This window comes from Xiphias gladius, chromosome 23, assembly GCF_016859285.1.
Source record: "Xiphias gladius isolate SHS-SW01 ecotype Sanya breed wild chromosome 23, ASM1685928v1, whole genome shotgun sequence".
Taxonomy (NCBI): domain Eukaryota; kingdom Metazoa; phylum Chordata; class Actinopteri; order Istiophoriformes; family Xiphiidae; genus Xiphias; species Xiphias gladius.
The window spans coordinates 27,794,065-27,938,243 of NC_053422.1; positions in this window are offsets into that span (position 1 = coordinate 27,794,065).

A 144,179-nucleotide genomic window follows, 5' to 3' on the forward strand; every position below is an offset into this window, starting at 1 on the left:
AACTTGCTTTCTATTTTAGGTTAATGCATCAAGTCCCTGCACACGTGTCGTTACACACATACACACATAGACATGCACACATTCATTCTCCCAGACACATACACACTTTCCTACTGACACAAACACACATAGTCTCTTTGCACTTACCAAATGCTGATGCGGGACTTTAGTTGTTCATTGAGAGCGTTGCTAAGGAGTCAAAGGTCCAACCATCACTTTCATTACGAGAGATACACAGACACACACACACACACACACACACACACACACACACACACACACACACACACACACACACACACACACACACACAAACTCCATGGCACCAGTAGACACACACACACACACACACACAGCCAGCCACGCAGAATTAACAGTATGCACATAATTAACTGAAGTAAGACTCCACGCTAATCTGCCGCACACTCCCCATCATGCCAATGAGGCTGAGCTCCACACTTTCCTCTTCTACGTCTATCTCTCTGCTTGTGTTTTTATCTGTCTATTACACACACATATATGCCTTATCTCCAGCCCACTCTTCTCCTTCACTTCCCTCCCTCTATCTTCCCTCCTCCTCCCCTCCACTATTTGGCTTCTTTCTTTCTTTCACTCACACTATACCAGCCGCTTTGCATCCACCAGATAACGACATAAAATTCAATTTCTCGCCGAGTTGCCTCCCTAATGGCTGAGTTGAGGGAGTGTGACGCACCGAGGTTCCTGTGCTACGAACTACCTCTCTGCAGCTGTTCTCATTTCAGAAGTTCAAACCGCAGTCTAAAAATGAGATGCATCGGTCGGCGCAGCTGGATACCACTGAGCAACGAAGTAGAGGAAGTTTTAATAGACAAGAGTTTCAGTAGTAATAGGTAGAGTGATACAGCAAACACTCAGCTGTGAAAGATGCTTCATATGTCATTACTACGTATCAGTATACATACCAGCATATGTCTCCCACAGGCTGTGTTGTTAGTAGTGGTATTCCACTACATTTCCCATACACCTTGTGTCCTTATGTCAAATTGTGTTTCTCTTTCTAGAAAGCAATCCAGAAACTCTAGAAAAACCTGATGTAACTTCGATGATGTCACCCAAAGTGTCCTGAAGATATGTGTAAAATCCTGGATTTGATGCTGTTGGATTTGATACTGTTGCTCACAGTCATGTTTGCCAGGTACTGGCAAATTTTACATTCCTGTACTGCAATGCTTTGTTACTTCTCAGCCGAGCCACAGTATATGCTCATACTTACATGTCGGTAAGCAAATATAATAAGGTTTATTGGTGAGGCTTGTTTATAGGGCACTGGCTGCTATGCTGTCATCAGTTTTACTAAGGTTCTGTGATTTGTTGTTTGGGTGATGCTTGATGGTTGCTAGGCCTTTCCTAATGTCTGATGTGGTTTCTATAGGGCATTGGGTGGTGCTAAGGAAAACACAGATAGTACTATTAGTTCTACTAGTTATAAAGAAAAGCATATGTAGGGTGATATCTCTATTGCAAAGTATTGAAACATGACAATAAATTAAATTTAATTACACTTAGTAATAAGTAATAAAGAAACAATAAATAAATAACATTTACACGTGCTTACAATGGTGGAATGTGCTCAAATACTGTAGTTATGTACACTTTTGAAGTAATCGTACTTTACTTGAGGGCTGCTTCATTTTGCTACTTGACTACATCTTAGTGGGAAATTGAACTGCAATTATTTGACAGCTAGAGTTTGTTGTTGCTTTACTGATTAAGATTTTAGATCAAATTACATACCCAACAAAAGCAGTACAATTAACTCCATTTGAAGCAACCACAACAGTACACTTCCAGGGTCATTCTTCTGCATTGAGAACTTTTAATTTTGATATTTTAATTATATTTTGCAATATTACTTATAATTGAGTATTTTAACAGCATAGAATTATGATTTTTAGTTAAGTAAGGGAACTGCATATGTCCTTCACTAGTATATTTATTTATAACATTTATAGCACTCACTCCCTTCACTGCTTAAAGAAAGCCAAAATTTGTCACACAGTACTCAAATGTGTTTGTAACACTAATTGGGGTTATAATTCTTTCATTTATAAGTCTGACAGTTACTTTGGTAACAAATAAAAGCCAACTAAGGGGAAAAGGTAAAAGCTTTTGTCAGCGTTGCTTCCTGGAGGAAGTATGTACCAGCGTAAACTCGATTTCGTATCAAACTTGCAAAAATACCATTATAAAATATTCGTTTGTTCATTTTGGGCCAGCACTACTCTGCCTTTGTGTGTGATATACTGCTGTTTGTAATTTTGTATAATGTGTCTCATTTGTCAGGTTTGTTTAGTGGTGTTCTGTCTGTGTGTATATTTAATTGGGACCTGCCAAGAGACTGCAGATGAAAATTAGTTTTAAGCTCTGGTAACTCTGGTACAACATAAACCATACAAATGGTACCATATATGTTTAATATTGTACATGATCCCTTAAAAATAAAATAAAGAAATGAATCATCGAGCTGCACCATTGCACCGGGTGACATGTTCCTTCATTAACATGAAGACACATACTGTACTTTATGTCAACTCAATACTGAATACACATTCCCTCTGCTACAAATACTTACTAAAGCACAACATGTGGATTAAAGGAATAATATGTAACTTTTCCTGAGGTGTGCACTTATATTTTCCCAAATAATTCCTGCAACTTTCTAACCTAGAGAAATCTGAAATTTTAAACAACTTAATGGTCCCTTTTATTTGGTCGCCTGTCCATGGCATAATATCCCCTTTGTGTACGCTTGGGTGATGTGGTTATCTGCCAGAAGTGGTCAAAATTGACTTTTAATCCCGTTTTAAACTTAATTTTACGATACATTTTTAAACCTTGTTCGTTTTTAACTATATATTTTAACCAGATAAAGGATTTTGGTCGTTGGACGTCTGGATCTTAAGTTATTAGAGAAACAAGCTGAACAAGCATTAGTGGCAGCTCGGCTCACAGCCCCTTCAGTATGATTTTTAACATGAAACTGATTTATTCAGTGTTAAATCACCTGGTAGCTTTTGTTTTGGAGAGGAGGAGACCTCTGTGGATAATTCGGCTCCTAGTAAAGACCTCCTGAAAAATTAACAGTGAAGGAATCCTGACTGGGAGAAGCTGACTGCAATTACAGCAATGGTGGTGAACAAAAACTCCCATGATCTCACTCTACTTCACAACGAAAACAAACTCTGTCTTTTGTTATTATTTTAATTGAAAGACCCCTAGGGGAAGAAAATTACATATTGTGCATTTAATCTGCCAAAATAGTCAACAACAGATAAATAAACACACACACACATAAATATATATATATTTATATATATATATATATATATATATACATACACGGTATGTATAAAGTCCTGGTTAAAATTATTGGCACCCCCAAAGTTTTAAGTACAGAATTTTCAATATCTTTAGAAATAAATGCAAATTAACCACTCTTTTATAATCTGAATATTTAATAAAATCTCCAAAGTTACTGAACAACAACAACAAAAAAACAAAAAAAAGTTTTAATATACTGAAATAAAAAATACAAACATAAAAAGTACGCATGTCAAAATTATTGGCACCTTTTGATGAATTTAAATTAGCTTCTCAAACAAAATAAAAAAACAAATAAGATTTACCTTTGCTTAATATTCAGTAATTCACATGTTCACATGATCTGAATTAACCAATCAATGATGGTTTTACTGCATAAAAAGGGGCTGATTGTTTCCATTTTCCTTTTCACAGTGGCAAAGACAAGAGAGCTGCCTGAGAGCATCAGAAATGGTATTATTGAAAGACACAACAATTCCACAGGCTACAAGGCAATCGCCGAAGATCTTCAAATCCCTGTTTCAACAGTTGTTATCATATCAAAAAAGTTTAAGTCATAAAACTGTTAAGACGCTTTCAGGACATGGTGCTAAGAAGAAACTCAATGAGAGAAGTCTGTGAAGGTTCATGTGGATTGTGGAAAAAACACCATGCAAGACATGTAAAGAGCTTCAGATTGACCTGGAGCAATCTGGAGTGGTGGTTTCAGCCTGTACCATACGCCACACACTAAACCAAGTAGGGGTCCATGGGCAAAGGCCAAGGAGGACACCACTAATGAATGAAAGCCACAAAAAGGCAAGAATAATTTTGCAAAAACTTTCATAGATAAACCACAGTTTTTCTGGGATAAACACACATCCAGCAGCACAAAAGAATGGTTGAAAAGTAAAAGATGGTCTGTTTTATACTGACCAGCAATGAGTCCTGACCTAAATCCCATTGAAAACCTTTGGAGATAGTGAAAATCTGCCATTGCAAAATGGCTCCTGCAAACCTAAAAGAGCTTGAACACATAGCAATGGAAGAGTGGCAGAAACTACCAGCAGACAGGTTCAAGAAGCTTCTAGATGGCTACTAGAATTGTTTATTACTGACATTATTGCCAATGTTTCTGCAACCAAATATTAGTGAAGGGTGTTAATAACTGTGTCTGGGGTATATTTTGTGTTTGTATTATTTCACTACTATGCAAAGTTTTTTTGTTTTTTTAAATTTTGTTTTGTTCACTACCTGTAGACATTTTATTAAAATATTTTGAGTATACAAAATTGGTAAATTGGCATTTATTTATTTCTTAAGATATTCTAAATTCTGTACTTTCAATTCAGGGGTGCCAATAATCTCAACCAGGACTCTATATATACTGTATATGTGTGTAGAGAAAGAGAGTGAGAGCCTCCTGCCTTGATCCAGTGTTGTTACAGCTTAAAAAAAGACCAAAGCCTGTCATGGGTTTCAGTTACATAATTCTTTTTTTATGAAAATGTAAAAATATTGTGGGCATGTTGTCCTCATAGGCAAGATAAAGTCTGTCAGAAAAATATGAAGAGCCAATGACTTCCAATAGCAAAGGTCATATCTGTTTAATTTAGAGACCTATAGGAATATGGAAAATCTATGCTATGCATAATCACCTTCTCAGGTCCAACGCCATATGCCAAAATGCTGCCCATTGATCACAGCGCCCTCCTCAAAAAACGCAGACATCAACGCATCCAAAAATTAGCAGGTGGTTGGTAAGAGATGGCTGGGCAGATTAACACTTGCAGACTGATGAATATTCTCCTTCTATAGTTGATTTGTTTAATCAATTAATTTCATCTATTACCTGTGACAGCTACGTCAGCGGAGGCAGAGACAGAATCACAACACAGCGGGAGTATCATATTACCTCTAATTATCTAAAGGAAGAGTTTTGATTTATGGGTGTTGATTAATAAGAGATTTGACAGCCACTAATTGCTGAGTGACGAAATGTAAGGTGATCAGAGGACTACGATGATATATTTTTTTAATTTGGTATAAATTACAGTCCTTTCGCAAATGTCTGTATCACAGGGTTAGCATCATAGTTAAGCTAAATGGATAATGCTGATTTGAACCGAAAATCTAGTCGTGATCTGTCTGAGGTGTTAGAATGTGTCAAGCTTAAAATAATCTCCATATTTTTTGCATTTACTTTAATTCTCATGGTCTGAAGACGGAGAATGTTGTCACTATTATCAGATCCAGGTGTCAGATCTACATCTTTCTCCATACATGTTGCCGTATGTCTACCTGTCTGCCTGTGCAGTCCGGAGAGCAGGGAGGGCAGACGGCATCCATGACAGCGTAATGTTTATGATCCTGTCTGACATGGTCTATTCATCATTTAGATGAAACCCAGAGAGCTCCCCTCTGCATGCCAACACCCCATATTGCTCTGTTCTCTTTCTCTGTGCTAACTTACATTGATAGATTAAGACGATAGCCTAATGGCTTTTTATGAAAAATTGCATCTGGTGCAGTCAATGTTATTGACTTCCAACATGATAGATATGGTGGAATTTGCTTGATTATTCAGTATTTACTGTCAAATTAGACAACACTGGTAACCTCGAAATTGTAAACCAGAATTAAGTCTAATGAAAAATGGTGAAATGTCTCAACTAATACTTAAATCATGCTATTTAAAGTTGCACTAATCGATATTTCTATATCAACAATGGATTAAATGACTACATGTAATGTGAAATTGAGAATGTGAGAGATGGGTCATCTGAAAGATAATGTGAAAGTAGCGACAATCTCACACAGAATCAACCCCCTGACTCTGCAGTTCTCCTCAGCTTTAGCCTCTTGTAGCTCATTTTGTCGGTTTTATGGACTGCAGTTGAAACTCATGAACCTTATTTCCAGCAGCAGCAGCTGGACATCGAGTGCTCAGTGAGAAAGCTCTGATAAACCCACTATACGACTACCTACCCAGCACCAAGAGACAGACAAAGTTATTAATTTGCTGCTGAACACAGTGGAGCATTTAGCAGCTAAAGAAACTGATATTTTGGGGTGAGTGAGTGAAGCCAAAAGCAGAGCTAAAGGAGAGTGAATATTGGACTTACATCCATCAGGTGAACACAAACACAAGTCCAAATAAGTTTAAATAGGCTACTGTTTCTAACTTGTTAGCCAAAGGTGATGATATACTGTCATTTTCTTTCGAAGTTTAATTAAGAGTAACACTTTTTAAACTATTAATCGATTCAGTCTTTTGGACTCTTCAGGCTCCAATGATATTTACAGTTGTGTGTCGTCTGCATAGCTATGCTGTCTTTTGGCAGACAGTACACTGGAAGGATGTATAATAAAAAAAGACTAGGTCAAAACGTAGTCTATGGCTCGACCGCCCTTTAATCTGTTTGCTTCTCTCCTACTCTCTGTGCGCACACAGTATTTTAATGCAGCCGAATTCACAATAGAGCTCTTCTCATTTACATGTTTTTCTGTTTCTGTTGTCAGACAGTGGAACAAGTATGAAATAGTGACTGAAACATGGCCCATTAAGACTACATGTTAACCAGCAGTCACTTCCAAGCCATTTCCAAGCTGCTGCTCTGCACTGCTAAAATCCTGATTTTATAACTGTGACGTCATCTGAAAAAATCCCTACACACATATTTTAAAGACAGTGGCTGTGCTCTGATTACAGCTATATTTACTTGTAAAAATGATCACGTAGAGAGAGTGTTAGAAGCTCATTCACATCCTCTCAGCTGCCGTGCAGTCAACTGAATGAGACAAGGGAGAGGTCTGCCTACAGAGGGAAAGCCTGACCTCATGCTCACAGGTCAATACTGGTGACTCTTTCCTATGAGAAATTCCTATGGTTGTCCAAAAAGTCAAATTAGATTTGTCACTAGGTGCTTTTGTGACGAAAACTCACTAAAGGGGTATGAAAAGTCTTTAAATCTAGAGACAAAGGTGCTAAGTTGGCAACACTGACTGTAAACACCCCCTGATGACGCAATAGAAACTGTTTGTGCCAATTAATTTTGAAAGAGCAATGGGGAAACTCCAACACTCGGTCGGCTAACCAATGGTGTTACACCAGCACCCAGTCGCTTGGCATTCATCTTACCAATGGTGTTACTTTATCACTCACTCACTTACTCACTCACTCAATCACTCACTCCCAGAAATTTGTGTTTATCGGGCTGGCCCCGCTGTTGCAGTCCAGCCAAAAAAAGTGGACCAAGTAACTGTGGAACACCACAAAATGATAGCTTTGTCCATTGTAAAGGTAAGCACTGACAAATCACTTTACCATTGGTCAGTGCCGTAAATTTGCAAGTCAAAGTTCACCAAAATTTAACTCTAATATTAAAGCATTTACTTTGCTTTTGTGAGCCAATCACTGCTGATTGTGGTCAGATTAGATTTGTCCATTGAAATTAATTGATTTCAGTCAAATTTCACTGTTGTAAATACTAATGCACCCTGGTCCTTACAATAATCTTAATTGATACTTTGTTAATCTACTTAATCTTCTTTTTTCTAAATCTGGTTCAGCAAGGATGTGTCAATACACACTTATGTATAATTGTTGTGTAGTCAAGTTTCTTGAGCACATGGATGCAATACCTCTGTTATTCACATCATATACTATACAGTGATATATAGTAACAGTGTGTGTTTTTCTGCTCCTTTATGCTTTAGTTTTTGAATCTATACAGTTTTACATATTTCCCCCACTTGGTAAGAACCACTGGTATATTCTTATGTATGTAAATAAGCATGTGAAGTATTGCAGCCATTTGGGCATCAATTATACAAGCGGTGGAGAAGGAGTGTGTATCCAGGGTGCCAGATTCTGGCAATAGGAGAAACAACAATGGTGAGCCAGGGAGCACCCAGCCATTTAATGGCCATGACGGCTCACTGAGCTGCTGCCAAAATAAACCGCACAGAAAATGACCAGAATGCAACTCGGGGCAAAGAGGTGCAGTGAAGAGATAGAGTGAGGATAGGGTTTTAGCTGGCTGGGGCTATGGGGACTTGTAACAGTGGAAAAATGACACTCAGTACTGGCTAGAGGCCAGGAAACAAAGATGAGGACAGAGAGCGCTAAAGACAACATGATGGGGGCAACAGGAGGTTGAGTGTGGTATGTCAAGTTTACTGTTGCACACAAGCATGGTGGATAAACCAATGCATAAACATCTGTGGCCTCAAGCAGAGAGAGGAAAATGATATCTTTAAAACAGCTGATAAAGACATGGCAGTGTCCGCTGTAGACATTTGTGGGTCTAGTGCTTTGTGGCTAGCAGCCAGAGGGGCCACACTGCAGCTTGTTAGGAGACTGTTGAGGATGGCAGCCAAAAGACTGTATGTGTTTGCCCAACTAATATGGGAGAAGTTGGGAGCCAGGGAGGGTTCATTACTGCGGCCATCACTGTTCCTTATCTGAGCCAACAGAGCTGGAGGATGAGGTTGAGCCAATAGACATTCCTAATATTACACATAGGTGCCCAGTCAATGTTACTGCAGCTGCATGGAGAGGTATAGGACTACAGAGGCTAGCCTGACTCGCTGTTGTCAGATCCAAGCCTTCCTACAGGTCAAAAGGAACAATCAGGCTCAGTGGCTATGATGTATGAAACCTAACCAGAAATGTATTATAAAAAATCAATTTGAGATCCAAACCTTACTTTATTAGACTGCATATTGCTGTTATTATAGTGTGCTCATATTTGATTTCTGTGTTAACTTGATGTAAATTAATAACAGCTGGCAGAGCACAATGGGTAACAGTATGAAGGAAGTGAAATGGATTTATCGATGTTAAAGGGGTTCTCAAGTGATTTAGTATTGTTCCGCTAGAAAGCTAGTCCATAGTATGGGCTAAACTCCATAAACACCGGTTCCTACGTCTCCCATAATGCAACTCAGTAGTATCTTGTAGATGCTCCCTGTCTAGTAAATGCCCACATCTTTTAAACCCAAACATCCATTTTGAAAATGCAGGTTTTATGTGATAAATTTGTAGTCTCCAGGCCAAGGTGAAATCACTATGACATGATCAAGGTTATTCAGTCAGACTTGACAAAGCTCCTCTTGATCGCTTCTGATACCTGTGTTGCAGATCAGTTTAGGAGACTCTTATTTTAAATGATGCATTGTGATCAGGAGATACTTGTTAGTGTATTGCTATTTGAAAAACAAAGGAACCACATTTTCATGTTGGACTTTCACAATAAAAGCTCAAGTGATGTGTTATGTCTTAAGAGTATGTGATCTAACAACATTTCTTAACAGAAATCAACACAATCTTAAGAATCTAATTCCATTCTTGATCTTGGAAATAGTGATTTTAAATAACGATCCACTTCCTACCATGTCATATGGACTTAATCAGCAGATGGAGTTTACTCAGCTGTCACTGAGATAGATATGTTGACGTGCAAATTTTTAAGCCAAAACAGATGACGCATCTCCAAGACAAATAAGTAAACTCCATCTGCTGATTAAGACTGTGCGATATGATTGAAATCTTCAGAAAGCAGGCTAGCAAGTGGAGTGAGCTGGGTTTGCTTTTTATCTTAGTTTTTTTTTAATGTTAACTCAAGTAACCTAATATGGTGCCTAAAAATTGGGTATTTGTAAGTATTGAAGCCAGTGATACACCATTAGACAATCAGGAATTGTGTGAAATCTCGTTCTGGTCTTGTCTTTCTGGTGTTGTTCATGTCTTCTGGTGGTAAATGACACTTATTCTGACTTACTTTGAACAAACTTTAAAAGTAAAATAAAGTTAAAGTTAGGCATCCAAATTCTCTTGCTTTAAGAAAATGATAGCTCATATGTAAAACATTAGCACTAAAATTTGATAGTGATTGTGATTGTGATTGTGTAATACAGCAAGTTACACTTTGCTGCTATTCTCTCAGTGTAAACATCCTCTTCCAAAAAGAACTTTCAGTGTCTGTGGTAATCAAAAGTAGGACTACTATGACTACTATGACTTAGCTCTTCATTGTTTTGTATTTATGTCTGTGTCACTATATCATTATATTATTCCTGTATTCCGTACACTAAAATCTTTGGACTGAAGTTACAGCACTCAACACTGATGAAATACCTGCAAAAAGTCCGAAAATCAACAGCTATCATACCCACATCCTGACTGGAACAGTAAACAGAATGCCTCTTCACTCTGTGGTCCTTCACTTTAAAACTGAAAAAGATTGAAAAGTTTAGAAGAAGCTTATTAAAAGGATTTTAAACATCAATTATTATGAAGAAAAAGAAACATTGCCCTCTTATTTTCTTTTTCCTTTTATTGTGACCACTTTACAGAAATGCAACACATTTACTTTCATTCAATTTAAATTTGGATTTGAATTTCCACCATATACTTCCTTTCTTATCATTACATTCATTACATTCATAGCACCTTGTTTGGCTTGCTCCCATCCATCAATCCATCTTTAACCAATACTGTATCTCTCTGAGCTGCCTGCTGTCTGCAGGATCTGTGTGCTTCGCAGTACGATGTCAGTCTTTATACTTGTTAAGTGGACTAGACGCACTATCCACTTTTATACTAATGTGGGCCAACTCCAGAGTAAGGTTGTGTTCTTGGCTGTTGGATTAAAACTAGAATTTTAAGTGTATGTGATTACAGTTTGATGAATTTCATTTGCTTTTTTCAGTTCTGTTTATTTATGGATCCGTAACACACACCAATCCAAGGGACAGCGTGTTAAAGTTGGAACATTATTTCCAACAAGATCCCAAAATCTTAACCCTCAGGGGTTGACAAACTCTGTGATGTGTTCACTCGATATTTTCTTGACATATTTCTATTAATATCTCCGCAATAATACAGCGCAGAAATGTGGTTCAAGTGTTGTTGAAATTTGTAGACTCTCCACTTATAAGTCCTTATTCTCATGAGATTGTATGTGACTCACAACCGGATCTAGGAAGCAGAGTTCAACACACATGTCATCTGCCTCTTACAGATCCATTTGAAGATGGGTAAGTGTATTTATTTTGCACAAATCTTGATTTTATACTGAATGTGAAATTACTGGGAATCAAGTGTAGAGTGTTAAATTGTGAAATAGGAGACATAGTGTCCCCACCCCCCACATCCCTATTAGTTGTGAATTGTTGTGTGGGGGGCATCTGGAGGAAGAAAGACAAAAAGGAGTGAGAACTTTCTTTAAACGAACTTGGTAATACTAAATGTCCTAATTCTTTATGTGCTTTTACATAGAGGATGTACAGCTGAAAGAGTCGAGTGAACCACATCCAGCATCTCTCCAATAGCAACACATGTAAATATGCAAATATTGTTAATAGTGTGTTTTATACATATATACTGTATATATATAGTATATATAATAAATATTTGGTTTAAATAAACAGTCGTAATGCTCTTTTTTTTTATATTCGCACACATCCCATGAAACTTGATATGAATGACATAATTATTCAGTCTGACAGACAACACTTCTACTCAAAAAACAATATTAAAAAATTTCCTTTTAGACATTTATTATACATTTTCCTACTATTTTATTCATATATTCCACTACTTTTTTGAACCTAAGACTTTGGTATACCCATTTCAAGCACCAAAAATATTCATCCACATGAGTAAAGGTACGTTTTCAGAAGAGATTTGAAGAATTCAAAACTCTGACTTTAGTGCCTTAGGAAAAATGGGTGCCTCATTATAGAGAGAGCTGAGATTTTTCTGCAAATTTTGATTGAAAACACAACGGTATATTGTTATATGGAACTACCTTTAAATGGTTAATTTAAGAAGATTGAGCAAATGCCCTTAGACACGAGATGATTATGTTGCCTGAAGACAACCATAAAAGACATATCTATAATATATAATATAATATATATATATATATATAATATATATATAATTTTTTAGTTACAAATATCATATTGCAAGAAGGGGTACAATATTTATTATGAACATTTTTCATCCAAGTATTATTAAGATCGTGATCTCATTATGTTAATAAAAATTTCATTTTGGCAGAATTATTTTCTTTTCTTTTAACACATTTTTGGTGTTACAAATTAGTAGTATATATCGTTCAGCCACAGCATCAAAACCATTTACTGTTTTTCTTACAGTATATATATTTATATATACAGTGGGATCCAAAACACTGAGACCATTTTCCCATTCAAGTGATCTCAGACTTGAAAAGGAAAGTGGTCTCAGACTTTATGTATGTATAAATAAGGCATGTTGGCTGCTTTGAAATGCAAGCTTCCATTGTATGCTGCTGATTCTACATCAGTCATTTTTATTTCTCTTATTGAGGAATTAGCAGTGTAAATATAATGTTTTTAAGACATTTGGGTAAAACTGAAAGGACGATGCGAAGGACACACAGGTCTTGTAACAGAACCTAAATTATATCTCAGACATCTATTTAATATTTAGGAATAACGCTGCACCAGTTACTCCCTTGTGAACCTGTTATTGCTAAAATATTATTTAAGACTGCCCATAAATTTAAGATCCTGGGTCATAGATTAAGGCATTATGATGTTTCTGTTAAGTCTCTGGGCCATTTTGATTATGTCTGCTCACTTGGTATACTGGATGGACAGCCAACTTTCATTATATATTAATTTGTTTAGTTTGCACTGATGTAATTTCTTTTTGTGTTTTTTTGTTTTCATTGTTTAATTTAATGTTTAATTGTTTGAGGAACTACACATTAAATTATTATTTCTCATAGGTTCTTGTTAGCATACATTAGATTTTTACAACAAAATTCATATTGCGTATGCTCAAAATAAGCTTGTATATGTCTGCTTGGATTTGAAAATTCACTTTGTCCAAAATTCTTTGGGCCTCCTTACTGTGACAAAAATAGTAAAAAACACTGAGGTCCATTTCATATATTGACCCCCCAGCCACAAGCATAAAAAGCAGAACACCGGCTAACTGTAGACCCATTATGTGCCTTTTACACATCTGCTTGTAGAGTTAGCATTAGCAAGACTGATAGGCGCTGGCAGAAAACCGATATCATACATGAACAAGATTTATTCCTCCACAGTGGCAGTAAACACAATACATGGGCACGCCAGTAACTGTGCTGTATTCAGACCCTAAAAAGATATTTAGGGCCTAAGAACAGTAACATTAACTGTGACAAACAGCAGGGCTACGGCCACATACCGACACTCACCACACAGAAACACACACCAGAGACTTTCATAGTAGAGCTGCGAGTCCAGCAGTAACGCAGATACCCACGCACCGACTCTCTCAAAGGGCCATAAATGTCTTTCTAGTGACTGTCATAGCTCCTGCGGTCAAAGTTCTGAGCATTGTATGAAGACCATCCACTCCGACTACCTCCTAAGAATTTCCTTGCACAAGAAAAGACTAACAAAAATCACCAAAGCCTTTCCACTGAAGATAACCCTGGCAGCAATAATGTTTTCCTGAAAGTGTACCTGGGTACACAAATTAGTAGTATATAAACATGATCTCTAGGTGATCAACATTGCAGATAAGAGATAATACATTTCACAGCAGTATGTCCAAAGCTCTTCTACCATATCTTTGACCACAGTATGTGTTAGAAGCTTTCTGTAAATCAAGCAAAACCAGACCAACATAATTTCCTCAAAGTGTTTGCTCTGACAAAATCAGAAACATAAATAAGGCAACTATGAGTGAAGCCAAACTGAAACATTCTTTAACTAACTGTATCAAACGCCAGCCAGTCAAAGACCTTGTACACATTTGTTCAATTGCTGATGCAAGGGACTGATCAAATCTTTAGACATAGTTGTGTCAGCGTGGTCTTCAAGCAATTGAAAGTTTAGAGGCTAGATGGTGACTCACAGCTTGTGAATACAATTTTTCTGGCTGTGTAATTGTGATTACAGCACCCAGGACATCACAGGGACAGACTTGAAGACAGAAGGGGGCATGTTTCCACAGCTGTCGCTGCTGGTTTGACAGTCAAACATGGTGTGCGCAGCCCAGATTCAGAAGTTGCAACTCCACTGGTGATCTAAGCTAACATCAGCATTTTAGTTTTAAAACACACACTGTCTTGGGGGCCAGGTGGACCTTCATTCCTGTAATGTGGACTGGACATTGGACCACTGAGCTGTTTGAGGAGCCAAAACAGGAGTGTTAATGTGGCTTGGTGTGGTAGAACAGAGGCCAAAGGGCCATGTTACTGCCACCAGGAGTGTATGTCTGTGCCTGTCCTTGTTTGTACTCTAGCAGGCACAAGCCACCACAGTGACGGCTTGTTTGCAGTCTGTGTATCCATACGGCAGGGAGAAAGAAACAGAAAGTCACCCTCCACCGACCACCACATACCCCACATCCAAGCTGTCTTACCTACCCGGCCAAGAGAGGAGAGAGGAAAACAGAGATGAAGGGGCAGCTTTAGTTTGTGTGCACAAACTGTTAGAAAACAAACAATAGACAAAAAATGGTGTAAATGAACCTATTAACATTTTTTAAGGAAACTCAATATGACAACTCATGAGGAGGCTGTTCTAGTGTTGAGATCAAATCAAAAGAAGTATCAGTGGTGAGAAACACGCAAGTTTCCTTGCAAAATGTTTCACCATTGATTCTTCTTAAAGTTCTTAAAGGGAAAGGCCCACCTATTGAACTACTGTAGACTACACACTGGATGACAGATCAACAATAGGCCTTTCTCAATATTTGTTCTTGTGAACTTGTAAAACGTCATCAGTCACAGCCCAAGTACTGTTCCAATTCAAAATCTGCATCTACCCAAGGACAGATCAAAATCCAGAAGTGTTCTCGCTCTGCCTGTTCGAGTATATCGAGTATACTATTGGAGCTGACTTGTGTGGACGCGGGGCAGCTAAGTGTCCCAGAATGTGCTGCGCACAGGGTCAAAGCTGTAACAATTTTTCGTCCTGTTATCATATCACTGAGCTTTGATATTTTTTCAGGTGAGAAAGTTACCATTTAGTCTTTGAATATGTGCTCAATTTATTCAAATAATTACTGTTTGGAAAAATGCTCTGGCGTTTTTTGAGGATCCGCCTGCTGTTATATGCAGGTATTTCTGCCCCTGGTGCTGCAGAGTCTGGATCTTTGACTGCAAACCACCTACTGCCCCCATGATCCTGCGCAGCACCCACTGCTTCAAATATTATGATTATCAACTATTATCATATTTAGTTTTATTAGTGTTATTATTCACCCTATTATTATAATTATTCGTTTTATTATTAGTCTCATTATTGTTACACATCTTTATGTTATACGTCTACTGTGCTATGCCCCCCCCCCCAATCAAGCCGGTTGGGGCAGACGACCCCCCACCATGAGCCAGGTTCTGTTCAAGGTTTCTACCTGTTAAAAAGGGAATTTTTTCTTGCTGCTTTCACCAAGTGATTGCTCATGGGGTAATGTTGGGTCTCTGTAAATAGAACTATAAAGAGTAGGGTCTAGACCTGCTCTACATGAAATGTGCCCTGAAGAAACCTCCTATATGATTTGGCGCTGTATAAATAAAATTGAATTGAATTGAACTGAATTGAACCTGCCGGTATGACATCTCAGCAGCCGACTGCCCAGCTCCTGAGATGAACAGTTGGTCGCCGTCGTCCCTGGAGAACAATATCTCAGCAAGCCCTTTGATAATTTACCTCTGGCTCAGTTGTCTTTAGTGTTTTGATATATGATGAAATTCCTTTTGGAAGATGAAATTTGGTCTCAGAGTTGAAATGTAATATTTTTTGCTGCCAGTTTGTCTGAGAAAACGAAGCTGAATACATAATAAATACTTGATTTGTTGGACAGTTTAACAAAAGTGCTGCCTCTGTGGACTCTATGTTTCTTGTATGAACAGATATACCACCATATTTCAATAAAAATAAATATATAAGTGACAAGGAACAGAGGCAGCAAGTTCCATATTGAATTTCATTTGATTTTTAATATACGTTATAGAATAGATATCAAGTGTATCTTTTACTACACTCGCTGTCAATTCCATTTTTTCCCCTGAAAAAGTCTCTTTTTCTTGTCCTTTGAATTCAGATTATTTTGTCACAGTGCAGTCAGGTACAGTTGTGTTAAAGTGTAATCAACTGCTGCTGCTCCAATTGTAAATAGGCCTCCCATCCTCAGGAGTCTGGACTTTCGAATTGAACTTGCCAAGTTCAAAGTCCCAAGTACGGGATACTGAACTTGGTGTATTCTGTATTTAGTAAGGCCTTATGCTTAGAGTTGTGTTGTTCAGCAACCCCTGTAATCCTGAGAAAACATGATTGCATGTTCCTGACATCGATCCTAAACAGTTTGCCATGCTAATTTATGCTGTGCTTTGTGCAGATAAAACATGGAAACAGAGGAAAAATGCTATATTTAAACTAAATTTGTAAAAGATAGACAGTTAGTGGTTAGCGAATGTCATCAGAGTGAGGTTAACTTCAGCTGAGGTGTGGCTGTGTACTGAAACCTGGTAAACTGGATCATAAAGTTATCAGTTGCTCTGCAGTTTTGAGCATTTTTCTAGCCCGGTTATCTCCAGGTCTATGTTTTTACTACCATAGAGTAGAAATTAATCTCTGGTTCATGTTCGATAGCATCTCTTCGCCGGCGTCTGTGAAAGCCTAGCTAGGCTAAACTCGAAACTAAAGTCTCCATCACAGTTCAGAGCCTCACTTCTGACAAAGTAACTAATAAAGCCACTCAAAGCAAAAAATTATGAATGGAAAATGTCACAGCTTTAACCCACTATAACTTTTATTTTTGTTTAACATGAGACAAGTAATAAACAGAAGTGTACTGCTCAAAACAAAAGAGAAAAAAACATTTTTAGGCTTTGTGTACTCTGTAACTGTAACTTAACTAACTGTAGCTGAGTATTACCAGTACTGTCCTTCATGTCATGGAATGCTTTTTGAAAATTTTTTGAAGAAATTCAAGACTGATCTGTTTGGTGAGCAAATTGTACACAAGTATTCATAAATTTAGGCCTTTTTCTTTCCGTGGATTAAATACCTGTAGTCATCACATAACAACAATCAGTATGTGCATCTCCAACATTAGGAGAGGAGTTACTGTGCACCTTTCACACACATGACAGAAAAATTAATTTTATTAATTTCATTTCATTGTTAAAATCTCCCAAAACTGCAACAGGACCCGCTGGAGAGCTAATGTTGCTGTGTTTTTTAAAAAAGGAAAAAAAAATGTTTGTGGTGATTTCTATTCATATTTGGTAATGCACTATTGTGTTTTGAGACTCCATTTTGCATGATGCACCTACCACATAGGATCTTGTTGGCAATGAGCTGGATTGTTAAATGGAACCAAACAGGAAACGGCTGATGTTCCAGTGCAAACAGTGCCAGCTTTTCAATATCAGCACTGAGATCAGGTTCTCAATAGAAAATTATTTCCAATATTTTTTTTTCTTCATTTCACAATGTCACACCATGAGACATTCTCGTCCTAGTCTGTGATCATGGTGGTGTGAATGATTGCAATGTTTCATGAAAAAATACAAGAAGAAAGTATGTGTGTGTGTGTGGGCCGTGCTCCTGCAGCTTTTTGCTTCCTCTTTGCGTTGTCATAATATACTTGGATCCATTTATTAATTGTCTATCAAATTAATCTTTTATGCTTTTGGCATATGTCTACATTTGACTGGTACTGGAAAACTGTGTTAAAAGTTGTCTAAACTGTATTAGGTTTAGGATACCAGTTGGGGTGGGGTGTTAAAGGTTAAGATGGAGTGTATTTGAAACGGGAAACTATCTATGGATTGGTAAAGGTTGAAAAAAATAACTTTTTATTCATCAGACAACCTAAAACTATTTTACAGTTTTTTTTTTTTTTCTGTTTTGTTTTTTTTTCATTGTATTTGCTCTGAGATCTAGATTCTTTAATGATGTGATTCTACAGTTTGTCATTCCGTGGAGTGAGGCGGGGACAACAGGGTGAAAAAATAGAGAATGAGTGAGCAAAAAAATGGATAGAGGCAAAATGAGACAGAGAAACACACACACATACACATAGCAGACACCTTCGTCATTCACTGGCACTCAGCGCCAGGCTGTTCCCATGTAGTGACAAGATGTCAGCCTCCTGGATGCACAAATGATGCCATGTCGTGAGTGGAGATAATAACCTCCCTCTATCTCTCTCTCTTGCCGAAGCACCTATTGAGTTGTGTGTGTGTCTGGTCATCTCAGGCTCACCCAGCCTCCAGATGGAGCAGCAGAGTCCCTCTAGCAGAATCCCCAGGTCCAGATTGGTCTCTGTGGAGAAGAAGAGCTGTGGGGCCCAGCTGCACGTCCACACCCTCAGCCCCCTCCACCGCCACCCATCACTCAAAAGAGACCAGGCTTTTGTCAAACAAGCTTTGGAACTGCGTCACAAATCTCTCAGCAACCACAGCTGACTAAATTCTACAGATTTTCCAATATCCAATATTTAGTTTTTATTAACTTTGATTATCAAGTCTCTGCTTCACATTATTACACAGGTGGGGATTAAATCTCACCTGTAATTGCTCTTACAAGCATAAGCAAAAGACAGACCTCACAGCCCACACAGACAGAGGTTTCACTTCAAATTTAAACAATCTCATTTTTTTTCATATTTGTCCAAGATGAGAAGTACAGTGATGGAATAATCATTTTGACCTTTTTCTTAAAGCTGCACTATCGATTGATCCAATTTTACATTGTCAATGGATCAGAGGACTACATGTAATGTGAAAGCGGTTGCATATAATGACAAACCTACATAGAGTTATTACCAACTCTGTAGTTCCCTTCAGCGCTACAGACCACTGTAGCATCTTTAAGCTTATGGTTTTGGTTTTACGACCACACTTTCCTCAACCCTGTTTATAGGCAGTTGTTTTCGGTGAAAAAGCTCTGATAAACCAACTGGACGCTACTTATTCCAGAACCAAACAGCAGACAGACTCAATTGGAGAACGCCCGGTGATCATAGTGGAGCATTTAGCAGCTTAAGAGACGGATATGTTTCTCAGGATGGAGGATATTATAGATCAGTGTTTGGAATATAGCATGATGACACAAAATACTGATGTGGAATTAATTAGTTTAAACTTCACAAATAAGTGAACAGTTTGACTTACAGATGTAAAGTCAGCATTTTGTGCTCCTCAGCTAATCAGAACTTACTGACCACTGCTGTCTATAAACCTTACTAATGTCAACACCCCTTAAGCAGCATAAGAAAACCATAAATTGATATAGTTGTTATACAGTGCTAGTGTTAGTTATCAAAAAAATCTGTCAGTTATTGTATAGCAGGTTCCAATCTTATGATTATGTCAGAGTTTGTAGGTTACATATCTCTCCATCACCCAACTCTTGCGCTCTTTCTGAATCAGTTTCTGTCTCTCGCTCCTTCATCTTTTTCTGTAAATCTTGAAAGCTGCTCTGTGTTAACATGATACAATGGTGTTAACAACGAAATGCAATGTTCCAGCAGAACACAAAAACAACCAATGCTGGAGTTTGCAGAAGAAAGTGAGAGGGAGCCCAGCTCTAGCGCTCTAACAGATGTAAAGTCTAAGTAAATGCTAAGGGGGGCTGCATGAATACTATTTCAGAATTTGAGAGGTGGGTAAACACTATTTAAATGTTTAGCATCTACTACAGCCTTGTTGATGCCTAATAAAATGTTGAGTGTATTTCTTTTCACACATCAGATTTTTTTTGCATATTTTGAAACCTACATTAACATCCATGTGAAGCTAGCTAGCCATCTTCTTATTCCCTGCCTCTCTTGGAAGGTTCTTGGCACTTTATTTCACCAACTGCTGTTCAGTGGAATAGTATGAACCTGGCAGCAGCACTGTGTATGTGTACATGTTTGCATTTGTACATGTGTGTCCTTCTGCCTGTGCTCAAAATACAACCAGTTTGGAACCCACTCGCACACAAAAAAAAATGTTCCATAGTTCTACTTGTGGTCAACAACTCCACAAGGTGTTTTAAAAAGTACAAATGTCTAATGAGAAATATCTACTAGTGTACCTTATGTCAAAAGTAAAAGTAGTACTCATTATACATGATGACCCCTTCCAGGATGTTATATTATTATATACAGTTAATTATATTATAAAGATAAAAAAAAGCACGATATTTTCCTCTGAAATAGTGGAGAGGAAGTATAGGTTGTATGTGAAAGTACAAGTTGCATAAAATGGAAATACTCAAGTAAAGTACATGTACCTCAAACCTGTGCTTAGGTACAGTACTAGTAAATGTATGTAGTTACTTTCTATCCTTGAAGGACTCCCTCAGCAGTTGTCCATATTACTAATGTCAGTGCAAGTTCTAAATAACAAAAGTGATTGTGAATATTGTTGGTTTTACAGGAGACAATATCTGTACGATATTGAAATCTATTAGAAAACTCTAAAAACTTGCTTGAGTTGTATAATTAATTACAATGTAATGGATTAATGCAAGGCTGAACAGATTTTTGTCAGACTTTACTTTACATAACTATGTGTGGTTTAATAAAGCGGCATTTGAAAGTATCTAACCAATAAGATAAATGTTACGATGAATGATTTTATTTTTACCCCATGTAAGAAAAAACAGGAAAAAAAAATAAATTATTGCATTTTAAGAATACGCATATGGTTGGTCTTTTATGCAGATTGCCATTTCATATTATATAGGCAAGTTTTATTTATATAGCACCATTCAGACACAAGGCAATTTAAAGTGCTTTACAGAGGCAAATAAATACATTAAAAATAAGATATTAAGAAGACATTAACATTGCATTTACAACCTTGTTCAGTTGTACATCCAATCATTGATATGTTCATTGCACATATTCAGCAGCTGTTAGGGACTGTAGTCACATGGTGACAGTCTTATGTAGAGTTTTGTGTCATCTGCATAATAATGGTAAGAGATGTTATAATATCCCATAATCGGAGCAAGGGAGCATTTAGATGTTGAATAGAATCAGAGTGTCAAAGCAACAGATAGTACGTAGGCCTAAGTGTTGGACAATTTCTGTCAAGGCTGCATAATCTAGGGGTTGAAAATGTGCCAAATTAACTAGAGTAGTTTTATCTGGAGGCGACACAGCCATTTTGCCCGAGATGGAGTTACAGACTGTCTAATCCTCAGAATTTTATTTGTCAAAAAAAAAAGCAAAGTCATTTCATGACTTGCTGACTGATGCTGAGAGGCTTATCAGTCTGTCAACGACAGTGAATATATGGCATTCATTGTCTGTTTTATTAATAAAATCAGACTAAAAATGACTGCCTTGCTGTTTTTCCAGTTTCAAGTTTCCAGTTCCCCAGTTGCAACTTATAGCTGATAAGTCTCTCCTAAGAGATGTCATAATGAACCTGGAGTTTGTTTTTTTACCACCTGCGTTCTTCCTGTCTACACTCTCTTTTTTGAGCTTTGAAGTGTAGCAGGATTGGGTCACTGGGGTCGCTGGGTCCCTGACTGGGACAGAGACATACTCTGACTTCTTTGGGTGATGTGGAGCGGAGGGTCAGACGAGGGAGGAGAAATACAGCTTGTCTGCCTGTGTGTGCTGTCCTTTGCCCTTATCCATATATTCTTGTTTGGGTATGGCATCCTAAAGGCATGATGTAGGTTGGCATCGAGTAGTCTGGATTCAATGATGTTTGGATGAATCCCATCAGGTTTAAAGTGGTCTTTACAGTTCCAAATGATCTTGAAATTTCCAATGCCATCCCATTGGTGAGGTGCGTCAATGTCAGCCATTCAGGCCAAGGTGTCTGCTAAAAAATTTTGTTCTTTTCCCCAAAGTTGGAATTTGGCCTGAGATGAATACATGTGGCGATTGACAGTTGCTGCGTTTCTCCATTAACAGGGAAAAGTCTTTTTTCAAGATCTCAAAGCCATTTTTCCTCCGTGGAACGTCAAAGGCCCAGCGTGGATAATAATCCTCACATTACTTGGATGTGTAGAGAGGATAACTGGCAACAGCCCAGTTAGATGTGTCAGCTATTGTTAGATAAATTTTCAGTCTTTGCCATTTTTTCATGCTTGGCAATAGAGTCGCCAAGCAGAATAATGTCTGGCTTATCACATGTGGAGTTAGCAATGTTTCTTCTGGCCCTCGGCCTAGCTGTGGTTTTGGCGCTATTTCTTGGGATTTGGTTAGCCTTAATGCTAGTGGTGTGAATAGCTTCCCTGGGCTCAACATAGTACTGTCACGAATTTCCCCCAGAGTCAGAGGATCATACCTGTTTTGCAATGAGAGTTCAGGTGGTTGAGTGAGTGTTGGTGCTTCTTATTTGATTTTTTGCTAGATTAGAAAATAGCTCTTTAGGAAATTAGAAAACAAAACAAATATAAAAGTGCAGAGCATATAGCAAGCAGAGAGCTAGGGGAAAACACGGCTGTACTGTAGCACAGCTAGAAGCTGGATATGGTTCTCTGTCCTTTTGAGGTTATAGAAGTTGTTTCTTTTTCTTTCTCAGTTATTACTATTGATAACATTTATTTATTTACCTTTTTTCAAAATTACTTTTTTTATAACACATTTTTGGTTATCAGGCCACACAGCTGACTGCAGATGTAATTCTGCTATGGAATCTCCCAACTTTTTACTGTAACTTCATTTTCTGTAACTTCTGTCTTTTGGCTCTATTACGAGTACTTTTTGTACTTAAATAAGGGGTTTATGTAAATATGGTTGATTTCTAAATAATTTTTGAATGAATGCAAATCAAAGACAGCAAAGAAGCAAAATCATATCCAAAAATGTGGACCACAACATAGTGGTCTGCAAAATGGATAGCGGTGAAGTAAATTTGATACAAATGTAGTCAACATGCCACTGTTTCCCCTACTGTATATCATAAAAGACGGCATCTGAATACCCTGCACCCTGCTTCTCACTGTCAGCAGAAACTCCAAGCTGCAGTGCAGTTTCAAACACTTCGTTGATGAACCTGTGAATTAGACTGAATTACATTGATTAATTTACCAGATAAACGTGAAGTTCCAGCTTCACCTCTCTGTCTGTCCGTCTGCATGCTCCCTCTCTCTTGACGGCACACGTGCACTTTCTATTTCCCGGTCTCTCCCTCTCTCTCTATCTTTGGTGGTTGGTTAGTTAAATGACATTTAAACATATGTATCATTTAATTAATCTTCGCTGAGCAGCGTCTGACCTGTGTCCAACCCTGGTCAAGAGGAAGGTCGTGAAGGAGGCTGATGAGGCCTGACCCATACAGACAGACCGCAGATGCGGGTTTGACCCACATTTTGGTCAGAGTATGAGTTAATTCACAATGTGCAATAATTACTTCCAACTATGAAGAAAAATATATAAAATGTGTATAAATATTTAAAAAGTGAAAATGTATAAAAAAAAGTGGCAACATATGCCATTTATAGGATGTGTCACCCTTCCCCTCCTCTAATTGACCTTTAGTTTCTGCAATCTGTTCTTGTTCAGTAATGCTGTTTTCATGCGAAATATGAGTATGAATATTTACTCAACAGTAACTTGCCAGCTTCCCGCTTGAGTCCCTGCGGTGCTCACACGCTACTGTTGGTCGCCTTCCATCTCACTAGGGCTGATTATCTGGTTCACTGAGGGGAAGGCAAGGACGAGCAAAATACAAGAACATACAGCAACTTTCAATCTCAGAGTCTGGAGGAACCCGGCTCCCTGCCAATCTGCAGATTTTAATGTTGTTCCCCTCCCCAGCCACATCCTCATAAGATCTGCTTTTAATGCTTTCTCTGTCATCATCGCATCCTTTGATGTGCCACTGATGAGTAAATTCAAAGAAATGTTGGCTGCAAGCAACAAAACCTTGAGAAGACTCCAAAAAGCAATGATAAAACATTGTTCACCTTGCAAAATACTCACTTTGCCTTTCTTCAGAGTTTTTATTTGAACAAGCTTGTCATCAATACTTTGGTGCTTCTAAGAGTCAAAAGTCAAGCGTTTTAATGCACTCTGTCAGGGAAGGTGTTTATGGTTCTTATTGTTGGCTTGCATAGGGAGTGCACTGCATGTTTTAAAAATAAGTGAAGGGTTCTGAGAAACAAACCCATCGGTATCCAGCAACTGTATATTTAATACCAGTAATGGGAAGAGGTACTAAAAAAACTTTACTTTACGTGAAGCATTGTGCATCAAAATTCTTAGCCCCCAGAGTAAAAAACTCAGTCAAATCGGACAACACAGATGTCACAAAAGTAGCGCAGGAATCAGTGTCACTCACACTTTCCAGTGACAGGTCAGGTTGTCTTATTGACATTTAAGATAAAATAATGTCCAGAAATATCCTTTGTAATCATAAAAAGGCGTTCCTTGTAATGTTAGATATTGCTTCATAACCATCATGTTTATACTTTTCCTGTAGTATGAAAAAGGACGTCTCTGCTAATAATACCAGAAAGCAGTCTGTTGCATTTTATGAATGTGGAAATCACAGTCACACGACACTACACCAATTAGTGATGATGATAAGTAACGATAATTCACAAATCTTGACATAGGTTGACTGCTAGAATAAACTACTGAGTGTCTATTATACAACAAACAGTGAATGAGTCAATAGAGGATTGATTTTGGACAAAATCACTGATTCACATGTTAACACGTCATGGTATGCTAGCATCACCCAAACCATGATGGGAACTGTAGTGCCAAAATACTGAATGTAAAAAGAGAGTTGGGTGCGATGTGGCCAGACAGCTTTTTGCTGGCAATTTGTCCCAGTGGCCAACTATGCTACTGTAACAAATAAAATTCCCGACAGCACCAAAAGCATATTTCCCCATAGACCACTATTATGAAGGAGATGCCTATAAAACTGTTTACAAAACACCTCCAACTGCAAACATATGGTCATATTATCATCTTATAAAATTACTATAGCTATCCTCGACATCTCCACTGCTCATTTTGTTGTTTGCTGACTGATTCGGAACTGGCAAATTAACAACGTTCAATAATGTTAGCAGCCTCTCTGGGGTGGGTTTGCCTTGGCGCTTTGCCTATCCATACATCATTGCTTTAGCTTTCGCAGCAGTATCATTGGGCTGGTGCTCTTTAATGTTTGTCATATCTGAAGCTCTCATCTCCGACGCAGTTTCCAGTAAAGGCATGTCATATGCGGCAAAACAGTTGGCACATTTTTCAGTAGTATCTCCCAACTCTTCAGACACCACAACATCACAGCACTTTTCATGGATCCCCACACTATGCCACACTTTCCTTGAAACTGGTAGGCAATTTCCCTCCACACTCCCACACATCTCTCATGTATCTGAAAATCCCAGGCAGGATTTCCTTTATTACCTCTGCCAAGGAGGCTATGTTTTCACCCATGTCTATTGGTTTGTTTGTTTGTTTGTTTGTCAGTAGGATTACACAAAATGTACTGGGCTGCTTTGCACTAAACTTGGTAGAGGGATGGTGTGATTTTGTCTCTGCTTTCCTACCAGCTGCAGATTGATCTTTTTGCTTTAAATTTTTACTTTTAGCATCTTTTGGTAAATTACTCACAGATTGACTTTTACTCTCTGCTGTGGACTGATTATTACCTACATTTGCAACGTTCACATTCACATTAAAACATTGAACACACAAACATACTCATCAATAAACACTGTAACTTAAATTACATAAAGTATACTCTGTATATGACGGAACACCATTCTTCCAAAAGATATTCCTTCATTTGCTGTTCTGATGATGGTGGTGGAGAGAGCTGTCTAGCATGTCAGACCAAAATCTCCCATAGGTGTTCAATTGGTTGAGATCTGGTCACTGCAAAGGTCATAGCATATGATTCACATAATTTTCATACTCATCAAACCATTCAGTCACCCCTCGTGCCCTATGGATGGGGGCAGTGTCATCCTGTTTCTCCACTCATTTTCTTGGGTTTTTTCCTTTAATTTGTCACCCAATCTGTACGTCCCGAACAACGCTCCCAGAGGGATCAGCCAGGAGGTATGTTGCCCTTGCGGCACAGTTGACTCTCCCTGGAAACTGAACCTGGCCTTAGATGTTCACACCCAAATTGCAGAAAATATACACACTTTCTTTTTGATCCCATCAAACACAAACATGGCAAGATAAAAAAAACTTTGCTCTTACTAGGCATAGTTCTCTTGGGATACTGTTTGTGATGCCAATTTATGATAGAAATCTGTGAGCTCACCTGAACTTGAGATGGAAGAAGATTCAGGAGACCAAGATGTCTTGAGCAGAAGCATTTATTGAAGCTTGCCCAAGGAGAATAGCGATAGTGATACAAGTTGACTCTGTGTAAGGGCACCCAATGCTGAAGCTTGTCTTCTGGGCAGGGCGTATTTTAACCCATACAGAACTCATACAAAAACTTACTACATGTCCAAATATGGATATTCTTCATGGAAAAAATGAACTTACCTACTGTAACCATATATGTGTGAAGATTCTATTGGGTACCAAATCCTAAACAATAACCTACATTATCCTAAGTCAGGTTCTACATTCTACTGTATGTAATTCTTGTGTCCTCTCCAAGGGAAGACTGTGTGCCATGTGACCCTCAAAGGCACATGTGTTATGACTGTTTACTCTTTCAACCAGAGACTTGGTTTATCATATCTTTGTGTAGGGTGTAGGGGTCTGTCCTATGACCTCGGTTGCTATGGCAACTGCCACTGGGGACTGGACCAGTGTCGTAAAAACTATCCCACAGACAGACAGTGAGCTATTGGTTTTAGGGCCTATTTCTAAGTGACCTGTGAAAACATAGCCTAATACTACCCGAAGGAAAATTTCTTTCACATAACATATTAGCAAGCAGTTGCCTATTTACACATCAGCATAATCCATTTGTAGCAAAACCAGTGAAGTCCTGGTCACCTGATGGATATTCACTCTCTTGTAGCTCTATTTTTGGTCTCCACCAACTCCTGAGAAAAAAATATCTGGCTATATGCTCCACTATGTTCACCAGCTAGTCTCTAACTGTGTCTGTGTAGTGTTGAGCAGGTAGTGTACAGTGGATTTATCAGAGCTCTTAAATTACAAATAGCTTCCTGTTGCTTCTGGGAATGAGTTAAAGAGGGCCAATCAATAGAACAGCTGGCTGTAAAACCAAAACATTGAGCTAAAGCACTCTTTACAGTAAGATAATTGCCGAGTTTGGCCATAATTCTCTGTGGGGTTGCCTATAATGGCAATTCCTTTTACATTACATATTGTCATTTGACCCATCATTAAAATAAAAACATTTATCGGTGCAGCTTTAAGTTCATCTATTTACATTGAAACACTGTTTCAAAGTATCACTGGGTGTCGACTTTTTCAGTGGTGCAAGCAAAACAATGCTGCCTTGCAGTTTTACAAAGATTTGAACAATATTAGTAAAAATGAAAAGTCCATAAATTGATGCAGTTTCCTCGAGCTGTCTATGTATGTGTGTGTGTGTGTGTGTGTGTGTGTGTGTGTGTGTGTGTGTGTGTATGTCTGTGTCCCTTTCTTGTGGTTGTATCAAACTCAACTGAACTGCACTGAGCCCTGTACAACAAAAACAGACCTCTCTCTCTGTCTGCTCTATTTTACACGGCTACACTGTGATATTTGTCACTGTATATCATATTCATGGAGCTGACTGGGATGTCAGATCACCACAGCCACCACTGTGCCTGGCATGTAATTCAGATGTCATACAGAAAGCTCAAAGTTATGACCTGCAACATTTCCTGATAAACACAGTTGTGTTTTGTTTTTTTCTTCTCTCTCTGCACAGGAGTGCTTCGACCTGTATCCACCTCATGAAAGCTTTGACATTTGTTGCTCTAAACACTGGCTGGGCACTACTTAGTATGCACTGTAAACTGTACTTAAGTTGTCACTCAGTAAACAAGATTATTCGGTTTCAGGTGTACTCAGAGTAATTTTAAAGGCCCGAAGAGTCACTCAGGTTATTAGGTTAACTCAGCTCGTTCATATGATAACATATAATGTATGTAACATGTATATATGGTAACATGGTGGACAGGGTGCAGACGTTTTTAACCCTTGGAACTCTATGCTGTTATTGCTTGCTTCCACTCTCGTTTGTGCTGTTTGAAATTGTTTGGATTTTATACCTATACATTCACCTTTGTACAAATGAGCATCTGCTGACACAATCTAAGAATTGATGTTGTTTCTATTGCATATGTAAAAATCAACAGGAACTGGCACTGTTTCAATCCTAGCTGACACAACATAGAATATAGAAAATCAGAGCAGTGGAACAGTGGTATAGAGATGTCAAGGCCAATCTCACTCTATTTTATAGTCATCCCACCATTCAGCATTAGCATGCCTACATCTATCTCCCAATTTAACCTGTCTTTTGTGTTTTCTGCACTGAGAAAGAATTCTGCTTGAAGCGAATTGCATTTTTATGACAGCAAAGAAAGAGATGTGTATGTGTGGTGGAGGGTGATGGTAGAGGTGGGGGTTCTCCTTTATCCACGTTGTTTTTGTTAAACTCTCTTCACGCTCCATGTGGTGCCGGGCACTGAGGTAATTTCACACCTGACCGGCCTTTTGCCGGCTTCACCAACCGGTACCAGGCACCCTGGCGGGGTTGCCATGGAGACATGGTGGAAGCTACTTTCATTGTCGGTGCGTTAAGTGACTGTTTAACATGGAGTGGAGCGCGCTGGTTCTCATCTGTTGATGATTTGACTCCCTGGGCTGTTGGAAAATATGTCATTATCACAGGTGTCCATACACGCAGTGTGGAGCTCTAGTATTTTATTATCTGCAAGCTGAGTCACAGTTAGCTCACATGTAAAAGGATTTATGTATGCACTGAGGATATGAGTGTAGATGGGACATAGTGGAGCCATGCCCACACACTAATCCTTCTGCCTTATATATAATACAGAAAAACAGCTATGTATTTATACAAGTAACAAGTACCGTGTCATGTAAATATGAATACTTATACTTAGGAATGACTTTGATGTTGTCTATTGTTAGCCTGTAGTAAAACACTTCAAGGAAGACTGTATCACCTGAATTTATGATTTCATTTCATCAGATTATGCACTGATAAGAAAATAGGAAACAGAAAAAAAGACAGCAAAGCAAAATCTACAAATGATTACAGCTCCACATATAACAATTCTGGGACTAATGGAGACTTGGAAGCAGAGAAAAATTCAGGAGAAGATTTCAAAAAAAGGCAGTGTCTTCACTCCAAAAAGCTGGGGGTCATACACAGGTAGTTAATCCAAGATAGGCAAACAATAACAGGCAGGGAACAGGCAGAAATCCAAAAACCAACGTCACAAACCAGAAGAACTAACATGAGGAGAATGCTGGATAGTGATGTTCACATGAGGTATAACAAAGACAATATGGCAAGTGACAACGGAAAAAGGAGTATATAAATGGGGTGGGCAGGGGACAGTAGGGGCAGGTAAGCTGATTGGAAACAGGTATGGATAAGACACATGAGGGCAGGAACTGAAATGACAAGAAAGTTGATTATTTCAAAATAAAACAGGAAGCAGTCTCCAGTCGATCCATCAGTCCATCCAACACCTTGGTCCAGGGTCACATATCTCAACAACTAAGGGCCACTATTCTCAGAAAAAAAAATCTTAAAAATGTTTTCGTCTCTGTGACCTTTTCTGAAGCGCCACAATCAGGGCAAATTTTCCACTTGCAAAATTGCTGATTCCTATAAAATTGCTTGATCACATTCATGCTTCCCAGAGGATGAACTCTGACCTTTCTGAACACTTGGGCTTTTATGTTGAGCTACTCTTTGAAAAAAAATTGTCCAGTGAAACGGGTCAAACCTGCATTTGCGGTCTTTCTGTGTGGGTCAGTATACATAAGCTGACCCTCCATCACATCCCTACTACAACTCTACGCTTGACTAGGTTTGGATGCAGGTTGGACCAGGCATTTCCATCAGGGTTGAACATTAACTTAATAATAACATTGTTTAAACATCATTTAACCTGAAAAAAGAGACAAAAAAACAAAAGTATAAAATTATAAAAAAAAAATGCTGAGCATTCATGCTCCCCAAAGTATGAACCCCTTTGTTTTTAATGACCCCCCATAATGGCGTTTATGCATCACGTAAAAGCTATATATATCATTGTCTGTATCAGCAAAAATGCCAACATGGATCATTGTATGTTAGGCAAATAAATTCTGCCCTTTCTTAATGGCAGAAGCAACCATGGTTTTTTGTAAGGGCGCTGAAAATGTACCGGGTGCTCAGACCAAAATCAGGTTAAGGTGTGACGTTCATATGGGGAACATCATGTGTCCTACCAACAGACAAGCCCTTTCCTTATACACAATTAGTTTGTCTGAGGTACCAAAACTTAACTAAAGTTTAAGTTTAATTAGTGCTGGCAGATTAGAAAATGCTCATATGAATTATTTTAGTAAAGGTCATAACAGCTATTTCAGCTGGCAATTACGAATAACCTATTTTGTTGTTGCACAAAAAAAGAAAACAGAAATCTTAACTTAAGGTCCACTTGCTAACTACAAAGAGGACTAACTATTAAGTGCACCTGGTGTGAAGAATTATTATGTCAAAATGCTGTTTCTAAGGTTCAGATGGGAATTTGATGTTGTCTCAGCAACTTTTAAACATTTAACCAACAGCTTGACTCTTCATAAATGTATTAATGAGAATTATAGCACCTTTGGTAGGTAGACCAGAACAGACTGAGAAACCTTGAAGCAATGCAAAAACAACATGTTCAGAGTAGTTATGGAACATCCAGAATACTCTAACTCACAATAGTTTGTTAAGGATAACAGGAAACAACTTGCTGAGAATATTGATTATTCCAATGGAGATAAAGGAGAGCACACTGCAGTAGGTTCTATCTAACAATAGAGGAAATTAATGGCATTCCAATTGCTTAGCAAGCTGCTCTGTCTATGAACATCACTGTTCTCTGCATTTCATTATTTTCATGTCAGGAAACTGTGTTCTTCCTGCCACACAAGCTTGAAATGTCATTAGAGCAGTGAAGCTCCAGGACAGCTTCATTTCCTCATCAAAGTAGGAGCTTTGTGCAACTGGATTAGTGTCAGTGCTGATGTTATAGATACTGTTATTGCATCTCAAAGGACATGCTGAACTTTGTGACTTAGTGACAAAAATTTGAATTAAAAACTTAACTAGTGTTGTATTAGCAACACTTTTAGTCACAATATTTTCAAAAATAACCTGACTAAATATTCAAAAAGAGTTTGTCTTGTTGTCTATGACAACTGTAATGAGCTAAAATATTCATAAATTACACAATACAGTTCAAGTTATTGATCCTGGAGAAGGAAATCTGTTATGAACTCAAGAGGGACCCAAATGCAGGACACGGACAGAGTGGGATTGAAAAGAGAAAAAAGAGAAAATGGCTGGGCGTGAGCATGGGGTGAGGGGAAGTGTGGCTGGCAGGGGTTAGCTGGGAGGCTAGGAGGCATCTTGCTGGCAGGCAGGTAAGCAGACGGAGAAACAGGCAGGCAAGAGTCGATGCTGGGGCACAAGAGAGGCCTGAAACAAGCAAAACTAGCACAAAATGGATGGAAAGCCGGAGTTGATATACTGCAGGTAGATTAGCTGATGGGATGAAGGAGCACAGGTGATCAGGGAGCCGGGAGCCAGGAGACTGAGGAAGGAAAGCTATGCCCACGCCACCAGAAAGAGAGACAGACATGGCAACACCGGGAACACAGGGAAGGGTAAAACATGAGGAGAAACTAGGAATCTGCTGGTGGTATGGCCACAGCCAAAACATTTCAAGTATTACAGACAACAAAACAATAGATGTAGATAAGAACAGCATACTGATTAAGTGCAAAAGCCTGATGTCATTCTTTGAAGTTTTAGAAAATGGTTATTCTATTTGTCTGACATCTTTAATATCTAAAAGCAATTAACATGTGAAATAAATAACATGTCATACATTAATGATATATAAAAAAAAGGAATATATTATTTCGAAATTGGCTGAAATGGAAACAAAATGAAAACCAAACTGGTGGAAGGAGGACATTTTTGCTACTGATAGATGAGGTAAACTTCATCAGAGAAAACCAGCACAGGGAATTTAGTATCACAGTGTCAAGTGCCGGCAAAGAAGTGATTGCAAACGAAATCAGTATCAACTTTATTATTGTTGTATGAACCCTGAGGAATTAAAAAAAGATGTAAAAAAGGAATGAGTCCTTCAAATTAAACAACAAAATACATTGTTTGTCCATGCCCTCTTGAATGACACAAAAGCCTTTTCTGATCTGACGCTCCTAGGTGGATGGCGCCATTTGTCTGTGCCTTTTAAAACCTTTACAAATCGCTGTGCAAAAATCAGATTTATAATGTGACAACACTATGGTGGAGGTTAGATTGGGATCAGGCACAAATACACCTTAGTTAGGTTTTGGGAAACATCATGGTTTGGGTCAAAATGACTACTCATTAAGGTTAGGGAACTTTGTCGTCATGGTTACAATAATGATTACATGTTTAAGGTTAAGGAATGATCATGGTCATGGTACAAAAAACTATTATTGGTTGGACTATTGGTTGGAAATGGGAAACAAACAGCTGTCTCCCATGTTGCATTCTGATGTTTTGTCCATCCATCCACCCCACCCTCCTCCGAACACTGACTTTGACGCTCTGTAAAAACTGACTTCCATCTTTGCTTCGATCATAATTCCTACTTTGTTACTTGAACATAATTATGTCATTTTGGGACACTGCTAAAAGACTGATGATGATGTTTTTCTCAGCAGGACATTCTCAATTAAAGGGGTTCCTATCAAATGTGCATTTAGAGATAACAGCTTACAAGAAAGCAGTAACTGCAAATTGGTTAAAACTACCTTATTCTGAATTACACATATAATTTCCGATTCAAAGTGTGTCTCAGAGAATGTGCTCAGCCATCTCTTAACCAACTTCAGAGACCTGCAGCTGACTTATTTACTTGGAGCTACAGTTCTCCTATTTCAGCGGACCAGAGATAATTTGACTTTGCCTCAACTTTACTCACGATAACTATATTATTACTATATATTTTTGGGATCAAATCTTTTCGTTTTTTGACTGTCTGAAGTCCATGATCCATAGAGAGTAGAAAATATATATTTCCCCTGGTGGTGCTCTGCCAGGCTTCAACTGCTAACTTAATTTCCAGTGAGTGACACACCAGCTCAGCTAGCCTTAGGTCAGGTGACTAGCCTTGCCAGTCGAGAACATTCCATTGCTGGGCCATTATATTGAAACTTTCAGTTCTTTACATTACTTTCCCATATATATATACAGAGAGAGAGAGAGAGAGAGATAGAGAGAGACACCAAACATAAAGGCTTTAGTACAGTATGTAGACAGAACAGAAGGAAGCAAAAATGTTTAATATATGGTTAGTAAGGGAAGATCTGCTACCTCTCTTACTATAATGTCAATGCTATAGATAACATACAATATATTAATATATTAAATGTGATATATTAAAAGGCTTAAAATATTCATTTGTTACACCTGATGGGCATACACTAATATAATCAACAATAATGTCTAAAGCTCACACGTCTTGGGAACAAAGGGTAGATGCAGCTCTGTGGCATCACATACAGTAAAGGAATAATTTGCTCAGAGTTCTTCTAAATAATCAGCCCACACACTCAAGATCTATGTGTAGCATGGCAACTGAAAATTCTGATTCATTGGAAGGTGTGGATTAACAGTTTAACTGGATACCAATGGTGTTTATGTATTAATGTGCCAGCCAAACCCAACTACTCAGCAGCCTCTGCTAAAGAGCTTGGAGCAATGCTTGGAGGCTCAGGAAATATATTTTATGATGTTTAAAATAGGAAAGCTTGATCAAAATTAGTTGCATTTGTAAATATACAACTGATATTTTTAGTTCGATTATATATGGCATTTTGTTGGTAAATGGCCATGTCAGAAGTGAGAAAATACACTCTTTGTCTGTTCGCAAATGTAATGGTTTCCGCAGAGTCAAACCACCTGACGCAGAGCAGAGGGTGGCTCTTAGCCCCTGCATCATCCATTACAGTCATGGAATGTACAAGTTGTCGGATATTATCCCTTACATAAAACATAGTGTGCGACAGCTGTACAGTATTATAAAACATAGGAGACAAACAGAAACTGAGGAGTCACTGAATGAATTTTCTCCTGAAGGGGTTAACTGTGTTAGGCTTCTCCTTTTACTGTTACTTGACCTCATCATCACCATTCTTGTTTTTATTTATTTAACCCTCTGCCTACACATATGCAAACACACTGAGGTGAGTGGTAACACAGTATGTTTACCCAAAAACTCTATCATCAGTTCATAACTTTTCATAGTACTAATGCTATAATCAATTTTTTTGGTTTGTCCAATCCAAATTGTGGCCATAGCGGGATGCACATGGTCAGCAGCAATACTCAGATGGCTGTGGCATTCAAACCCATGATTGATTGGTGTTAAGGGTCTAAAGTGTGCCAAGAAAACATTCCCCACACCACCACACCACCACCAACAGCCTGGACTGTTGACAGGAGGCAGGTTGGGTCTGTGGATTCATGCTGTTGATGCCAAATTCTGACTCTACCATCTGCTGCCTCAGCAAAATCCAGATTCATCAGACCAGGCTACGGTTTTCCAGTCTTCAGCTGTCTAGTTTTGGTGAGCCTGTGCCCACTGCAGCCTCAGATTTCTGTTCTTGGCTGACAAGAGTGAAACCTGACGTGGTTTTCTGCTGTTCTTGTGTGTGGAAATCCCAGGAGATCAGCAGTTTCAAAGATACTCAAACCAGCCTGTCTGGCACCAACAATCATGCCACAGTCAAATTCACTGAGTACACATTTTTCCCCATGGTGATGTTTGATGTGAACATTAACTGAAGCTCCTGACCTGTATCGGCAAGAGTTTATGCATTGCTTCATGATTGCTTTAAATCATGAAAGCTACTCAGTTATGATGCTGCATTGCTGGTTTAAACTACTTAGCACTATACTCAAATAAGGTGAAAGTGTATTAGGGCCAATCTTTGGGGAGAAACAATAACAAATTTCAAGAATAGTAATAGTTTTATTACATTTAAGTCATAATTTTAAGGAAAATTTGGTAATTAAAAATTGAAATTGTAATTGTACAAAAAATCTTATGAGATTAAATAATAAGACTATATTAGAATTTTTTGGGGAAATAAATTAACATTTTGAGAAATTACTTTTTTTATCTCCTAAAATTGAACATTTCAATGTTCAATTGAAAATTTTCAATGTCCATTTAACAGCTGTTGTGGAGCTTTCACCCATATCAAATGATCCTCCTCAGCAGATAGAGTTGCTCCGTTGTCATAGATTTGTAAGATTGTTTTCAGAGCACTTTACAAACTCCTTCTTCATGATGGCTTTAAAGCTGAGGTTTAAAGTTCATTCTTGACCTTGGAAACAGCAATTGATAACTGATGTGGAACTTCAAATCATAAGACATGATCCTCATCAACTTTACAAAAAGTAATTCTTGTAGTATTATGATATTTGTCTGGAAATTGTGATTTTGGAAATTGAGATAGATGTTTTTCACTATATTAATAAATTAACTGTTGACAAAACAATGTCAACTCAAGATTCAACATTCATACTTCACTATTCTGTAGCTTTTCATGGTATCATATGGTCTTTATCAGTTTTGCCAACCTTGTGTTAAAATCGTTTGGTAGCTGCTTTTTGCAAAGTCAAGATTGAACTATCAAGTTCAATAATTACTATGAATGTTAACCGCAGTCCCTACAGAAACGGCCCGAAACAGATTCTGTAATACAGGAACATTCTCCTTTGGTTCCAGCTGCAGTGGGCTGTAATAAGCATGATGTGAACATTAACTGAAGCTCCTGACCTTGAGTGGTGAGGTAAATTTCAGGTGATCATAGTTGATTTCCATGTCCGAGTTGTGTGTGTTTTTATCTTGTAATCATGAGATGTAGGATTATGACATTATCAGAAAATAATGATGTCGTGATCCTGATTTGTGATCACAAGAAAAATAAATATTCCCTGAAACTTAAATCTTGCGCCTGGTAGGTGAAAAATGATATTGATAATTACAAAATGGATCCACATACTATTCATCCTATGTGAAAATGAATTTCGATCAAATTAAATTATTGAAGATCCTTTTGTCATGCCGCACCCACCTTCTCTTTCTCACCCTTTGAAATAAATACACTAAACATTTTGTGAATACGGCTTTGTCTTTACTGTCTTTCTGGGGCTGTGGGTGTATGTTGATGGTAAAGGGCGGCCCACCTCTTTCTCCCCTCCTATGTGTTCTCTTGTACAGATGCAGGCCTCCTGCACACTATCCATGATCAAAACCCCTTTTTATAAAAAATAAAATCAACCGGGATTATACACACAAACACATAAATCCATACAAAAGGAAGCATGTCACTCATTATCTAGCGGTTTCCAGGCCTGCTGGCTGCATGATCAGGGGGTATAGTAAGCAGCAGTCGGTGGTGGATGCCTCTCTAGATGTGGCTTCCTCAGGGCCTATGACCATGTGTCTGATTCCTCTAACAAATCAAATGCTTCCACCTCAAAGACCTGCTCCTATCCTCTTGAAATGTAAAAACCACAGCTGAGTCATCAGTGGTACTACTGTATGTTTAATAAGCTCAGCGCACACCAGGGTCAAAATAGTGGGTGAAGAGAGACTAGGTGGTTGGGAGGGCTTTTAACATTCAAATGATTTTCTTAATACCTGCAGCTGTCTTTACTAGTTATTCAAATAACCATGAAGGATGCAGATTGAACTGCAATTAAATTAAATGCATGTTTGCCTTTAGTTGACAGAAAAGAAGAGGCAGATAGGAAACATGCAGAGAGAGAGTGAGGGAATATAACATGCAACAAAGGTCTCCGGTCAGACTCGAACCGTGGCCGTTGGAATTATGTAGCATGCGCTGTAACTATCTGGGTACCAGAGTGCTCCAGATGTTTCCCTTAACTCTGCTGTCACACAGCCCCCACCTGTGACTGGGCTAAACACACAACCAGTTACTTGAAAGCAGCTACTGCAGACGATTCACGTGAGAGTTTGACAGTTACAGTAGGTCATATCATAATGTGCTGTAATTTAGTCCTTCTGATTTCTGTTTTTAAATCATAAGGAACAAACAAATACTGAGGATTTAACTAAGAAATGATCTACAGCTAATAATAATGTTATCCTTTTAATTATCCATTTAATGTATAGTTGACCATCCTTATGTGTTCATTTTCCGGCCAGACAGGTAGAAATGTTCCCCATTTTTTCTCTTTGTCAGTCAGTCATCTCAGTGTGCTCATTGCTTTTCCTCATGGCTCAATTTTGACCTCAGGTAGAGCTCTAGAAAGAACTGCATGACCTTGTTCGGTTTCTCGTCTCTCTCCTCTCTCCTCCTGTCGCTTTCTGCACGTATTTCTGCCCCTGGTGCTGCAGAGCCTGGATCGCTCAACATGCACTGCTTCAATTAATGTTGTGTAATTTTTATTATTAGTCTCATTAGTCTCATCATTATTATGATTACTTTACATCTCTACAGGGAAACTGAATTATGGTATGTTTTTATTTTTTTTTTAAATTCTCAAATTCAGTAAAACATAACGAATCTTGAAGACATAAAACAAACAAACAAAAAAAAAGGCTTTAAAGTTGATTTTTAAGGTGGTCCAGGGAGCGGCTTCTCTATATGTAATGATATGTTAGTAAAAATAATTATGACGATAAGGAAAATGAAGACCTGGTAGAATATAAGTGAAGTTGACAATATTGATTTGGAAAAAAAAAAAAGTAAAACATCATGGAGACTATGGGGCACATACAGATGGTAATATATAATATTAATAAAGGTAACAATTACAGCAAGGTTATGAAAAAATTATGCAAATGTTAAATTATAAAATGTAGTGTAACAGTAGCCCAATTAGAGAGTAATCATAAAGTCGGTGAACTAACTCAGACCAGAACATTTAGCAGAGCAAGTAAGGCAATAGCAGCAAAACTCCTGAGTGTACTGAAGTGGGCAAGGGTGTGTATGAATATATCATGTCATCTTTTAAAAACTACATAATCTTGCTTTCAAAAAAGTGAATTCTCTAAAAATTGGGGCAGATGCGTTGTAGCTGCTTGAATTGATTAGCACTGCCAGGAACTTTTTCTGAAATTGAAGAATCTTCCTAAGGTAGGGTGGGTTAGTATGACCAAAGACAATATTAATACATGGATAAATCAATCCATGGTATAAAGTTTTGGTAAGAAGATTTTACACCTACAAACCCTGTCACAGCATGAAAGTAATGGCTTTTCAATAGCATCACCAGCTTTCATTGATTTGATTCAACACACTGACTTGCCTCCCATCAAGTACTTTTAATAAAAATCAATGCTTCAATCGAGAAATGAGACTATCGCTGTCAATTAAGTGGATCCTATTCAGGTGATGTTGATGGATGGTGTCTCTGATGTGTGGAATATAAAAGCTGATTGAATTTAAAACCTGACTGAATCTAAAAAGAAAGAAAAAGATGCATATCTTGACATTATGCAGGTGAAAAAACAATTAAGAAAATTCTTATGTTTTTCTTCAACTTCAGCGTCCAATAAGTGGCCTTCTAATAATCTGCAAAATTCAGTTCATGTTAGCATGAAATATCACTCAGTAAACCATACTTGAAGTCTTCAGGGGCTGTATGTTTGTTTGTTTGTTTTGGTTGTTTTTTTCCCCCTCCCCTCAGTCTCTCCTCTCTGGCCGTGTTCTGGGTGGATAAGCAGCAGCAGCTAAGTGTAATAATCCCTGCTTGACCTTCACAGCCCCTTTTCCTCAAGTGAGCCAAGCTGAGACTCTATAATAGTCGCGCTTCATATGTTTAGAGCCACGTGACTGCATTTCCACTCCATCCTTGGCACTCGACACTGTGTGTGGATCATCAGAAAATCTTCAGCATGCTCAAATTGTGTCTCCTTCACCCGCCGCTGGCCTCGTCTCTGTCTCCCTCCCGCTAGGCACCACCAGATCTGGAACCTGCACAACGCTTTTAAACATGGCTGATGGAGCCATCGGCATAATTGTCTTGGCATTGGCATGGATGCCCCACCATCAGTGCATCAATTACTATGGTCAGGAAACAGAGGGAACAAATATAATAATAAAACGTAATCAATGTTTTAAGGAGGGTGGTGGAGGTCGGGAGGATTCAAAAGATACAAGTGGGAGAGAGAATGAGTGAAAAGTGTAAAAGAAACAAGGATCTCCAGTGGCATTAAATTGGATTGCGATCTACTGCCAATGCGGCATCCCTTTCAACCCAAGTGTGGGAGGGAGGCATTAAAAATGCAGTTATTTTCAAACATGACTATCACTTTGGAAAGATAATGAGTGTCCTGAACGCTGGCTGCCAAACCCACGCCCCAACCTGCTCCTTTCTTCCCTGCGCATACATGAAAGATAAAATTTCACTAGACTACAGAGACGGAATGAATGATGATGAGAATTCCCCCGCAATGTCTTTCCTCTAAAATACTCTTGTTAATTAGCTCAGTGCGTCACTGGGCTGAATAAACTCCCTACTGTTCCCTCCTAGTCCTCTCACCAAGGTGCTTTTTGATCAGTGCATTGAGATTAGTGGCAGTTTCACCACTATGTGCAACTGCTGAGCTTTCAAGGTGATGCAATTCTAGTTCTTACTTTCCTCCAAATATGGAAAATTAGGTGTTAACTCGTCAACGCGTTCCTTTAATTACCCACTTGAACACTGCACACAATGATGGCAATTAAAATTCAAACACTAAAACACCTGAAAGATGCACAGAGGGATCTTTATTTGTAGCTAGAGCCTCTGAATAATTATGTTTGTATGTGTCAGGCACATGGCACACAGGAGTGTACAGAGGGATGTGGTGCTTCTGTCACAGTAAGGTGAAGAAAAGGCAACTCCAGCCGATGTCAGGATGGCTATTAGTGAGACAAGTGAAGCGAAACCATTTTTGATTTCCTCCTGAATTACTTTCTTAGCCGCCAAAGGGTACTCTGGGATCTTGTGGGGAGAGAGAGAGCATCAAGTAGTGCTAACAGGATGGGGTAGCATTTGATGTGCTGCATTGTTCCTCCTCCCGTAGCATATGTCTTCTAATCTCTAATTTGCGTCTCTTACTCATACAGCGTACGCTCCTGGAATTTGCCGGGGTTCCTGATGAAAGCTCTGGTCTGATCTTCCAAATTCACAGCCGTAATTCTCAACCTCACAGCTCAATAACATTTTTAATCTATCTGTTGGGGTACATGTATCTTCACACACATCACATATGGACAAAGAGGCGCAAAAAGATAGACACCTAGACACAAACAGAGTATTAATGCATTACATTAAACATGTCACGACTCCTCGAATCATTTGAGTGTATAGTACAATGTACAAATAGCAGCCTACAGCCTGGTCTCAATGACATATGAATAACAAAAAGTCTAAAGTCACTATGCATTTTTTGCTTTATGAGTGTCTTGTCAAACCATGTCATCTACTGACTAACCTCTAATCCTAACCCTAACCAAAAGGGTGTTAAATGACACATGGGACCAAACGGCATCACATGAAAATATGTAGACATGACACACAAAATGTCCTTGAAAGTAGTGTGCTGTTTATCCCCATGATATCATGTAGCACCCTGACCACTAAAACACTGCAGTCTTCGTCATACCAAGTTGGTCAAATGTTAGCGTCAGTATGGCTGATCCCCACCCAACAGGGTTAGAATATTGCAGCGCTTTCAATACCTTTTCTCCCTTATTGCTGTGGTTGTGTCATGGCTTCCAACTGTGGCAAGTCGATTGCTGGTTTGCAAGCATTGTGTAAATTGTTTGCGACATTTCTCAAACCTTTATTAACAATTTACATGTTTCTGTGCAAGGAGCGTTTTGTGTCTGTATCTATAACCATGGAGGCAAGGGTCATAAAGAAGAGAAAACCCAGACACTGCATTTATAAACTTCTCCTACACATGTTTTCTCAGTCTTTTGTAAAATTTCCACAAACCTTCCTGGTGAATTTTGCCCACATTTGCATATATGTAACATTTTTCAACTTTATCTTTCTTATGTTGCTAGTCATTACCGCATTACCTGCTATCCCACAATGCCTTGAAAGACAATTTACATGTGTATTAGAAACCCAACTGGAGCAAACCGTTCCTTATGTCGCACCTCATTCAGAAGGCTTTTCACAGTTGCAACACTCCTTCAAAGCGCTCCTGTAACAGCTCTGGAATAAATTGAGACTCAGCAATGAACGGCGATGTCTTTACTCCAAAAGCAAGAGGTCATACACAGGCAGACAGTGTGTTACAGGCGAACAAGAGCAGTCAGGGAGCAGTCTAAACCCCAAAAAACAAGTAACAAAGCAAATTAACAAAACATGAGTGCAACATGAGGAGAATGCTGGAAAGCGATTCACATGCTAGGAGTAACAAAGACAATCTGGAACAGAACAAAGGGGAACAGGGGTAGTACATAAACACGCTGGACTGGCGGGAATAGCAGCGGCAGGTTAGTGGGTGGGGCTCGGGGCTACTTCGCCCTGTTCGTTCTCACCTTTTTGTTTAATGCAGGCTAAATGAACGTGAACGTGGACATTCCGGTAAAAAAATATGACTTCAATATTAGTTTGAATTTAAATAAAAAGGGAATATAGGCTACCAGTCAGAAAAGTGAAATGAAATGGTTGTCACGTCGATAGTGGTGGCTCACACACACCCTCCTGCCCCCTCATATTTATCAAAATGAATCCCAGTCAGCATGATTGTTTGAAAATAATTGTTAATTTTATGCAAAATAGGCATAAGACATTGGGCCAGAAAATCTACTACTGTGCATATCATCATTCTTAAGTTTCAAACATGTTGAATTAAAATCAAAATCTGGCTAAAAACGTCTCATACCCCTTTTTCTTGAAAGACAGACAGAGGGACCAAACCTGTATTTTTACTTTAATTCTTTAACTACATTTTGCTGCTAATACTTATGCACTTTTAATTATGATTAGAGTTATGAGTACCTTTACTTAGGATTTTTCATTCGGGAAATTGCAATGCAACAATTACATTGTCATTACATTTTTTTTTGTACTTTTACTTAAGTAAAGGATCTGACTAATTCTCCGACCACCGATTTTATATATATAGCTGAAGAGATGAGCCAATTTAACCCTTTCCTTTATTAGGACAAGGGTTTCGGGATCTGTGACTAAAGTACAATTAAAAAATGATATTCCTAAAGGCTAGCACAACAACAACTTTCATAATGAAGATAATAAACTAATTCAAACTGAGCATAGGTTACACTACAAGATTAACCTCACTATGAAAACTTTAGACAGCGAGAGGTTGCTAGTTCGCCTGCGGGTGGGAAACACACCAACAAAGGTACTGAAACGACAGATAAGGTGAGTACAAAAAATAAAACCGAAAGCCAAACAACAATATAATATGACAATATGTATTAGTACCAAAACTGTACCAAGTCAAACTGTCAGGTTCTCTTTGAAGCTTGGGTCCCCATGAAATTATACGCAATTATAAGCAATTGCTTATGAGAAATTATAAGCAATTCGTATATATATACCCCTTTACATTTTTTCTTACAAAAATGCTTTCTGTCAGAAGATAATAACAATAATTATTATAATAACTCTAATCATTTTAAAATGTAATCACAGTGAATACAGAGATAACAAACCTCGTTTGATATTTCTACAATAAAAGGAATCAATGACAATTTGAAAATTAAGTTTAACACAAACAAATCCACTGCAAAATACAAGTTGAACCACATGTATTCACAGTGACCACATACCCTGCAGTTGGGGCAAATTGTCACAGTGTGTCAGGGTGCCTTTGCCTAATAACGTTTTAATAAAGGTGTTACAATTTTGAAAGAGACTACCAGTTACTGGACGAGAAAGTTAAGACTTTAAGCCTTCTCTTGATCTTGATTTTAAAGAGTAACTTCACCCCCAGCTCTGAGCGTAATGCCTGAGCCACACTGCCTACAGCTACCTCACTTAACTTCTGCGGCTGTGTGTGTGTGTGTGTGTGAGTGTGAGTGTCCACACCAACAGCGTTGCTGCTATGGCGCTGCTACTGCCAGCGCTATCATTCAACATTGAATTTGCCTTCAGTAATGGCCTTTAATAATAATAATCATCATGTAAAGTTATAACCCGAAAGCAGTCACGTGATTTTTAATAAATCCTCGTTCAAAGCAAGAGAGAGAGAGAGAGAGAGAGAGAAAGAGAGAGCGCAACGGAAAAATTTTGTTAACTTATTGAGATAATATAATTCTAGCCTCGGTGGGTTTCTGCTATAACTATATAGTACACATGTACCTCCTTTAATAACATGCAAAAAAAATATATTTTTTCATGTCTGTGACATATTCAGATAAATCCTAGACATTGAAACTATAGTGAAAGGTATCAGTTTCATGTAATGTTGCAGGGATTATGTCAATGTCACTATCAACAGATGTTTTCCTTTGTCTATTTTTGCCGGGAAAAAGCACATCACACGTGAGAAACAGGCGAGATGCCGAGACTTTACATGACAAGCCGCTGCAACATTGGGTGAGCCGTGGCTTAGATGCAAAGCTCACACAGGCTGTGTGGCTTCTCTAACCTGTTAACGTGGGCGCCAAAATGAAAACCAAGACTGTCATGCTCTGAGAGCATGTAGTTGGAATAGCAGTGTGTTGCTATCGAGGGACCTGCTGCCATCTGTAACCACTGCCGAGCCATATGAGGGTCTGAATGGAATGAATGCAGTCCGGTCGTGCTTCTACAGCTCTCAAAAGCACAAGTCTGAACCACTGCGCCTAAGTAGACGGTGAGCAAAAAATAGCATAAACTCCAGTGAATGATGAGTCTCGATCAGTATATATTTGAAAATGACTCCCACTCAAATGCTGGGCGAGGGGGGCCGCCCACCTCTGATTAGAGGGTGTTAACATTTTTTTTTTTAAATATAAATTTCCTGATGAAAAGAAGTCCCACATGGTTGACTCTGTTTCAGCATTGGCCTGGCAAGTTTCAGGATGATTATAACAGTAGATGGTATGTTGAGCCATTTTCAAACCATAAAATGCAGATTTTTAAAACTTGGTTAAGAATTGTCAACATCAACACCAGCGTTCATGTTTCATCACAATACAATCACACCGTTTCGTTTACAGCTCAAAAACCATTTGTAGGTGTGCAGTACCTCTTTAATCTCAACAGATATATACATTTGGAGAACTCTACAAAAGTATAAAGTGTGCCAACAAGCTGCTCCACCTGCGGTCTCCTTGAGGGATGATTTGCTTTTTTCCCTGGTTATTAAAAATCAAGCAAAATATTCAAAGGCACAGCACTTCTACTACATGCCGTTCCAAATTTTGGAGTTCTCTAACTCTAACCAAGAAAATTAGGTTGCTGTACATCAGTGTTAATTTGGCTTAAGCATTACTGTGACACATCGCAGCTACAGCATGTTAGTCTTTGAATCAGTGACAATGGCTGTGCTTTCTGCTTTGATTAACCTGTTTAAAGACAGCGGGCTAGTTGCCTCTCCTTCCATCTCCAACATCGTGTTCCTCTAATGAGCTTCCAATGTAGTAGATCACACCAGAGTCCAGTGATACTACTAAAGATGAGATCCCTTCTCCACAAAGTCTTTCATTTTACCTCCGCCTGCCTACGCCAATATAGCAGGTATGACATCTTTTGTTCTTCAGTGAATGATCCAGACTCATGCTACTAAATGTATTCTCTACTGATACATGCAAGTGCAGCCGCATGGTGCATGTCTTCTTTTAGTTCCCTCTGCTCAAACAGTGGGGACACAAAGTGGTACACACATCATAACAGCTTGGAATCCAGCAGAAAAGGAACTCGGGCTCAGCAGTATGAGGGGAAGGGAAAGTGCAACAGAGAAAGGATCTCAGAAAAAAGGAACCAATCCTTTGTAGTGACACATGGAACAAGATGTTTCACCAAAGGAAAATGCAAATTGCTATCAACGGGAACAAAATGTAACAGTATCAAACGCTCTTGACAATGAGAAGTCACACAAGACATTTCCTAATGAGGAGGAACAAAAAAAAATGAACCTCAGACATTTTAATCTTTTAAAACCCCGGCAGGCGGTACGTTGTTAGACAAACCGCGTGTCAGTGTGTTGATTTTTTCCTCCACACTCCTTTCTCTTCTACTACTTGCTTTATTTATTCCTTTCGAGCCCCTGTGGTGCGATTTAACAAGGTTGTCGTTCTTTGAAGACTTGGCCCATCACATGGGATCATCTGTCCTCTCTGAACATAACGGGTGGGAAAAGTGGGGGTGGGCATAGTGTGTTTGGGAGCTGGGGGAGGGCACTGGCTGTAAAACCTAACCTACTGTTAGATAGGCATCTGACATGCAAATGCACAGCTAGCTATGTACACACCAGCAAATAATGATGGATGCCTGTAAGTACAAATATAGTCCCATATAAATACTGTACAGGATTGCACATTAAAAAAGCAACAGAATATAGCACAGTAAGGGTATAAAATAAAGATGTATAGAAATAATGAGACTAATAATAAAACTAATAATTATAATAATAGGGTGAATAGTAATATTAATAAAATTCAATAAAATAATAGTAATGATAATCATAATAATTGAAGTGGTGGGTGTTTAGCAGGATCATGGGGGCAGTAGGTGGTTTGCAGTCACAGATCCAGACTCTGCAGCACCAGGGGCAGAAAAACCTGCAGAAATCGTCAGAAGGAGAGAGGAGAGAGACGAGAAAGCACAAAACTACAGGAGAGAGAAGAAGTCGAGTTAGTAACAAGCATGGGATAGGAATGTGTATGAATGGAGAGGGAGAGGAGGAGAGAGGAGCTCGCTGCATTATGGGAAGTCCCCCGGCACACTAGGCTTATAGCAGCATAACTAGGGGGTGGTTCAAGACAAGCCTGAACCAGCCCTAACTATAAGCTTTATCAAAAAGGAAGGTTATAAGCCTACTCTTAAACGTGGAGAGGGTGTCTGCCTGCCGGACCTAAACTGGAAGATGGGTCCACATTAAAGGCATGCTTGAATTTTAGCTAACTGATTGGTTTCACCGGGTTTCGTTGACAAATACAACTGGGTATCATCAGCATAACAATGGAGGTTTACTGAGTTCTTCCTGATAGTATTGCCTAAAGGAAGCAAATATAAGGTAAATAGAACTGGTCCAAGCACAGAACCTTGTGGAACTCCGCGGCTAACTTTTGAGTATATGCAGGATTTATCGTTAACATGCACAAACTGAAATCGATCTGATAAATCGGACTAAAACCAGCATAGAGCGGTTCCTTTAATGCCAGTTAAATGTTCCAGTCTCTGTAATAGGATGTGATGGTCAATGGTATCAAATGCAGCACTAAGAAGACAAGTAGAGAGACAAGTCCTTTGTCTGATGCAATTAGAAGGTCATCGGTAACTTTCATGTCTGTGCTATGATGCACTCTAAATCCTGACTGAAAATCAGGGGAGGGGGAACGTTAGATATGGGTCTATAGTTGGCTAAAACATCTGGATCAAGAGTAGGCTTTTTAACTAGAGGTTTAATTACAGCTGTTTTAAAGGACTGTGGTACAAACCCAGTTCATAAAGACATATTGATTATATCTAGCAAAGAGGTGCTAAGTAAGGTTAAAGCTTCCTTAAGTAGCCTAGTTGGGATGGGGTCTAAGAGACAGGTTTATGGTTTAGTTGAAGACATTATTTAATTTAGTTTGTGAAGGTCGATGGAAGAAAAACCATCTAAGTGTATATCAGGTTTTACAGCTGTTTCTAAGGTGCCTGTATTTGAAGATAAATCAGTGCTGGTTAAAGGAATTTTTTCTCTAATAGTTAGAATTTTATCATTAAAGAAGCTCATGAAAATTTCACTACTGAGAGATATAATAATACATGGAACAATGGAGCTATGACTCTCTATCAGCCTGAGAGTCACAGCATGGAGTCAGTGCTGAAAAGTCAGTGCTGAAGAGAAACCTAGGGTTGTTTTTATTTTCCTCTATTAGAGATGAGTAATAGGCTGCATTGGCATTACAGAGGACCTTCCTATATGTTTTAAGACTATCATGCCAGGCTAAGTGGGATTCTTCCAGTTTGGTAGAATGACATATCCTTTCAAGTTTTTGTATAGTTTGCTTTAATATGTGGGTTTGGGAGGTAAACCATGGAGCTAACCTCCTTTGTTTTATTATCTTCATTTTTAGAGGGGCAATAGAGTTGAGTGTCATTCTCATTGATCCTGCAGCACAATCAACAAGATGTTAAATTTGGGAGAGACTAAAGTTAGCACAGGGTTCCTCTGTTATATTGTAACACGACCATCAGATAGACATCTTGTAAAGATATTTTTGTATAATGGTGTGTAGTCCAGTAACAGGAATTCAAAAGTTACCAAACAATGGTCTGATAAAAGTGGATTCAGTGGAAAAACTAATTAATATTCAATTTTGAAGCCATAAGTCGGAAGGAGGTTGAGGTTGTGGTTAAAACAGTGCGTGGGTTTTTTTACACCCTGAGCGAAGCCCATTGAGTCTAATAATGAGATAAGCACAGTTCTTAGGCTATCATTATCAACGTCGACATGAATAGTAAAATCACCGACTGTAATTACTTTATCTCTACTAAGGACTAAACTTGATAAAAACTCTGAGAATTCAGATAAAAATTCAGAGTATGGGCCAGGAGCACGGTACACTATAACAAGTAGAATAGGCTTTAAAGTTTTCCATGATGGATGTGTAAGACTAAGAGCAAGGCTTTCGAATGAGTTAAAAATGGCTGCAACTCCACCTCCCCGGCCGGTGCCTCAAGGAATGTGAGAATTAATATGACTGGGGGGAGTGGATTCATTAAGGCTAACATACTCATCATGACACAGCCAGGTTTCAGTGAGACTAAATATATCAATATAATGATCTGATATTAGATTTTTTACTAATACAGCTTTAAATGGGAGCAATCTAATGTTTAAGAGTCCACATTTAATTCTCCTATTCTGTTGTACTTCTGCAGTGGTGGTCTTAATTTTTATTACTTTTCTGTGTACAACCCTCTTTTGTTTATTTCTGAGTTAATTAATTTAGGCGGTAGGAGGGCAGACACAGTCTCTATGGGGTTTTGGGTGGGTGACTGCTGTAATGGAAGCACAGAGAAGCGTGTAAGACCATAACTCTGCCTCCTGGTCTCAACTCTAGGTTGTCATGGTTTGGTCTACTAATTAATTCAGTCAGATTTCTAGATATGAGAGCTGCTCCATCCAAAGTGGGATGTAATTCATCTCTCCTGATCAGACCAGGTCTTCCCTAGAAAGTCCGCCAGTTATCTACAAAGCCCACGACGTTTGCTGGACACCAGTTCAACAGCCAGCAGTTGAATGATGACATGTGGCTATACATGTCATCGTTGGTCAGATTAGCCAGGAGCTGAGAGAACACTACGGAGTCCGACATTGTCTTTGCATATGTACACACCGACTCAACATAAATTTTTGTCACTTCCGACTGGCATAATCGGGTGTCATTCCCACCAACCTGAATAACAATCTTATTGTATTTACGTTTATCCCTAGCCAGTAGTTTCAAATAGGATTCTACGTCACCAGCTCTGGCCCCAGGAATACATTTGACGTTTGATCGCTGGTGTCGCTAACTTTTTCAAAATAGAGCTGCCAATAACCACAGTTGGTTTCTCAGTGGGTCTCTCGCTGAGCGGGGAGTAACTGTTTGAAACATGAACTGGTCGATAGGGAACCATGGGCTTCTGCTTAGAGCTACACTTCTTGTTACGGACAGTCACCCGGCCAGTCAGCTCGCACCAGCTGCTGGCTAACTATAGGACCTAACGATTTGGTTTCCCATGGTGCAGAGCTTTGCTTCCAATTCACTGAGCCTCACCTCCATCACTACAAATAACAATCGTGAAGTAGCGTGAAAATCTGTAAAAGAAGGAGAGAATTAAGGGTGCTTAGGCACAACTAATTTAGGTTTAAATGTACAGCAGGTAATTAGCTGCTGTAATGAAGAAAATAGCAAAATTAACTGGGTAGAGGCGGAGAGGCAAAACTCGCTACCCGTCACATAGAGGAGGCAACAGGAAATGACACAATACGCTTACGTTAGCATGTCACATCAAAGGGAACAGTGGCATGAAAAAGTTTGGGCAACCATAGTCAAATTTTCTGTTACTGTGAATAGTTAAGCAGTGTGATGTTTGCTTCCAGATTTTGCTGGTATTTAATTGATTCCCTTTCTTCTATCAGTGAAATGTTCCCTGTGCCACTGGCTGCAACACAAGCCTAGAGCATGATCTACTCCCGTGCTTAACAGTAGGAGAGGTGTTGATTTCATGAAATTCTCCACCCTTTTTTTCCCCCAAATATACATTTGCTCATTGAGGCCAAAAAGATCTTTTTTAACTTCGTCCAAAATGCATTGGGCTTGTTTAAACGTTCCTTTACAAACATTTGACGCTGTGGAAGACGCAGGAAATGTCTTCTTCTGATGACTCTTCCATGAAGGTCATATTTGTGCAGGTGTCGCTGGACAGTAGAACAGTGCACCACCAGTCCAGAGTCTGCTAAATCTTCCTGAAGGTATTATGCAGGGATTTTGATTTGCCTCTCTAGCAATCCTACGAGCAGTTCTCTCTGAAAGATTTTTTGGTCTTCCAGACCTCAACTCGACCTCCACCATTCCTGTTAACTGCCATTTCTTAATTACATTACGAACTGAGGAAACAGCTACGTGAAAACACTTTGCTATTTTCTTGTAGCCTTCTGCTTTGTGGGCATCAATTATTTTAATTTTCAGAGTGCTAGGCAGCTGCTTAGAGGAACCAATGGCTGCTGATTGTTGGGATAAGGTTTGAGGAGTCTTTATAAAGTTTTGAAATTTGCATCACTTGGCCTTTCCTAACGATGACTGTGAACAAGCCACAGCCCTAAGAGACCTGAGACCTGGGTAAAAGTTATCTGAGAGCTCAAATCTCTTGGGGTGCCCAAATTTTGTATGGTTCTCCTTTCCTTTATTTCACTCTAAACTTATACAAAACAAAAATAATACACTAATCTTACTTAAAATGTTGAAAAGAATGTTTCATCTGTAACTTTAATGCTTTTTGGAGATCAGTCTATCTCTGATTTTGACTAACCATTCATGGTAATAGAAATTTTGACCAGGGGTGCCCAAACTTTTTCATGCCACTGTGTATAGGATATACCCAGCTCTGGGCAGGGTGATCTACTATGTATTTCCCTAAAAATAGCCAGAGATACATTTCAATAACCACATTGCAGAGCGAGGCTGTAGGAAATCATATGTCATTCTTAAAGTGATATGTGTTGTTTAATGCACAATGGAGACTTTTATTCCCTGACTTTAGTCTATAAGGCAGTGCCTCCTCCCAGGCACTGTAAGTACCCCAGTAGAATGGCACCAAACCTGGGGAGAGGTGCTGTCTTATGGACAACCCAGGGAACAATATAATTTTGAAGCAAACGGACCAAGGCACATTATTGAATTTTATCATCAAGAAAAAAGGTCTGATAGTGTTGATGACAGTTACCATCTTGAGGAAGGAGCATCAACAGAGGAGACGATGGCATAATGATTATGTTAGATCACAATGTTACATCAGCGACTGGGGCACTGCTTTGTTGATTAGAAAAAGTATTCAGATCCTGAAAATAGCAATAGAACAATATAAAAAAGGCTCAGTATACCCACCTAGATCCTACTATACACTGGTGGTTGGGCTAACCCTTTTGTTTACAACACAGATCATCATTGTAAAAGGGACATTTCTTGGACTCTGTCTAGATTAAGGACTGGGGTATGCTAATCTGAACTAGTTTGTACGACATGTTTTCTGACTATGTTGGACATCAGAAGTGTTTATACCTGGAAGATGGGGCTAACAGAATATATTTCTAGACAGTCTTTCCTGAAAGGTATTCATCGTGTTGCTATCAGTTGTACACATGAAAAGTGAATAAAAAGAGGGCTAAAGAAAGAAGTTCAAACCCTGGCTCCATATCACCTCCACAAAGCTGGGCCAATCACACTTGAATATTGGATCATCAGTTTTGGAAAGTTACAGATATGGTTGCGCACATGCTCTCCTAACCCAGCGTCAGAATGATGTGGGAGGAGATTGTTGCCAAAGCTATTTAACTATCTGAAAGACACTTCTGATGGAGTATATTGGCCCCTTAAAGGCCAGGCATTCTCTAGAACAGACATGTACAGACGGTGGTCCATTCTCTTTAGAGTGCAGTGACCATTCACCATGTTAAATTACCAAGGATTTTCATTGTTCTACCATTGCTTGGCCCCCCACATTTTCAAGATCTTAAAATCTCAACTCAGCAATAACACCTAAAGAAAATACTCAAACAAAGTGAGGAAACAAGGATAAACAGGCAGGCATAAATTATATAAGATTTTTAGATGGCTTGTCATTCTTGTGTGCAGGAAGTTCCAGAGTCACTACCTCTCCACCTCCCAGTGCTTTCTGTCCAGTCTTCACATTTAGTTTGATTTCAAGGGGCACTCGTATCCACAAGGTTTCTGTCTCTGTCTAATTACTGCACACTCAAAGCTACAAGGCTTAACCCTTCTCTCTGAAGAGTCCTGCGTCTTGCTTGGTCCAGCAGCTCCATGTGGGAGAGAGCTACTCCTTAGACTTACTCTATTAAGCCATATTTGACCCCATGGGTCATATGTTGTGATAGAGCCGACAGCTGAAACATGTACCGTCTGATCTCCGGACAAAATCTTAATTAGTTAGTCAAGAGTTTTGTGTGATAGAACACAGCACCTTTCTGGGTATTCTCTGTTGTTCTCTTGTTTCTTTTTGTCTTTCTAAATGATATCCATTGTTCATTAACAAAGGCATTTCATTCTAGCACTCTAAAATGATGGTTCCTGAAACCTTTTATTTATAGACCAGTATTATCTGATTGATAAAGTCACGAGAAGAAATACTAGTCCTCACTTTGTTTACCCTACTTTGGCTGAAAATTTTTTGGCCTTGTTTTATGTCATCGAAACCATTTTGTCCTTATAGAAAGTATGCCGTGACATCGCATTTTCATGTAATACCCCTCATCATTACCAAGTGGTTAAATAAAAACCAACAAATGGCATCTATGAATGATTACAGCTGTGATACTGAGAAGAAAACAAACATGTGTCAAAGAACAATGACCTTTACAACATAATGGACAGTCAATACTCTATGGGCAATGAATCAAATATGGCCAGAAATTGATTTTCTTAACACTTAACGTATGCGTATGTATACGTGTGTATATGAATATATATATATATATATATATATATATATATATATATATATATACACAAACAGCAAGTACTTCAAAGGGTATTCTGGCTGTTTAACCTGTCTACAGTAAAACTGGCAGGTTCAGTGACAAGGAAAAGATCCCTCTTTGGCTTCCCATGGCCACAAACACAGCCAAATGTCTTTGTTAGAACACACAACTAAGCCAGAAGTGGCCATTCCAGTAATCAGCTCTCACATCAAGACTTGAAATTTGCCTGTGCTGACAACAGAAACAAAGAACATACAGTGGCTTTAGAAATGGCAATTTTACCCATTGAAAATTAAATCTACAACACAATAAACTCAGCAAAAGTGAAGGGGTCTAAATACTTAGCACTGCATAATATTGCAGCTGAAAGGTAGACTCATTTTTGGGATGGCTCAACTCAGAATTTTGTCAATGCTGCTGTCCACAACAACAATTTCACCCAGATATCACTGTCACATGGATGTTCCGAAAAAGAGACAGCAGTTTTAGTACTGTTTGGAAGCCAGCTCTTTTTAAATTGCTGATATATTATTTTTCTAATGGATGATTAGAACAATGACTTAAATGCATCCATTTCCCAGCGTGAGAAAAATGATAAACCACATCCATATCCAGTTTAATCTAAAACAATATCAAAACAAACACAAGTTTCTAATAGTGAAGTATGTGAGCAAGTCTAGAACTGATATGTATAGAGTAATTGTAAATGAAGCTGCTGCCTTCACTGGTCCACAGTGACATATTGTAGTGAGATTTTTGTCTCTTCTCTCCCCTGATGAATTCTGCTCCTGTCACCTTATATTTTCTTATCTGTCTCCTTCTCCATCAGTCTCTTCTCCTCTCCTCTATCCCCTGTTATAGCTACAATATATGCACAGGCTAATAATCAGTTACTATGTTGTATTTGGTAGGAAAGTCAAGCATTTAAAAGTAAATAACTTGTGGGGAAGATTTCTGTGCAATCATCATCATGACATGACATGAGTAAAAAGCACCCTGGTAAATGTAGAGAGATAGATAAGCCTTTATTGTGCCCAGGGAGATTTGTTTTCCCAGCCTGTACACATTCCTTATTCCAGACAGAGTAAAAAAAAAAAAAGTATATGTTAAACATATTCAAATCTCACATCAGACACATTTTCTCATGTTTAAAGGAAATTATGTTTCAAATTGAAACTTTTACTGTATGAGGAAGATCCTAACAAACCTGTACTCAAAAGCCTTAAATGTCAGTTAGAGCCAACTTAAGTGGTCATCTGGTCACTACAGCTAATAAGTTCAGCAGCTCACAGTTGGAGGATTTTTACTGTCTTTCTACATTTGGATAATCAGGCTCTGTTGGCCTGGATTCTACTTTTCTTCTTTTGCAAAGTTCAGAGGATTTATATTAAACTTTCTCTCGTGTTGTGTTTCTGACTCCACCTTACCTCTGACCCAGTCTGACTGATTCAAATGCATAATGTATTCCTTTAGCTCAGGTCACATTATGGGACAGTGATCGACAGAGCCTTTTTCAAAACACACACATACCATGCGCAGACAAGCGAGCTGGATTGGTGGCCTGTCTTGCACCTTGACACCACAGTAGTCAGATTTTTGAAACGTGTTGACATAAAGTAACCGGTCTGCTCTGGTGATTCTCAGTAGGCAGTGTTCATAAAGGATTGTGGGTAGTGAGTGGACAAAAACCACGAACAAAGCAAAACCTAACTTTATATATTCCCTGATCAAATAAAAGATTTATAGATGATCTCAAAATGTAAAACTGCAGCCTATGAAGGTCAGGTCTTACGACAGCTATGGTGTCAGTGTTGGTGGATTCATTTCCTTTCTGCATTGTCGGAGCAAAAATATTAAGATACTGCAATCAGAATATAACTCTATACAACAAAGTAAAATAAAAATATAAAGCTCTGAATTAGATAATAAACAAGCAAGCAGTTGCCTTGAAGGTTACACTAGAACAAAGGCTATGGGTCCATGCCCATTCCTCACAAAAAGCATGTGAAAATAAACCATAGATGTGTAATAAGAACTAGATACCTAGTTTTTTTTGGCTACAAGTGAAAGAGAGCTGGATACAGTGACTAGCCACACTAAAAAATACTGTGTGCATTCTTAAGGACCGACATTTTGAATCAATTTTCTTCCTCATAAACCCACTTCAAAGCCAGTTCTTTAAATATTTTAAATCATGCTCTGTTTACATCCACAGTCACTCGCTTGCAGCCTTCTTACCTGCCTTTCTTGATGTATAGCTATGTTTGCTGGAGCGTACCACCTGTAGATCTGGGGAATAACGTGAAACCAAGGCATGATATTAATCGCATTGCCCATGTCCTTGTGCGTGAACAACACACACAGATGGGGATCCACTCGCAAAATCATTGCTCCAAGTTGTCAGGAGCTCTACAGGGGACTTTTGAAGGTCAGGCCAAGGGTAGTGCAAGATATTCTTCTATTTTGTTCACTGTACATTGTAAATACTTTTTCACCATGTGAAAAAAACGATAAACATTTACATTATGTTACATTTTTGTATGAGATTTTTAAACATATCAAAATGGAATGAATGAGATTAAAAACATTGAAATCATTATATTATGGTCAAAAGGCTGATAACTATGCAATTAAGACAGTAGCCTACGATTGCTATTAGCCATAGTAACACAAAATTTATTCACTTTATGTAATTCTTTTAGAAATACTGATACATCTGAGCCTGGAACAAAGTATGAGACAACCAAAGCTGAGTCAGCCAAAATTATTAAAATCAAACTGTATATTAAAAGATACTTAGCCTAAGCCTTTTGGATAGGGGACGTTAGCTGTCCCACTTCGGAATGCCTCAGCTGAGGGGAAAAACTCCCAAATTTACTCAAGCGAGAGTACTTCTACTTTAAAGAAATTTTACTCAAGTAAAACAAAAATGTGTAAAATGTATTCAGATAAAAAATAAAAATAAAAAAAGCAGGTCAGTCAGATTAAATGCACTCTGAGTAAATGTCACTCTGTTATATTTTTAAAAGGGGTGTGTGGGATTTATAATGTTATATGATAGAACTATTAAATTAAAGAATACACTTACATACATATACATACTAGTTGGACAACATCATACTGTTCCTGAGCACGAACCGTAACATTAAGGCTTTATGTGCTAACCGGCAATAAATTACATTTCTATAGGCAAACATTCGCAGCCTATGCATACATAATGACTCATAAATATACAAAAACCTTCCTCAGTGTAGCCTTACTATAATTAACCAGAAGAGAGGAAAAGAAAACTCATGCTATTACACAACAAAAATGACCAACAGTAAATATAAAGAGCTATGGACATAGTGGCAAGTGCAACAACCAATGTTAAGCTACAGAAATTAAACAACCTGACACTTTAACAGCACGATAGAGCATCACTAGGCAGACAACATTTATATTTACAGACAATATAAACTCCACAGTGGCTACAGCCCAAAACAGCAATACGTCTTTACAAATCTCACCGAAGGCAAAAGTTCCTAAGTAAATCTATAAGTCACTGGGCATATTAGCTAGACCCAGCATGCACCCTTTGGTCATGCAACATTGTGGGTGTCTTTGATTTGGGTCACTTAGCATGCTCGCTGAGTGGTGAATTAAATCACTGATTTTTAAGATAGATGCAACCATTAAAAAAAAAAAAAAAGGAAATCTGATCTTAGCCATAACCCGTAATGATGTCATCTTTACTTGATATTGCACTGGTGTGCATTCAGTTCACAAAGCCCTGGCCCAGCGGCCACCACACCCCCTGCCACGTCGCTAGTGAATGTACAAATTCAGCTGAGCGCTAAATTTCACCTCTCTGGACATGGAGCTCTTTCCTCCTGTGGCTGCAGACACACCAGCATGTGACGCAAGTTCCTGTTTTGTAATGGATGCATCTTAAAATAGAATTACTTGAGTTAAAGAAAAAAAAGATTTTGCCAAGTACAAGTCAAATCACAGATTTTAAAATGTACTCAAAAAAGTACAATTGCTTCTGTTACTGCGAGAGTAATGGGAATCTAGTAATCTTTCCTAAGTGTTACTTTAATGTGTTATAACCAACACTGGTTGCCAAAATCTTTATCAAACATTTTCTGTGGACATCAATATTGATACCAACAGAAGGTCAAGCTAGCAGTTCTAAAGATAATTTACTTGGTGTCCTGCTGGCTGAGTTGTTCAAAGTAGGTACCATGTAAACTTCACCGCTTAAGTTCAAATGTAGCTCAGGTTATTTATTTTATGTCCTTTTCCTGTCCCTCTCAATATTAATATAAACTACAAAATGATACTATAACTGTTTTTTAACTGCGACATTAGTCCTTGCCCTTGTGTTAAGGAGAGGGTTCTGCTCAGCAGAATCATTAATCAGTAGGATTTACCTTAAGCTCAGTACTACACGTGGGGGTATCTCACAATCCAGTCATCAATAGTAGATGCATAAAAACAACAGCTAATAATGCTTCACATGGGTGTTATTAAATTTGACAATGCCTTCCTCCTGCAGCAGCGCTACCCAACATGAACCTGTCAAAAAGTTCAATGAGCCATTCGTTGCCTGCGTTAAAACACTGCATCAGGACAGAGGAGTGTGAGTGCATTGAGCCATTGAGTGGCTCAAATTGCAGATGCTGTGAAAAACTACAGTAGAGCTTCTGCGTCAGCAGTTTCATCACTGCTATTTCCGACAACAAGAGTATTTTGTCTGATAAAGCTTTGGGTCTCTGCTTGGTTCCCTTTCCCCACTGCGATGAACGGCGCTCCTCAAGGTCAGCTCTGCCTACGACTGGATCCAGGGCTCTCTCTCATTCTCTCTCTCTCTCTCACACAAACACACATACGGTCATTTACATACATATGCCACTGCACACAATTGTTCTTTAACAAAAGGACACAACAACAGATCCTTTTGTGTTTTTACCATGTGTAGACTGCTGCGTAAGTAATAGAGAGAGCTGTACACTACTGATGATAGTGTTCAATGTCTGCTGTATCTACAGTATGACCAGGCACAGGCATTAGCCCATTTTATACAGCCTGTTCAAGGCCAGAATGTTGCACCTTTATTCCATGTCGCCGTTCTGTATAAAAGGTACAAACATGGAATGGGCAGACATTGTTGTTCATGCAATAAGACGGCAGAGAAGGTAGTCCCATAGCTGGTCTGATGTCTGTGTAAAAGGGTGAGCCGGCATGGCGGGAAAGTGCAGATGCTGTTGTGTTATATGTAACACCTCTGATGTCTGATGTGATGATGCTATCTAAAATCATACATGGGGGTGGCATTATGCCGGGTTGTTTTGGCTCAGTGTAAACGAGAAACAAGCAAATCTTCTTAACCACACTATAGCAGGATCTCTGTTTAAAAGGGGCTAGGTCACAGCTCCCTGGTAAAGTAGTTACGTAGTTGTGCTGCATATGAATAGAGGACAAGCTCATCCTTCTCCATATAGAAACTTTGGCAAATATATTAATAATATGTACCTAAAATCAGAAAAACAAAAGATCATAGAACAAATCCTATGCCTAATGTGCACTTTTCAAGTGTCTCATATTCAGACAAAATTCAGATGGGATTTAAAAAGCCCTTAATTGAAAACTACAGTTTATTATATTTAGGGTTTTGCTTTTGTATCTTCTGCCATTGCTCAATTCTGTTATGACTGTATTCCCCCATAAGTGCAGGTGCTGATAAAATATGTTAATATGTGCTGTTCTGGTCCTTGGGATCTGTAGGCCTCAGATCTATGTCCTTCTCCTCCGTCACACTATTGAGGGGTGAATCTGGTGACCTTCAGCCAGTCACATTCAATGTTGGGTTATGTAAGGGCTGAGAAGCTGCACTTTTAGTTCACATGGACATTACTTTTTTGCATGTTGTTGTCAGGTTTATGTCAGAATAGTAGTGATTTTGCTGTTAAATTCCAGTAAATCAATTAATCATTTTAAGGTACTGTATCCCATTTTGTGTTCAGCACTGTGCAAAAGATTTAGGCTCTTTAGATGTTTAGATTCTTAATCATCACGCAATGCCCTCAAGGTGTCCCAAATCATTATGCAGCATGACAACAACCCCAAAAATTCAGCCAGCATCATAAAGAACTGTCTTAAGCGACAAAAAGAACAAGGAATCCTGCAGCAGATGGTCTGGCCCCCACAGAGCACTGGTCTCAACATCATTGAATCAGTCTGGGATTACATGAGGCAGAAGACAATGAGACAGCCTAAATCCACAGAAGAATTTCTGTAAGATGCTTGGAACCTACCTGAATCCACACATGAGCAGTCTGCCATTGTTGCTATGTTGCCTTATCTCCTGTTTGTGTTGATAGGGAGTTAGAGTTCAGACTTCAACTTTTCTTATTGGATATTCATGAAAGATATAAATTAAAACCAGTAGAGATTTATCATCTCAGAGGTATGAAACAATAGTACTGAGTATTGTGAATTTCCAGCACAGTTTTTGGTAAAATTACATTTTTAAAGAAGAAAATTAAGAAAGATTAAGACTTTTTAGATTAAGATTTTGGATTACATATTAGAGTTTATCCAGATCATCTAAACCACTTTAAGTGGAGGTCAAACTCAAAACAAGCACATCTGGAATCCCCTCATTGCAGAAAGCTGTAAATATGTCTGGATGTCTGTTTTTTTTTTTTTTTTTCTTGCAGACCTAGTGTTTCATTGTTACACAGCCACTAAACATTGTAGGGAAAAGTTGAGAGCAGATGGATGGGTCAACAAAGCTTTTGACTTAGACCGAGACTGTTTAAAAGACTACTTTTCTTTTCTTATTTCCAACCAACATTAAACTTTGGTTTCTTTAAACCACGGCCACAATCACTTCCTAACCTTAACCAAATAATTCTTCTTTTAACATGGTGAAGATTGCCTCCTAAAATTAAACAAGTAGTTACTTTAACAGAAAACCATAAATGTTTCCTAATTCAAGCCAGAAGCAGATCAGAATCAGAAAAACTTTATTGATCACCACAGGGAAATTGCTTTGTTACAATTTCACAGCACTTATTCAGTCAGTAAAGGTAGAACAGTAGAATCACATTATGGACTAAAGTGCATAAATGGAAGCCAAGTAGATTAACAGTTAATTAACCGTAATGTACAAAGGTCGACTGGCTACCAGAAGGAAGGACCTCCTGTGGCATTCAGTGGAGCACTTGGTCATTCTGAGTGTCTGGCTGAATGTGATCCTCTGGCGAATCCGAGAAAATGCTTCGATTGTTTATTATTTTGTCTTTTGGTATGGAGGACTGGTTGCATTTGAGCTATCAGATTGGAATCATTAGGTGTAAATTAGGTGTTAATGACCTTATCCAGGATATAAAAGCATGATTGTGGTGGTCACATGACCCAGGGCAAGATGGGCGCTTGAGATTTTGCTCCATTTGAGGCTTTGGGTAAATTCTTAACTTTCTCCAAGCACACTTGAAACTGCCGGTTAAACTCTACTGTAGAGATGCCTAAATAACAGCGCAACAAAGACTTTTCTGTTGTTTCACTGATTGGTCCACATGCCAGTAAGAAAAAAGGGGCTCAACAGGTGGCCACATGTATTGCTAATGAGGACCAGCATGACAAAGCTTACACCTCAGACCTAACTTTCTTACCAACTATGGAGCAGATTTTAGCTAAGGTAAAGTCTGTGGCCTCCCATGTGACTAGTATGGATGAATCAGTCAATGCTCATCTGGATGTTATTCACGGAGCCCTGAGTGTAAAACACTGGTACCACAAAACAACACGACTCAAGAGCATGACTCAGGACACAGGTCAGGGTTTAACAAAAATCAGGCAGATAGAACAGGCAAATGATTCCAAGGACTGGGCAAAATACAGGGTCAAGACTAGGCAAATTAACAAAAACCAAGAACATAAACACAAGGAGATTACTGGAATGTTTGTCACTAGGAACAAAGATGAACTGGCACAGAAGGTCACGGAGAAGACAGTGGAGTTGCTGCGGCTGAAAATTGATGACCTGGAGATCCGTGGCCAGCGCAAAAAAATGGAATACTGTCAAACTTCCAAAGAAGGCAGAGGGTGGCACTCCTCTCGTGGACTTTCTCTACCACCGACTTTAGTTGGCATACACGTTGACTTCCACCTTGCAGGAGATTGAACGCGCCCACCGAGCCCTGGCTCCCATCCCAACTCTGAATAAGCCCCCAAGAAGCACCCTGGTGTAGTTTTTACGATATTCTCAAAGAGAGGCTATACTCAGAGCAGCTCAGAAACATGATATCCTCCATAATGGCTCTCAACTATGGTTTTACCCTGATCTGTCTGCAGAGGTTCTGCAAACAAAAGCAAAAGTTTGATACGGTGGGGAGAGTGATGGCCTGCCGTAACATGTACCATGGATTTGTTCATCCAGCCTGTCTCGAATATTTTCATGAAGGACAAATTCTAGTTTTTGACACTCCCAAGTCTGCTGCTGAATTTGTGGAAACTTTTAAATGAGGTAACCTTTTATTCTCTGCCAGTTATTATGGAGGAAGTTGGACTTAACCAACACTGAAACCCCACATCATCTGTTACTTTTGATTATTATAAGGACGTTGATGGAAGAATAAGCAACAAAGTTGAATCTACCTGTAGTGTTTTCCCTTGAAAACAAGTGTTTATAGTTCCTTATTACTACTTGCCTTATAAGACCTATTATAGTGCACAGGAATTTGATATATTGTAATGTATTCAAATTGATTATACATTTTACCCCAGTGCCTTTCCATTCTTATAACCCTCTGTTATGATTCTAACATTTTTAATTCTATTTCAATGACTTACCTACTTTTGTACCAACTCACTGTGTATTTCCTTTTTAAGAAGAGAGTGACGCAGAGTTTACGTTCAAGGTTCAGGTTCAAGTACAAGTCCGGCATTTTCATTTTCGAGTGAATCACAGTGTTGCCCATTACTTAGCCTGCAGTTTGGATATTGTCTCAGGTGTCCAAGCTGTTACTGTTTTGTATGCGGTAGGTTAGGATTCATCTGTGCTTAGTTTGCTTGGTGACTTAATTTGGGGTACTTTTGCGCTGTCATTTGGGGACAGGATAGGAGAGGGTAAGCGATGCAGGTTTGACTTCTTGTACTTTACATTTTTTACCATTCCGATTGACTGGAGCTCAGGCTCTCTTTTTTAAACCCTGTTTTGCATTTTAATCAGTTTTCTCTACTCAACCCTTATTACTTATTGCGTTGCAACTTTACAGTACCAATGTCAGGGTCACTTGAAGTCAGTACTTGGAATGTTCAAGGGATTGGCCATGTAATTAAAAGGAAAAAAGATTTTAACACATCTGAAAAAATAAAAATCTGACATAGCACTCCTTCAAGAAACTAGATTATGTGAAACAGGACATTTTAAGTTATGGAGACACGGCATGGCCACTTCTAAACATTTACATAATATACTCAAAATAGCCCCCCCGCAAGTGAATTTACATGCTGTGGCACGCTAGATGTGTTATCAAAGCCTCATGCTAGTCTCAAACCACCTGAGACTGTGCTGCTCCCTGAAAGCTCAAATAAAAGCAAGCAACCCCCCAATTGTCTGGCCAGTGGGCAACAGGACAAAATATTGCTTGGAAGGACAGATGGACAGAAGAAAATGCTGTCTTTCACCACTCTCTTGACCAACTTTCTTAAGTTACCACTAATCAACAAAGGGCCTGTTGGGGTTGCAGCCCAGAGGAAGCCTCAAGCTATTTTCCAATTAGTGTCACCAAAGAGACAAATAGGAATTCTACACAGTGCACTCAGGGAAGAGAGTGAAAACAAGAAGAGGGAAGGTGGAGGAGAAGGGGATGAGAGAGGATAAGACTGCTCTTTGATGAAGAGCACATTGCAAGGGCAATGAAAGATAGAGAGAGAGAGAGAGAGAGAGAGAGGCCAAAAGAGAATGCAATACAGAGAAGGCAGGGTAAGAGAAGAACAGTGAAATAAGGAGGGCAAGTATTTCTTTTCTCTGGGGTGAGCAGCTTAAACGATTGTGAAAGCAATTTGGGCAAAACAAAATTTATAGCCGAGACAGACAGACAGCGGGCCAAGGCCTGTCTTGGAAAATTGTCATTCATTACAGCGGCCATTGGAAGGGAATGTGGAGACAGACAGGGATCCAGGTTGGCAGTATCAATTAACTGCAGCTTGCTTTGTATTCTGGAGCTGTGTATGAAAATTCCACAGTCCTCCACCAAGTCCTCTGAGTTTTTTAAAGATGGAAGCCCCTTTCTATCAAGTATGCTCTGACATCTCAAAGACCTCACAGTGCTCCTCCAGCAGCAACAGCAGCAGCAGTCCTCCTGCATCATGCACACCTGCATCAAACAACATAGGCACAGTGACTCAGCTGGTTCATCTAGAGTCGTGTGAGCCGACTTTGTGTGGGTAAGGTCATGGTGTTATGCAGTGAGATGCGATTTCTTATCCCTGCACCTTTTGAAGTTATGCTGCATGTTTCTGTGTGAGTAATATGCTGTCTCACACTTTATACAGTGTATGAAAAAGTTAGTCAGAGCAAATCAGAAAGCAATTCCTGTAACTGACATGTCAGGGGTTCAGAACCATTACCCATATCAGAATATTGATCAAAGGGCAGACCTTGGAGATACTCGTGGCCTGACTGACTCAGTCAGCTTTTTTAGACGCATAGGGATTTATGGGAGGATTGTATAAATACATAAGAAGAGCTCACTACTCAATAATTGCAAAATATTTTCCTTTACATTTTATTTTTCCTTTTCTTCTGACCTTATGTTGGATGCTGATATGTAGAAGAGTACTAAAGTTGTTACCCATCCTTTTGCCACCAAATCGTGCTTGCACATTTGGTGTGAAAAAAGAAATGACCATAGCACTTTCGTATTACACCAAATAAGGACATTTATTTATACAGTTATACATGTTATATGGCCAAAAAAAGGACAGCCTGTTATCATAGAGTGATGTTACTGATGTTCAGAAAGCTCTAACTCCGTTAGACCTCTTATGAACAAATTATCAAAGTCCAGTATTGTAAATACATGCATTTTCAATTTGCACAAAAAAAAAACCTGAGAAAAAACACAGCAGCAGACGAAAACATCAGATCTGTGTTGAGCAATGAGGAGACTGTAATGTTCCTCAAATTAATACATGAAATAAATATGAACGCAATATTTCAGTCATGTTTCCTACATTGTTATGAGGTTCACTCTTCAAATTATATCATCTTGTTGCGCTCTCTTCTTCTGCCATGGTTTAATGGCACTCCACTGGAAAATTTGAAAATTATTAATGATAATAGATGGAAACTCAGTCAAAATACGCTCTGCATTTGAATGGAGAACCGCCTATTACTCTGGAGTCTTGACCCTGTCTATCATTCATCTCTGTGTTTTATTTTCCAAGTTGGAACAAGATTACTTTATACACATTAACTGAATGGACCATTCTTTATTAAACTTCCTTTTTACCATAGTGAAATGGTCTTTCCTTCTTCTAACAACTGCCAGACCAGATCAACTAGATGGATAATTTTGGTATACCTAGAGAGTTTCTCGATCTTTCTAAACTTTTTTTTTTTATGCACCTGGGGGGAAAAAAAGAAAAAAAGATAAGATATAAAAAAACTTTCTGGAAATGCTGCCTTTATATTTGCAACTTTGCAGGAAACTTTCTCCACCTCTGGAGTGCAGGTGTAAATTTCTACTGGTATATTAAAAAAAAGTCACGGTGGGCAAAATGATATGTACTCATCCTTTATTCTTAATTCTATATTTTATATATGCAGTATATTCTGTTTTTGTTTTGTTTTTGTTTTTTGCAACAGTGGGTCTCTCCAAAGTCCACAGGCAGCAGAAAATTAGGAATAATATCCACAGGCTAACAAGCTAACAAGCACTGGGTCTACTATCTGATTGTGGTACATGAACGAATCTAATGAACCCCAAAGCTCCCAAAGAGTCTCTTCGCCATTCTTCGGCATACGGGCTGCAGTTGAGCATGTGCGGGAAGTGCTGGGGGCAGCGAGCGTGCATGAGAGCTGGTATCAGCAGCAGCTTAGTCCAGTCAAGGTGAGTGTACAGGTTCTCAGTGCTGAGCAGTCTCAGCAGAAATCGCATACAGGTATGGTAAGCCCTGAGGGGAAAACGTGTCAGTTACCACCTGCACTACATAAAACAAAACTTTGTCACACAGTACTCAAGGGGGTTTGTAATACTATTTCATTTAGACAGGTAGCTTGGTAACATATAAAAGCTGAATAGTTGGGAAAGGTAATAGCTTTTGTCAGCGTCGGACTAGGAGTGTGAATATATGGCTATTTCTTGGAGGCAGAATGTACCAGTGTTAACTGGATTCATATTGAACTTATGAAATAAACGGTAAAAAAATATGAAGACGTTCATTATGGGCCAGCATTAGAACATTATTGCTCTCAATTTTCCCAAACAGTTTGTTTTAATAAAGATGAATTCAAAAAAATGACGAATTACTGCTTTATTGCCATTAAGCACATTCTCAGACTCTATAAATTTCAGAATAATAATCTATATTGACAGTTGTAAATGCATTATTTTACAGACTGCATGCTGTGCAGGGCAGTGTGGAACGTAGATGAGGATGAGTGGAGAAAATAGAGAAGGGAACAGGAGATTTGGTGAGGCTGCCGAGCATCCTTCCCCTGCCTCTTCTGATCCCATCATCACACCATGCATTAGTCAAGCCTCGTGGCCCCTCTGACGTCTTCAGAGAATATGTGAGCGAAAAAGGAATCCATCAAGAGTAATGGTATTGCTGTGTGCCCTCAGGGCAGCCATCTTTAATCCTTACCCATCATGCCTCACCCATAAACTATGCAATCACGGCCCAGTTTGCCGGCAACAGGCGGGTCCCACTCAGTGCGCGTGTGGTCTTCATGCTCTATTTAAGAAAGAGTCAGGGGTTTTAGTTTAGATCTGCTCCATCCCCTCACTCCTTTTTTTTTTCTTTTTACCTTAACCAGATGTGTCAGGTCCCCCGCTTTTCCTCCATTTTCTCTTTCTCTTCCTCCTCATCTCCTCTCATCCCCACAGCAGCTGTTCCCTTATATTGCCTGCCATCCTTTTCTTTGTTTCCCTGTAGGTATGTTTTTGTTCACTCTCTGTTGAGTTCTTGCAATCTCTTGCTTGCTGGGTTTTTTGGGTAAAATCATAATTAGGTGGAGCACCGCAGTATGTAGACGATACAACAGTGCACTGATATACCTTCTAAAGTACAAGCTGCTGCAGTGAACAACAAACCATTAGAGAGCTGGATAATATGTGGTGAAATATTTGTATGAAAAAACTGCGTGACAGTACATGTCTTTTGATTTTTGGATTAACAATGAAAAGAGCTCTATGGGGTGTTCTAGTGTTTTTTGTCTAATAGTTTTGGTTTTTCAGCACATTTACTGTTTTGGTTTAGTCTCAGTGCTCTCACAAACCTGTAAAAGCTCTGACAAACCCACTTCACACTACCTGCTCAGCACCAAAAAGAAGACAGACACAGTCAGAGACCAGCTGGTGAACATGCTCTGGTGGAGCACTGTGCAAGTATTTTTCTCAGGAGTTGGTGGAGACCAATAACAGCTAAAAGGAGAGTGAATAGTGGACTCAAATTCATCAGGTGGACACATACACAACTCCAAATAAATGATAATGTTGCTCCATTACTGCTGGATGTGTAAATAGGCAAAGGTTTGCGAACATGTTAACAATACCAACTTAATAAGATAATAATATATCAATGTTTTATTTTTGACGTGTTCTGTTGCTCCAAAATTGACGAATAAAAAAAGAAGAAAGTTAAGGAACCTTTAAGAACACAATCAAATAAATAAAAACCAAGCAAAAGTCAACACATTTACCAATTTGACAACACATATGGAACATGAGAAGACCACACATACTGCCATAAGAAATAACACAAAAAAGTTTCCTGGGGACATTAAAACTGAGCACCATGCTAGAAACAAGTAAAGTGCTAATATTAGGTGGACAGACAAAATTTTAATATCAGAATAATGCAATCAGAATTTTAATGCGAAATTACTAGCTCAAATTTGAGCTAATCAACGATCATCAGCAAGTTTTCACTACAAGCAAACTGCAGAGGCGAATGATTTTTTTGTTTACCTTGGAAACTTCCATTGGTCAGTGAAGCTTCCCTCCCTCTCTATTAGCATTTGTTTTCTGTTTTTCCAGTGTGCTTCTTGATGCTGCATACTGTATGTGTTGTTTCAGTGGTGAATATTTTCTTAACTTGCTTGTATTTAATTAATTTGCATTTTTTTTTTCCTAAATGCATTTAATTAATATATGAATGTTTTCTGAAACCAGCACTGGTGCGCACAGCTGATACACTCAGCAGACAGCCTATCTCTACAGTATGTCTAATTCATTGCCCCCATTCTGTCATATAAGCTTGGCTCTTTAAAATGGACATTTATAACATGCTGTTTTGTTCCAGTTAGTGTTAATCACATTCAATTAGAGTCAGGTCTTCTTTCATCCTCTCAGGACCACAGCTTTCCTACGTGTGGTGTGACAGGATGTGAAAGTGAAAGAGGGCTGTGTGCTGAGGGCAGGCCTAAAGCGACGCCATACCAGCCACATGACAGGAGCACTTAATTATAGTTCACAACAGGAAAACAACAAACAGGACAAACTCACAGTTGCAAGTCATTTTTAGTTACGTTTTTTTATTTTTTTTATTTTCTCTTTTTAATCTTACAGTTCAACTTCACTCTGTTTATTGTTCCTCTGTTGATGCCCATATCAACAATAAGAGACTGTTAAAACTAGACATGTGGGCATGGGACTGAGCTGTTTGGTGTAATCAGTTTTTCTTTCAGTGCATTTTAAAGGCTATACCATTGTCTCTTAATAATACCCAACTCATATTAAATTATTTTTTTTCTGCTAGAGTATAATATAAAAAATGCCGTCCCAAAAGAGGGAAATTCATAATATATTTTTGGTATCTATGTAAGTTAATTGCTAAAATCATTGATTTCACCATCTAACAGCCAAAAAGAAGCCTGATGGCTGAAACATGCCTTTCAGGGCTGGACATAGTCTGCATGGGTTCATTCAGAGATGTCTGCAATGTCTTCAAGTTACATTAAGATATGGAAGATATGCGTGTCCTTTGCAAGCTTCTGCAAACTACAGCAACCCAACAGCTGTAATGTGATAACAGCACTTAAGGTATCTTCCATAATTCCATCTTGGGGCACACACTAAAAGAAGCCTCAGACATTTAACCACAACCTATGCTAGCTTTCTAACTTAGGTTGCCTTCTGTCTTGCTGAAACGAGCTATCAAACAAACATCCATCAGGTAAAAGTGACTGCGAACATCAATTTACAGGTTAGATAGCTAATTAGCTGATCAACTGTTGCACTTCTTAAAGGATGACTATCTAAATTTTGCTGAGCAGTGGCAACAGCGGCCTCTACAGCCACAAGTAGTGAAATTAAAGGACGGTGATACGTTCATTTCCTTTGGGCTTTGAGTCCAAGCAGTGAAGGGTACTGGAACGGAAAGGAAAGTGTGATTAAGGAAATGTTTGATTTTGATTCAAAAAAAGTAAATTATGGTCAAATTATAGAACTAATACTAAACAATCACATGTTAGATAAACTGGTAATTTAGGACCGTCATTTGCAATACAATATGTAACGTTAACTAGTATCAATTTATGTGACATAAACTAAATAAACTTAGATCTGAACCCAGAGCAGTAGCAGCAAACAGGCTGTTAATGAGACATCCAACATGTGAAAATGTTCCACTAACGTTATGATCCACATCACCTTCACACACTGTGGAAACTACAGTCTGGTGGCTACTAGTATGTATCTTAGCTCTGTTGATAACATGCAAAGTTACTAATTCTCAGTGTTTTCTGGTAGTATTATATGTAGCTTAGCTTCGTTCATGACTGTTAGGTTACAAACACAGTCTGAGGCCAGGTAGTGTTGAAACGTGGCTCTGGTTACGAGTTACGTACTGACAAGGTAACGAGCTAATGAGGAACCATATCAATGAAACACATAATTCATCGAAGGGACTGATAAACGAAAGCAATAAATTGGGATGTGTCTGTCAATAAATGCAGTTATATCAGTGGTAAAACTGTGACAAAAGTAAACCCGGTCTTGCCTGACTATGAGGTAGTTTGTGTAACTTGTACATGTTGTGTATGTTACGAATGCTTCTGCTGAATAAATCTCTAACATTGCCGCCAAAAACAGAAATGACAGAAAGTCATTTTCACACCAAACTGCCCCTTAAACACAGTAGTGCATAGTAGAAATCAGTGTTAGAAGTTGCGTTACTCGTCAAGTAAAGCAGATGCAATCTCCAAGTCTGTTCGGAGACTCAGCTGTTGCTTCAAACTTTTCCACTGTTATTGTTGGACCCAGGTTTTTCACTTTATTAGTGCCATTTGTCACTTTATTTTTTGGCTTGTTGAGACAAAATCGAATAGAATCCTGAATAGAAAGGTCCCAAGGATGGCGGTTGTATGACATATATCCTAATCCTTCCCCCAAAAAGCCAATTGTCTGCTTTATAACAGCTGAACCGAGAAACATACCAAGTCCATTGTGTTTTTTGCGCTGGCTCAAGTGCACAGTTGAGGTTCAAGGCAGTTAGCTGGCAAGCGAAAGCTAACTTTATTGTCTACTGTCAAACCTTGGGTGTTTTTTTGTAGTTGTCTAGGGAGGATTATTATCAAAACAAACACTTGTGTGATGCATTAACTTTATTTATTCAAACATCAGACATAAAATCTGGCCTTTGTTCAAGTGCTCTAGTGGGATGTGCCAACAGTGTCACATCGAAGCGCTCTGGATTGCGCTTTAAAAGAAATTGGTGTTGTGAATCCTTGCACATTTGTAGTAGAGGTATAACCTGTGGGAAAAAAGCATTTTAAACCTTATTTTGGGGCAAAATCACCAAAATTTTTTAAGCGTTTTTTATCAGATTTGACTGGTGATTCTATACTTGCAGTTTTTATGTCGCTGTAACAATTTAAAGTGCAGTTATGGCTCCATCCTCATTCATTTATGTAGGGGCCTGGTCTTGTTAGCCCTAAATAACTGTCCAGGGGCAATGCACAGATGCCCGGCCGAGTGGCAAGACTTTCCTATAAGGACTTAGTCTTACTCTTTTCCTTTTACTTGTTACGCTCAACAGTCCCAGAGGCTCTTCCATTTCTTCCCTAGATGTTTATTGTGATCACCTTCCTTTTTCGTTCTTTTTAGGTTTTATGGTGACTTGTAAACTATAAAGTGACTCATTACTGCCACCCACTGCTATGTGTGTCATTGTGTGTCATTGGTGTCTTTGCTTTTGTTCACAACTTGTTGCTTGGGGACACACATACTGTATTTGATATTTTCCTCTTGTCCTGGCGTCTAATAATGTTGAGTTCTTTAAGAGTTTTGTTTTAGAAAACTCCCTGCAGAGGACCAGCTCAGCTTGGAAGCCACCATTTTTGGGAAGTGGAGAAACGTACGTCCCCACACATTTATGTCAAGACAAAGGGCATGTGCAGAGAAACTGCAGCCAGAAAATAATCAGGTTAAATCTTTTACATGGTACAGTTTTTCTTTTGATCAGTTTATGAAAAGGTTTAAATTATCTCTCTGCAACAGATTGAAATCAGTTCAATCAATTTGGGCCTGATTCTGATTGTGGTGTTTATATGGAACATTCGTATTCTGTTTGGGCTTTTAAACTAATTATAATCTGGAATATTAGTCTCCATGTAAAAGTACCTATAGAAAGATGGACAGAACTCTTGCTAAATTCACATTTTAAACCCAAACCCAAACCCAAAAAACAACACAATACGTAGTCAGGGTGTTATGAGATTTAGGTTGTGTAGCAGAATTGGCCCTTTTTCTTTGGCACAGCTGCTAACAAAACACTGTCTTTGCTTGGTTTGTAAGCTACAGTTACCAGGACAAGATTGTTTACATAGTGTCTTGTGTCTGTACTGATTCAGCTGTCAATCAAACACAAATTCCTGCACACCCACTGTGAGGCTTGTAGAGGAAAGCAGTTTTTCTGATGTATCTGCAACGACCCTTTTTCTTAATTTCAGTACTACAAAAATATTAACAATAAAAATTTAAAAAAAAAAGGAAGTTGATGTCTCATAATTTCCTGGGGTTAAATGATGATTAAACTGAAGTACTGGTTATTTGCCAGTAGCACATTTAAAATCATATCCAACTGCCCGTCTTTACATTTTGATTTAACCATGAAACTCACTTGAAACCCAGAATTCCAATTTGACTTTAGGTTAAAATTAACATCATACTATAAAGCTTACCCAGCTATTTATTTTTCAAATTAAGAACCACTGCAAACAATAGATCGATAATATGATTCAGTTTCACAGAGAGAATTATTTTTCTTAAAGAATTCATTTCATCTCAGCTAAGCTATTGACTATTGAGCGAGGCAGAGTGGTTCATGGTCCCCAGGGGATGAAGCCCACTAAGATTGGTTATCCCCTGACTTTTCCTCTAGCAACACCATGAGATGATCAGTTGTGGTTTTAATTGAAATATGCTACCATTAAATTTGGTACAGGTATTCAAGGTAACCAGAGGGTGAATCCTAATGACTTTGATTACTTTACATCTAGCGCCACCAACAGGTCACATTTTTCAATAAAATATTTCCACCTCTACTGGATGGATTAACACAACATTTGTAATATATAGTCAAGGTTCCTGGATGATTTACCCTAATTATGATAAACCTATAAACGTATCATGATAAATTTTCCTCTAGTGCCACCATGCAATGGCCATCTTTATTCCACTGTGAAATGTCTTGACATCAATTAGGCAGATTGTCATGGAATTTGATTCACATTCCCCACAGGATGAATGGTAATAACTTAGGTGACCCCCTAACTTTACATCTAATGCCATCGTCAGGTAAAGGCGTCACTTTTTCCAATACCTTCGTATGACCAAATATCTGCAAAACTCACATTTCCATTAGCCTAAGCTGCATTTTGAATTTAGTGCTAATTAATGAATGTTGGTATGCTGACATGTTAAATCCAAAATGGTAAACATTACTTGCAAAACAGTTGCTACTCTGAGTATGTTAGCATACTGACATTAGCATTTTTCTCAAAACACTGCGGTGCAGCCACACAGCGTGTTAAAGAGAATGTTATAGAAATTATTATTACAAAAGCAAGCCCCAAGATCGTGTGGAAGGCGGTGTGTGCTGGGTTGCATTAGTTGCAGTAGCTACTGCAGACATTGGTACACTATCTGTGCCTGACATACAGTATTTCTTTGCATTATACATAAATTCCAAACATGTCCAAATGGCTTTTTTCTACACAGTTTACAGATAGTACTGTACATTATTTTATTGAGGTAAACATGATACTGTATGTGACTTCTTTTACTGCAAATTGTGCTACACATGAGTTTCAGAGTCGTTTCATTGACAACTAATTAGCTTCAGGTCACTTTATCCATCTTTTCTTGCATCCATTCGCCATCCATCCAGCTTTCCACTCGAAGAGAGTTAATTTAACATTTCCAGCCATATCCCTTGTCCTGTCATGTTAGATTTTCTATGTCCTCCTTTTCTAGACCTACAATCAATCAAAGGGGTCTTATTTTAGTGGATAAAGCCATATTTCACAACCGCTTGGAGTTATGTGGATTGACTGATCAAAGACCTCACATTTCTAAGAACAGGCAACCTGTTCTTATAATCATGCAGGAATATTTTGATAAAAGGGGATGAAGTCCCTGTAGCTTAGTGATCAGTGGATTGCCAGATTTACGTCTTCTTTTGACTTAATTCTACATTGATTGGACACAGTTGGAAGAAGTCTGAGTGTTTTTGTTACATCCTCTGAGGTTGAGAAATAACTTAAACTATGCAAATGTCAGCAGCTAGTTACTGAGCCCTTTATCTCAGTACAGTTGCACAGTGAAGCTACCTTTCTGTAACTTTCAGCATGAAGTACTGTTGTAACAAATTTGCCTTTGGATTGCTGTGAATTACTTAATGATTATTGCATATTCATGCTCTGCGTTTGGTTGACTTGTACCTGATATAGGCAAAAATCATTGTGTACCATTCTGAAAGAATAAATTCCGAAACCATCAGGTAATGACTGCCACTACTTCATGACATTGTGTGGAGGTCTATTGACAACAATGACCTTAGCAGACAATGGGGGTCACAACTCTGTCTCCTAAAGATGATTTATACACTAATCTCCAACAGCAAATCGGCTTTGAGAAAACGTTTGACAGAATATTTCAATTTTTATCAATTTTATAATCCAGAATGTTTAAAAATATATATATTATACATTATAAATACTAGATTAACAATCGGTCAAAGAACTATGTATCATGTGAAAGAGGCTGCTTGTGGTGACAGAGCCAGAGCCCAAACCCAGAGAGCTAAAAAAGTGAATATTTTACTTATATTCCTCAGGTGGACACAAACATGACGCCACATGAATGCTAATGTTACTGTGGATCTGGATGTTTAAAGCTTTGGTGCGGAATGGTGCAGACTTGCGTAAGCTACTATACATACTACAGTTAGAGGTCTGCATATGCAGTGAGATTTGTTTCTAATTTTTTGCCCTCCCCATTTACATACATGATGTGGTCAGAACATTGGAAGCACCTCTGAATATAATGCAGTCCAGTACAACACCATCACTAGCTATGACCTAAATGATAAAGCATATAATTGAATTAGCATCTTAACCGGCATCATAAAAATAGATTGAATGTGAGATCAGTTGTAACGAATTGCAATAGAATCTACAGTTGTCCCCAGTAAAGTGGCCACTGAGTATATCTGTCAGGGTAATTAATCAGTTTTTCCAAAAATATGCAATCCTGGCAACTAAAGCATGATTAAAATTGTAGGTTATGTTTTAGAAACTCAAAGCACTTGGTTAAAAGTTATGGAAAGAATGGGGTCTTGCTTAAATATTGAAAAAGTCAACAAGACAGTACATGTTTACTTATTCATTGTTTAAGTAAAAACATTATCTTGAACCTTAAGCAAGGGCTTTGGTAGGCTAAACCACACCAGATCTGAAACCCAGTTTCTGTAGTCAGTGTCCTGTGCATTTTTTGTATTCCATGTGTATTTTTATATAGCAATATAAGCTTTTATATGAAATAAATTTTATATGAAAATATATTTAGTTGCAATTTATTGTTATTTCAGCTCAGATTTAATTGGATTCAATGTTTTTACTTACTTTTTACTGTTCATTAATTGAGGATTATGAGTTTTGAGGATCTAAATTTTAAAAAGGCATAATTTTAACCAAATTTATCTGAAGCACTAAATTAGAAGTTGTGTCAACAGCCACACCAACAAAAGTAAAGATGGGCAGTGATAAACCGATCAACTCTGAAGTTAGTGCCCAGGGAGGATGATATTTTTACACTTCCATCGGGGTATCACCTGCCTTAATTCCAGGGTTAGTGTCATCTGAATTTGGTATTTTCTACTTGTATGGGAGCATTTCCTTGTAAACAATATAGCTCAGGGCTTTAGTTACTGCCTTCAACTGTGAGGAGTTAGGGGCTTTGTAAAGAGTGCTAGCTGCTAAAGCTAGCGTTACCTGCCTTGAATTGACTCCTCCTGCCTGTAACTTTATTGTTAGCACCAAATTCAACTCATCTTTTAATACCAGCCAGAGGCACCTGATGATCTGGAAACTACACCAGCTCAACACTCCCCCCATCTAATTCATCTCCTGCACAATTTCCACAGGGACAAATGGTGAACCGTTTGGGTGGGCAAAACAACATCACCTACACTCACCACCAGCCCCGCCGCACCGCACACTTGCGTGCCGAGCCTGTTTCTCTACATGCTGCACACCAATGACTGCACTAGAACCTCAGCTACCACCACTTACCTCAAATACTCTAATGACACTGCCATTCTTGCTTTCCTCACAGACAACCATTCTGGAACACAAAAGAAATAGTAATAAGTACCCCGCCAACCCAGCACCCCATAATCATAGATAAGAAAACAGCTGAAAGGGTTGACAGCTTCAAATATCTCGGACTCACACTGGAGAAATAAACTGAGCTTCGACCAGCATACAAACGACATTCAAAAAAGGTTTCATTAAAGACTATGAGCCACACAGACACTTAAAGGACTCTGCGTCACCCCCCCATCTCCTCCTACTGTTGTACCAAAATATTGCTAAACCCATCCTGCTCTACTGCTCCACCTGTTTCTTCAACATGCTCTATGTCACAAACCGGGCAAAACTCACATACATAACCAACACTGCTGCCAAGATAATAGATATCCCCAGACCCTACCTCTCAGAGCTAATTTGTAAGGCCATCACACACATTGCGAATACAATAGCACAGGACATAACACACCCACTCATCCGCCAGTTCACTGTACTGCCCTCTGGGCGCAGGCACAGGTCCCTGAGGTACAGAGGGGCTCGCTTTTACAAAGGCCTGGTCCCCACAGCCATAGCAGCCCTAAACAGGGTGATCCACAGAGTTCCGTGTCGTTTTCCTTGTCACTGTTATGTGCTGCTGTGTTGTACCTATGTATTTCCACCTGTCATTGTTCTGTGATGATGTGTGTAAAATGCAATTCAGTGCTGTGAAAAAGAATTTCTTCCCAGGGAAAAGAAATTCCAACCCACTACCTAACTAAATTAGTAGCAAGATTTGTATTGCCACAAAAATAATTTAAGGTAGCAGTGTGCATTTTGCAGACTGTACAATGTAAGGATGTATGGCAGTTTTGCAAATGGTAGGGCCCGACATTTTTTTTTATTAGATCTCTCATATTAGGTGTATGACAGAGAATTTAGCTGGGTAGCACACAGGGAGCAGATCACATTCACAAACACATACACACACACACACACACACACAGGTAAATCTGTGACTGTTGTACTGTAATTATTACACACTTAGTAATCAAGTGGCTAATGGCTGTGGTATTAAATTTTAAAAACTTTAAATATATATTTATATATTTATTCTTACAATTTCACACTTTATTTTGAAAGCCCAGGTTTGAGTTTTAGCAGATCTCACTGCTGGTCTACTGATCAGCTTGATCACGTCTGTACAGGAGAATCTTTATTCAACTCTGTTCCACATTTTTCTAAACTTCTTGGCTCTGTTCTCCAAGAGGAGGGGTGGCCCTGATGGCAACCTTTATTTGGTTTCACAGAATCAATATGAGCTTTTGGGTTTTTTTTTATCTCCCATCAGTCTCCAATAGTAACTGTACTTTTGATTTTTTTTTTCCCCTTGGTAGATGTTTTGTTTGTTATTTCTCTTGTTCACTAACTGTTGGCCTGTGAAAGTGTGGATCTGTACTCCATTTTTCAAAGTTACAGCAAATGTTGCTATAGCAGGAATTTAAATTATGAATTCTCTTTTTCCATTAGTCTAACATTGGACTTGGCATAGACACTTGGCAGCAATTAGATTTTGATTTCACTGAGTAAAATCTATCCTATTGTTCATTTCCTGCTTTTTTAGTCGTTAGTTGTTAATTTTCTCATATATACCTTTAATTATATGGCACTGACATCGCAGTGTGTAGAGATATTGACCACTTTCTGGGTTTGGCTTCCCACTCAACAGCCATGGTGTGAATAACAAAATTTGAATTTTCACAGTTTGAGAACTTAATTGTCATGTTTACAACTCAGACACATCTTTCAGTGTGGCAGTTGCACCTCCCGACTAACTTTGTCAAAGCATAAAGAGTGTCTCACAACATTTGCTTGATGTATGGAGGGCAGATAAAACACATGCTTCACAGAAGAGCTGGGCTATCTTCACTTTGTTATTCCAATATCCTCTTCATTTCTTTTATAGCGTCAGTATGATAGGATCATTAGTCATTTGCCAAAGAATGATTGCTCTTGCCTGACATCATCTCAGGCTGGTATTTGAAGCGGAGTCTGGCTTTATCGGAATGAGAGACTAGCTGAAAAATAACAAACGATGGACCACTCCCCAACCCCCGCTGGAGATAATCTTGTTTTTGACTTGAGTGATCGGCAAGGATTTCACAGGCACTCCATCTGTTTCTGATGGCTTTGCCTTTATGTCAAAATTGGATTTCATAATCTAATCGCAGTAGTCCTAAAGTAGCGTTTTTGCTCGCCTCCCTTCCAGTGCAGATCACTGTACCCCTATGTAAAATACATTCTCTGATCTGCCAACAATAAACAGCTCTCAATTATGATAATGGGAGAGTAAAGGAGCACAATGCAAATTGCACAAATTATATGATATAAAGCCTTTTCACAAATCCAACTTAAGCCCTAGTTGGAAGCATATACAACCTACAATCCAGCCCAAAATGATCTCCCCAGACTGCTACTGGATGAGGTGTAAAACAGGGACAACTCAGGGATGGATTGGGCAACAGGATCAGGTGGGCTCGACAGGGCGAGTAGGTTTTGTGTCGACCAGGATTAGAGTAATGATCTGTGTCTCAGATGTTTCTTAATGCACTGTCTCATTATGTAAATCCGCACTCCGTATGAATGCCACAGATACTGTATTTGTCTGCCTGCTACACGTTGTCTCTCCATGAGCTTCATGGATTGACCTCAATTTGTTTCACAGCCCCCTGTTTTTTTCATCCAATCCCTCCTATTCCTTTCCTTCTGGCTGGTTCTCACATTTCTGTCAGGGAGAGTGTAGTGGTAAACGACAGCGCACATTTCCTGTTGCTGTGTTTACAGGATATAGCAAGAAAGATCACAGGATGTTTTTGCTGTGAAAAATAGACAAAAGTTTAGATGGAAGACGAAGAAATGCTCCTCCAGCCTGCGAGGCTCTCACAGAGACGAGACGAGTCTTCCAATCTCCTTTTTCCATCCGCCTTTCTTCAGAGACCAGTCAGCTTCTGTTCTCCATTCTCATACTCTCTCCCCTCTGTCTTATCTTGCCTGCCCTCTTCCCCTCTCTGCCGTCCTGCTTCCTGCCTTTCTCCACCTTTAACACCTCTCTCACTGATGGCTAGAACCAGGCTAATTGACAGGCTGACCTGAGGAAAAGTAGTGTTACTCCTCCTTTTGTCTGTGGATCAAAAATCCATCTTTTCTCTCAGCTGTCCTCTCATTCTTCCTTCCTTTCCTTCCTTGCTTTTCAGACTAGCCTGGCATTGAAGCCTGTCGCTCTGTATTCTTTCCTGCGGACTAGGAAATGAATCATGGCGGTGAGCGTGGGCAGCTGATCATGATAGATGAGGAGGGCAGGACCTGGGAGAGGCCCTTCCTTCTGCGAAGTTGAACTTTAACAATGTAATGCGTACCATTGGGACCGACCTCCAGCCCTCCTCTGTCAAGAGGCTTTCAACTCATCAGACACTTGTACAGTTCAGGCCTTTGCATGAATCCTCTTCAGACAGACGGCATAGGGGAAGGCAGCAGCCCCTCTCTTCTCACTTCAAGACAAATCTTTACAAAATCTTTATCATTTGTTCTCAGCTTGTTCTAACTCCCTGCTCCTCTGTTCTTTTTGTTCTTCATCCCCACACTCCCTCAGTATATGTCATTTTGACAAAGACCTACGTGCCCTTTTCCTTGTATATTTGGACTCCGATGAGAGTCGGAGTCCAAATAACTAGCCAACAGTAGCTGAAGTAGCCGAAGAGCAAGTCTCAAAGCCCACTGTTGAATTTAACAATGCTGTCACTCACCGCAGTAGGTTTTTCCCTTCCATTGCTTTCCGTTTTTTCCCTCCAAAGTTCCACGGAGCATTATCTTCATGGCTGTGAAAACAGACAGCTGCCGGTAGGAGTGAAATAATTGTGACTGCCAAGGTGACAGACATTATTGGCTCACTTGTACAATAGCAGAACAATGGCATTCTTTTCTGAAGTGTATGGAAGCCAGAGGAATTCATACATTCTTATTTGGTGGACGAGTCAGTTTTTTGCAGCTGTAGCGAACGGGTCTAAGCTAGTACAATATAATGTTTTGTCACTTTGTACTCTCAAAATGCTGCTTCATTTGCATGCTGTCACTCGCAACAAAAATGCTACCCGGATCCAAGAGCATCTTGGCAAGATAATCCTCAGTTTAAAAATCCACCTTGCTGCTTTACTGGCACAGAGTAGACCTACATGTCATCACACAAACACACACAGATCACAGATAGCCTTACAGTCTGTGGGCCTCGCAGTGACATTCACAACCAACTGTACTGAGTAAGCAGCTGGACTAGTTTCCCTTATGTCAAATTCACTGAGAAAAGCAAAAATATTACCTGCAATATTCCTCATGTACAGACATGTTTTACTAACACACAGTTATACTATACAGAGCCATAACAGTTCACTACCTTAAAATTTCCCGATGATGGCGGAGATTATTTCTTATCAAATCAGTGTTTGTGTCATTCCTTATGATGAGACTGATGTATCAAGCTGTTTCATTCTCTATCCATTTTTATATGCCAAAAATAACTCATTGGTGGCATCATGATGATTTCTTTTGTGGAATAGTATCAGCTCATACGTTTTAAAAAGATTTCTCAGAAAAAAAAAATCATGAAAAAGCTATTTCTCTGAAGTCATCCCTTTATTGGTTTCAAACAACTGCTTTGATATTTTCCAGGCTGTATTTTGACCACATTGAAGCACGACTGTCAAAGTGTTAAATTATATTTGGTAAAACAGTGACAAAATCCCGCTTCTAATGTAATTGGATATAAGAGCTACATTTGACATGGTATATTATTGACCAAAGTATATTACTGGACAGTCCTAAATCTTGTTTACAAAATAAGGAACACATTATATCAATTGGTTATTACACGTTGATTCAGCAAAAATGATGTGTGGAGTTCTCTTGTTTCTTGGGCCTAATCTGTTTAATTTCATCTCTGTTTTTCTCTGCTGATCTTGCTCAAAATATGTGACTCAACAAAACCCCTTATACTGTAATTATTGGGTGGATACATTGCAATACAATTTCAATGTATTTATTTAGTGAGTCGCTTCAGTCTCAATGTGCCACCCACTAAGTAAGTACATTGAAATTTACAAATTACGTTTCATTACATTTCAAAATTACAAATCAGTAGCTGAATTTGCAAAGGTTAAGGCCTGGATACACCAGCATTTAACAATGAATGTGACGAAGCCAGCTGGCTTTCAAATCGTTGGCTAAATGTCATATAGCAAGATAGCTTGCTTGGAGAACTATTGTACCTGAGCAGCACCGGTATGTTCCCAGCTTGCTACGGTGTTAGCTGCAGTAGTGAACCGGCAAGTCCTGCGAGTATTCATTTGCAAGTTCTATTTCACAACGATGCGCAGATTAACTTTGCTGTGCCACTTTCTGATGTGACCAGGGCTTTAAACCACATTCATTTTGGTGCCAAAGACGAGAGGTCAAAGATCAGTGGTTACCTTAAATCCTTTTTCTATGGACTGAGTCTCAAGCTCCCAGATGCACAAGTGGCTCCAGCAAACATCTGCGCAAATGGTGATTCCTACTAATGGCTAAGAAAGGAAAAAACTGAGTAAATCAGTGCAGAAAGGCACAGTAACTAACTAAGGAAAACACAACGTTTTGAATTCTCTTTAATTTGGCACCGTCTGGTGACCTCACATTTCTTGATTAGAGCCGCTATGGCAGGCCCCCTGTTGGTTAATTACTGTAAATCTGCATTTCATAAGACATGTCTTGATTTTCACTGTTCACCTAAATTGTAATTAAAGATCAGAATAACAATTCCTCTTCTCTCACGTTTGTTCTATTTGTTCTCTCCCTCCCTGGTCATTCATGATGTTTTCAAAATATCCGCAATGCAGAGAACAATCAATAATTCACCAAACCTCTCTCGATAGTATAATCAGGATCATTCAATCCTGAGAGGAAACTGTCACCTATAATCAAATATAACACTCTCTCTGATTGACAGCATTTGAATTGTTATTCAATATGTATTAAGATGATGGTGTGTGCCTTGTATTAATATTGAGTTACTTGACAAATATATTCAATAGAAGTAAAAAATTTGATTTCATAAAACTTCCCCAACTCATGGTTCACTTGCTAAAATAAATTGAAGATTTAAATGTCAGAGTATCACTGACAGAATGTCATCAGAGATGACTGAATTGTTGTTCCATTTAGAAAGAGAAGACTATATATGTTTTTTTTTTATTAAAAAAAAATACTACTCATTAAAGTTAAGTGGGAAAGAAACTAAAACCACATTTCTCCTTTCTGTGTCTCTGCTACTAGCTCCTAGATTTGCAAGATTTTAAATTAAATGATTTATAAAATTTTGTGGAAAATTGGAAAGTCACAAATAGTTGCAGCAATTCTCAACAAAGAACATAATGAATAAATAGTTAATTTTTTTACTTTGAAAATCTAGTCAAAAAGTGCAACGACACGAATAGCTGGTCAATGACAGAAAGGAATGTAAAAGTACTTTTCTGTTCCTTCGCTGCTGAAAATTAAGACCTATAAATGTATTAGAGGATATTATTTGTGCTGTGTAAAACATTTTATGCTGGCATAAATCAGACTACCACAGATACATGCTGATCATTCCTGAGTGGACTAAGCTAGTTTGGAATCATGCTGAAGAAACGTGTAGAGCCCAGGAAAGTCTTGCTGCTGATGAGCTGTGTAATGAGTCCAAATCCTGGATGCTTCTGTCTGGTGGAGGAGGGTTTGGTTGGGATGTAGTGGTTGGGAGTGAAAGGTGCCATGTCTTTCAGGTGAAAAGATAAAAAAAAAAGAAAAAACAGTTACAGTGTGTGTGTACGTGTGTGCCCACTGCAGCAGCACCAGCAGCCCTTGGCTCAGCTCATTTCAAAAACACGTGTGACAAGGCCACTGCCTGCTGCTGTCAAGTGTCACACATGTAGTGCCCCAGCTGCAGTGCATTAGTGCTGTCAGGTAAAGACCTATTGCTCACCTGTTCACTCACTGCTGATGACAGCGATGTAAATACTGGTGGTTGACTGGGGATTTAACTGATGGGTAACTGATGGGAAAGGTAAAGGCTGAGAGACAGGTCTCATTCTTGCCACAGTTCCATCTGGATCTCATGTTCCATCTGGATCTCATGTTTCATTTTCTGTCCGTTCATATACATTTCTCTATAGTAACATACTCGGTAAAATAGTAATTGGCTATTTTCTGTAGCCATTTACCCACCTAACCACTGCCCTCCTATTCCACCATGCCAAAACCTGTTGCCATCCCATACAAAAATTCCTACATCTGCCACTACTGCACTGTTCATACAGTTTGCTGATATCTTTCAATATGTGAATATGAATCAGGGCACAGCTTAAAAGGAGAACAGAGCCCAAACAAACCTCAAAGAAATCAGGTTAAAAGAGGTATTGGAGCATTGGGGATATGCAAGATGGTGGCTTGGAGCCTTTCTTCATAAAATCTGTCTATTGTGGGTGAAAGAAGAATGAGAAGAGGGAGAGGATCTCTGAGAAACACAGGGGAGAGTAAATTGCCTGTAGCGTTGTGGATGTAATAGGGGAAGGCAGTGATGCGATTCTGCCAGGCTAGTCTGGTCACCAGGGATTTTCTCCAGCGTTCGCCACTCTCTCTCATAGGCTAGAAACTTCTCCTCCTGCTCATCCTCGCCTTAGTTCTCTAGTTTTCTATTCTGCCCTAACACTGCTCGAGGAAAATATAACTGCAGCCTCCAGGGAGTGGGTGTACATTTTCAGCTCGATGGGGAGTTTGCGGCATGTGTTTGTGTTTTTTCTACCACCCTTCCGCAGAGGGCCATCTCTTTCAAGCTAAATCAGCCTGCTCACTGTGGGCCTGTCTCTGCTGGGCATCTGCTAATGCCTGCTCAATTACATCCAGCCCATCTCTGCCTAGAAAAGCACACACATGGAGAGTACAGCCTAATGTGTGTGACTGTGGGGATACAGGCATCTTTGAAGTCCTGCAATGCTGCCTGGAGATGCATAGTTGAACGTTGCTACAACAAAAAAAAGTGAGCAGATAAACACACAAACCCGTCAGAGGCCACAACAAGCTGGCCTCTTGGTTTAATGCCCTCGGGGGAAGATGGGGATGTACTGACACATTACTCTGTGTATGTGTGTGTTCACAGGAGGTGGTGGAAGGGTTTGGCAGGGCTAAATGGTCAGCAAACCCTTCAATTTGTGCAACCTGTACTTCACTGTACTGTGGTTCATTAGGGAGGGCTGTTTAGGTGGTAAGGCAAGGGCCCAGGGGACTGTTAATTACACCGTTCAGACTCCTTGATGGGCCCAGAAAGGCTGCTCCTACACAGCAGGAGAGCTCACAGATGTGTGTGTTTGTGTGTGTGTGTGTGTGTGTGTGTGGAGTAACAGAGAAAAAAATGTTTGCTAGACATACCTTTCAATTTGGTCTACAGTAAGAAATTTTCTTGTTGAGTAAAGTCTGTGTCTGACGTCCTGTCACAGAAGCTCTACCTCACCAGTACTATATAATATACTGTAGTGTAATATATGGTATATTGGAGGCATAGATACATTATTGAATTGAATTATTATGTCATTTAATATTGATTGATTTCTTTACATGTATCTCGAGTTAGATGATAAAACTGATGTCAGGATATTTTCATTTCTTTTCAGTTATCAAAAAGATTATTGCTACCACTCCTCTCTTAATTAGTTCATTTTCAACATTTGAGTTCTGACAGAAAAAAAAGTGGGATTTTAATAAAACAAAAAGTCGTTTCATGTGATAATTTAGTATTAGTGTACCAAGAAAGTGCTTTATTTCCTCTCTTAAAATAACTTTTACTGCATTGTTTTACATTGGATTTTGCATTTATTTACCCTCCAAAAGCAATGTTTGTATCTTTGCTTTGCATGCATGGCGTCTTTGAATAACTCTATTAACTCAAACGGAAGTCTGCTTTGTCATCGTTCTCCATTCAAAACGCTGTAGCCTACTCTACGGTGGCCCTCAGAGCTCAACACACCGCAATTTAAAGTCCCAACCTCCCCACTCAAAAATGTGTTTTGCTTATTACTCCTTCAATTGGTAGTTTGATCCTCACTGTGCAGACTCTGACCCTAGAAGGTTGTTTTCATATTCACCTGCTGAAGAGGAAAGGTTTGTCTGTGTTCACCTTAGATCTCAGTTTGACATGTAACTAATGTACCTACCAGCAGAAATTTTGTGACATTACAATAGTTTGGAACCCAATCATGGTCCACTATGAAACAAGTGTGATGCGGAAACTTGATCCCTCCACAACACATACACTGAGAATGGACTTTTCAGTGAACGTTTGAAATGACAATTTTTTACTTACACATGGATTATGAAACTTTGCTGTCTCTCTCTTTCTAGTAAAGTAATGGCTTTTTGTCATTGAGACATTGGTGCCTTTTATGTTAAGGTTCCTTACGGCTTTATTCAGACGTGGCAACACATTTAGGGGAAGGGCTGCATGCTCGTGTGATGTTTAGCGGCTTGTGGGGAAGTGCAGTGGTAAGTTAAAAATATTATGACAGGGAAGAAGCCTTTTTTTCCTCACAAGCTGTAGCACTGACGGATTTTAAAACTTTATTTGCTGTCGACGCCATAATGACCGTCATGAGCGTGAGGGACAGTCCTCCCACAGTGTAACTAGAACTACATTTTCACATCACCTGCAATATTTAATGTTATTATAGAGAAAATTCTGCTGCCTTTTTGATAATATCAGACAGTGCACAAAAATCGAGTTGGGACTTTCATATCATTCCTATGTCCTCACATGCTGCTTGTAAAGCATTTTGCTGGATATTAATTCATTTATCCATGCAGTTCACATGTATGAAAATAATATGTAGAGACTGACTCGGATTATTACTCTGGTTCTTCAAGGCTTTTTCTTCACTGGTTGCGATGTGAGGGGAAAACAGGTTTTATAGACCGTTCCTATGTGAGAAATATCTCCTCAACGATTCAAAGTGGATGCTTCTAAGTTGTTTCATTCTTTGTTAAGCTAATTTTATTTTCTGTGTGTGTGAGAGATTAAGATTGAAATTGTACATTAATTACAGTGATTTTAAAGGCAGTAATGTTACAAGATTAATTTATTTTGTATTTTATCTCTCTCTCTTTCTCTGCAGGTTCCACCTTGTTTAATTTCTGACCCTGCTCGTCATTTGCTTCTTTTAGCCAGAAATTCTTCTTAGTCTGTAGCATTGCAAACACTTACTATTCCAGGTTTGTTGGTGTTTAGTATCATATTTTCTTACAATTAGGGCCACGTTTTCTAGTTAAAATTAAAACTCTGACAAGTATTTTTTAGGTTCAATTAGTTTATTGATTTAATCATTAGTGTTCTTAAATGTTTGCTTTCTTTGTTCTAACTTAGTGTTTCTGTGCCTTTGGGGATCAAAAACAGCAACATATGGCTGACAAGTCCATATGGCTTAAATATAGCATTTTATTAAAGTTCAGGAGGTAAGCTTATTTCATGGTGAGATCAGATCTCCAGTTGAAGAGATACATCTGAGAGAGAGAGAGAAATGATGATCTTATTGTTGCCTCAAATACAAAATAATAAAAGAAAAAAAAGTTCACTACTTAGTGAGAGGTTTAGGCCTAGATTCAAAACAAAAATTGTTTTCTAACTAATTTCTTATTTTGTGGAAAAATTGGAGGGTCTTTCCTACATCCATTCTATTCCAAATTCCTGTTTTTGTGGCTGAAATCTGTTTTTGTCCTCAGTTAAGCAGAGTTGACTGTTGAGTTGTTTGTAATTTTGCATTTGGTACACATCTGGTTGCACTAGGTAAATGAATGACTTTTTTTCTGAATTAATGTTTTTCTTGAATGCCTCCTAGACCCTCTGGTCAAGATTTATCACATCCCAGATTATAATTAATCTGATCTCAAAAGCTAAACAACTAATACCAGTAATATCAGTAATGATAATCGTGAAATATATCAAATAGCCAGCTGTATCAAATGATGATGAGAAACATGATTATCTTGGCTAAGATGATGCCATGTCAGACACACAATAAATACACACACAAACTTACACACCCTCACACTCATTATCACACTCAATATATTTGTTGTCTGTTATATTTAAATTGTAGTCTAGCTGAGTTTTAACATGTTATCTTGATTTATTTGTTGTTTTTCTTTTGTTCCTTTATTCCTACAGCTCTTCCTTCCTACATTTGGCTGTGAGTGGGCATGTTTTTCAGAATTCTGTTTTTAAAAAAAAAAAAATTCACTCACGCTAATCAGCATTTGTACAGCGGCACTTTTTCTATTAATTATCTTTTCATTTCTGAATATTTTTCTAAACCCAATTTTTTTTTTTTTTTTTTTTTTTAAATAAAATCTGTATTCCAAACACAGTGCCGATGATTTTCTGTGGAAAAATATCACTGTAGTCTCTTTTTTTTTTCTTTTTTGGTCCAAACAGCTCTCAATTTTGCCTGTAATACCAGCAAATCCATGGCAGGCTGGATGACAGTGTAGTGTTTGACATTACATCAATACCCAAACTTATAAATTAAACTAACTTAACAACTCCAACACTGTCGCTCTGACTTACAATTACAAGTCAGCCCAGGTAGGTAATTAAACGGTGCAAAGCTGCGATTCCTCCAAAAATACACCAAACCCCTTCCAACAGACGACATGCACAACATGATTTGTACCATGATCAGTGGTGAATATTCAAATGATCGCTGTAAATAGACGGCTACATTAGAAATCAAACCTGAAGAAACAATTTGTTGTAATGACAAGCTCCTTCAAAAGACCACAGCATGCCTGCCTTCCCCTGCATCTTGACAGCCTTTCTTCACATCTCAGGCTCATGACAGGACTTTGTACACGCCTTGTCACCTCAAATCTGTCTGCCACTGCTATTTTCTACCGCCCCCTGCCTCAATGCTTCCTCTTAGAAAGACACTGTTAATGTTAGATTTCATCAGGCAGCAATTTCCTGGTTGATCAGGTGGGGTCCCAAACTGAGGACTCGTAGCTATATGTGCTTTTTTATTCCACTGTCTGATACAGATCCCGTTGACAATACTGATCGGTAAATCAACACAGTGACGTTAATTGCTTTTGATGGCCTTTTCCTTTCAGCTTCGTTGTAACCTGATTATGCCAATCAGAGTGTCTAATGAGTGGAGAATCTGTTGGCAGCTTACAAGTCATTCCTAAAGCAAAGATCTTTTTTCACTTTTACAACAAAATTAGATGAAGCTACATTAGTTTCTAAGAATTGAGGCAAGTTTCAGTGTGGTGCATCATTAACCTCATGAAGCCAAGCTGGTTTCTATGATATCTTACCTGGAATATTATATTATAGAGTTATCAGGAATAGCTCCCTGGGTGTAAGGCTAAAATAAAATGATCTTAGCCTTTAAGTTACATAAAAACATTATCATATCCACAATGGTGTTTGTTAATGGTTTCCCAAACTCTTATAGTTTAAAAATGGTATACATTACACTAATCTTGTGAATGCTCTTTCCGGCTCTTTTTTTTTTTTCCTGTATTTACAACTGTGAGATCTGTGACTGCCTGATCTGTGAGATGCTGGATGTCTGTCTGTTGTCTGTCTTGAAAACTAAATCTCCCTAATCTTAATTGAAATCTCTCATTTTTCAAAATCATTTATGAAATAAAAGATTTACAATATTGACATGTCTTTTTCAAAACAAATTTTCTGTTTTTGCCCTTCCTGTCCTAAAATCTCTGCAAATTCTGCCATAAGTAATCATAAGTTGTATGTACACATTTAACACATTCAATACAGACGAGTTTCAAAAGAAAATACATCACATCAAGGAAGTAAGATTCCGTTTCAGTGGACCTGTAAAAAAGGTGGGGCCCACTGAAATCGTTTGTTGTTTGTTATGTGGAATGTACCTTGACAATAAAGGAATCTTTCTATTTACAGAGAACCAGGTGCTGCAGAGGTATGTGTGCATCTGTAAATAGATTAAATAATACTGATTCTTCTGATTTTCTTTTCTATTTCTTTCCATTATTCCATTGCATTGAATATGGATTTATTTTATTTTTAATTAAGCTCAATTACATTACAGCATTACATATTATATTTTTCTTCATGAGTAGTTGTGTGTTTTTTTTTTTTTTTAAAATTAAAAATTTAAATTTAAATAACTTAAGTCTGTAAGTAGTATAATGAAGTTGACCTAATATCTAAATTAAAAGTTTATACAGAGTGAAAGACAGGTTTAATATGGGTATAACCATCTTTTAACATTTATCATAAATGTTAAAATAAAATTATAATAAATACCATTTACTATAAGAGCTCACAGTTCACAGTCAGATCAAGTGTCACCACCTGAAATGACAGACAGCAATGCTGAGCAAGGCCCACATAATGATGCCCCGGAAGATCTTTCTTCATCAGCATCCTCAGCACAGGACCCGTCAAACCTACTGCCCCGTCCATCCTCGTCCCCACTGGGCACTGAGCATGGTCAAGCAAAAAGCTGGTTAGGGCAGCAGGCAAAATGGCCAGCAAAGGAGAAGGGGGAGCTTAACCTTAAGAGAAAGAAAGTAGCAGCTAATAGCTGTAGCAACAATGAAGATTCCGATGACTTGATAAAAGTAAGCAAGTAGCCAGTGAGATGCGTCGCATAAAAGACCCTGTTGAGAAAATAGAAGTGAGGCGCTCCATCACAAGGATTTTGTATGATGCTCAAGAAGGAAGCATGTCAAAAACCCAACAGATGGCAACCCATTCCCAGGGTCTCCCATCTCAGCCTACGTTATCACACCTTGTCAAAGCCTGCAACACCACACCAGCTAACTTTCTGCATTACCATGAGCCTCCTGCCACTTCCACTCCTCCTCCACCTCCTGGTAACTTCACTGGAAAATCAGATCAGCAGGGTGAAGATGAAGAATGTGTTTTAATTAGTAGTACAACTAGTACTACTTATTCATTTTTTTGTTGGTGTATGTTCATGATTGTACTGTTAAGGTAAAAAAATAAATAAAAAATACAACTGACATTCCTGAAATGTGTTGGCAGCCCAAATATTTTCATTTTGAAGCACTTTATTTGAATTTTTAAAACATTTATGAATAACAATAACCAGCTTATTTCCAGCTTGTTTCTCTTTTGAAAAAAAGCTACAGATATTCCAATGTCTGCCAGCAGGGACTGGCTGAAGGGAGGTATCACTTGGCCAGCTTCCAGGGATGATGTGATGGTCTTCAGCCTCTATGTCTACCAAAGGAGGGGGGGTGTAGTTGTCCGTGGCCTTTAGTAGGTAGCTGTGCAGGGACAAAGCAGCAAGATTTATCCAGGACACTGCCTCTGGGTCTAGGGGAACCCTGGTAAGGAAGACTCACCATCTGTTGGCAAGTATGCAAAATACATTCTCGACAACACATTCTTGCTCTTTCCAGTCTGTAATTGCAGTCATGCTGCTCATGGTCAATATCTCTGAAGGGGGTATGGCTTCATTTAGTATGTGTGGAGTGAAAAAGCGTTGTCTGCAACAAACATGAAGGGCATGACTACATCTATGCCTGGCGAAATTTGGGCTGGTGGGATGTTTGAGAGGTTGCTCTCCACTGTCTCTTTCAGATCAGAGTGGACATAAACACCTCCATCAACACTCTGCCCTGGGTACCAATATGAGCATACAGAAAACAGTAATGAGCGCCTATAACAGCCATCAGGACTACAGAGAAACAGTTCCTGAAGGTGCTCCCACTGTTGCTTGGAGGAAGTATGGTGATGTGCTTGCCATCTATAGCACCAAAACAGTGGGGAAATTGCCATCTATTCTGAAAGCTTTGGCCATCTCTCTCCACTCAAACTCTCTAGTTGGTGTCTACATAAACACAGACAGACTGCATCAAAACAGTGACATCAATCTGTTTATATTTATGTGATTTTAAGCAGCAATGAGAATGTCCCACATGTTGCATTCTAGCTGCCTCGTAAGTGATCTCACCTTCAGGTAATCATTCTGTAGGACACGGTGCAACATCTTACATGTCTCCTTAACAATACAGTACCAACAGTACTCTTTCCAATACAATACTGGAAGCTCAATGAAGAAAACAACATTCCTGTCAAAATTGAGATTGGTAGTAGAATTTTTTCTCTTTTTTTTGTGTGTGTATGAGTATGTGCTTTTTGAACACACTGATAATGAAATTAACATTATTAGCAATGGTTAAATATCTGAGTGTAATGAATAGTCTCTCTCTGGCACTGATAGCCCATCTGTTTTTTTTCGTTTTCTTCTTTTTCTTTAGGTTGGACTAGTTGAGCAGATGATTGAACTGTGTAGAGAAAATTTCTGAATCTAGTTTGATCATATGTCTAAACAATAAAACAAGTAGACTTTTGGTGAGTTAGCTAACACAAGGTCTCTTTCTTTTAAATCACTGCTGAACTTAAAACATTGCAATACTCATCACACAATTCAATTTGTCTGTACATGTAGTGTGTGTCAGTGGAAAAAGTCAGATCATATCAGTAACGCACAAACATGTTTTTATGTATGCTAAAAACTACTTACCTCAAGCTCTCTTTGCAAAATCAGCATCCCTTTCCCTAGCCACGACTGGGTCCACATTCTCCTTTTTTTTTTTACATACACATGAATACCACTATTGCAAGGGCTCAGTTCTTGCTTAGCATCATGTTTTCCACTATAGTGGTGCAGATGGGTGACACACACTGATGATGTTTTATTCTTGTATATTGGCTTGCACCGTAGCCTATGATTCAGTAGTTATCATTTTACAGCCTAGATACATCAAAACTGATGTTGTACCCAAGTTCATTAGATCCATGTCACACAGTGTGGCTCGCAATTAACTTGTAAGATTGCTTAAATCACACAGTCTGTATACGCCTTACGTCTTGATACTTAAATGACAAAATAGATAATTCATCATTAACATCCAAAATGAACCCTATACAGTTCTCCATGTCAGTTTCTAATATTGTACATCAACCAGTCCTTTCCTGACCTCCTTGCTAGGAGTTTTTGTGCCATCATAACTTTGTCACACTACTTCTGCCTGTGTTTCTCAAACATGGCAGCCATTATTTGCAGAGCTTCACGAGCTAGTCAGTCCCCAGCACCATATTGAGCAGCTTTCAGTTCTCTGCAGTGATGCTTTGTGGGTGTTTGGGAGGCTGGTGAGGAACACTGGTACCTCAAAATAATTGGACTCAAAAACACGACTCAGGACAGAGTTCATGAATTTCACAAAAATCAGCATCTTTACTGGAGATCAGGTCGGTACACAGGACGGCAGATTGATACGACAACAGTTCCAAAAGGGCTGAGCAGAGACGTGGTCAGTACTAGGCAAACTAACAAAACCAGGAACACTAACACAAGGGGATTGCTTGTCACAAGGAACGAAGATGAACTGGCACAGAGGGAAGGGAACACAGGGACTAAATACACTGGGAGAGGGGGAGACAATTGGACACAGTTGCAACACATTAGGACGGGGAAGACAATCACAAAGGCGGGAAACAAAGGAGGGTAGGAAGTTTGAATCTCAAACGGGAGACTTAATGACATCAATATAAAGAGGAAATCATAAACATGGTAGAACTAATGGAGAAGAAGAAAACATGACCTAGTTAACAGAATGAGACTTGACAGTGAGGCATTGTGTCTTTGTTGATGCATTAGTGACCTGCACTGTCTAAGTGATGGCTCACGTGAAGCAGGTGGTGGATCTTGGGGTATATTTTGAACTAGTGCCAGGAGGTTTGAGTGTTATTTACCTTCTGTATATGCTGGGTCTGGACCTCTAAATGTATTGGTTGCTTTGAGTATTAAAAGTATTTAAAGTTTTTGAGTATTGTGTGTTGCGCAGCTTTTAAGTCACAACGGTGCAGGGCACACTAAATGATTTGTAGGTATTGAGTGGAAGTAAAATAGTATTCTTTATTATCCCCACAGAATATTGTGCAGCAGGCTACAAAAAGGCAATAACTTATGAAGTCAAGAATTATTTCTACTTATCTCACTGTGATAATGGTGTTGATGCTACATGTGCATGTTTACAAAAATCTATCATTTTATATGTATGTTGTATCATGACAGTAGCAGAAATTAGAACAGTAAAATTATTTATATCAAAATGTGAAACAATTAACTATTACAACTGAAAGTTGTGTAACTCATCTGCAGAAGTGAGTCTCTTCAAAGTGTGCAGGCAGCAGGAATCAGGAGTAATGTCCACAGGCCAACAGGCTAACAAGCACTGAGTCTACTGAGCCAATGTTTCTGCAACCAAATATTATTGAAGGGTGCCGATAATTGTGTGTGGGATACATTTTGTGTTTGTATTATTTCACTATAATGCAAGTTTTTTTTTTTTTTTTTTTTTTATTTTGTTCAGTAATCTTGGACATTTTATTAAAATATATTGATAATACAAAATTGGTAAATTTGCATTTATTTCTGTAGATATTCTGAATTCTGTACTTAAAATTTAGGGGTGCCAAAAATTTCAACCAGGACTGTACTTCCTCTACCACTGAATGCCAAAAATACAAATGCAGGCTTGGAAATATGAAAATAAGCTAGCATTTTTCCTTTATTTTAAGTGGACAGTGTGACTCAATGATATGATACAGTTTAGAGGGGTTTGGTATAAATTGAACATGAAGTGAATTGAACTCTAAAGGTTTATATATATATACTGTATATACTGTGTGTTTATAAATATAAATATAAATATATATATATATATATATATATATATATGTGTGTGTGTGTGTGTGTGTGTGTGTGTGTGTGTGTGTGTGTGTGTGTGTTTAAAAGTATGATTTTTTTATGTTTGGATTAGTGTGCAGGGACATGTACATTTCTGTGACAAACAATGTTTACTAAAGACTGGATCACAGAACACAGGAGCCTTATTAAAACAGGAGATATGACACACAGGTGGCCTGAGAAGTTTTGGCAACCCCCACACCAGACACAAGAAAAAACACAGTCATTGAATGTTCTTTGCCAGTTTTTTAGTACAGTTTTCTTCAACTGTTTACACACTAACACTGGAATTTGAGACACAATGACCAATCCCTGAAACCCATGTACCTTATCTTACACCAATTCTGCACAAACACATTTCCTGCTTTTCAATCATTTTGCAGTTCGAAACCACACTTTTACAAAACACTGCACACAGTTTTCTATATCTGGCACCATCTTCATTGATAAAATCTCTTGTATTTACTTGGAAAACACTGCCATTCAGAATGTTAAACTCAAACCACCAGTCAGACCGTTGACTCCTCGTATGGGCAAACACCTGTTGCTTTTCAATTAGCAATCATAGCTGGATTCCAACTCTGAAGAAAGAGGTAAAGCAAGAGGAGTGAGAGTCACAGGAGGAGGATGAGGAGGAGGAGGATGAACAAGAGGAAATCCAAGACTACGACTTAGGAGAGCAATTGCCTCTCATGAGATTCAGGCCACTTTGATTGAACACGTGGTTGAGGGCAGGCTGATGATGATGGAGGCAGGGCTGAGAGACCCGTCGAGCTTGAGCCATTTCACTGTGGCTTCAATTGTCCGAACATACAAACAAGAGAATAGATAAGAAATCTATTGTCTTTACTGTAGAGCTACATACTGTATCAAGACAGTACTGAATGATTACTGTTCAGTACTGTAAATAAAAATGTTTCATGTATGTATGAAATTGGGAACTGTACTCCTACTTTGTGTATGTACAGTATTTTTACTGTATGGCTCTAATAATTACCGTATTTTAAAGTATTATACCTGTATATTTTGCAGAACTGAAAAACTACCATGTCGTGGTGGAGGAAGTAGACTTTTGACACCTCGAGAGGAAACTGAAATAGACAATATGGTTAGAGCAAACATTAAAATAACACTAAAGCAAATACAGTCAAATCACTGAAGGTCGAGGAATATTCCAAAATACTGACCGGGTAAGTTTGTCAACACTTGACCTGTCAAGTGTCATTCAAGAGTAACTCAGAAAGAGTCAAAGAATTGTGCTATGAGTATGTGCAAGTAAGTCCTGTACATTCCAATTCTGTAGTTTATTGCATACAATCAGCACTGAAGAGAAACCTTACTGTATTGTAATGTAATGTTTTGTACTTCACAATATTGACTGCTTTAAGTTTATACCTGATATTGCTGTGTTGTCTGTTTCAGAGGTCTTGAACTAGATGCAGATGCAGTTCCCCAAGAATTCATATATACTGATGAGGTGGGTTTCAACCTCGCAAAAAGACGGCAACAGGGAAAGAACCTCATCTGTAAACGTGCCATTATTGAGGTTTCTCGCCAGTGGGATCTTAACATCACCATGTGCACAGCTATAAATCACCAAGGCATCCTCCATCAGCATTCAACCCTTGGCCTCTACAATACTGCCCATCTCTTCACTTTCCTGGACACACTACACAATATCATCACTGCAGCCAAGCAGAGGGATGACCCAGAGCAGTCCAGTTACATTGCCATCTGGGACAACGTTAGTGCCAACTGGGTTGCTCTGGTTCGCAACTGGTTCATCAACCACCCACATTTTTCCATTCTTCATGTGCCACCATATTCTCCATTTCTCAACCCAATTGAGGAGTTTTTTTCAGCTTGGCGTTGGAAGTTATATGAAAACAGGCCCCCAACGTGAGGAAGCAATGGAGGAAGCCTGTGGTGGTATCAGGGCTGGATTTGTCATGCCAGGTGATACTTTTCCAACTGTGCGGCCAGGGAGAACATTGCCTGTGATGTCGATGAGGTCCTGTGGCTAGACAGAAATGAAAGGCAGGATGCAAACTAATTTAATTTTTCTTTGTAATATATGCAGAAGGCTTATTTTCTTTTTTTATTGTTTGTTCTGTATGAAGAACACTTTACAAATTCAGCTGTGTTTGGTGAGATGTGTACAGTATTTCAGAATAAAAACATTCTATGCTTGTATTTGTGTGTTTTATGTCTGAGTATGAAAACATTGCATTTTACAAAAGGCTACTGTACATAAAGTATGTAATGTAACACTGAAAATGCCCAAGGCCTACTGATAAGATTATCATAGTGATGACTTTTCTTCATTGTTGTGTTTTCCATTGAGCACTTCAATGTTCAGTTGGTTCCTAGAAATGTCTAATCAGTTGATGGTGTGTGTGTCATTTTAAGACAAAATTTCATTTTGAGAAATGAGAACATTGTTTTGAATGCAGTGTTTGCTTATGCAAGAGGTGTGTGGAGTTATTGTTTAGAGTCCTAAGAAAATGAGCCATGCTTTAAGAAAACACTGAGGCAACTCAGTAGAAACTACCATCCTACGAACTCCACAAACCTGACCTATTCCATTTTCTGTGTAAATACTATACATTATAATTTCATGGTATTTTCTTAGAAACTGAAATAAATTAGGAATCACTGTGCCATCTGTAATTATTTCTCCCTTTTCACTGTAATTAGTACATACTGTAACTGGACGGTCCTTTCCAGGACACTTACTAATAAATTAGCACTTAGACATAAACTCTGATGTGGGAAATGATTAGTAAACTAAAGGACCTGGAGATGGCTGTGTCGACCACACTGCTTTAATGAGCTGCTAACTCTAGAAAAGTTCTGTAATTGGCCTGTAAGTGGATGCGATGCTGCAGTGTTAGACTACGATATAAATGCTGTTTCAGAGGCTTTTCCGCCCTAAAAAGACAGATGAAATATTTTCAATAAGGATTGACTATCAGCAAATTAAGCCAACATGACTTCAGAGCCCATATATGCTATACAATATAGTAAAAGGGCACAAAAAAATCATTGCACCTTCCTGAAGCCTCCACTCCACAGCAAATATCACAATATGCTTTCAAAGAAGGTTACTGTGTGGAAGAAATAGCTCAACCGTTTGTTTCTATATAAGTGCCAAGCTTATATAACCCATCTTTGAGTTACCAGGCAGGCAGGGGAAACTGTAACAGAAAAAGTCAGTGACTGAGAAGTAGCCTGGTACATAAGAGCTTCCAACGTGAAAAATTCTCATTTTTACCTTTTGTTTTTTGTACAGATCAAGCAAATGAGAAATAACATGTTAGTAAGTGAGGTATGGTTGTTTAGTTTGTAGGCGTAGTGTATTTAGTGAAGTGAATAGGCCTACTTCCCAAAACATCAAACCATTTCTGTAAATGATAATAATGTCAACACTTTGTGTCTCGTGCCTCAAGCCACCACTTACATTTTCAGTGTTAGGTAGGATAATCATTTTTCCTAACCTTAACCAAGTGTTTTGAGTGGTCTGGACATTCTAAAAATCATACTTTAGTTTCTAGGAGAGAATAATGTAAAAACAAATGAACTGAAACCGAGAGCGAATTCTCTCTGGATATGTTTAGTGTAAGTGTTGTCTCACTGATGAAAAAATGTAATCCATGCAGCATTATGCTTTCAAAAAAAGGCATTTACTAATGGCATATGAGTTGTATATGAACAGGAGCTAGCACTGGTGTTCATTTGATATCAGCTAGATGCAGCATTTGAAGGGGCATGTAATCATTACTCTGTGGATTGATAGATGAATTGACATAGTTTATTAAGCATGTAGGTCATGCATCATACTGTATACCAGCAACTGTACAATTGACTGCAAGGATCTAAAAAACAAGAACAAACAGCAACAACAACAGGAGCAACAAAGAAATGTTCTTATGCCAGTATCACAGTATTAGAGGCTTACACGGAATCAATTGAAGATCATTTATGGCCAATTTGTGCAGCCGAGAGAGAATCTACCAGACTGTTGTTCAGATTCTTGTAGTTGAGTAGACCTTGATCAAGATAATCATGACTTCTGGTGCTGCAGTATTGCTCCTGTGCAGCTTTGATTACAGTGTGTTTACAGCATGCTCAGAGAGGACTCCAGGCCATTATGCTCCCAGTTCTTCTTCAGGTTCCTCCCCTCCCTATCCTGGCTTCTGAAAATCCCTCAGCCAGCATTCTATCATAGTGAGTGACAGACTGTATGTTTGTGTGTTTCTGTAGTGTGTGTCAGTTAGTGGCTGCGCGGCATTATTTCAGTATATATTGTTTTCCTGTCAATGCTTCAAGAAAATAATTACATGTGAATGTTTTTTGAGAGCTGATACCAATATCTTTGTGCTGAAAGTGCTCACTTCTTGTATTCAATATCTTGAAATTTCCAACTCCGTTGAATTGTTCATTTGCATACCTTTTTTTTTTTGAAGCAACATTTAGAATATCATGGGACACTAATGACCTTAAACTTAGATTCATGGAATTACTGTAGGGTTGAGCTACGATACCTAATAGAGGCAGACTTTACCATTTATGGAGAGGGGCTCCCAAACAAGCCTTGTATAATTCATTGATTAGGCATGTAAAATAACCCAACCCACCACATACCGACACTTGGACAGGGCCCCTTTGGCGTCACTTTTTAACGTACTAAGTAGTATAATTTTTCAGCATGCAGGGTAGTGCGATACACTTATTCTCTGCTGGGTTCTCTAAAAGTCGATGCATGAGTTGTCTTCTCACTCATGTGGGGCATGACTGCATTATAGTTTTGAAGTCACAGTGAACTTTTTGCTGGATTAAACCAGACCACGATGTTTAACAAAGTGCTGTGAGTGTCTAAACATAACCATGTTAAAAAGTGACGTTAACGGGTTCTGACCAGGTGTCTTTATGAGACGAGTTGGGAGTGAGAATAAGTAGATCTATAACAGAAGAGTTGAGTTACAATAGATGAGTGAAGAGGCAAATTTTTATGCTGTTGCATCATGGTAAACATAGGATCTAGTTTTTTTTAAAACTTGACCAATATGAGACCAAATACTTAATTATTCAGTAAATCGCTAGCGTACTCCTTCTGAAATCTATAAAGTTGACCTAGAAATGCTTATCTGTGTCAGTGAACCCGTACTCCGTTCAGACAGCATTGGACTCTGATAGGCAAAGCCATTAGTAGCAGTTCATACAAAACATCTACATAAAAGGAGTAAAATAAGTAAAGAGAGGGAGGAAAGCAAATGTAAAATTGCAATAATGTAAAAATATCCAAGAAGGGTTAAATCAAGGCCAACTGGACTTGGTTGTAGATACTGTACTTGAAGATGTTTTCAACTCTCATCCAAGAGGCTTCTTCAGAACTGAAGAACCATGACCTGATTGACTCGGACTCTTCACAGAAATCTAAAAATCTAAAAAAATCTAAAAAAAAATCTAAAAATACTGAATTACAAGTAAACATGCATTCAAAATCCCCCTTAAATACAGAAGTATTATCTGCAAAAGTATTAAAAGAAAAAGTACTCATTCTGAAGTAAAATCTTCTGAAAATGTATTATGTATTAAAATGCAACAAAAATGTATTTTGTAAATATTAATGGATCAGTGGGATACACACATTTTTTGTACTTTTTTAAAATCTTTTTTATTTTTTTGTAAAATAATGGAGAATTTGAGCTCTTTTGGCCTCAAACAGTTTAGAGAGGAAACATGTCTTTGATGGAGCTAACAACTCATACACTGCTGAAACATGACAAGGAGACTTTTCTTTTCTTATGTAAAACCTTATTTTGTAAAGTAACCAGTAACTGTCAAATAAATGTAGTGTACTAAAAAGTACTAAAAATTTCCCTCTGAAATGTTGTCGAGTGGAAGTATAAAGTAAATTCTCAAACTTTTATGTACTTGTCTTGAGTAAATGTACTTAATTACTTTCCGCCACTGGGATAGATGGTGATGACGTTTAGATATGTTAATCAAAACTGTTTTCTCTCTATTTTACAAAAAACTGCAATCCAGGCAGCAATGTGCTTCTTTCAGGGTGTATTTGTTGTTGTAATGGTACAAACATAATTTTTTGAGACAGGATCTTGTCAAACCTGTAACGTTCTCATAAGTTGGAAAAATACACGGAAGACTTCATAAACACATTAGTAATAATATCAGCTTCAGGCAACATTTTTCTGCAGAAAATTCAAGGCACCTATAGTAAATAATGGCATTCACAGTAGCCATTGGCAGTAGAAGATTTCATTTACTATGTTAGTTTAACTAAGTGCACATTTCTTTTGTCGTAGATGACATTTAGAATCTGTTGTGTATACAGAGGATCATGGATTTGGCATGGCATAGAAGCAAGTATAAACTGATACAAATACAGGCTGAGAAAGGGTTAGAAAACACCTTTCTCAATGCTACTTTGTATGTAGAGCATACCCCCTCCTGGTCCATGTGGACCACAATCTTCTGTTTTAACATAGTACCCAAAGACTAAATCAAATCAGCAGCCCTCAGATCTCCCTGAGTGTTAATCTTTCTGGCCTCTAGCAGAGAATCCAAAGCCATTTCCCATCTCCAGCCAGTGGTTCCCTGCAGCTGATAGACAGAGACAATTTATTCCTGTCATACAACGAACCGATTTACCTCTGCACATAGTGCTTAGTCAAGCCTCACCACAACAAACATATTGTACATGTTTTTACTTCATCTATTGTATACTTTTTCACATCTTTCAAATAACACAAACATTTTCCTCCAACAATATAGCATGTCACACTATAAAATATCCGCACACCTGCAAATTCTATCAGCAAAATCTTTCACCACCAATACAACAACACAAATACAATGCTTCATTGTTTCTGGCCTTTTTTTCTTTTTTTAAATCTGGTTGACTTCGGTGTTTTTTTGAGTAACTCCTGGTCTCGCTTTTCTTTTCGAGCCTTTGGCTTTTTAGCTTTGCTTTATGTCACCTAAATTCCACGGTTGTCATTGATAGGGTTTTTTTTTTTTCAGTCTAGTATATCACCATTGACAACAAACTGGCCAATCAATCCGCACACAGGATTTATGACAGTAGCCACCCCCCCTGAAATGTATATTCTTCTTCTTCTGCTCCTCCTTCTTCTTCTTCTTCTTATTATTATTATTAATATCATCATTATTATTATTGCCATTCAGAGGCCCCAGGCCCTTGAGCTTCAGCACAGCGAAACATTAAGTCGCCCATGCTGATAGGGATCTGCTTTCCCAAGGGTTGTGAACCAAGGTTGAATTGGCTGCCACACTGCCAGCAGCAAGGCGGAAAACACTGCTTTCCATGGTCACAATGTTTTCCGCCTTGCTGCTGGGATCTGGTAATGTCCTGAGAGCTGAGTGTTGAGCTCTTTGGCTCAAACTGGCCCAACTGCCCTGGAAGGAGAGCAAAGGTCATTTTTAGCCACTGCTGAGTAAAGTAAATAAAAATTGGTAGATCTGGATTGGCATTTGCTCTGTGCCAACAGAGAGTATAGTAACAGGCAGACATTAAAAGCACAGCAACAAACCGTGAGTTGTGTGATGTGAGGGGGGGGATAAAATGAAGAGTACATTTGTGGATGACTGAGTGCAGATCCGAGTGGTTGTTTTTCACTGCCTCCCCAGTGGCTGCTGTCTTTGTTTCCTGTTAAACAATCAGCTGAAAACAAGAGACAGAAAGGGAGAGAGAAAAGCCAAATGACAAATTATTTTAAAGAGTTTGCAGAAAAATGCAGCATGTGTCAGAGGCAGAGTGGGTGTACTGTATGTGTGTGTTCATCTATGCACATCAGAAGTGTCTGAGCCATTCTTATTGATTGTTGAAACAGGGATGGAAAGAGTTGGGGTTACAGAGATCAGTGCTAAGACAGTTTGGTCAGCCATGCAACTTTCCAGAACACTCATTCAGTCCGTCAGCACACTTAACAAGATATCAGACCACACAGAAGCAAGTTCAGTCTGGAACACACACCACTGGCATTACTACAGTTTGACTTAGAGTTAGCTGTATTTGACATTCTTGGATTTAAGTGGCCAATAACTTGTTTTGATACAAAGTTACTTTTAAAGGGAAAACTGGGTTTTGGACGGTTTGACCAAAAACCAGGCAACCTCAAATGGCTTTTTTGACATCTCTGCTGTTTTAAGGTTGTTGAGAGAAGTTATTGTGTCATGATCTACATCTTTCCCATTACTGAGGGTTTAATAGTTTGTAGGCCACTGTGTTAATCTGCCATTAACACTTTTAGCCACCTTAATAGCATGGCTGTACAGATGGCAGTTTGGTGAGTTGGTCACCCCTTTCCTATCTCAGCAACTATTAGATTAAATTTTGAAAAGACACTGCTGAAAAGTAAAAACTTTGTTGATCTCCTGAATTTTTTTCTAGCGCAATCATCATATCAAAACTTCATTCTGGTTTATGACCAACTACCTGCAAAACTAATGAAATTCCCATGAGACTCAGCCGCACGTGGTGTTTTGTGCTAATGAGCAGATATAAGCATGCTAACACCTTAAAATAAGTTGTTGAATATAGTAAACATTATACCTGCTAATCATCTGCACATTGTGAGCTTTCCTACAGACTACTACTGCAGGCTACTTAGGGGTATAAGCTGCAAAAAAGGTAAAGGGCTCAAAATTTCATTGAAGTTGTTTATATTAGTGGGGTGCTTACTAAGACACCACTAAACTGATGCAAACGAGCTCAGCCACAGTTCATTTGATTAACACAAAGTGTAGCCAGATTAGATATAATGCCGATTTAACACTGTTTTGAAGCATGTTGTGCATATGTGGAAAATAATGTAGCACAAAAGAAAGTGTTCTCTGCTGCTAAACTTGGAATACTGCGCTAAGAGAAGACACATTTGGAACTTCAAGTGTGCATTCATGCCAAAAGACTGGGGCTATAGGTCATAAAATATTAAATAGCCTGATGTTGTCAGCTCAACACAGTGTTTGAATAACTTTTGGTAGGACTTTAAAACTCCACCACAAGTAGATCATTTTTGTAAATGGATAAAAAAAAAAGGCTTCTGTTGTAGTGTTAAGTGGACAGCTTTGGGAAAGTAAGTATAATTCATCTTTTTTCTCTCTTTCTCACCGTCTGGCTCTCTCACTCACAGTTTTGACCTAGGTATAGTCAGTCACCTTCAGTGTGTGTCTGGTTAAACAATGTCTCAGATTTTACATCTGCTTCCCCCATAAGTTAAATTTCAGACAGTTTCAAGCTGCAATGGTCAGTCTGTGGTGATATATCAGGTGCAATGGACATTTGAATAAATTTCTGCCAACACATATTGCATGAGACCAAAGATTCAATTTTCATTTGAGCTGCTTTACTTCCTTTTTACTTGCACAAAATCTCAGTGTGGTCCATTAGTTATGGATAAAAAATACAGTGACTGTATAATGCCACATATCATTGGGAAATAGTCTAGCCAGTCTACTTTTTTAATGAAACTTTTCATAGATTCATACAAGATTCAACAAGGGCATTACACTTAGTACGTCAAATCAAGTCAGTCTATTTGTATTGCCCAAAATCGGAATCTTATCTTAGAAAGCTTTATCATCTTATGACACCCTCTATCCTTAGACCCCTGATTCAGTTAAGAAAAAAAGGGAGAAAACAATGAGAAAAACACCAGGACGAACAATAGAGGAGGCATTCTTCCAGAATGAAGAAGTATGCATAACTGTTGTATACATAGTATACCGCATTTATTGCATGTGTGTAGTAAGAATGAGTAAAAATGTAAGAATGAGTAGTAAGAAGTAGCAGTGGTAGTATATCATTATATTTATAGTTAGAATTCTTATTTTTACTCTTATTCTGAATAATAATCTTTATTGCACAAAACCTTTTTAGCACAGCACAAGTATTCCAACCTGCAATTCACTGCACATACTGACTATGTGACAAATAAAACTTCTGAATCTTTGAAGACTCGCAATGTTGTATAAATGAGATACATAACATATAATAATAAAATGTAGTGTTAATGTCAGTTTCAACACTGTGTTTTCTATAATACAAATTCATTCCCCATTTCAACAGAAAGATAACTAAAGTGATTTCATTATTTAACACTGAAATAAGTAGCTTTAGAACTACATATATTTTAACATCTCATTTGGCAAGATAACTTAAATGCAGTATTGAGTCACTTTTGGGGAGAGCTGTTACATGATTCTTGACATTCATTTATTGTGCTAAGCTAAACGTTTGGGTGAGCAAGAACCAGACTGACAGTATAAAAGCATTACTAAATGTCCTTAGACTCTGCAACCTTCATTACGATATGAATCCCACAATATGAAATTGTTAACAGTGTTGATTTAGCTGGTCTTTAAGCCTTACCAGGTGACTAAAATTTAAAGTTTGTTCTGATGATGTTGCTGGGGGAAAGTTCATGGAGAATTCAAAATAGAAAGGGTTCATCCTCTGGAGATAATCTGTGTGGTCAGTGAATTTTACAGCAATCTGAACATTAGATATAGATATCTGTTGTGTACTGTTTTAAAATGTAGTGTGATTGTGGCAATGTAGGAAAGTTTAAGGGGTCATCCAAAAGTTTAGGAATTATCCTCTGTGGATCGTGCCCACAGCAAATATAAGGGAAATTTGTCCATTAGTTCTAAAGATTACTTTTCATGGGCCAGTGTATTAATAGAGTTGAAGTTTTGACCTAACCTTGGAATGTGAAAAGTTTGAAATCATCCTCTGGGGAAGAAATTTAATGACAATCTGCTCAGTAGTTGTTGAGATTTCTCAGTCTTGACCACAGTCTTGGCCACAGAGACAAACAGATGGAATGACTAACTGACCAAACGATGTCTCAATCCTTAGGCCCTGCCATCAGTGGGATAAAACATCGTGATTAATATCATTTAAAAGCCCCCCAAAAAAGAAAACATAAACTATCATTTTGTAATCATATAATTGTTCTTGTTGGGGTAGAAAATCCTTACAAACATAATTTAAAAATTCCCTATGAAACCAATCTTATCAAAATACAACAAGCACTCTAGCAATAAAATAAACAAGATAAACATGTAATCAACAAATTGCATTAAATCTATCATATCAGAGGTGGACAACATTTGTGGAACCTGATCCCATTTAAACACAAAACTGGTCAGATAAAATCTGACAGCAGACATTGTTAATAATTTGGCGGTGTGTTTATTCAAATAAAATATTCTCTCAGAATAAAAATTGATAGAAATAGATTACCCCAATGTAATCTGCGACAAATAAAAAGCTCTGCTGTGTCTAATAATAGTTATACCAATATCAAAGCCAAGAACACTATCATTGCTCCAGTTGCATAGCAAAAAAAATCAGATTGTCCTAAAATCATGCAAGATAATATCTGATGAGATACTGGGTCTTTGTAGCAAGGACAGTGGGGCAGATGTGTGTTTATCAGAGATAGTCGGGATTATCAGGTATTAACAGTTTGGAGCTGCTGTGCCACAGCAAGTTTAGATGGCCAGAGCTGAAATAACATGGTAAAGTACAATAATTGTGACACAGAAACAATGTGCTGGGTCATGCTGTTTAGACACTTTAAACCCGTAGGAAGTCCAAAATGTATGTCTTTGATTTATTTTTTTCCTTTAAAGAGTACCTCAAAAATATTTTAATCTTTCATTAAATACTTTCCCCTGTTGGTTTGAAAGATGGCTCTGAAAAGTTTGTAGATTGCTCCTTGTGGAGGATGGCAGCTGAAGTCAATTTGAACTCACAGTCACAGACAAGAAAACAAAAAGTGTCAAAACACGTTAAAATGTGCATAGAAACTTGTCAAAACACTTCTGTAACACAAGTAAATTCTATGCTGTTGCTGATCCATACGTTCAGCATATTCCAAACAATCAGATTGCAACATAGATGAATACACTTCACAGTTTTGTTACAGGAAAAGAGAAACTACATCAAATTACATTTATAATAACAGAAGTGACCAGAAATCAGTAGAAACACAAACACAAATGAATGCTTATGTTGCTCTGCATCTGCTGGATATGTAAATAGGTAACTGTTTGCTAATATGTTAGCCATATCAGCTTTAGCTGATAATATATACTTACAGCTTGTTCCAATGCCCCTAAGTAGCCAAAAATAAATTTACATTTCTTTAAAAGAAGACCATGACAATGTGGAAGACCCCACATAGCTCTTTCAGAAGTAGTGTGTTGAGTGATTTATTGGTGAATGGACAACTGCTGATTGATTGCATGCTACCAGCTTCTCTGACCCATCTTTCAAGTATTCAGGAGGTGAGCATTTTATACTGAAAGATACATTTTCAGTGGGGTAGTGGAATAGAGATGGCAGACAGATTGTTTGACAGAGTAAATCATCTTCAGTCAGCAAGCAACAAGCCTTGGGTTACCGAGGACATCAAAGCACTCCTGAACAACAAGGAGAGGGTGTTCATGTCAATGGGCATGGAGGCAGTAAAGAGGGTCCAGAAACAACAGTCAGTGAATATTAGAGAAGGAAAGGAGGCCTATAGGAGGAAACTGGAGGGGAGGCTGTGGGAGAATGACACCAGGGAGGTCTGGAGAGGTATGAGGACCATCACTGGTTACAAGCCCAGCAGTCAGAAGGTAGATGGGAACATCAACGGAGCCAACGAGCTGGACCGTCTTCAGTAGATTCGAAGTGCAGTATCATCAACAACCACAAAGACACTTCCAACCCACTGACCATCTCTGCTGACCAGGTGAGGAGGGTGCTGAGTAGACTCCACCCAACAAAGGCTGCTGGTCCAAATGGACTCAGCCCGACGGTGCTGAAGGCCTGTGCCCCCCAGCTGTGTGTCATATTTCAGCCCCTCTTTAACCTCAGTTTAAATCTGGAGAAGGTCCCTTTGTTGTGTTGGACATCCTACCTGGTTCCTGTACTGAAGAAGGCCCGTCCCAGCACCGCCAGCAACTACAGGCCAGTCCTGTTGACGTCAGACATTATGATGGCTTTTGAAAGACTGGATTCCCTCCATCCATTGGACAAGCCTTCATTGGACCCCCTCCAGTTCAGACTGCCCTGTCCCCTTTTCTCCTTACACCTTGCACCTCAGACTTCAGGTACAACATGGAAACCTGCCAATTACAGAAGTTCTCCGATGACTCTGCAGTTGCTGGATGCATCAGGCAAGAGAATGTATCAGATTACCAGAGAGTGGCGGACATTTTTGTAAACTGAACCACCTGCAGCTCAACATAAGCAAAAGAAAAGAGCTGGTGTGGACAAGGAGATCCAGGACTCCTGCTACCCCTCTTTCCATTAGCGGAGATATGGTGGAAATGGTACAGGAATAACAATACCTGGGTGTCAACTTGGACAGCAAACTGGACTGTACCAGGAACTCTGGGGCTCTCTACAGAAAGGGCCAGAGTCAGCTCTTTGTCCTGTGGAGGCTCCAGTCTTTCAACATCTGTGGCAACAGGCTTCAAAATTTTTTTAAGTCTGTGGTGGCCAGTGCCATTTTCTACACTATGGTCTTCTGGGGCAGAAGCCTGAGCTTGGCCGACTCCAACAGACTAAACAAACTGTTTCAGAAGGCTGGCTCAGTCCTGGGGGTGGAGCTGGACCCTCTGCATGTAGTTGCGGAACACAGGATGTTGTCAAAACTCCTCTTCATCACGGACAATGTCTCCCGACCTCTACAAACTGTTCTGGTTAGCCAGAGGAGCACATTCAGCCAGAGACTCAGAATGACTAAGTGCTCCACTGAATGCCACAGGAGCTCCTTCCTTCCTGTTGTCATCCAGTTATACAATTCCTCCTCTTTTTGCAGATCTCCACCAGTACTCTGCTGTTCTTCTTTCGTCCATACTGTGATTCTACCTTGTACATTGATTTTTACTTTTTGGACATTGGAATTGTAAATTTTTTATTCACTTACTGTGTATTTATTACTTATTTACTTCCTCTTTACTAACTGCATGTTGAGCAATTGTAACAAATCCTGTGGGGATCAATAAAGTTATCATATACTTAATCTGATTTTGGGTTCTGGACATGTTTAGCCCAGCTTAGTATAACCTAACAGTGTATTCACTACAGTGTTCAGGCTCATATTCATCACTTTGGCTGCTGTACAATGAGACACTGGCAACAACATGGCTAATTTATTGGGATCAGAAAATGACCCACTGACTAATGCATCAGGACTGAGGTTGTCAGGAGGCTATAAATAACTGGCATCTGCTGCAACTGTGCTTGATGCCAATAAAGTATTGAAACGAAACACAACACAGACTCATAAAAGTGCTGTACAGATTTATGGCGCAGTGTGAATATCAATGGGTGTCACTTATTCATTTAGCTTTTTGCAAACTGACAGCTGTCAGAACTCATAGTTAGACTGACAGGCGGGCAGACTGCCAGGGGAAATATTAGGACAGATATGGAGGGTTGGAGGGTGGATGATGATGCATCTTTTATAGCATCACTTTACTCCTCCATTTGCTCTACTTTGTTTTGTGCATGTTTTTTTTTCTTTGTGTCTCTTCTTCTACCTCTACTATTCGTTCTCTGTTTTCGAGTGCTTTCCCTTGGGGATCGCCTGAGTAAGCACCTATGTGAGCGTGACAAGCACTTAAGGGACTGTTGAAACCCCCTGTGGATATGAAAACCAGCCTGATCACACACAAAAAAACAGACACGCAGACACACACACACACACACACACACACACCACCCATGGTTGTGGGTCATCCAGGCTGGTAGCAAATCCAAAAATATTTTGCTTAAGGAGATGATACAGTTGTACTAATTGACCACGGATTGACCTCTGACTTTTCTGATTCCATCATACCTTACACTGATCAGCCACAACATCCAAACCTATATGTATGTATAGATATATGTATATATACATACAATGAGGTCCAAAAGTCTGAGACTGAGACCACTATATAACCCTATGTATCTTTCTATGGTAATCCAAACAAGATGTGTGCATCAAATTTTCGTGGTGGAGTGAGAGATTGAAACAAGTTGACATTTATATTCTACAATAAATAAGATTTACCTGTGTTATTTATTGGAATTGATGCTTTGTGACATAAATAATACGCAATCTAGGTGTTGATCCTTGACTTCTATGAAGTCAGAAATGTTAGTGAGATGATGTGACTGAAGGAACGTTTGAATAAAAGTTAGACCCAAGGAAATCAAGTGTGCCAATATATATTGTGTATTGTTTACAATGTATTATTAGCCTATATTTAATAAAGGCTTTTTATAGTTCACTATCCACTTGAGTTTAAGGAAATTGACTTTTTTATATGAAACCGTACCAATAGATGAAGGAATATTTTTCCTCTTGATATTATTTTTCCCCTGAGCACTTATGTTATCATACTTTTTTCTCATTTCACAAAGGTTACTTTGAGCAAAGGTTTGTTTCACTAATTAATTGGATTACTGGTAAATAGACTTTACTTATATAGCACTTTTTATAGTCTTACAGACTACTCAAACCGCATTATATTACATGCCACATTCACCCATTCACACACACACATTCGTACATGTCATTCATACACACAGTCACACAAAACAAAAGCACAGCCATTAGGGGGTTCATTTCAACACGCAGACCGGAGGAGCGGAATCGAACCACTGAACTTCCGATTAGTGAATAACCCAATTTATCTCCTCCAAAGCCTCCCCAAAAGGTTACTGTTTTGTAAAGAATGATCATACCTGAGACCTTCAGAATCCTAATAAATGCACTTTGTAACAAGATCATTTGGATGAACCTAAATTCTACATGAGTATGACCTAAACACTGAATGTTATTTCATTTTCAAATCTACATAGTTATCTTTAAAAATAAAAGATGCATCACATCCATTTATGAAACAAATATTAGACTTTGACAGGAACATAAATGGAAGTGGAAGCAGTCCACCCTGGGAAATGACAAGATTACCTACAATTAGTTGTCCTGAAGAAGTTTTAATTTGGAAAATTACGAGTTGCGATTGAATTGCTATAGCATATGAACTGCCATAAGCCTCTCTGTTATCTCTGTCTGATGTCCCTGCAGCAGCTGGCTGATGTTGCAGCTCTGTTCAGGGATGAGATAAAGTTAGCATTGAATGTACAGCTCTCAGTGATGTTTTGTAACTCTGTGAAAACCCTGGACCAGTGAGATCTCTTGAATGCCCCCTGAGCGTGTTAGCGCAGACAGCAGGAGGGGGAAACAGAATTCCAAATTTAGCCTGGTTTTATTTACCATTTTGGTTGTCTTCTCATCTTAATCTTCAGTTAGAGAACCCAACTTCAACTGAGTAAACTTTTGGTATTTGCTATAAGCTGCTGTACAGATAAAATTACATGTTAGAATGCTGCTCATGTATACGTTTCTGTACCAGCAGTCAAATTACAGAGGAGATTAAAAGAAGGATTTTTCAAAGATTTTAAAGTTTAGTTTACTTAAACATTTTTCCACATTAAAACTTAAAAAGAGATAAAATCATACAAAAAGAGAGAGTTGCAATGAACAATTATCCTAATTTGTATTGAGCACCAAGGCCCATTCTTGACCTCGAAAATAGAAAAAAAAAATAATCCTGACACATTGTCCACTTATTAGCTCTTTCCAGAGCTTTCAACAATGTTTTACAATCCTCATTAGTGGATGAAGAAAAAAAAATCTTTATTGTAAACGACAGACTACCAGTACATATTTAAGAGTCCTCAAATTCATCTATTATCAAAGATCATGTTGGTCTGATTTGGCAGTAGGTGCTCTGGAACCTTCAGACATACTACTTCTAAATCCAGATTTCAAAAACTCACAGTGCGTAACTACATCAAACTAAATGTGTTGCATACTGACATTTTGCAATCCTTCATGGCTATATATATGGAATAAATTGTGTATGTGTACAGTTTTATTATGTCTTTTATCCCACAATCAGATCTGCTTGGAATATGACCTACATAACTAACAATGGCAATGAATAAAATAATCCCAGGAAACAACACCATTTGGATTAAGAAGCAGAGAGCAGCAGCCTGGTAAACCAGAGACTACAGGCCTAAGCAAACAAAAACTTCATTAAGGATAAAGCTGGAATGAACATACACTGAGCTCTCTGACTTCCACAGTATCAAAGGCCATCTGCTTGTGTACACTTCCAGGAAACTCCCAAAAGAGACTGGAAAAAATATTATTAAGAGGGAGGGAGCACCCAACTTTGTGTTTCATATTTTTAAAATGTTGAGCCCTCTGTAAAAGTAATGTGATTATTGAGCCTTCCCCTTAAATTAGAAAAAACAGCATCCTTGTCCCTAATGTCTCAAAATAATATTGTTGAACTACATTGGTGTTGACTGAAGTGATGACAGATGGTGTGTGATGATGCTTTTAAGGCTTGTTCACAGGCTAATATGGCCACAAGGTTCTTCAGGGTCCTTCCAACAGACGTTCTTCAATATAAAAAGCAATATTGTGATAGCTGTCATTACATCCATGGTGACATTGTAAAGTAACAGTAACTGATGGAACAAGACTTTTCACTTTTAGAATGGAGGAAAAAAGAAAAAGCTCACCGTCTCCATGGCAATATAATACTTACTATTTGCAACAACTAAAGCAGGATGGGAACTATAGTGCTGAAATTTAAAACATATTCATCTCATAAAAGAAATAAGAAAATGATTCATGAACATTCCCTTTTTTGTTGTTTTCTTTGGTTTCACATCATCATTGAACTAATAACTCGGAATGTCCCTAAAACACCAACACTTACTGTATGTTGAAAATCTGTGGCAAATACTCCAAGTTATTTTAGGTTATGTAAAAGTTTTTGTTTTCTATCTGACAAAAGGGTTGAATTCCCTGTAGCGATATAGCGGTATGATAGAGAGAATCTTTTGGATTAAAGTACTGGGATTTGTAACAAAAAGCAAAATATCCTTGGGATATAATGCTATTCTATGGTCCACTCCCCCTAATTTGACCTCTGTTATGTTAGTGTGTTTTCTGATTGCCTATGCTAAGCGTTCAAGAGCAAGTGCTAAAAGAAGCTAGGGCACCCTTGACGTGTCCCTCTGTCAAGTCAAGTAGACAATAATAATAATAAGACTAATAACAAAAAATAGAACAATAATAGGACTAAAAATAAAACTAACAATAAGAAGACCAATAATTAAACTAATAGTAATAATAATTAATGAGACTAATAATGGGGCCAGTAGGTGTTCTGTAGTCACAGATCCAGACTCTACAGTTTCAGAGGCAGCTCTGCGGAGTGCAAATGAGTCAGACGAGAATCCATTAATTGTTATCTTGGCGATGGGGGATTTATAAAATACCTTTATCCTATTAATACAATTATCCACAAGCCCAAAACTGTACAACTCATGGAATAGATTTTTGTTAGAACTCTAAATTATTTGAATCTTTGTTACCATACTCAAAAATGTTTGCACAGAAAATGGTGTTTTCAGCTTTCTGAGTAAGGATCTGGTCAACGGACCTGGCCACCACAGGTTTCTGATGAATTTTCTCATTTGGTCTCCTCTAGTTCTAACTGTGCCTGGGGAGAGTCCTGTTTTTCTGGGGGTTTGTTTGGGGAAGAAATGTATGCATACCCCTCATAATCTTTAGCCGTTTCCCACAGAAGTGATGCAGCAATACTTGGAGTGGAGAATTCAGAAACAGTAAACCTCCACTACTCTTCTGCATGTGTTACAAATGATGGGTCTCTAAAAAGCATGGGATTGAATTGCCAGTGTTGTGATAGTAGGTTTAAATATGGTGGCTGTAACTCTAGACTGACTGAGGAGTGATCAGAAAGGATGAATGAATTAATAGTGTTTGTTCTGGTACAGTCAAGACCCTGTCAATCATTTCTTGAAACTCTGATCTGGGTGTGAGTAAAATGTATAATTATTTTCTCTAGAATTAATAACTCTCCATACTCTCCATATCTAACAATGGCATTTCTAAGTAGAATAACTTATATAAAAGGCGTGCCTGCTGTAAGTTTATAAACAGAGTGAAAACTGCAAAAAATATAGGTTCAAAGGGTTGATGGTGACAATTAACCCCATGTATACTGAGAAAATGCTCGTTTTTCAGTGTTTCCAGCTTTAAAACAGAATCAGGTAATTCTAATTTCCATAATCATTAATTTCTATAGTATTTTAGCAATGTGTATAAGCACTGATTTCCCCCACTTTTTTTGTTAAAACTAGGAAAAATATTCCTGTCAGTTTTACTTGCAATAATGAGTAAGACATTTTCTTCTTATAACAAGTTGAGTTCATTGTTTGTTGTCGCACAGTTGCTATATATTTTTTGCTATGGCATGAGGCAAATACATGATCACTGCACAGCTAAATGCAAAACAGCTGAAAAAAAGACAAAAAATATATCCCACAGAAATTATTTTCATATTGTGCGTATGATTTTTATCTTGAAGTTATTTAAGTATTTACGCACAAATGCACATTTTTGTATGTTTACCGTATGTGTTAGCCTCCTAACTTAACCTTACATACACATTTTTTTGTGAATGTGTGAATGTCTGTGTAATTCTAGTTCCAGCCTTGTTTTCTCTGAGGGAGACGTGACACGAGGTTATTGATGACACTTTTACTCTGTCTCCCTCCCCTGCTCATTTTCATTCTGCTTGCTCCACACCTTGCCATGTTACTTTACAATGTTCTCATTAGTTGATTTGCATATTTATGTCGACAGGCGAGGTATAGATCCTGAGCTCTGGAAAGTATGTGCATCTCTGTGTTGTGTAGCGTGAAAGATATACAATAACTCCAACTTTTATGGGAGACCCTCATAAATTGTGCACACAGGACACTTTGTGCATGGTGGGGTAGGAACCAGTATAGCCCTTCAAGAAATTAATTGAGCGTCACTTTAAGAATCTGGGACTGCTTGTTGATAAAGTGTGAAGATTGATTGCAGTATGGGTTACTTTAATGGAAGAGAGCCTCATAAAACACTAAATTATATTAGGAGACAAGCTCCAGTTGATACACTTCTGTGCTGTTGAGTGTGTGTGTGTGTGTGTGTGTGTTTGCGTATGTGTGTTTACATACTGTATCCATATGTATATTCAGTTAAACTGAGAAAACAAACTTTGTAATATCGATGCGTGTTTGTATTAACGTGTATCTCAATTTGTAGGCTTGAACGAACACGTTTGTATGTAAAACTCACACATGTACATCATGTACTGTGATGATAAAGATGATGATGATGATGATATCAAGATGATGATGATCGTGCTGATGTCAATGGTGATGATGCTGATAATGGCAGTGACGATGAAAACGCTAAAAGTGAAAATGATGATGATTATGGTGATGAAGATAAGGACGATGATGACGATGATGATTCAGAGGATGATAATGATACTGTTTTGTTCTGTGTGAATGTGAAATGTGTGTGTAGGAAAAAAGAGAGTGAAAGATATAAAACATGTAAATAAAAGGGATAAATGTAGACTCTATATTAGACGTAAAAACAACATAACCTTCCCTAACCAAACACTCTGCTGGTGTCTTGTCCTGTCCTGTCTGCCTTCCGGAACACACACACACACACACACACATTTTAAATCACACTCTCAATCATTAGTGCGATGTCTCTCCTACTATTTCCAATTGTCAGTGTGACAGCTGGGGTGTTTTTGGTATTGTGGTTTTGCCTGCAGACACAGGCAGGGACTGTCAGTGTGGATCACGCCCTAAATGCTGATGCCCCCCACACCCCACACTGGGTCCAGCCATCACCCCAGTTAACCCTTTCCCTCCCTCCCAAGCCATGCAGAGAGTCCAGCTTGTTCTGTTTAGTGTATCCTTCAAAAGGTTTAATGATATTTTTAACCTTCCTAATGTGTTCAAAAAGGGTTTAGATCCTTAGTGTTTGCAGGTCAAATGTGACCCATGTTTGAATTAATGAACATATGGGCGGTTGAAAGAGAGAGTGGGGAATATATTTGCTGCATGCCACTCTACAGTTGAATTCAAGTCACTACTCTCTCTTGGCATGAAACATTATTTTTAATAATATTATATAATATTATAATACCATTATTGTAGGATTTTATTATTATTATTTTTGTTTTGTTGTAATGATGGTATTTCTCTGTATACACAACCCATAATTACTACTGGGTCAAATTTGACCCATAAAACTGCAGATGTAACTTTTTACAGACATTTTTAAAAAAGAAAAATAATCAAAATGGGTTTTATTGTATTGAGTAGGCCATTGTTGAGGATGTAATGAAGCCTTTTTTTTATCAGAACAAAAATTTAAGGTATGTTTCACACAACTAAATTTGAAAATGGGTTAAATTTGGCCCCAACATAGAGCTAGGCACAGATATCTGGCACAGATGTCTGACTTATCTTTAGAGCTTGCTATTTTTTTATACATTTTTTCCTCATAACTTGGAAGGATTTTTGCGAGCTGGCAGCTCTTCTGCATTTTCTCTCCATTTTTCTCCACTTTTCTAAAATGAAAGCCAGGCATGCTAATTTTAAATAATTTAATTTGAATAATAACATCAAATCAAACAAATGGAAAACAAACAGATATTAAAGCATTTTCCATCATTGCGCACTAATAAAATTATGAGTATTTCAAAACACCTTAGATCAAAATATCTTCCATTTTGAGAGCACACAGCAGTGTTTGTTGGCTATTACTGTAAATGCAGAGTGAAAAAAAGACATTATCAGTATAGCTTTAAGAATTTAACATCCCTCTGGCTGTTCTGTAAACACAGCAGCTCAAAGGACTCTGCGCTTTCAATCATGAAAAAAGATATGAAATAATTCATCAAACACACATTGTGATAAAACATAACTTTATTCAGTATTTATAATAAATCAAATAATGGCAGTTCCATCCTGAAAAATTAAATCATCACAAATTATGTAGGACAGTTTAACAATAATGAGTGGATAACAATAAAATTGACCCTTTAGCTAATTAACTTATGTTTAATTTAAGTCTGACTGTCAAATAATCAATCATCAATTAACTGTATATTAATGGATGATGGATCTCCTGAGAACTTTACTGCAAACTGTGAACAGTCTCCTGTGGCAGCAGCAAACTCTACAACATTTGGATGCAATAGAACATCAAAAAATAAGTAAATGATAAAGGTCTGTTTCAAATCTGAGTAATTCTGGTGAAAATCAACAGTGCTCATCGGTACAGAGTACTAGCATGACTGAGTTTTGTCAACTCAAGCCATTTTTAGCAACTCAACCCACTGACTTGACCCACACCTGTACTAAACATGCTCACTGTGTGTTCAGCTTGTTCAGTGTTTGCCTTGCGACTAATTTTACGGCTGCACCATTTGTGTTTGTCTACCCAAAACAGCCACTGTAACAACTATACAGACATTAGTCATACGATAGATGGAAACAATTTCAAAATTCCAGTTTGTTATTTCCCCCCCAATCTCTCCTTAGTCTCCTCTTTCATTGATGAAGGAGGTTCATCAAGCCCCATGATATGTGCAAATTATTCACTCCTTTTCAACTTGCCCAAATACATGCCCTCATCAATTTGCATCGTCCCAGGCATATTTGCGTCTACTCACATCTTTCCATTGCCTTTGTATGTAATCCGGACACCTTTAAAATTTGCTTCAACTTCTGTCTGAACACATACAGTTGGCTGCTGGTGTAGGCAGTATAGGCAGTGTGCAAGAGTAATGTAGGGGGACTCAACGGCTAGAGGAAGTAAAAGACATAAAAACAGTAATACATACAGATTGCAAATGCAGACATTTCTTCCATGCTTTCAATAGATAAAGTTAAATTGTTTCCCCACTTGCTCAGACCAATGAGTTGCCAGGTACCCATTGTTCCCCACCTAATTAATTTTTACAGGCACCTCTGAAGACCAACCAATCTTCAATCCTCATACTGTTTTACTTAAAAATCTTTTTTTCCAAATTCATACAGATTCAAAACTCATTCATGCATCAACTAGCATTTTTTCTGATCTGCCAACTTTCCACTGACTTGAGTAACAATTTACCACAGGCAAAGCTTTTTTTTATTTTTAATTAATTAATTTAATTTTTTGGTTTGAATACTCAGTTTTAACAACAAAAGTATTATAAGGTGTGACATTTCTTACAGGACTAATTCATCTACTGCCATCAACTGTCACTTTTCATTGTTTGGGGTGTAAAGACAGGTGTGGATGGTTGTGGAGCTGCGTGGGCACATGGCATTCACAGAGCTCAGGTGAGAGCTTGAGGTAAATGCTAACATCGAAAAAGCAACATGTTTTGCGGATAATGAATATAATGTTCACCATCTTAATTTAGCATATTAGCATGCTAACATTTGCTAATTAGCTCTAAAAACAAAGTACAGCTGAGACTAACGGAATGTCATTACTCTTGCAGGTATGTGCTCATAAACCAAATTTTTGGACAAATAATTAATTTTGACCTGTTTATGGCACTATATGAAAAGTCAGAGGATCCCCATAGTCAGTATGAACATGTATGTACTTATACGTTTTGTGCCAATGCATCCAATATAGGTTGAGGTATATTTTTAAGTTTGTATGTGAAAACCTAATGAAGCACTTGAAAAAAAGTCAAGGAATCAAGTTTTAAAAATGGGTTTAAACATTTTTAGTTGGTATAACAAGAAACTGAAAATAAAAACGGGACCACAATAAGAACGTTAAAGAGCAACCCCACTACTATATATTGCTCCTACTTGCTGGACTGAGGTTCGAAAAGTAATTGCAGTTCTAAATTCACAGTGCTCTGACAACGAGATGACCGCTATTTTTCTGACAAACTATATCTTACAACATCTTAAGACATAGTTTTGTTATATATATATGTAGGTAATTCAGGTAATGTCTTAGCTACGGGTTTGATGTGTATGTTGAGATATGTAAAGTACAGTCCAGCCCAATGGATTTACTGATTTCTCTCAGACTTGTAACTCAGTTAATTTTGTACACACACGTAATGCAAAAAATCACTGCAGCTCACTCTTTCCAGTGTTATCAGTATCAATTGACCATTCTGGATGAGAGTCAATAAACCTGGATAGATTATGTTTAGATGTTTTCTTCAGGATCAAAAGTAAAAATATAGGTTATTTAAAAAAAAGTGCAAAGTAAGGCACTATATTCAGTGGCTATACTGCAACATTATTATTCTTCCAAATAGATAACAACAACAATAATAATAACAATAATGATAATTAATAAATTGTAGCCTTGCCTAACATTTTTTTATTACACTACCAATACATTTGTGGCCACACAAGCTGCATGGCTGATAGCAATGTGTGTCAGTTGGCCCATTACTTTGGACCAGACTATTGGATGAATTGCCATGAAATTTAGTTCAAACTTTAATGATGCTTAAAGGAGAAATTGTAATAACTTTGGTGATCCTCTGACTTTCCACCCAGTGCCATCATCATGGCGATATGACCAGGTGCTGAAGACAGTAGCAGAGGCCATCTCCAAAACTGTGGCCAACAACAAGCATGTCCACACCCAGAGGAGCATCGGCCTTGTCGGGGCTGGTGAGCTGACTCAGCCACAGCCCAGATCAACAGCCGGTCTGCTCACCTCTGCGTCTGACCGGGAGCTGCAACTTGGGGAGGCAGGAGGCAAGTTTCTGGACCACATCATGACTACTTAGTCGAGGCCAGACGTGGTGCTATCATCAGCCTCTTCAAAGCAGGTGCTTCTCATAGAGCTTACAGTTCCCTGTAAGGACCGTATGGAAGAGGCAAATGAGTGGAAGTAGTGCAAATACCAAGAGCTGGTGTATCAGTGCTGGAGGAAGGCTGGAAGGTGTCCTTCAAGCCCACTGAAGTGGGGTGTAAAGGCTTTGCTAGCCATTCAATGTGCAAGGTTTACACTCTTCTTGGCATTAATGGGTCTACAAAAAGGAAAGCCGTCAAGTCCACCATGGCAGCTGCATACAAGGGCTGCAGATCATTTTGAATCAGGATGAGTTCTCCATGGGCCACTGCTGCTGGGACACAAGCCAGGGTGTGACCACCACAGTAAATAAGTCTGGCCCCACAGGTAAGTTTAAGGCTTGAATTTACCACTCTACTTGGCATCACTGGGGCTGCAAAAAAAAGCCATCAAGTCCAGCATGGACGCTGCAGAGAGGACCTCCAGATGGCTTTGGGAGGACTGATCTGTGGGTCAGTGTGCTGAAACACATGCCAGGGTCTGATCAATCCTGGCTGGGTCACCTGACATGGGTGTATGATGTTGAATGAACCAAAACACCCAATGACATCACTGAAGATGTGTCCCAGTGCATCCAGGATGTATCGTCAAATCATCGGTCAACCTTTTTTCTTGTCCAATACTTTGCTTTATGACCAAAAACCTTCAAAACATTCTCATCAGCCTCAGCTGTACTTTGTGTTTAGTGCTAATTGCCAAATTTTAGCATACAAACACTCTACACCAAGGCAATGAACATGGTAAACATAACCTGCTAAACATCAGCATGGTAACACTGTCATTGTGACCATGATGATTTTAACATTTAGATCAAAGCACTGATGTGCCAAGTACAGCTGCTAGCATGGCTGTAGCATTAGTTCTGTTAAAACATGACTAAGTAAATGGAATTTATATCTGGCATTTAAGTAAAAAAAACCTCAAGCAATTTAAAATACTGTAAACTACAACAGTATCCTCTATATTCAAGGTGGCCTGAAACATCAACACACTGCTATCAGTCTAATCCTAGTACAGAGAGGAAGGGGGGGTCAGAAGCACTATGGGGCTGGCTAGACATGATGGGATGTGATGCCTCTATCAACAGGTAAAGGATGGGGAGGGAGGGAGGGAGGGATGGATGGCGGAGGGACAGGAGGGATCACAAAACCTGGTGAACACAGCCGGGAGATGTCAGAGCACTTTGGGGCTACCCTGACAGACAGACTGTACCTATCACACACACAAACACCTTAAATTGTGGTGTGTGTATGGTTGCAAGGGTGGCATAGGAATGGTAGATGGGTGATCTGAAAAGGTCTTGGCAGCTCAGGCCTGGTGTGTGTAGGAAAGTGTCCTCAAAGGTGTATGTCATTGTGGTTATGTGTGTATTTGCTATTGCTGAAGTATACAGTATGAGTGTAATTTTTCACTGCCTCCCCCAGTAATAATTACCACCTTTTTTTTTTTCTTTCTTTCTTTTTTTCCAGCAAACTCACCAGTCCTCTTGTAATTTAAATCTGGTCTGGAACAAGATTCTTGAATTTTAAAGTGAATGTCTGAGTTTTATCCTAGGGAAAGATCTTCTTTCCTTCTGCATTTTACCAGCTCAGTGTAAAATTTGTCTTTTGTGTTAAAATGCCACATAAGACAGAGCTATATTCCACTGGTAAAAGTCCTTACTCTGAAGGCTTATATGATTTTCCTGTGGAATGTCCAAATCTACTACAGAACCCAACCTGAAATTTCATTGAGTTTAAAATTCCATCCAGATTGATGAGTTAAATTATCATAGACTACAGGGAATATTTTATAATCGTATTTTATCATATCTTCTCCCATAATGTTAATCCCATCCAAATGGGGCTTTAGATGATGCCATATCTTAATGTCAAAAGAAAACAAAACAAAACAAAAGAAAACAAAACAAAACAAAACAAAATAAGAAAGAAAGAAAGAAAGAAAATAAATACAGCATGCAAATACTTTAAAACCGAAATATAGTTTTAGTAATTCAAATTCAATTAAATTTCAGTCTTCTTAGAAAGAGTGTCATCGTTTTGGTCAATATTCAATAAGTATATTTTCAATAGAAAAATAAAGGATAAATTATACATTGTTCTAAAAAACATTGTGTCATCCTTGAAAATAATTTTGACATTGTTATTTTCCTTTGAGAGCGAATTGTCAGATCTCTGCAACAACTGGTAGCTAATGTTCAGGGACCAGATAAGATTAGAATGGTTATTGTGAGAGTATATGGGCCGCACTTGGTCATGTTTTGGAACGCTCTGAAAACTCCACAAAGTTGTATGCTTTTCAATGCACCCTGTATCATGTCAGGTTGTTGAAGACAGTGTGTTTTTTATGAAAAAAAATGTGGATACAATCACAATTTACTATAGTGGGTTCGTGATTTGAACAGTGTTTGTGTGTGTTTGTGTGGACCTTAACACCAGAACAGCTACGGGTTAAAATTTACCTGTGGTGGCTTTTAAATTGTACATCACTATGTTTCAATAAAATATTCAAGTAATTGACAGTCTTTAATTGTTGACCTTGACCTTGAGAGACCATTCTGTTGTGTAACACCTACTATTGTTAAAAATAGTTAAGATAAAATCAGATTAAAAACAGGAGCACTTGTACCTATCACTGCCAGCAGGTAAAAATTACCCACTATAGGATGCACTTATTTACACACTATTATTTAGTACAGTTTATGTTTAAATCAATATATTCATTAGTAAAGTTTATCAGTGCAATCAGGTGCAGGGGTATATTTTACCCCCTGGCGGTTAAGGTATACAACAATCCGTAGTGGCTGAAGTGTTAATGAATGAGAGCTGTGTCTATTTGTTTGTGTTTGTGAGTATGAGCATCTTTTCCTAATTTTAAGTAAGGTGCAGTCTTGATACTATTTCTTGTGGCTTTGTCTCAGAATCCATCATGCATGAAAATGACTGCTATTGTTCACTATCTGCAGCTCGCCACTGAGTATTGGAAATAACTGTCAATCTAGGTTTGTCTGAAAATCACTCTGAATTTAGCCTCCAGTTAGGTGAAATATAAATGACAATATTGAGCGACACATTCTCCGTTTTTTGATCCACTTAATGTTGTGAAAGGATGTTAGATGTCCTAGTTAAAGTCTTAGCCCCTGGGTAAATCCTATTTTCATATTCTTGAAACCAGGTCCAGGAAAAAAGTAGTGAATCACCCTTTTTTGTGTTTTCATAAATAGAATAAAGGTTTCACAACTACTATTACAACTACTTCTACTACAACTTGGTAAAACACAGTGAAAGTCCTTGGTCATTATATTATATTGCTCTTAATCCTGTCATTTAAATTTCCCTTAACCATCCTATTTAACTGCCGAAGCAGAACCTGTAAAACAGAAGTTAATTTCAGCGTCAAGTTCGTCTCTGCTACTTGCATTTTGAGAGATCAGGCTAATTGAATTGTTTTTCTATTTATCAATTAACTTCATACAAACTACATTAAACAGAAAAAAACTAAATTAAATCCACATTTTGTATGACCATCCTTTGCCTTTAAAACAACACCAATTCTCCCAGGTACACAGTTTTTCAGGTACTCGGCAGGAAGGTTGTTCCAACATCTTGAAGAATTTGGCACACTTCCTCTGTGGATTTAGGTCGTCTCAGTGCCTTTTGTCTCTTCATTCAATCCCAGACTGACTCCATGATGCTGAAGTCAGGGCTTTATGGGGGTCAAACCATCTGCTGAAGGACTCCTTGTTCTTTTTGTCTCTGAAGATAGTTCTTTATGACACTGGCTGTATGTTTGGGCCTGTTGTCATGCTTCAGAATGAATTTGTGACAAATCAGACGCTTCCCTGATGGTATTACATGATAAGGATCTCAACAGCTAAAGTGGCTTAAACTTTTGTACAGTACTGTGTCCTTTTAAAGGAGAGTGCTAAAGAGAGGAACTTGTTAGTATAGGGTGTGGTCCTTATCCTACATACAAGCCTGTGTTGGTGAAAATGTCCTGAAAATGTCTTGGAAAATAATTTCTTCAAAAGAGTGGGAATCCTGGTAAGGTTTTTTATTTAATTTTTTTTTTGAGTAGTTCAGAGGTTTCTGTAAATCCTGAGTAGTAACTGTAGAGCCTCTGACTGGGTGCATATAGTAGAAATGTATGCATTTTCTATTCGGCGTGAGAGGTGAAACCAATTTCCAAAGCTGTGAAAAGCTCTACCTCTGATTTCTCTTCAGAAGAATTTGCAACTTGATCATCAACAGCATTATCCTCCCTTTCTGAAACTTTTTCTACATCGCTGTCACAAACCAGAATGAATTTTTCAAAATAACTCATCATTTTTGAGTACAAAATCTGCACTGGCATTTAGCTCATGCCCAAAAAAGAGGTGCAAGTCTCTAAGTAACTGTATATGGGGTAAAAGTGATTTACAGTAAAAATGGGTCAAATGAATCCGCACTATAATGGGAAAGCTAAATTACCAAAACATCAGTACATTAATTCTTAAAATGCATCCTCACAGCAGCTGGAAGCAGTTTCACCTGGAATTGTTAACTGTAGAGATGTGAGACTTTGACTTGATTAGCTGAAGAGTGCAGCTGTGGATCAAGTGGCAATTCAGTCAATGACAGACAGACAGTAACTTTTGTTTTATGAAACAACTGCTGAAACACTCATAACAACACTTTACTTTCGTGTATTTAAACATATACAAAACATACAGTAAACCACTAATTAACTCAATGGAAAATTAAGAAGATTAGAATTTTGTGTTTCCTTTTCTTAACCTGTAAATTTATGCAGAAAAATGTTCCATTTCGATTCGAAACATATATATTGATGTAGATGACTTACCAATGGAGATATCAATACAGTCCAAAAAGTGAACTTTTAGCGCATTTAGGCCCACTTGCCAATTACAGAATTTTCGAATTGCCTCTTGGAATAATGTGTTTCTTTAACCGTCCATACAAAAACATTCATATTGGAAGAGTCAAACAACTACAGTGTGGTAAATGTATGGTAAGCTGCCTTAATTGATTTTTTTGTCCACTTTTACAGCAGAAAAAATTGCCTATTTACACATTAGCAGCCTTCAGGCAAATAAGCAGTAGGTGGTCATTCTTTTAGCTTTGTTTTTGGCTCCACCAACTCTTAACAAAAATATCTGGCTCTTTAACTGCTAAATGCTGCATTATGTGTCTGTCCCAATACCCACACTTACCCACAGTAATAGCGAGTAGTTGTGAGATGTATTTCTGGTTATTGCCACAGTGCCAAAGTGCCCAATAAGACTGCAAGTTTTGGAGGATTATCAGAGCTCATTAGGAAAAGCTCGATTAATAAGGACATCCTGTCATTCACACAAATGCAAAACCTGAACATGGCACAAAACAGCCCAGACGATTTGTTGGAACAAATGAGTAGGATCAACCATACACTATTACAGTCATAATCAAATGATCTCAGGAGCTGAGAGGAGTAAATACAATATAGGTCTATTGTACATAAAAGAGACATGAGATTATTTTAAATAGATTTTCTGATAATTTTTTTAAGTATGAAACATATTTCTCAGATTTTTAATGCATGAACACACACTTAATTAGTATACACTGCAAGTGTGGTTATTGTGATGGACCCTATGTTCACCAGTTGTCACTGTGTCTTTGTGCTCTTTGGTGCTGAGCAGGTCGTGTACAGTGGGCTTATCAGAGCCTTTTGACTTGCCTGCTTCAGTTGCCTTCTACCACTGTAACCAGGATTGATGAAAGAGGAGTTTGTGGGCCTGACAACCCAAACAATGAGCTAATAGAGGCTAAAAAGCTACATAGACCTGAGGAGTTACTGGACTCTCTGTGGGTTTCTCATTAGGGGTGACCTCTTAAACATATAATCATTTGATGCATTTTTGTTAGCTATTAGCTGGCTTGCTGTAACTTCATATTTTGCATACAGACACGGGAGTGGTATCGATCTTCTCATCTAACTCTGAGCAATGTCACAAACTGGCCCAAAGTAAATGACAAAAAAGGGAATCACACATAAATAAAGGTTAAACAAATTAAATTGATCTAAAACTTAAAATACTAAAAGGTAATCAGGTATGTCAGAAATGGATGCAGTTTGTTGAGGAGTATAGTGTGTGCTCAGTGCAAACAAAACACAAAACCTTAACCAAACTGGCTGGTGGAGGCCTGGGAGGAAGAGAAGAGAGAAATTAGTGATTAAGCCACTTAAATAGGCTGAGGGCCAATTTACTCAGGTGTATGCCATTTGTTGATGTTTCACTACTCTAAACGTAAGCTCCTGAGCCAGGAAGCTAAACTAACCATACAGGCAGCAGGCAGAGAGGGAGGGATGTCACAGCAAGGGATTGAATAAGTGTATTTCCAAAATGTTGAACTATTATTTAAGGTCAGGGAAACAAAGCAGTCATAGCCAATTATAGACAGGGTTTCAAATTTTCATAACTATTACTGTAACATTGCTATTTTGCGTAAGATGAGGATACATGATTAATAAGCTGTACATTTAGCCCTGTGTGTTATGTGAGGTATATCGCTTTAATAGAGCCTTTTAACTTTTTGGAGAAAAACTCCACTACGAACTCCAGCTGCAGTTCTCACTGTGTTCCCACTCTGTCTCTCCCAGCCAGTGTTTTACATAGTCATGACTGACAGATTTTCTTTGCTTTTTAGCAAGCAGTGCTGTCAAACCTTACCAGCCTTTCTAAACAGTGCAATAAAAACCCCTACAGCTCTACAGCACTGGCTGTCTGTGGGGACATGGTGAATCAAGTACACTTATTTACAGAAAGACTGGGAAGCCTCAGCAAAATCAAGGTCAGTTTTCACATTTAAACACTTCTATAGTGTCAGAGGTGGATTTGTAAGTGCAAATTAACCATGACTGCTTTCCAAATATTTGAATATTTTATCTACATTTCATAGGAATTCCCTGTCCACTTCAGAAAACAACAACCATTGTGTTTCTAAACTTACATAATTAGATTGGGTCTTAACGGGCTCTATCACATGGTAATTAGGTTAGTGTAAGCTCCATGGCCCGTTACAGAGGTACACCTCATTTAAGCACGAGGATGGCATGCACTCTTACTTTCTATACAGAATAAGTGAGCAGGTTTAAAGAGTTCTGGGTGTTCTTATTCCCCATGTTGAACACATGCACACAAAAAGCAACAGATTGTGGGATGTGGCTCTGCCTGTATGTTCCCAGTCTAGTGCCATGGAAAACCTGTTGGGACTGAGCACATAGCTCCATCCACTGTGGCCTAATCAAGTGGTATCTGAGCGCCAATCCTCTTATGCTGCTTGACTGGACCACACTTCTCTAAGGCTGGATTGTAGTCTCTGCCTGGAACTCAAGAGAGAAATGGGAGGAAAGAGAATGAGTGTATGAGAGGTTCTGCCTTTGTTTCACTCTCTGCATGCTCTTAAACTTAGACCCTTGACATGTAAATGCATCCACAGGTCAGTAACATGGTGAGTAATTATGCATCTGCTGCTGCTTTGTTAATGATTTCATCAACAAAGCTATGCAAAGCAAGAGCTGGATGGAAATAAGTCTCAAAGAATCTCCCCTCTCTCCCTGAATCTGAATGCCTCATCTTTCTCTCAGGCTCAAATCAACTTTGTGTGAGGTACAAAGGTTGAGCCTGCTTCCTTGACAAGCTTTTTTCACATCCACCTCCATGACCCTGAAAAGCATAAATACAGAAATACACAGATCCAGAAAGACCTCTAGGACCAAGCCAATTCATAGAGAACAATCAAGCTCATTTCATGCTTTTTCATCGTGTGAAAATCCAGGTCTTTCATTTTTCAAGAGGCAAAAGAAAGGCTCCCCAGAGGTTTGGGCCCTGTATTCGTTAAAAGATGTAAAGACACAACTCAGATCCTGGTCAGTGCTTGGATGAATTGAAGGAGGTAATTAGCATTCCCATGGATGGGGACTATGGATCAGCCCATGTTGTGTCCAGATGTCAGGTCCAGTGCTCAGGCTGCTAGCTCACTGGTCCATGTGACTGGATCCATAGATGGAAGACAATGTCCCTTGCCCTAATTAGCTCCACCAGTCAAGTGTCCCTAATAGGATTATGGGCCTAGTTTTTTGGGACGCAGTGTATCCAACAGAGAGCAGGAACTGTTAGGGTGCACTGAGCACAAAGGGCCCCACAGTCAACTCTCAGAAACACAGACAAATTCCCATTCATAATAACCATTTGGATTTTTCAACACATTACAGTTAGGATTGTCAAGTTGGTTGTATCCAGGCGAGGATTTGAAAACGCTCAAAGAAAAAAACCACAGGGCCACAGAGTCTGCTCAATCTGGTGTCTTTGTTTTCATTTGTTAATGGAAAGCAGATGCTTATCACATGTTCTGTGATGACATACTGGAGAGGCTTATTTGGCATGCATGCTTCTCTTTGCTTCCAGAAAACAAAAGGCGTTACCCTGAGACACAATATGCTGAAAAGGAAACGGTTTATACAAAACACCATTATTATGCCATTGTATAGCACTGCATGTCTATTCATTTTTTGTTTAAAACACCGCAAGGTCAACAACAGAACTGTGTGTCTATCCAATTGGCTATAGGAGAAAGAAATGAATGCAGTGTGAATGTACAGTAGTTATGGAGTATTGCATATCTGGACCTTTTTTCTGCTGGTTTTGTGAATTATATCACTGGATTAACAAGCTCCCAATTATTTCTTTCAGTCTATGCTGTGAATGTGTTAAGGATCAATAACAAATGCTTCATACAGCAAGTGCCTTTTGGTGCTAGCTTGCTATAGCACCAATGCAAAGATGTGCATGCGTTAAGTATGTGTTGACGCATTTTTTTTGGTGAGCATTTTTTTGGTGTTTATTTTACGCCATAATTACTATTGGTAATAATAACAGTGTAATCACCAAGTCATTAAAGAAAAGCATGGTTTATAACAGCTTAGGTTTTATTTTTGTGGTGTTGGCCGGTCAGGGCAGACGGCTGCCCACCATGAGCCGGGTTCTTTGCAAGGTTTCTATCTGTTAAAATGGAGTTTTTCCTTGCCACTGTCACCAATTACTTGCTCACAGGGGACTGTTGGGTTTCTGTAAATATAACTATAAAGAGTCTATATGAAAAGTGCCCTGAGATAACCTTTGTTATGATTTGGTGCTATATAATTAAAATTTAATTGAATTGTACCAGTTATATTAACCTTGTACAATGACCAAAGTCACTAACTAACTTGGAAGACATAAAGAAAAATGTTGACTCAAAATGGCGGCTGGGAAGGCATGGCTTAAACAAAGGAAACTACAAACAAGATAGCGGACTCAAAGATGGCTGCTGGGACCACCTTGTGTGAAAGAGATAAACAGAGGAGTGTATAAAGCAGGAGCTTAGAGTTGCCTCTCTGCATGTGTGTGTCTATGTTTAAGGCCAATTCAGGTAGGATAGAGGTGGTTAAAAGAGAGGTTAGGTGGTTACATGCAAAACCAAAGCAAACCAAACCAAATCAATACATATACATATGCATACACACAGTACTGTTTAACATACAGTTAAACAGAGGTCCTTTCTGATGTAAGTGAGTCTAAGCAAGCATTACTATGGGTGTGTCCATCCCATCAATAGTAAAGCTTGGTTAGACTAATGACTTGAAACTGGAGTTTTCTTCTAAGCCATGTGCATTCTTGCACTGAAAGTAGGCATGCTTGAAACTTTTGTAAAATCTCTGGGATGCTTACAATGGGAATGTTTAATTTGGAGGATTGCAACCATTGATGTGGTCTCATCAGCAGTAAAAGATAATTAATCCAATAGTGCTTGACGGAGCTCTTTGTAATCATTTCTGACACTGGGAGGTAGTGACTGTATAAACTTATGGAGACCTTTAGAGCTGGTCTTCCACACAAGTTTTACTTTCTCCCTTGGCTTGCATGGGGCAAGTCAATTAAGTTGTGGTCTAGTTCCCTAAAGTAATCGTTGATGTTGTGATCACAGTTGTCTGGATCAAAATGTTCAGTGTCTTTAGCTATAAACTCAAGCACTTCAAGGCGGGGGCACTGTGAGGTTCTTTCCAATGTAGGTGAGACTAAGCAAGCATTACTTTGGAGGTGTGCATCACGTGCTACAGTTCTCTCTGGTTGAGAGGCACGGGATGAACAGCTGTCATCAGTCTCGTGTTAGTGCGTAAAGGAGGCTGAACAGTCCTGGAATGTTCTAGTCGTCCCTTTGGAGGGATGAGCACAGATGAATGTGTCGTGCATAAAATGGCTGAGAAGAACACGGGGCAGAATATCTTCTAGAGGATAAACAACTTATCTCCTCAAAGTCTGTTTCAGAGAGATGGGAGGTCAGGTAGCTATCACCTCTCCCAGTGGAGGTTGAGGAGCTGACTTCATACCCAAGGACTTAGGGTCAGTTGGAAATTGTTCCCATCTTCTTAGCAAGGAGGTAGTTAACATTTCATTAAGGGAGGAATGTGTTTTGGAGCAACCGGAATCACATTGGCTGAATGACTATGGTGGGGCAAGATGTTCTGATACAAGCTTTATCGATTCTGCCTTTTGTAAGAAGAGATCTAACTCTGCTGAGTGCAGGTCTTCTAAGTAGCACATGACTTTCTTATTAGCTGTCTTACTTCGTGGAGGAGACAAGCATCTCATTCCAGTCAAAGTCCCACAAATCATGAAGAAAAGCTTACTCACAGAAATGCTAAAAATCTTGTTCCATTTTGTTTTTTTGTGGTCTTGGTTTTTTCGATCTTAGCTTGTCAGACTGTAGATACAACACAACAGCTGCTCAAACCATTTGCAAAACACCAATATCCAAACATTTCTGAGGAGCATTTACTAAAAATAAATCAAGAAGAGAGGATTTCTTTGGGAATTTAAAATTCAGATGAGTTTGACCTATTGATTAGCTGTGGAAGAAAAAATGAGTCACAAGTAGTAGAGACAATGGACAACCAGTCCCAGTTAAAATGACATTCTCCAGCAAGGAGAATCTCATTAAAATCTAAGGTTAAGTAGCTGTTTACTCAAGGACGATAAAGCCTCACTACATGCTGGGGGGGGGTTCTGTAACAACCTACAACAGTGATAGAATGGCCCTTAAGAAGTTCCGATTTCAAGGCAAAACGTTCAAATTGTCTGCTGAGAGATACTGATGATAGGATGTAGCATTTATGTATTTCACGAAGTTGGCAACGCAACCACCTTTTCTGAGACAATGACAACGAAAAACCCTAATTTCGATGTCTTTTCTATGATAGATTTGTTTAGCCAACTTTCGGAAAAACCAAATATCAGTATGAGATGATTTCGCCCAGATTTTCACTAGATCCAATTTAGGAAGTTGATTTCTGACATTTAGGTGACCAATACCATCTACACTACAGGATACAGTAAAGTCAATAAAAGCAAAAGAGGTGCTGAAGGAAACATGCTGACCGGCAAGTCAATGCAGTAATAATCCGATCTGAGTTTTTTGTCCTCCTGAGTCAAAAGATGACATGAAGTGATGTAAACAGGAAATCTAGCCTAGTAAATCAATGCTGTTAATAGATGAATTAAAATCCGGACTAGCCAGGGTTTAAATCAATAGGAATGCAATTTCACACACCAAAATCAGAGCCAATTAAGGAGCACTTTGCTTAATCTAAAATCAAAGAAATTTGGGCCCATGAAAATCAATCAGTGTGTCGGCATTCCAGCTTCTAGGGGTGAACAGGCTCCATGGTCCAAACAAGCCGAGCAATACAGGTCCCCCATAACCTTCTTAACCAATTAAATCATCTTAACCTACAGTTTGCCATCAAGGTCGGGTTTTCAACAGAGCAAAGTGGACAATTGCCCCTGTGCCCTTGAGCCTCAAGATCCCCAAAAGCCTATATTAAACTTCTTTTCAACTAATTGCACAGAATTTACAGGGATATTTACATGGATTCAAAAAACACTGAAAAGGAGAGACAGGATTTTACAGCTCTGGGGAATTAACATTAAATGATTTTTTTCTTTTGTCACGACAACGATGATGTAAACAGTATAAATATGCCATTTACGTCACAAAGTAATCTACCAGGAATGTACTTGCATGTCTTTGACTGCCTCCTGCAGTGCCTTTCTGAATGATGTCGCCCTGTAGTCCAGCAAAAGCTGAGCCATGTTCAGGTTTTTTCACCAGAAGACCCTGAGTAATTTGTGTGTTTTGCTTTGTTGGCACATTTGCTGTGTTGAGGGTGTGGCCTCATTCAAATGAGAGGGCTATGTTTTTTTCACACAGGGCCAAAGTTTATAGTCTATAGTCTATAATCTCAACTCAAAGGCTTGTCTACACAGGAGGAATTTCAGCCATGTTTTTTAGTCATCAGCCTCACATGTGTCTGACTGAAAAGATATACTTCTCATTTAATCAATCCTACTGTCTACGCATATACATAACCGCGACTGAAAGCCTATTTTTAGACTTCAGATCAATTTCCTTCCATTTTAAATGCATAGCTACAGTGATATCACAATAGTGTGCCTGCAGGCATCATGTTAGAGTACTAAACTTTTGCTACACAGTATAGGTATTTAGTAAAGTGAGTCCTGCATTACTTTGTGCTGCCTTGCCAAATTTACACACATAATTTAACACACAGACTACCAGGGGCCAGGACATATTCCAGACCAAGAGTAATGGTTCGTCACTGAGTTCTGTGCATAAAATTTAACCACGTATGGTCGCACTCTACCCAGTGTGCACTGGATGGGAGTTGTGTGTGGGTTTTAAAGGGGCCCAAACACAATTTTTTGCGCAGACTGCTGAAGTTTGATATTCACTCCAGATAAACTTTATAAAGTAGCTGTACTTCCAATGGAAGCACATTACGAGGTGGATCTTTTCATGGCAAGTATGAACAGGAGAAATTATTACAGCAAGCAAAATCTCTTTCAATGTTCATTTGGGCACCTGACTATTGTTTTAAAACATATTTGAAATATTGTGAACCTATCTTTTAATCCAGCCATGCCTGCTATTAACTTCTTGGAAGACTTCAAATTAAGTGCTAAATACACAATAAAAAACCTTTAGCAAAGAGAATCACATTGAGCTTGTGTGCGGTGTACATATGTAAAAGTATATTAAATTAAACAGGCACCACAAGAAACATATTTAATTTTCCCATCTGCATGAGTAAAGTTTTCTATGTCAACATAATTCTCTCATTAACTACTCTACACGTTGACAATCAAGTTCATTAGGGATCAGCCCGTAAATCACTGATCACTGATCCCAAACAGCAATCCGTACAACCAATCACTAACACCAACACTAACTGCTAATGCTACCAGCACATACACATTTTCCAGTCGTCTATGTAAACTCAAATTCACACTCTGTATAGAGTTTATTCTGTATTTTGTGACCATAAAGGGACTCAGTATGCTTGGAATGAACTAAATTAATAACCACATTTTGTTACTTATGTCATGTACTCCGACCACATTTAAAGAAAGTCTACATACTTTTAATGGCCGCCGTCAAAGGTGGGTAGCAAAGCCTGCTGTTACAGAGAGTATGAAGACAGTGAATTAGGACTAACTCCTTCAAGACATTCATAGTGTGTTCAGAATGAAGAAAGAGAGCTTGACAGAGAGGGACAGATTACCTCTGCACATTAGACCAGTGACTGCATGAAGGGGCTGTGCTTGTCAAAATACCTGTTTTGGAAAGATACAAAAATAGTCTGGCGCAGCTCCCCCAATTCTGATGTTGAAAAGATGTGAACAGAAGGGGGTACAGATGCTGTTGGATGATCTGACAAGCAACTAACAGTTGTCTTACCTGTGCAAAACACATTTATGACACACATTTATATTAGTTGTGCTGCACTAAACACTTTTATTTCACAATTGAGCACAATTGAATGGCATCAAAAATTTCCCCCCTTTTCAGAGTCATAACTCATTCAAACAGGAATACACAGATTTCATACACACACTAGTGGAATCAGCAAAATTAAATTTTCTTTCTTACTTTCCGGTGACAGCTTTTTCTGATGTGAGTGAGATTTTGCCTCAAAATCAACAAATTTAGACAGTTTTCATCAGTATCAAAAGTAATCCAGTGGTTGTAAAACGATTGTTACAGTGCATAAAGGAACTGCTGATAGCTAACGCACTATGATTTGATGAAGTGATAGCATTAGATAACTGCAGGATATTTGAAAACATGGCCTACCTTCCATCTAATGGGTCGCAGTCTAAGTGAGATTCAGACCAAAAACAGCCCTGTGTTACAACAGCGCAGGGGTCTGCATTCAACAGGGTTTCGCTTCATGTACCGGTGAAACAACGAAATACAATGATATGAAAAAGACAATTAAATAGTCCAGTTTGAGCGACATATGAGTGCAATTAAAGGCTTATCAGATGCCGAAACACTGCACAACTGTTTGCAATAAAGACAGGATTTTACAGCATCGAGAAAGTTATCACAATAGGAAATATTTTCTCTTTCATCACAAAATCCAATAACAGCAGAAATACAGAGGGGTTCAACCGTCTGAGACCATTTTCCCAAATAGATATGTTCACATACATGTTCACATGTTCACATTACAAAGTAATGTTGCAGAAATGTGCACTTGTATGTATTTGACTCACCAATGCAGTGCCTTGCTGGATAATGTCATGTTTCGTTGCAGCAAAAGTTGAGACTGGTTCAACTTTTTTGCCAGACGACCCTTGTCAGACGGGGTGTATTCAAATGAACTAGTTCGGTGCCCGTTCAAAACGCGCCTGTTATCTCATTAATAGTTCAATATTTTGTTCAATAATCAAATCATCATCATCTAATTTCCACATCACTGCTGTATTATGGTATTAATAATAATAATAGATATCAGATACCTTATCAGAAAATACTAAACCACAAATTTGCCAGTTTATTAGGTACACCTATATAAAACTAATGCAGTATAATACAGCAGGCCTGCAATAAATCCTCCCTTCATGAGGATTTTAATGTTCACTTTTTATTGAATCTGTTTTAAAGAGCTGTTGATTTATTTTAATGGTCATTTTGGAGGCTGTAATTTGTGGTGCTGTTGAACTATACTGGGTTATACTGAGAGTTGTTCCTAATGTTTTGTCCATCCCATTTATATGAATTAAGGTTGACAAAATATTAGGAGAACAGTTTTATCTAGGTGTACTTGATAAATTGGCAAGTTAATGTAGATTAATTCAATCACTATGTGCCACAGCAAACTTTTCCCTGAACTGGAGATTAACATAAAACCTAAAATTGGCATGACATGGATTTATTTCATCAATGGAGTACTATGCAGTTAAGAACATCACTGGAAAATGTATTTTTGCGTCAGTAATGAAAATATTTGAAACGATTTAACGTCAGTTGAAGCCATTTTCTCACTCATACATGGTCGTTACAGAAAACACAAAATTTACAACAGCCGAATAACAACATTAGATTACACATGGTGTAACGTTACATTATCATAAGAGCAGCAGTGCATAAATGACTTATATCCTAATATATCATGCTTGGGTGGGGATAAAAAGTAAACAAAACGGTGCTGTCTTGTTGTCACTGCGTCTTAAACAAAGCGCTCTGGGATGCTTTTCGCTTCAAATTAACGTGCATAGCAGCTGCTCTGGTGTGATGATCCATTTCCAGTTTGCAGGGCTTGGGTGTCTGTCTAAAATACTCGTACACTTTAAATGATCCTGTGCAAGATTCGGTAGCTGCAGCCTGTTTTCCAGGGAATCTATGCTATGACTGGGCGCAGCCTTCTTTGCAACGCATCCTAACCGATGATGTTGGTCGCATGAATGTAACAATAGTTTAATGTTTATCTTTTTATGTTTCTGGAGAACTGCTCATCAGAAAAACTTAACAGTTGACACTGTATTTCCTCCAGCAATACACACGTGAAGTTTGAAGTCAATCGGATGAGCAGTTGTCGACAAAATTGAAGGATAGACAGAGAGCCAGAAAGAGAATCCTCCGTTCAAGAGAGCTGCATTTTTCATGCAGGCTGCAAGTCAGTCTGAACATGGCTTAAGAGCCTGGCTCAGTTTGTTGCAAGTTTTTAAAGATGTTCCCGTTTGTCTCTAGGATTGTGTTCTGTTTCCCTGGATATGTTCTGTTTGATAAATCTCAATTACTGTGAAACTGGGCCAGATTTCCACTCCAACAGTTTGCCACACACAGATATAGACATATCGTTAATTACCTGTTTGCATACTCCTGCCTGCTCCACCTGTCAAATAAAAGAAAAGGAAAGAAATAGCACGATCAGGGTTGCCAGATTGGGTGATTTTCTGCCCAATTTGGCTACTTTTTCTTTAACTGGGTGGGTAAAAATAGATTTGGGCTGTTTCCACCTACAAAAAGTTAGGCTGTATTCCAGAAGTTTTCAAACTGTAAGGGAGGCAAAGAGGGAGAGATGTGAAGCAAAGGTAGAATGTGAGGTGAAAGGGACAGATGCCTGCAGGTGTTCTAAAAACAATGAGAAATGAGTTATTGTTGTTTGGCAACTTATCAATACAATCAGCAGTTGCAGCAGCAGTGGCTGTGATGCAAAACTCATTGAGGCAGTCAAGACAGGTCACTTAGCACCTGATTGTCACAATTTGTGTCTTAAATATGAGGCACAACTCAGTCAAATCTGAAGACACAGACATGTCTCGTATTTTTAGATTCAGTGTGACTTCCTACTTCCCAACGATACCATTATCTGTAAAATCCATCACAAATAAACATCCATAAACCCACTAAGAAATCATAGAAAAAAATATTTTTTTTTATAAGCCATAGAATTCCCGTCACATGGTTCTTATATTGCTTGAACACTGACACTCTTCTCTATCCAAGTTATCTACAGATGATTCTATTTATTTAAAACCAGTAAACAGATAAGAAAGAAGATCAAACTTCATATCACCAATCAGCCAAAACATTGAAACCAGTAACTGGTTGTGGTTCATCAGTGTATATATTTTATTCATTTAAATATCCTGAACTTGTACAAAGCCACTCGCTTACCCAATGATGGCATTTCTGAGTACCCTAACTTATCCTGAAAATAACATCAAATGGCATGCAGATACTATGACATAAGCTTTTAATAAAGATAATAAAAACCAAGCAAAAGCTGCCAAGGGTTCAAAGGGATTAGGTATTCTTTCTGCAGTTACGCAACACACTGTGTGGCTAAGGCTGAATTATGTTCAAGCAAAAAACAAATATGAGCACAAGATGTGGGTGTTACATTCCAAAGAGCATCCAGCATGATCAAGGCCATCGGACTGTAAAGCACTGTGGAATTCTGTGGTTCACATCACTTGCGCTTTTGTTTGGCTCAAGCAATGCTGACTTGTTGTTAGATCAAATATTGCTAGAGTAAATGAAAATTAATAACCTGAGTGTTGGTGTGGGTGGGTGGGGGGCATAGTCATAGCATGCCATAGCATCTATGGCTTTGTTTGAATTGATAGACAATCCCTGCCTGCTAATATAAATGACTCTGACTACTCTTGGTGAAAACCCAGCCTGAGCTTATGACATACAGTTGTTTTTTTTTCTCTCCATTTTTCATCAGTCATTACATTCTCCTCTTGCTGTGTCAACGCATCCATTTGATTCCACCCAGCTGATCCTTGTTTTGGTATATTATAATTTATTTTCCTTTAAAAGTTCAGAAGCGGGTGAGAAAAGTACAACAGTATGGTTTATTCACAGGATGCAAATCAAATACTAATTTGTTGTGTGAAATCAGTCTCAGTGGGATGTGTTTTGCCTCTAAAAAACAAACTAATGCATAGACTTCTGTTGGTGACAGCAGGAAAGGCAGCAGCAGAAAACCCAAGTAACAGCTCCCTTTTACGAGCTGTTATATCTTCCCGTTCAGCTGAAACTGTGGCAATTTAAAGAGTACCTCTAACAGGAAGCCTGAGCAGTAAATATGGTTGATGCCGGGGTAAAGTCAGTGGTTTCTCAACATAATAAGATTTGTTCCTGCGGATTTGTGGCTCTTACAATTCCTCCTCTCAGGTTCTCCTCTCGTCCGTTTGATCACCTAACACGAGATTACGTTATGGCTCGGGATTAGCTTCAGAGGGAGCGGCCTGGCATCCTAGGTGTGTCTTTCTGCACCCTAAGAAGCTTACAGAAGAAATATGTGCTGGCTAATAGCCTTATATTTTTCAGCCTTTTTTTTTGAAGAGAGAATCAGATTTCTCTTCCCCCTCTCTCCCTAAAAAGTTTGTCACATAGACGCTGATTTGTCATAGACACTGCAAATCCAGTTTTACTGTGTAATACATCTGAACATGGTGGTAAAGCTTTGACATTAAGTCCGGCTACACCACAGGAGAGGGGCTTTGCAACAACATGGGCCTGTCAAATGGGTAGCTGGAGTATTCTCATGCAAGCAGAGCAGGGTAAAAAGCTACAGTGTCGAGCTCTTTTGCAGAAGGAATTACACTGGTCATGCAGATGCAGAAGGTTTTTTTTTTTAAGTACAAAGAAAGGTCCTTCTTCCTTGAAAAACCCTAGAGCCTGCATTGTCAACAAAGCAACTCAACCACTGACAGTTTGGAGGGAGATTGGATGTTTTATCCTAGCAATAGCTAATATAGCCTGCAGCCAGTACCCTCAATCAGAGATGACGAGCGGGCTACAGAGGTCTGGTAAAATCACTTCTTTATTTCTTGAGGACATTTATCAGACTTCACATAGCTTCTTCTGGAGCCACAAAACGCTTTATACAACTTTTTTTCACATATGCAGTAGATCTCCCCAATGCTTAGGAAAACACAGATGTGTAAAATCGGTGGAGTTCCCCTTTAACTTTTGCCACAAAGCAATGGAACACCATCTGGCCACACACTGTGTTGGGATTCAAATACATGCAAGCTTACATTGCTGTACTGTGTAATTATGTTCTTTACCTCACTATTATACTATACTATAGTATTATACTACAGAATAAAACGATTGTCATGTGGATAGCTTAGTTTAAAAATCCTGTCTCATAGTAATATAAACTGTTTTGGCATCTTTTATATTCCAATGTCTCACCACCATCCAAAGCAACATTACGCCACTGATGAAGCCCCCATGAAAATCATCCCTCGATTAAAAGTATATGGACAGGGTTGTCCATATACTATGAGGTTTATGTGAATACTGTCCTTCCTTTTTTTTTTTTTTTTTCATAGCTGCTCATTTTTCATTTACAACCCACCCCTCCTCCTCTAGTGCCTATCCCCTTGTTTCCGTCTCGCCATCCCTCTTTTCTCCCACCTCCCTCCCTATCTGCAGCCAGCCGGCCAGCCAGTGAGCCTGCCTTGTCAGCAGAAACAACAATGGTGGGGACATTTTGCAGTAGGTCCCATGCATTGCTAATCAGCTTCTCATTCAGCGTGGATGGGATTAGGAGCCCTGTATTGTAGAAGCGTGAAACAAGGCCCCCGTCTAAAATACAGCAAATTACTAGCAAAGGATTGTCTGGTGAATCTTTTGAGTGCAGTTATACTGTAGTACCTAGACATCTTCTGAACCCATAGGCATATTTGCTCAGGAACACTGAAAGAGCACACGGCCACACTGGCGCTCTGCACTTGAGGTCGATGTTTTGTCAATATAAGCTCATAACGGTGGACATTTATGAGCCTGTGAAATATATGATGGCGACTGTCTGTGCTCTTGAAGGCAAGCACATGTGCAGGGGTTGTGTCACTGCAGGTTTATAAGCAGTCAAGGATGCCAGTGGGCTTCTTTTTCCGTTGCTTGCTTGGTATACTCTCACCATCGTGACATTTATCCTATACAGACAAACAATAAAGAGAATACCTGTCAAATGAGCACTACCACCACCACTTTCAGGTCAGGCTTCCATCCCCATTCAAACTCAAATGTCAGCCATCCTCTTTCTTTCTGTCTGTCTGCCTTTGCCTCTGACAGGCCTTTATTACTTCAGATCTTTCCAACATGGCACTGATGCAATGAATGGGATTCCTCTCATTTATGTTCATTTAACATTTGCTTGATGTTTGAGGAACCCAGGTAGGATGTCATGTAAGAATGAACCTCTTTTATAAGTTTAAAACACAAAAAAGAGCACAGAACTCCTAGCATTCCTATTGAGATGCCCACTAAAGCATCATTTAAAGCTGCACTAGTAAGTATTTTTTAAATATCTAATTTATTTTTGTGAAGGGCTCACTTGTCTCCAAATCACCAAGAACTAATTGAAGGCTCTATGTTGCCTCATTTAGCTTGTTGCTTTAGTTTTTGCAGCCCGGAACTTCGTTGCTTTAATTCAGTCTCCCCTACTCCCCTTTGCAGCAGCACTGTTTTGATAAACCTGCTGTACACTACCTTCTCAGCACCAAACAGACAGTTAGCTTCTAGCTGTTGACATAGTGGAGCATTTAGCAGCTATAGAGCCAGATATGTTTCTACAAATCAATGCTAATGTTATCGTCTTTCTGCTGGATGTGTACATTTTTTGCTAACATGTTATCAGACTTAATATGTCAGGGCTGTGTATCTATCTGCTTGTTGGAAAAGGCTTCTGAGCCCAAATGACGTCAAAAATTACTCAATGCACTTTAAAATGCTATTGATCACATGAACAACAAGACATTGGAACAAACTCACAACTGCCCATCAAAAAATGTTTCATGATTTCTATTTTGTGGCACTACTTTACCATTTTCATTATTTTCTTTTGACATTATACATTGCATGTGGATCAAATGAGCTGGAAATACTCAGATAAAAGAAAAAAATAAAAACAAGTAAAGTGAAGATTCTTACCAACTTAATGCTGCCCTCATCTGGGTGTGTCCAGGACAACAGCACACTTGTATACTACTTTCTGTCTGCATATATGTACAGCCTTCATGGTAGGTTAAACCATAAACTACATAGGTTATACTTTGTTTCAAAAGCAGTCAAAATCGGTCAAACTGTAGCTGGGTGATAACAAGCTTTACATTTGTTGAGTATCACCATGTTCAAACTGCACAAAGTGCTGAAATAATTTTTCTGATACATCAGACCAACATCTGTGGTGGTTTGTCAGAAGCAGCTGTTACATCACAGGATAAATGTAATATGCTTAGTCACCTTAGTCAGTTGATTTCAGAGCTTTTTGAATGTTAAAATTAGCCAGATCTCAATTTAGCATGAAACACACAGGCTTAGAGGTATAGATCTACTGATCAGTGCATAGTGCCATGTATATAACATAAATTATTATGCTGTATTGACTGGTCCAAAATTGAGGCACTGTGTGAACCCGAATCTGTAAAGCCTTTTTAAAAATGCTTAATTTATTTTTTTTTATAAGAGAACATACATACAGTATTACCACCTACATGCCAAATTATGGCATTTATGAGTAGCTTAAAATATGCTGAAAAAAACAATATATGTTATGTATACAAGATTCATAAATTGACAGTGCCATAAGAACAATTTAAATTAAAAGACAAGAAACAACACCCTCAGGTTCAATGGATACTGTATTTGAATTACTGTACAGCTAAAAGACTAACTCATCATTCAATTAACATCAACAGAAAATTATTTATTTTTTTTTTAATAAAAAATGCTAGATTCATTGCTTCTTAAATGTGAATATTTGCTGGATTTCTAAGTCTGTTGTACTACTAAACTGAACATCTTTGGGTTTGTGGACTGTTGGTTGGACGGTTGGTCGATAATATGATACAGTACGTCCATGAAAAAAGAAAAGAGGATAAGAGATATAAAAGAGTCAAATGGTGTGGGATTTTGTTTTTCCATTTAACAAAAATGATTAGTATATTCAATATATACAGAAAAGAAAGTCAAAGTGTGTAGAGCTTTGGTTTTCATGAAGCATATACCTGATGATCGCATTTCTTGTTTGTTGTTTCACATAGACTGACTATGTGTTGACTATGCCATATGCCTAGAAATACAGCCAGTGAAAGACAAACAACAACAGCTACAGTTTCAATGGATCCTTTCAATTTGATCCATTTTATTAACCACATTATACAGACCTTCATCTATTTCCGGACTGAAATATTTGATCAACTATCAGATGGATTGCCATGATATTTGGTACAGACACTCAAAGTCCCCAGAGGATGAATTCTACAGACTTCGGTGATCCTCTGACTTTCCATCAAGTTTCCATTTAACCAATGCTTTGGTTTATGACTTAATACTTGCTAACCTAATGATACTCTCATCAGCCTCAGTTGTACTTTGTGTTTATTGCTAATTACCACATTTTGGCAAGGTAACATGCTCAATTAAGATGGTGAACATGGGAAACATTATACCTGCTAAACCTCAGCATGTTAGCATTGTCAACGTGAGCATGTTAGCATGCTGACGTTATTAAGCTCAAAGCAGCGCAATGTAGTGTGTTCACGTTGAAAAAGTGACAAGCTGTGCACTCAAAACAGCTCTCAGCATAATTTGTTCTGTGTTGTGATTGTTTTTTCTGTTAGATTTCCAGTTCAACTGACATCTGACATATTGCCATGTAATGTCAGATGTTGTATAAAACAGTTATGTTAATAGTGGTTAATGCTGAAATTTTCTTTGTTTTCTGTGACATTAAGCAGAATTTGATATTTTGGACTGTGGTAAGACAAAACAATACATTTAAATTTCTCAAGTTGGGGTCTGGGATATTGTGATGGACTTGTTCTGCAACTTTCTGAAAATTGATAGACCAAGCTATTAATTATGTCATTGAGAAAATAATACATAGTTGCAGCCCTATAATGAATAAATGTACACTGCCTGTCTCAAAGCCGAAAACACACACACATCAGTGTGTAACACACCTTTTCAAGAACATGAAAAAAGGACTTCAGCTGGGTGTCCAGCTCAAGTGAACCTCAGTTCATTGATCAATGTTACCGACACATAGTATCACTTTCAGCTTTTCAGTCTGTGTATTTAAGTGAGCAACGACTATACACTTCATATCTTCCACTGTTAGGCCTGAAAAGCTCTGCAGTGGGCATTCTCAGGACATCTCTCCTTTTCAAAGGAGGCTCTTTCTCCTGGTGACCAGCAGGTCAATGATTTTCTTAAATGGCCTTGTCATTGTCGTGTTAAGGGAGCATAGATCCAAAAAGTAGGTCACTTTTTCCTCGACGCTTCATTCTGCATGTCTTTCAACCTTGTAAACATCATCCTCCCACGAAAGCAGCAGTCGTCCCTGTGTACAATATGACTAAAGCATCTCAGATCAAGTGAAGGATGACAAAAAGCAGGGAAAAAAGGAGGATGTTTCACTACAGCATATCACGGGAATTGCTTTGTTTACCTGTGTGGGCTTATTACTCCATGCTAGGTAAGGCATAAAAACAACACCAGGCCCAATAAAGAACACTGGAAAGTTGTGCCTTATTCTGAGAGAGCAGCTTCCTCCTCACTGTCTTTTGAAATGTGTAATTAAAGTGTGCACTGTTTGTTTATACATAGGTTTATTTATCTATTTTCCTGGCTTGTGTATTAGTTTTTATTCCCTCTGAGTTCTCTGGAGGTTTGAATAATTGAAGTGATTTGTATTCTCTTAAAGGCGGTAAAGGAAGGGCCCGGGGGAATGGCTGAGATTGAAAATACACAGGGCCTAAAGTTTATCTCCATCCGCCTCCTTAAACACTCCTTTTACTGTTTAAATATCTCTATTGAGTTTTTAATATGGAGGGAAACAGAGGGGAGAGAGTAAGGGATTGTAACTGACATGTTTTTCAAGAGCCCGAATGATAAAAAGGCCTAATAAACATTTGTTTTAAAAATAAATATCCACTTTTTCCTTGAACCCTAAATATAGATACGACTTTTTTGATGTAGTAAGCTGTATATCGTTGACTGCCTGCAAGCCTCTCTCTTTACACAAGGTAAAATGTTGGCAGAGACAATATTATTCAAACATTGCTCGGAGCCTGAGCAGTCTTTTGAAAGGTTAAACAGCACTTTAAACGTAGGCTGTCCAAATGTTAAAAACACAAAAATATTGTTTGCTGCAGTGTGCAACATTAAAAGCACAACCAGACGAGCACGCCCACACAAAGGCTCTGAAGTGAGAGCTGGGAGTTAAATAAGGGATGGTCATCAAGTTGCAAGTTACATCTCTCAGATGCGCTGGGATGCATCCTCAGTGATCTTCCTGGGGTCATAGGGGGTTTTGGGTCTTTCAACATCAGACCCCCTCGCCCAGGTGACCCAGCCGGGGTTAATCAAGTCCCGGCTTGCATCCCAGCACCAACACGCCACGGGTCTGCCCTCTTTATCCAAAGCCACCTAATGGCTTTTTCTGCGGCTTCAGTGAAGGCCAACCCTTTGCATCTCCGGGGATTCCAAACCCAGTCAGAGCTTTACAGAGTGAGCGCCCTGCAAAACCCTAGCAACAGACTTTAATTGGGTCGCCGCGAGCCCGCCAGCCTTGGCTTCTGTACAGCTCCACAAGCTTCTGGTATTTGGCAAGCTTCCTCTCATGGGCCTCCTCCATGGTTTCCTCCCAGGGTACTATCAGCTACACCTGCTTGGTGAAATCAGAGAGGATGACCAGGTCTGGGCGGAGTGTTGTTTGTGTGATATGACCAGGGAATTTGAGTTGTCCTTGCCCTGTCGCAACCGTTCCGACAAGAGCCTTCTGCCTCAATTGTACCTCTGTCACCTGCATCTCTCTGGCTGTGCTCCACCTCCTGCCAGTGCGAACCTCAATGCCAGCTGCTGCTACTTTTGTGTCCTTGTATTTGTATTGCATAGCTTCTCTTGTGCGTCTCACCATGAACTCTTCTGTGAGGCCAACTTACAGGTCCACCAACACGCTACCCGTACAGAACAGCACTGCTTAAGCTCCGTGGCAGGCCAAGCCATCTTCGCAGGTAGCTGCTGATTTTCTTCTCCAGGGCTTTCACAGCTGACGTTGGAACCTCATAAAGTAACAGGGGGTAAAAAACCCTGGGCAGGATGGTGTGCTGGTGTATCCAGGCCTTGAAATGACCAGGGAACCCAGATTTATCAACCTTGGTAAGCCGGGCTTCAGGGTCTCTGCAGGTTTCGTTGATGGAAGCTGTTTCCTTCAGGCTGCTGATAAAGAGTTTGCCCAGGCTCTTGACTGGCTATTCTGTCTGTGTTGGGATGGCAGTTCTGGAAACTGTGAAGTGGAATTTGACCACCACTTTTCCTTTCTTCAACACAAGGGACCTTAACTTTGATGTTTGAAGCTCATCCTTGCTCAGAAGATGAGTTTCTCAAGTCCTTGTAAGATCCACCTGTTGGCAGGGACCGATGATCGTAACAGTCAAGTCGCTCTGATTGGCGGCTGTTGCACATCCGTCTTTGTCAGGGGGACCGTGGCGTGGGCGAAAAGGGTGACTGAGATAGTGCATACAGTTATAATTCCCTTCTCATGCCTGTGCAACTCTGTTGTTATAGACCCAGAAGTGAACCTCATCTGGAAGTTGGTATAGTAATCCAGAATGAGGTCACTGGTCTTGCTGGGAACATGGTGTCTTCGAAGAGCCTCCACTACCAGCTTGTGCGGTACAGACCCTTAGGCATTAGCAAGGTCCAACCATTGGACAACCAGGTCACCCTTTCCCTCATTTGCTTCTCTTAGGAGTTGGTGTACTGCCCCTGTGTGCTCCAGGCAGCCAGGTGTTCCGGAGATCCCGCCCTTCTGTGCCGACGTTTCGTTGTACTTGTTATACGGGAGAAACTTTCTCAGTCGTCGGGATAAGATACTGAAAAATATCTTGCTTTCTGTGCTAAGCAGAGAGATGGTTTGAAAATGCTCAATGACTTTGGAGTTCTCCTCCTTGGGGATCCAAACACCCTCAGTGCACTTCCACTGATTGGCGACTCTTCCAGATCACTATCAGGATCTTCCACAGCTGCTGAAGGAGTCTCGGACAGTGTTTGTACACACTGTATGGTACTCCACTTAGCCCTGGGGCAGAGACTGATCTTGCAGCTTTGTTGACTTGCTGGACCTATTTCAAGCTAAGTTCCTTCATGTTGAACTCAGTCGTTGGGTGCGCTGGGCTTATCAGGGCTTGGATTGTCCGCGTCACCCCTAGTGATAGTTTGTAGATTTCCACACACATCTTCTTCGAACTGCTGCCACTTGCTCTTGCTGTTTGCCAGAGGCCGTTTGATCCACTTCTGAACTACTCTGGATTCACACATCATAATGTGTTACAGCCTCTGACAAAGGTAATCACATTACACTTCTTGTTAATAAGACAGACGGTCATTTAGTGGAAAAGTCAGACACGTCTGGAATACATAGCAACATTTTATACACCTTTAAACAACAGCTGTTTAAAGAGAGGTATGTTATAAAAGGAAGATTTTGTCACTATCACTTTTAAATGGAGTGCATGAAAAAAAAAAAAAAAGCTGAAGCATTGTACACAAATCATTCACAAAAAAATGTGTATATATATATATATATATATATATATATTTATCTATATATATAGATATATATAAATATATACATATGTTGTATACA